The 144,179-nt window shown below is 37.1% G+C and overlaps 9 protein-coding genes and 1 long non-coding RNA gene across 18 annotated transcripts; 5 read left to right on the forward strand and 5 right to left on the reverse strand.

Annotated features, from left to right (window-relative positions):
• Positions 1-8,906: 8,906 nt before the first annotated feature.
• Positions 8,907-12,517, forward strand: LOC110775588 (uncharacterized). The gene is made up of 3 exons (XM_021980200.2): positions 8,907-11,045; positions 11,149-11,496; positions 11,614-12,517. Exons 1-3 carry the CDS (start codon positions 8,934-8,936, stop codon positions 11,701-11,703), a joined length of 2,550 nt encoding a protein of 849 aa, XP_021835892.2. The 5' UTR covers positions 8,907-8,933; the 3' UTR covers positions 11,704-12,517.
• Positions 12,518-14,759: 2,242 nt separating this feature from the next.
• Positions 14,760-33,572, reverse strand: LOC110775580 (NAD-dependent protein deacylase SRT2). Its single transcript, XM_021980195.2, has 12 exons — positions 33,336-33,572; positions 20,353-20,395; positions 20,009-20,246; positions 19,794-19,859; positions 19,201-19,246; positions 18,553-18,713; positions 18,324-18,453; positions 16,193-16,357; positions 15,962-16,089; positions 15,681-15,780; positions 15,192-15,300; positions 14,760-15,086 (listed from the first exon to the last, which is right to left on the reverse strand). Exons 1-11 carry the CDS (start codon positions 33,369-33,371, stop codon positions 15,244-15,246), a joined length of 1,170 nt encoding a protein of 389 aa, XP_021835887.2. The 5' UTR covers positions 33,372-33,572; the 3' UTR covers positions 14,760-15,086; positions 15,192-15,243.
• A 7,078-nt stretch (positions 33,573-40,650) lies between these two features.
• LOC110775583 (psbP domain-containing protein 2, chloroplastic) lies at positions 40,651-43,494 on the forward strand. The gene is made up of 4 exons (XM_021980197.2): positions 40,651-41,103; positions 41,196-41,351; positions 42,535-42,816; positions 43,099-43,494. The coding sequence occupies exons 1-3, from the start codon at positions 40,666-40,668 to the stop codon at positions 42,793-42,795; spliced, it is 855 nt and encodes a 284-aa protein (XP_021835889.1). The 5' UTR covers positions 40,651-40,665; the 3' UTR covers positions 42,796-42,816; positions 43,099-43,494.
• Positions 43,495-45,951: 2,457 nt separating this feature from the next.
• On the reverse strand, positions 45,952-53,949 carry LOC130459393 (uncharacterized). 8 transcript variants are annotated; one of them, XR_008918767.1, is made up of 16 exons: positions 53,485-53,949; positions 53,307-53,386; positions 52,189-52,341; positions 51,929-52,052; positions 51,366-51,486; positions 51,045-51,269; positions 50,723-50,779; positions 50,549-50,617; positions 49,996-50,316; positions 48,979-49,163; positions 48,366-48,750; positions 47,887-48,257; positions 47,433-47,467; positions 46,934-46,995; positions 46,630-46,821; positions 45,952-46,281 (listed from the first exon to the last, which is right to left on the reverse strand). XR_008918767.1 is itself a non-coding variant. In XM_056826738.1 (2 exons), exons 1-2 carry the CDS (start codon positions 48,639-48,641, stop codon positions 48,015-48,017), a joined length of 519 nt encoding a protein of 172 aa, XP_056682716.1. In that variant the 5' UTR covers positions 48,642-48,971; the 3' UTR covers positions 47,732-48,014. The 8 variants fall into 8 exon arrangements, 1 of the variants encoding a protein (XP_056682716.1); XR_008918766.1 differs by having other exon boundaries at positions 47,433-47,684; XR_008918764.1 differs by having other exon boundaries at positions 47,433-48,257; positions 53,485-53,590; positions 53,685-53,699.
• Positions 53,950-57,987: 4,038 nt separating this feature from the next.
• LOC110775577 (amino-acid permease BAT1 homolog) lies at positions 57,988-63,500 on the forward strand. Of its 2 annotated transcripts, none has more exons than XM_021980191.2 (8): positions 57,988-58,092; positions 58,691-58,958; positions 59,072-59,254; positions 60,769-60,888; positions 60,972-61,163; positions 61,349-61,651; positions 61,930-62,112; positions 62,728-63,500. In XM_021980191.2, the coding sequence occupies exons 2-8, from the start codon at positions 58,878-58,880 to the stop codon at positions 63,217-63,219; spliced, it is 1,554 nt and encodes a 517-aa protein (XP_021835883.1). In that variant the 5' UTR covers positions 57,988-58,092; positions 58,691-58,877; the 3' UTR covers positions 63,220-63,500. The 2 variants fall into 2 exon arrangements, with proteins under 2 accessions (XP_021835883.1, XP_021835884.1); XM_021980192.2 differs by having other exon boundaries at positions 57,989-58,061.
• Positions 63,501-63,786: 286 nt separating this feature from the next.
• LOC110775576 (lipase-like PAD4) lies at positions 63,787-72,072 on the reverse strand. The gene is made up of 4 exons (XM_021980190.2): positions 71,939-72,072; positions 71,425-71,767; positions 65,385-66,104; positions 63,787-64,826 (listed from the first exon to the last, which is right to left on the reverse strand). Exons 1-4 carry the CDS (start codon positions 71,956-71,958, stop codon positions 64,005-64,007), a joined length of 1,905 nt encoding a protein of 634 aa, XP_021835882.2. The 5' UTR covers positions 71,959-72,072; the 3' UTR covers positions 63,787-64,004.
• Positions 72,073-73,762: 1,690 nt separating this feature from the next.
• Positions 73,763-78,755, reverse strand: LOC110775581 (factor of DNA methylation 3-like). The gene is made up of 8 exons (XM_021980196.2): positions 78,639-78,755; positions 77,414-77,501; positions 76,681-76,850; positions 75,982-76,068; positions 75,620-75,871; positions 74,950-75,156; positions 74,087-74,310; positions 73,763-73,975 (listed from the first exon to the last, which is right to left on the reverse strand). Exons 2-8 carry the CDS (start codon positions 77,499-77,501, stop codon positions 73,951-73,953), a joined length of 1,053 nt encoding a protein of 350 aa, XP_021835888.2. The 5' UTR covers positions 78,639-78,755; the 3' UTR covers positions 73,763-73,950.
• A 17,320-nt stretch (positions 78,756-96,075) lies between these two features.
• On the forward strand, positions 96,076-98,144 carry LOC110775579 (glycylpeptide N-tetradecanoyltransferase 1). The gene is made up of 2 exons (XM_021980194.2): positions 96,076-96,235; positions 96,669-98,144. The coding sequence occupies exon 2, from the start codon at positions 96,682-96,684 to the stop codon at positions 97,978-97,980; it is 1,299 nt and encodes a 432-aa protein (XP_021835886.1). The 5' UTR covers positions 96,076-96,235; positions 96,669-96,681; the 3' UTR covers positions 97,981-98,144.
• Positions 98,145-105,651: 7,507 nt separating this feature from the next.
• LOC110775578 (uncharacterized) lies at positions 105,652-107,463 on the reverse strand. Its single transcript, XM_021980193.2, has 3 exons — positions 107,299-107,463; positions 106,840-107,166; positions 105,652-106,042 (listed from the first exon to the last, which is right to left on the reverse strand). Exons 1-3 carry the CDS (start codon positions 107,375-107,377, stop codon positions 105,834-105,836), a joined length of 615 nt encoding a protein of 204 aa, XP_021835885.2. The 5' UTR covers positions 107,378-107,463; the 3' UTR covers positions 105,652-105,833.
• Positions 107,464-124,593: 17,130 nt separating this feature from the next.
• LOC110792302 (uncharacterized) lies at positions 124,594-127,053 on the forward strand. Its single transcript, XR_008919617.1, has 4 exons — positions 124,594-124,691; positions 125,008-125,058; positions 125,853-126,395; positions 126,649-127,053. It is a non-coding gene; the product is annotated as an uncharacterized lncRNA (long non-coding RNA).
• The last annotated feature ends 17,126 nt before the right edge of the window (positions 127,054-144,179 follow it).

Consider the following 144,179-nt stretch of genomic DNA (forward strand, 5'->3'; position numbering starts at 1 on the left):
TCTTCATTACTCATCCGAATTGAGTGATTTTTGTGTCAATTCCGCATGTAAAAGGCATTCTAAAATTTTGACAAAAATAGTATTTTTCTGCCGAACCCAGAATTCTCAAATTCGAAGCCTAACTATGACTTTTCGAAGGTTTTAGTTTTTCGGATGCAAAATTTCGTAAATTTAAGATGTTAAATTAAATATTTGCGATTCCTGTTGATAAATCTTGAATTTTTGATTGACCTACTGCATATGTTTAACAAGTTTGAATGCCTAGTCTTGTTAATTATGCAATCTAATTTGTAATTATGATTAATTTGTTGAAAATTAGAATAATTTAGAATTAATTTGATTTTCATAATTAATTGTAATTTAATTAGAAACCTATGATTAAAAACCACCATAAAAATTGTAAATTTACGATAAATTTTAAATTTTTATGACCTAGACTTGAATCCATAACAATCGGAAATCAATTGGATAATAAATTTTCGATTTTTCGCCCTAAAATTATGAAATTAATAATATTTATTAATTTGTCATTAATTTTAAATATAAATTTTAAATTTTCTTGCGATTCGTTCAAATAACTTGCACGCACGAAGCAATGGACGCTTCGTGTTACCCTTAAGGGGTGTTGTATAATGCGGGCATGCGACGACGAGCAAGGGAGCTCGTCGCCCGTGCGGCACGAATGCAATGAGCAAGGGCGTAGTGCACGAGCGCAAGGCAGCAGCCCTGCCTTGTGTCGTGCGCCACGAGCAATGAACGAATGGGCATGGGCGAAGGGCGAGCCAAGGCAGTCGCGTGTGGGCAGCAAGCGAGCTGCGCCACAACGCGCGCTGCCTCGCACAAGTGCGCGCAGCCTCGCGCGCAGCAAGCGCAAGCTCGCGTGCCACGAGCGCTGCGCCCAGCACTGCTCGCGCGCGCAGCGCGCGATGTCGCTCGCCCAGCGAGCGATGTCGCGCACCAGCGAGCGATGGCTCGCGCGCGCGCAGCGAGCGATCTCGCGCGCCAGCGAGCGATCTCGCGCCCCAGCGAGCGATGGCTCGCGCGCGCAGCGAGCGAGCTTGCGCGCCCAGCGAGCGATCTCGCGCGCCAGCGAGCGATGTCGCGCGCGCGCGCTGCGAGCGATAGCTCGCGTGCGATGGGCGCTATGCGGAGGCTTGCGTTGGGACAGCAGCAGCTATGCTACGAGCGCATGGGCTGCGCGCACATGGCCAGCAATGGCTGTGTGCGTACGGCCCATGGGCGTGCAACGCGTAGGGTGTTTGCGTTTCGATTAGATCGTTTTGAATGTTTGATTTGAAAATTTCAGTTTACGTAATTTTAATTAATTTTAAAATTAATAATTTGAATTAATTTCTTGGATTTTAATTTTGAATATTATAATTATAATAAATGAAATTTATTCTAATTATTTTACTAAAATTAAAATCATGAATTAATTTAAATGCGACTGAAATTAAATTAAATTTTTGGATTCAATTATAAATTTATATGAGCTTTAAATTTTAATTAAATTTGTATGTTTCCGGTTAGACTAGAAATACAATTTTATGTTTAAAATTAGTAAAGCATATGAATTTATTGGTTTGAGTGGGAGCGCTTTTTACTCATAAACTCTTGATTAGGTCTACAAATCCTTAAGGTTAAAACAACTCGATTAGAATTAATAAGGACTGAATAATTGGTAGATTATTGGTGCCCTTGATTAATTGCTGCAAATGTTTACGTGATGCATAATGTGTTTTACTAACCAGCTATGTGGGCCATTCATGATAATGAATGGGTGAATGGTATATATTGTATATGTACTGTTTTGCAGGTTATGAAGTGACTAGTATGGCCCAAATAGGATAGAAAATATGGTCTGCGTACCATTAATTTGAATGTAATTGGTCTAAAGTACCAAAGTTATTTTTCAATTCAAATATGGTCTGCGAACCATCAAATAGTTGTAATTAGTTATAGCTTATCCTATTTGAAGAAAATGGTGCCTCCCACGGAGATTTTCAAGACGGACTTTGAAGTCAAAGCTTCAAGATGAAGTCGGGCCATACTAGATCACAAATATCTTATGCATGTTTTAAGTTATTTATTGCTTTAAATATGTCTTAAAATGCATGAGATCAAAAGCTTGATTATGTTGCATGATTAAGGATTTTAGTTCACTTAAAATCTAACCAACATAGTAAGAGCCTTAAGTTCCAAACTTAAAAAAAAAAAAAAAAAAAAAAAAAAAAATTGAGTTAAAAGGTGCCATGCCAAAATATACACTTGCTTGGATATCCTTTACATCAATCTAGTAATAGTTTTCGCTCAGCGAGGTGTTACTTATTGGTCCTAAAGGGGCAAGGTACACAAATAATTGTGAGTACATGTTAGTTTTGGTGAAACTCAACGATATAAGTAAGGAGTCCTTTTATGTCGTGGCAAATTCGATAGGTTTACCTAATAAGTTCTTAGACGTACCTATCAACCAAGAATAGTTTCTAGACTATTAGCAAAAGGCTTTTGCTTACCTAAGATGTTCTAGGATTAAGTCGACAAACTGTGCTTAGTTCTTCAATGATTTTAGGATCTTGGAATCATTTTATTCACACCTGCCGGAACACATAACTTGAATAAAATGCTTAATAAACATTGAATTATGCATGTATGCTAGAATTTAAGTTTATTAAGAGAAACTGTGAATGGTTATTTATTTGTTTATTCTTTTCAATTGTAGTTTTTAATATGGCAAACAACAATTCATTCAACATTCGATCAATTCTCGAAAAGGAGAAGTTGAACGGGAAAAACTTCCTTGACTGGCAAAGGAACTTGCAAATAGTTCTTATGCAGGAAGAAAAGGAGTATGTCCTAGATGAGGCGATGCCCGAAGCTCCAGGCGACGGGATCACTCAGGCAGCCCTCAATCGTTGGATTGATGCCAACAAGGATGTGAAATGTCTAATGCTCGCCACCATAAGTGCGGATCTGCAGAAAACGTTCATCAACTCAGATGCTTTCACAATCATCAGTGAGTTGAAGAACATGTTCCAAGATCTGGCTCGAGTCGAAAGATTCGAGACTCATAGGCAAATTCTTGAGACCAAGCTTAAGAAAGGCGAGCCCGTAAGTCCACATGTTCTCAAAATGATTGGACTCATTGAGAATATGAGTCGGCTGGATCAGCAATTTTCTCAGGAAATGGCTATAGACACCATCCTCCATTCTCTTCATAGCGGGTATGATCAGTTCAAACTGAACTACAGTATGAATAGTCTGGACAAAACGCTCACTGAGCTTCACGGTATGCTGAAGACCGCTGAAAAGACGCTCAAAAGTGATAAGCAGGATGTGCTTATGGTGCGTGGGGGCAAGTTCAAGAAATCTGGAAAGAAGAGGAATGCTAAGAAAGGTGGCAACAAGGCCAGCCCAACTAAGCAAACTGGCGCCAAATCTGCAAAGAGGAAGGTCAGTCAACCCACTTCTGAGTCCGAATGCTTCTACTGCAAGAAGAAGGGGCATTGGAAGAGAGATTGCTTGAAGCTAAAGGAAGATCAGAAGAACGGAACAGTCGTTCCATCTTCAGGTATTTTCGTTATAGACTGTATACTTGCTAATTCAACTTCTTGGGTATTAGATACAGGTTGTGGCTCACACTTATGTTCCAATCCACAGGGACTAAGAAGAAGTAGAAAGTTAAGCAAGGGAGAAGTCGACCTACGAGTGGGAAATGGAGCACGGATTGCTGCATTAGCTGTAGGAACTTACTATTTGTCGTTGCCCTCCGGGCTAGTTTTGGAACTGGAAGAATGTTTCCATGTTCCAAGTCTTACCAAAAACATCATTTCAGTTTCTTGCTTAGATGCTAAGGGATTTTCCTTTATAATAAAAGACAATAGTTGTTCGTTTTATTTTAAAGAGATGTTTTATGGATCTGCTAGATTAGTCAATGGACTTTATTTATTAGATCACGACAAACAAGTATATAACATAAATACCAAAAAGGCCAAAAAGGATGATTCAGATCTCACCTATCTGTGGCATTGTCGATTAGGCCATATAAACTTGAAACGCTTAGAAAGACTTCAAAGAGAAGGAATTCTAGAACCATTTGACTTAGAGGATTATGGTAAATGCGAATCATGTTTACTTGGCAAAATGACAAAGCAACCTTTCTCTAAAGTTGGAGAAAGAGCAAATGAACTATTGGGTTTAATCCATACAGATGTATGTGGACCAATGAGTACAAATGCTAGAGGTGGGTTCAGCTACTTTATCACTTTCACTGATGACTTCAGTAGGTATGGTTATGTCTACCTAATGAAGCATAAGTCTGAATCCTTTGACAAATTCAAGGAATTTCAGAGTGAAGTAGAGAATCAATTAGGCAAGAAGATTAAGGCACTGCGGTCTGATAGAGGCGGTGAATATCTGAGCTATGAATTTGATGACCATCTGAAAGAATGTGGAATTCTATCAGAATTGACTCCTCCTGGAACACCACAATGGAACGGTGTGTCAGAACGGAGGAACAGAACCTTGCTAGACATGGTCAGGTCAATGATGGGTCAGGCCGAACTTCCATTAGAATTTTGGGGACATGCACTAAATACAGCTGCACTCACTATAAATAGAGCTCCGTCTAAAGCTATCGAAAAGACTCCATACGAATTATGGTTTGGAAAGCCTCCAAATGTGTCTTTTCTTAAGATTTGGGGATGTGAAGTATACGTCAAACGATTAATTTCAGACAAACTTCATCCAAAATCTGACAAATGTATCCTTGTGGGCTATCCAAAGGAAACAAAGGGGTATTACTTCTACAATACATCTGAGAACAAAGTGTTTGTTGCTCGAGATGGTGTCTTTTTGGAGAAGGATCACATTTCCAAAATGACAAGTGGGAGAAAAGTAGACCTCGAAGAAATTCGAGTCGAACAACAAACTCTAGAGAATGCTCAAGATAACATTCAGGATGAAACTCAGAGATCTTTAGAAGAATCTGGTGAGAATCATGGTCAATCTAGAAATGTTACCCCGCGTAGATCGCAAAGATATAGATCTCAACCGGAAAGGTACTTAGGTATTTTGACGAACGAGAGCTATGACGTTCTATTACTTGAAAGTGATGAACCTGCGACTTACAAGCAAGCTGTGACGAGCCCTAGCTCCAAGCAATGGCAAGAAGCCATGCAATCTGAATTAGACTCCATGTCTGAAAACCAAGTATGGGATTTGGTCGATTTGCCAGATGGCTACCAAGCCATTGGAAGCAAATGGGTTTTCAAACTGAAAAAGGACAAGGATGGGAAACTTGAAGTTTTCAAAGCTAGATTGGTTGCAAAAGGTTACAGGCAAGTCCACGGTGTGGATTACGATGAAACCTTTTCACCAGTTGCAATGCTAAAGTCTATTCGAATAATGTTAGCAATCGCTGCATATTACGATTACGAAATATGGCAGATGGATGTCAAAACTGCTTTCTTAAACGGCGTTTTAACAGAAACTGTGTTTATGACACAGCCTGAAGGTTTTGAGGATCCAAAGAATGCTAAAAAGGTATGCAAGCTAAAGAAGTCAATCTACGGATTGAAGCAGGCATCCAGGAGCTGGAATATACGTTTTGATGAAGCAGTCAGTGACTTTGGTTTCATCAAGAACGCAGACGAATCTTGTGTATACAAGAAGGTCAGTGGGAGCAAAATTGCTTTCCTAGTATTGTATGTCGACGACATATTGCTTATCGGAAATGACATTCCTATGTTGAACTCTGTCAAGATTTGGCTTGGGAAATGTTTTTCGATGAAGGATCTAGGAGAAGCACAGTACATATTGGGCATCAAGATTTACAGAGATAGATCTAAAAAGATGATTGGACTTAGTCAAAGCACTTATATCAATAAGGTGCTTGATAGGTTCAAGATGGCGGACTCCAAGCGAGGCTACCTACCCATGTCTCATGGAATGACTCTAAGCAAGACTCAGTGCCCAAAAACACTTGATGAGCGTAGACGAATGAATGGGATTCCATATGCATCATTGATTGGTTCAATAATGTATGCTATGATATGTACACGCCCGGATGTTGCGTACGCACTCAGTGCTACGAGCAGATACCAGTCAGACCCAGGAGAGGCGCATTGGACTGCTGCCAAGAACATTCTGAAGTACCTGAAAAGGCACAAAGATGACTTCCTGGTCTATGGTGGAGATGATGAATTAATTGTTAAAGGCTATACGGACGCAAGTTTCCAAACCGACAAAGATGATTTCAGATCACAGTCTGGGTTTGTCTTCTGCCTCAACGGAGGAGCAGTAAGCTGGAAAAGTGCTAAGCAAAGCACCATTGCGGATTCTACAACTGAAGCGGAGTACATTGCTGCACATGAAGCAGCAAAGGAAGCTATATGGCTAAGGAAGTTCATAGGAGAACTTGGTGTAGTCCCCTCCATTAAAGGACCAATAGCCCTGTATTGTGATAATAACGGAGCTATTGCACAGGCAAAAGAGCCTAGACACCACCAGAAAGTCAAGCATGTACTTCGTAGATTTCACCTTCTACGAGAGTTCGTTGAAAGAAAAGAAGTCGAGATAAGCAAAATTGGAACTGATGACAACATATCAGATCCATTAACTAAACCTCTGCCGCAAGCGAAGCACAACTCGCACACTGCAGCTATGGGAATCAAGCATATTGGAGAATGGCTTTGATGTCTCTGTTTAATGTTTTAAAGTTTTAGAGTTTAAATCTTTGTAAAACATTATTGGTTAATCATTCACAATAAATGAAAGAAATTCATTTTTCCATTTAATTTGTGGTTTATTAAATGATGAGTCCCTTCAATTTGACGATATATTCAAGATAGACTGTCAGGACCAGTCCTGTGACTAAGAAATGTCTATCAAGTGAACTTGAATGTCAAAGGTTGAAAATGGTCCCTAATCGGAGTTTTCTATAAAATTGGACGCATAGAAAACGTTAGACGATTAGAATGCAAGATGACTAGTAGTTCTGTTTCTTGAACTATGTGGACATGGCAATGTCATAATCATTTGCATAGATACTTACTTTGGGAAGACTAGTATCGGACAAGACCTATGAAACTTTACTGTAAGAGATGAAAGTCTGTCATAAGTAAATTTCATTAAATTATTAGACACTAAATCCTCAATACCTGAGTGATTTGAGATTACTTGTTTGAGAACTGGTTGCTTTGACGTTGACCAACCGTCGCACCGTAAAAGGAGGCTATAAAGGCAACGCTCAGGTAATCACCTATCAAACGAAGTCTAATCTCAAGATCGCAAGATTGGGATTGTCCTCCCATAAATCGGGATGAGATGCTTAAAAGTTGTACAAGGCCACTCGGAGAGCTAGAAACTGTGAAATGCATGGCCGTGCTCGGATGAATCATAGGCTATGATTATCTGTTTATTTGATCAGTTGAACTCTGAAACCGAGGAACACCTCTGGACATAATAAGGATGACAACTCTTACCTTATGTTCAAGAGCAAGCATCGAGCGACAAAGGAATTAGGAAATGCACACTTGTCCCTAAGGACAAGTGGGAGACTGAAGGAAATAATGCCCTTGGTCCAAGTATGCATTCTATGTTAAGTCTAATAAATGCGGTTCAGTATTAATTAACAAGTTAATAATTCAGTGAGATCAAGTGAGCTGAATGCCTAGCTAGAGGCCGCTTCAGTTCAAGTGGAATTAATGATATTAATCCACAGCTTACTCTTGACTGAACCCGTAGGGTCACACAAATAGTACGTAAACGGATCAAGTATTTAATGGCATTAAATACTCCATCTATGAATATTCGGAACCGACGGATCTTGGTTTCAGTGGGAGCTAAGATCGTCACAGGCAAGAAATGAATACTCCGGAAACGATGATATTGCCGGAAACGGAAATATGGATCGTATCGGAAATATGAATATTATCCAAGTCGTAGATGTTGCCGGAAACGGAAACATGGTACGTATCGGAAAATATTATTGGAAATGGAAATATTACCAGAATCGGAAATATTGCCGGAAACGGAAATATTGTCAGAATCGGAAATATTGCCGGAATCGGAAAATAATTCCGGAAACGGAAATATTAAATATTTGTTCGAAACGGAAATTAATTCCGGAATCGGAAATATTAAATATTGTTCGTATCGGAAATAGATTCCGGAAATGGAAATTTAATCGGAAGCGTATCGTACGAATTAGCATCGGACGAGGCCTGCCGGACGAAGGCCCAGCACGAAGCCAGGCCGTCGCCCAGCAAGCACGCACGCCACAAGCCCAGCGCGCGCCAAGGCCACGGATGCGTGGGCCTTGCTGCGTGGGCTGCAGCTCGCACGCATGGGCAGTCCTTGTGGCTGCCGTGTGTGTGTGAGTTTGTGCTCATGCGTGATTCCTGAATCTGCAAGAGTCAGTGTATGATTAAATGTCTATTCCTAATTGGATAAATTAATTAAATAGAATTCATGTAGGATTCTAATTCCAATTAATTCGCATCCTACTAGGATTACGATTCCTTTTCCATAACTCTATAAATAAAGGCCTAGGGGTCATAATTTATATACAAGTTTCAAAGTATTCAAAAGTGAGTTTTTTGAGAGAAAATTAAAACACATCTTGCTCATAAAAGTGCCGAATTTTCTAGTACCTTAAGGGCGATTCTAGTTGGTCAATCTTAAGGCGGATCCGGACGTGCTGTGGACTATCTACGGAGGGACGACACTTGGAGTCCTAAAAGACTTGTTCTTGTTCGGTTCGGGCGCAGCTAGGGAGGGCACGCAACAAAGAGTATGCATCTAATTATGCTATATGATTATGTGTAAATAATATGATTCCTGGGTTAATGGTTGTTTCCGCATGATTTATGTAAATGTCATATGTATCATAACCTAACAATGGGTCACATAGTTTTGATATTAGAGTGGGAGACATGGAAAAATATCGTTTGTTGAAGTTGTTTCTTGATATCTTTGAGGAATCAGTTAAGCAAGATGTTTTTTTGCCTAGTACCTTTAGCTTGTATGTTGAGGGTCCTTGTGGTAAGGTTGAATTGAATGATGATAAGACTTTAAGGCTTCTGTGGGGATGGAATTGGGGTAAAGACACTGCTGAAATTTGGGTTGAGGGAACAGATAAACCAGGATTGGTGTTTAGGAATGCTGTTGCAACAATTGAGAATCATAGAAAGGAAAAAGAGAGACAACTTAAGGAGAGACAAGAGGAACTGTTGAGGGCTCAAAGAGAGGAGGAAGAGGCAATGAGGAAACAACAGGAAAGGGAGGACATTTTGAGGGAAATACAGGAACAAATGGAGTACACTGTGGCTATGGAGGTCCCTGTTGTTGATTGTGAGGACATGAAGGTTGAGTATGTGAGAGTCATTAGCAAAGATGATGCTGATGAGGTGTTTCCAGGTTGCTCTCAACCACAACAAACACAAGAATCCCCAAAGAAACAACCCACCCCACCCAAACACACAAATCATGTTGCTTCTAAGTCAAAAGGCAAGGATAAGCCTGCTTCTAAGAAACTAACCCCCAAAAGGAGGGCATCAGCTAAACAACCCACCCCACAGAAACAACCCACCCCACCTAAACAACCCACCAAACAACCTACACCACCACCCCCACCACAGAAAGAACCCACCCAACCAAAACAACAACAACACACACCACCACCAGAACATCCCACCTCTCCACCACAACAACAACAACACACACCACCACGAGAACATCCCACCTCTCCACCACAACATCACACCCCTCCACCACCACCACAAAATCCCACTCCACCACAGAACAACCAAACTGATGAGCCTAACAATCAAGCACCACCTGATCAAGCTCAGCCAGTGAAAAAGAAGGGGGGCAGAGCTAGACCTGAGGGGTTTAGGGTTAACAAAGTCACTGCTAAGAAGGCTGGAACTTGGGTTTCCAAGGGAAAGGGAAAAGGGAGAAAGGGTACAGGAAGGTCTAAGACACCAGGGGTTTTTGCTGATGTTGGTGAGATATGTTCAGAAGAGGAGAGTGAGGATTCTGATTATGAGGAATCAGATTCTGAACAAGAGGATGTTCTGAATGATTGGATTGATTCTGATGTTGATGATGAGGTGATTCCTGATGATATTCCTGATTTGGGGTTTGAGGATTGTCTAAATGGTTCCTCAAAGATGGATAAGGCCTATAAAAATGGCAAAATATGGACTGATCAACCATATGGGTCCATTAAGTTAGAACCCTGGTTGATCTTTCATGATAAGGCCACATTTCTTGAAGTGTTGAGAAGTTACTGCATACAGGAGGGGTTTGGGCTTAGTGTTGAGAGGGCTGACAATAGGAGGTACACAGCAGTGTGTGCAGTGGAGTCATGTGACTGGAGGATACATGCCAGTAGGTTGTTTGACAATGTTAGCTGGGCCATTAAGGTGATCAGTGGGTCCCACAGAACTTGTGGGAGGCTTGAGGAGAATCCAGTGGTGACCTCTGAGTGGTTGTGTAAGCATATGTTGGGGGAAATAGAGGCAAATCCAGAGATTCCAGTGGAGACATTGAGGAGGTATGCACAGGAGAAGTTTCAGTTGAGGATGAAAAAGAGGCTATTGTACAAGGTCAGGAGTATGGCAAAGGGAAAGCTGCATGGTGGTTGGGCTGAAGCATATGAGCTGTTGCCTAGATATGCTGAGATGATTAAGCAAACAAACCCAGGGAGTCATGCTCTTATAACATGGGGGGCCAGTAGTGGGGATGTGAACCCAAAATTCAGAGCTTGCTTCTTCTCATTTGCTGCACAAGTCAGGGGGTTTCTAAGGGGTTGTAGGCCCATAATTGGAATAGATGGGGCTCATTTAAGTGGTTTCTACAAGGGCATTCTACTGACAGCAGTTGGCATAGATGGGAACAATGAAATTTTTGTTCTTGCCTATGGGATAGTAGACACTGAGAGTTGTGACAGTTGGACCTACTTCATGAGATGTTTGAGGCAAATGTTTGAGCAGGAGGGTTGCAACAGAGATGATTGGACCTTCATCAGTGATAGGATGAAGGTATGTGTACTGATCTGATATTTACTCTTTTCTGATCTTTACTTTTTCTTATGTTTATGCTTCTATATTAATGAACCTGTTTTTGTTGTTTGCTGATGTGTAGGGTGTTGAGTTGGCAGTTAGAGAAACTTTTCCTAGAGCAACTAGGAGAGTTTGTTGCCAACACCTATACATGAATTGTAAGAACAATGGCTTCAGTGGATCTGCATTCCACAAGCTCTTTTGGATAGCTGCTAATGCATACAATGAGTATGTGTTTGCTAAGGCCATGGAAAAGATCAGTGAGTACAATGCAAATGCCACTGCATACTTGAACAGCTGCATTGAGCAGTGGTCTAGGCATAAGTTTGACTCTACTGTTTGTTGTGATCACAACACAACAAACTTTGTGGAGTCATTCATGCATGCACAAAGCCCTTCAGAGACATGCCTGTCTTCTCATTATTGGAAGGTATAACTCTTCTAATCATATTCATGCATAATATTACCCCTGAACTTGTTGTTTAATCATATTCATGCATAATATACCCCTGAACTTGTTGTTTGTTGTTTAATGTCTGGTGTACAGCAATCAGAAGTTGGTGTATGCAGAGGGTGGGGGCTAGATTTGACAAGGCAGTTGACATGGAGGAAGGTCAGCTCACTGCATATGCATTGAAAGAGTTAGAGGAGAGGACAGCTGAGTCCAGGTTATGTTATGCCACAACATGTGGAGGGGGTGAATTTGAGGTTAGGGATGGACATGTCAACTTCCCAATTAGGCTTGCAACAAGAAGTTGTGCCTGTGGGAAGTGGCAGATCTGTGAAATCCCCTGCAAGCATGCACTGAGGGTCATATATGACCAAAGGATGAACCCCCATGATTTCATATCCCCATGGTTCAAGGCTGCTGCATACAAGCTAACCTATGCAGAACATATTCATCCTATGGCAGATCCATCTCAGTGGCCTGACTTTGGCCTTCCTTCCATTCAGCCTCCAACCATCAAAAGACCATCTGACAGACCTGCTAAGAAGGGAAAGAGAGGGGCAAATGAACCAAAGAAAGGGAAGAGGAACACAAATGTGAAATGTGGAAAGTGTAGAGAGTTTGGTCACAACTCAAGAACATGCAAGAGTGGAGGAACAAGTGCCACTGGACCAAGCACTTCAAAGAGTGGTGCAGCAGGAGCAAGTACATCAAATGGGGGACCAAACACAAGGAAGAGGTCAAAGGCAGCTGCATAGTCACCTCAGTTGGCTATATTTTGTGAATTGTAGTGCACAAAGCTAAACTAACTTAGTCAAATCAGTTTAGTTAGAATCAGTTTTTGGAAACAGTTGTGCAGAGATCATTTTTTGGAAACAGTGAAATGCTTAGAACACCTCTTTTTGTGCAGTTCAGTGGTGTTTGTCCACTTAAAGTTCAGTTTATGTAAAGCTTATTTGCTTGAACAAGTATTTATGGAACAAAGTCTCTTTATTTCATGAAATTTGTTACAACTTTACTTCATTGCTATCCAAATCAGAAATGCAAACATTAATACACCAATTTTTATTGCAAAATTGATTTGCTGTTTCTGTTGTTTGATCTTCTTCTTCAATAGCTTCAACTCTTCATGCATTCCCCTGCTCTGTTCTTGCATTCCCCAGCTTTGTTCTTGCATTCCCCTGTTTTCATCATCTCTGTTTCCCTTGCTCTGAACTTCATCACTTGTGTGCTCAAGAAAACCTTTGCACCATTTGAAATTATCACAAGGATCACACTTGTAGTAAAGCTTTTGCGGATTTTTTGCCGTTTCCGAGCTCCTAATTGCAAATCTTCTCCCGCAATAGCAATTTTTATTAGGAACTCTAATGTATGCTAAATTTGGGATGGAAGAAGATTCGGTTTTTGAATGAGAGCTCATGGATAATTTGGAGAGGGGAAAGTATGCAAGTGAGGTGAACACTAGTAGCATTTATAGGCAGCAAGAACATAACGGCTATATTTTGCTTCCTAGGTTTAAAAACTAGCCGTTAAATTCAAATTCCTGCAATTTGGGTATCTAGTGCAACTTAATTTTAAAATAGGTGTATATTATGCATTAAGTTTATAAAAAGGGGTATACTGTGAATTATAAACACGACTTAACGGAGGACTAACGGAAGGTCAGTTAAGGGGTATTTGGTGCAAACTTGGAAAAAAATAGGGGTATATTATGTGAATCGAAACAGGCGAGGGTATTTGGTGCGTTTTTTAAAACCTCAGGGGCATTTCATGAAAAAACCGTAAATAATATAGTAACTATTGAAGAAAATAAACATATGGTAACAAATCATGATAAAATAAACATAGTACCTATTTTAAATATATAGTAACTATATAAACCATGTATTAACTATATAAAATATATAATGACTATTATTATAATATAGTAACTATTGTACACATATAGTAACCATTATAATCATATAGTCACTATCTAAGAAGCGGACAAAATCATACTCTAAATAACATAGTACATAATGTAATCGTATAGTGACTATTATTTATCAAAAAGTCACTATAAACTGTTCATAACATAATAACTATCTTAGACACATAGTTACTGTTTTAAACTTATAATAACTTTCTAAAAAATATAGTAACTATTTTAAACACATAGTTTCTCTTTTAAAGTTATAGTAACTTTTTAAAAAATATAGTTACTCTAAAAACTACTAACATAAACACAACGAACATTCCAGTGACTATTAAAAACACTAGTTATTTCGCAACATAAATTAAAGGTAACTATAAGTATATACTAACTATGTGAAACACTAACCCTAATTTCAACAAAAACAACAAACATTTCAAATCACTCACAAAATAATAACTATTGTACACATATTGTAACTATTGTACACATAGTAACCATTAAAATTACATAGTACCTCTTTAAACCATGTAGTTACTGTATTACTCATATAGTTACTATTTGAAATCGTGAAGTCACTGATCGAATTCGCGAATTGAAAACGATATTTCGGTAAAACACAAACATTAATTTCTCCAAAACAACAAATATTTTTAATTTTAAATAAAAATAGACTTAAAATTCTTTAAAAAACAACAAACCGAGATGTGATCTCTAAAAATTCTTGCGAAGATTTGTAGACGAGCACAAATTCTTCGATTCGGTTTCGGCAACGACGAACCTCCTTCTTGATCTACTACTTCCTCCAATTTTTCCTCATCTAACAGATCCAATTATAAAAATTATAAGATAATTACGAAGAAAATCGAACAAAACATAGAAATTTGGGCTAAATTTTGAAAAGCATAGAGAGAAAATGAAGAGAGAGAAAATGAAGAGAAATGAACATAATGTAGATCTGAAATTTTGAAAAATAAAAAAGTTTAAAACGTATATAAAGTGAGCTAGACACAAATCGCATTGAAACTCTATAGTAACTCTTTAAAACACATAGTTACTGTAATACGCATATAGTTACTATTTAAAATCACAAAATAACTGTCACGTGACAATTACATATGTTGCCCATATAAATTACTCCGTTGCCCTGGTCCACGCTAGTTAGCGTGGACCAGGTTTATATTAGTGTAAATAAAAAAATGTAAAAAGTTACCTAATTAATCAAGATCAGAGCACCTATTGGACCTACTATTAATCAGGACCGGCTCACCTAGTGAACCAAGAGGGCACGACTGCATGAGGCAACTAGCTTTCATTCCTAGAAAAAAAAAACAAAAAAAAACAACCACAAACATTTTTAATTCCCTTTTTCAATCCTTGATTTTACAATAGAAGAATGGACTTCCTAGTTCATATAATTACAATGAATTTCACAGGTTTAAATCCCTTTACCCTAGACTAAATATCTACCACAAAAATGTTCAAAATATAACCCGTACAAGCATTACAACATAAACCCGAGTTTAATTGTTGATCATAATACAAACATTATTTCATCTCATCAACAGTTGATCAGAATTTCCTCGTTGCAGTGGTAGTAGCTTGAGAAGTATTACACGGTAACAACGATATCGATCATATCTTAAAGTCTACAATACACCTGCAATTTCATGGGATTTTAACAACGGTTGAAACAGAACAAAAGAAAAAGAAATTTTCTAGTTTACAATCGAAATCTTCATTGTAAGAAAAAACTTTTGATTACCTGTTTTGCCATAAATGAAAACAAAAAATGGTCAACTTGAGCCGTTAAGGGTTCATGAGTAAACAGCCGGGATACTCAGAGATCCGGTATCCAGCAATCTAGGAAGTATCTGCAATAACAACTCATTCATCAATGTGTGACATTCTTTACTTAAAAAGAGCAAGGAGTAAGCGTTATTGGCAGTAGAGGTGCCAAACAAGTCGTTTAGATCAGGTTTGGTTCAAGTCACATTAGGGTGATGTGTCAATCAGATTAGGTTCCTGTTAAATTCAGGTTGAATCATAATCAAATCAATTGTCAATTTATTTATCATGAAAAAAACAACAACCCGAGACAGTTTTGGCGCATCATGTTATGATCGAGTTATATAGTTTGGTTTTGTGACTTTCTGTCAATAATTTCAGCCCAAGGCAGTTTTGGCAGGTCTAATTGGAAGCAATAACATCAAACCTCTTCCATGAATAAAAAAAAAAGATAAAAGCATCGTACCTCACCGCATCGCGCACTTATCTTCAAGGGCACAATATCATCAGCCCTACTAATACCAACATTTATAATTGCCGTAGATGCACCTGCCTCATGAGCCGCCCTGCAACATTCATACAGAAAATCCTTCGTAAGGAACAAACGAGCCAATCTTCACGTTCCACATATAGCATAAAGTTTTATTCACTTTGAACTTTTTAGTATTAACAACTGTTAGCATAAGACTGGTGTATATGGAGAAACCGGGTCATTATTATTAAATTATGTAATCATATTAGTACAACCTTACTAATCTGAAGGCAGAAAATGTCATCAGAGATGACCCGATAACCAGCAATGCATCACAATTTGTTGCTGTTTCCATTGCTATCTCAGCTCGATCCTTGGGAACATTGTCTCCAAAGAAAACAACCTTCAAAACAAACAAGGTATATAAACTCACAAATCGGCTGATATTACAGAAAAAGGGGATATCCTAGAAGGGGTTCGAGTAATAGCACGGAAATATATTTTACCTCAGGCTTCAATACTCCATCACATTTAGGGCAAGTTGGTATGTGAAAATCTTCTTCCCAGAATTTCTCATCAATGTCAATATCACCATCAGGCCTCATCCTCATTCCAAAACTTTTGTCGGATCCAGGGCTCTCAAAAGTTAAACTATCAAGTGCTGCCGCCCACTGCAATTCACATCAAAATCTTAGTTTCCTAGTTCCTATTAAACACAAATCCAGAGTATCGAATATCATCTTCTAGGGCCTTAACACTTATTATTGAATTTTGAGAAATAACTGCCATCAAATACGGACTACTTCCGGGTCCTGTATGTTTAAAGGAAGAAATGATTTCGTTCATTGAAGGGCGATGCCACAGAAAACATAAAGATATCCATGTAGTGGTACTTGACAATCTCATATAGAGGCCTTCCCGAATTCTACTTGATGATTAAATATTATTGCTACATAAACTCATAATTGAATTCAGCTATCACTATCTGTAATCAAAGAATTCAAAACAACACCATGGTATTACTACAGCCTACAGGGGAATAATAGACTTCAAATAATAGAAATACAATTCGTTATATACTACGTTCTTCAAGCAACCATGGGAACTATATTTCAAATATATGCTAATAAGTGATAATCCCATACCAACCTTCCCAAAAGAGAAAAAAAATCCGCGAAAGCCGTTGCGCTAACGCGCTATAAACGCAAGTACACAGGTCCATCTTATTAGCAGCACAAATTGAAAATTTGGAATAGAGTGTGTTCACTCAAGGCCAATAAGTCAGCATGATATGTGATGAGATATTACTTAGGGGTCGTTTGGTTCGCTGAACTGGAATGGAATGGTATGGAGTCTCATATCAGGGAGGTATGGATTGTATTTCCCATACCAATTTAAAATTGTTTGGTTTGATCCTGGAATGGATTCTATCTCCCATTCACGATGTTTGGTTCATTCTTGGAATGGATTTGAATCAACTTTTTTTTAATATATATTGAATATAATTTTTTATACATACTTAAAATATGACGAATAACTAGTAATATATCATCAAATTTGGAACTACGATTCCGCACAAATAATTATCCAAAAAAAATTCGAACCTAAACTTTAATGTTTACATCATCATCAACCAAAATATTACTATGACAAGCTTAATTTTTTTTTTATCCTAATTACACTAAACTACTCTTGAATAAACACATCAAATTCTAGTAAGAACCAACTTTACATTATATTGGGCTAACCATTGAAACAAATCTAAAATATTATAATTATTTTTAATTTAATATCATGTTCTATGGCCTCGCCTAAGCCTGTACCCAGAAGTTTGATATCTTCCCTTCCAAAGCAAAGCAAGTACCGCATCTTTGACAAGGTAACCAAAACATTATGAGTGTTTGACCATAATGAAATCAAAAGCTGCAATCCCCGTAACAGTGACAAAGCCATAGTTGAGCATAATTAAATCAAAAGCAGCAACACATATAAACGACAAAGCCATAATATTAGACCAAAACCATTCACGGGATGGCCAAAATAACAATTCAATCCAAGATATATTGCAGATGACGAAATTACTTCAACCGTGATTAACCCATCGGAGTATGTGACGGTTACCGGTGATGGTCGCCGGATCGAGGGTCACCCGATAGTAGGTCGCCGGTAATGGTGGGCGGCTACACCCTTCTCTCTTCCCTCTTTTGTGAGTTAGGGTTAGAAACTTTAGTGGAATGGATTTTGAATCTTTGGGGGGTAGGTGGGTATGGGATTCCAGGGGTATGGAAGGGAGATAGAACCCCCTAGGTATGAGACTCCATTCCAAAAAAGCCCAACCAAACAATAAAATAGATGGAATGAGTTCTAACTCCATTCCAACTCATTCCTAATGCCCCAACCAAACGACCCCTTAAATCTCTGTGAAAAATAGTGTTATGCTTCTATGAATTCAAACAATATTCTCAACTCTGTTATTCCCATCACTGCTAGACATAATATGAACCGATAATTAAATGCGGGTTTAATCATAACAAAACATATTCTATGAGAGAATTCCTAGACATCCCGGTAGCAAGATACAGTCACCAGGATACAGCTTTCATAACCATGCATCAATATACAGATTCAAGAGCTAACCTTGGGATTAAGTGCCCTCAGTTGGTCCTGGAATGAGTGCCGACAAAAAGAATGTCCACATTCAATACAACCCACAGTGTATACAGTGCCATGTAACTCAAGAGGATTGCTACCAGCTCGATGATGCAGCCTGACAAAACCACAAGCACCTAACATCAAGAACTAAAGTCCAAGTTACTTGCCAGCTAGTTGCCACACACTCAAAAGCACATATGGAAGATCAGAACACCTGTCAACATTTTGTGTTATCATATAACTTATCCTTCCAGCTTTTTCTAGGGATGCTAATGCAAAATAACCAGCGCCTGGTTGTGCTGAAGTGAATCGCCTCCAGCCAGCATAACTCCTTGCCCAGTAGCGCTTGCGAGCCTTGCCAGAACGAACAAACTCCTACTAATGGAAAGTGGCATATAATAGATCAGCGATGAAACAAAAACCAATTGTTTGGACAAAAACAAAATACATCGACACTTTGAGATGAAAATCAAAGAGAAGATAGGAACATATACTCAGTCCTTCACCAAAAATTGACTGCAACCAAAACTTTAAGGGAGAGAACACATGATGATTATGCTCAGTTACAATGTAAGCTAAAGTGTGCCCTGCCAAATTGATAGAAATCACTTAATTTGGTTGAATTTGTTAGAAAAAGACAAACATCCATGTCATTTGCCACAGATTCGGCATAAATAGACCAAGATACTTTTTCATAAAAAAAAGTTCTGAATGAGAAACAAATAGTGACCACTTGAGAACTAAGCGAAATGCACTGTGATAAAAGCTACAGTATATAGGAGTAAATATTTTAAGTTATGTGATAACTATTAAGTTCACGAATACTAAATATTACAGCACATGCCTTCAAAATTCAGATCACCTGGTGGGTAATGGGTTTGAAACCAGTACTGTATGCTCCATTTGGGCTGCAAAAATGTAAAAAAATAGTCAGCAAAGTATCTTATGAGAATTCATAAATGCAAAAACAGTCCATGTATTCAACTCCTTTGTAAAATATAAAACACAACAAACAAAATGCTGCACAATGTAAATGATGAGGGATTAATCATCTTCTCAAGATTCAACCACATGCCTATGACCAATCACATCTATATATTATAGATTAAACATCAAGTGTTCATCCCATAATCTCATTCCAAAAAGACAAACTTCTATCATAGAACAATTACAGTACTACAATATCAACAGCTACCAGGAAATTTTTCATAATTTTGATAAACCATCTGATTGCTTTGCATCAGTCACAATTGGCCACATTTTGTAATATAACAAGCATAGCCCATTCATTGCACAAAAATATATGTTAAAGAAGAACAACACCAATAAACCGGAACCCAGAGTGAATTCTCATAAACGCTGATGTGAGGTTTGTTTCTGGAATACACACATAGATAAAAACTCTAGAGTAGAAAGAGTGGGAGAGAAAACTTGTGCATGAAAAACTACTGATACCTTCTATAATCTGGGATTCCAGACTCGGTGCTCATTCCTGCTCCAGTCAATACCACCAGCTTATTGCTGCAATGAGCAAAGCAAGGTTAAGATGAGAAAAAACAATGTGACAGACTCACAAACCCACTCTAGGCGAGGTTACTGGCTCATGCATCTATTGTACAGAAAGGCAAAAGAAAACATAAAATTACAGATTGACAAAATTTGTTGCTGACCTCCGGTCAAAAAACTGATATAAGAGGTCAACGTCCTTACTGCTGGGAGCAGATGCATCAGGAATCATTTTCTTATCCCTCAAATAGTCTGGAATCTTATTTTCTTTGGTTACAGGCGAGGTTCCAGGGACTGACATCCGGATTGTTGTCTGTACAAATCTAGCCTGCCTTTTGTTGAACAACACGTTTCTTCCTCCGATTGATGAATGCCATCTTTGGCCACTTAATGGGATAGCATCTGTAAGCACCATGGTGACTTGATAAATTTACGCTCAACCAACACAAAGAAAAACAATAATGCAAGGCATAACTCAATGAAAATAATAAAGCACAAGAAGACTTGCCTGCCAGCGAAATCCCTAGAAATTTCCTTGCAATGTTGAAAGTCTGAAAGTTAAACAGCAATTCAATGTGAGATTTAGAATGGGAGTAAATAAAATTAAAAGCTACCCACTACTCAACTATAGGTGCTACTTGAGCATAATGTTTTGTAAACCTTAACAGTATGGTGAGTTGGGAATTAGAGATTGTATAGCCTTAAATCAAGCTGCTCAGTGGACGTATTTGTGACAAATAGCCATGAAGGCTGACATGTTATGGGTTGAGTGGTTATGCAGTGTCTACCTCAACAGGCAAAGCTAGTGGGATTATGTTCCACCAAGGGAGGCTAGTTGGAGGCGGAACTCTGGAAGAGTGAGTGTAAACATAAGGAACAAATGAAGGCTGGTTTCATTGAAAATGATAAGTGTTCTGCACGGAAAATTACACTATCTCTGCTGTTACAGATGGCTAGAAGGAGAAGGCAAAGAGTTCCATGGAGGCGTGAACACACCGGGTTTGGAGCAGATTCAATGCCCCAAAACATACTTTCATTGGATGGATTGCTGCTCAAGGGAAGCTCAGGACATGGATAAACGGGTGAAAGCTGGAATTACAGATAATTATGTGTTGTGTGTTAGGGAAGATGAATCATGTAATCACATGTTGTTTAATTTCCCTTTCAGTTTCAGGTTGTTGACCCTGATTTTGGTTGATGACAAATAGCAAACTTCCTGATTAAAGTTTCTGGTGTGTCTACAAGTAAAGTGTTTCTGTTCCAGAGAGGAACTTGAGATGGCTGCTGATGTTCCTGAGGTGGAATGCGCAAAGCTAGGAACTCCAAGCTAATACACAACAGAGGAACAACAAAGCAAAGAAGGATGAAGTTTTCATGTGATGAGTTCCTCTGTTCCTTTAGAGGAACTCACCGAGGAACTCACCTGTTCCAGAGAAGGAACCATTGCAGCTGCTGAGTTGTAGCTCCAGTAAAAGAGCAAAACACGAACCTAGGTAGTTAAATACTCTTAGATTTCTGTGTAAAATAATAACAGCTATTAAGATACATTGTGGAACTAGGATGCTTAATTAAATATTTATTAAGATTTTATCAAATTATTTAACAGCAAGTTTTAAGGAAAAATTACATAAATAAAGTGTCGTTTTATTTTCTTTTATAAAATCTGTTTTTATCCTTCTTGTTAAAACAGTTTTACTTTCCCTAAAACTTCTCCTAAATATCTGATTTAATTTCAATAAATAATTTCACAAATCTTTTAGTGGTTGACAAAGTCTAAACCACGATTTTCTCTAAAAACCGTTTTAAGGGAAGTGGTCTTCCCTTGATCCACAAGTCATGGATCGTGGAGACTAAGTATGTAGGAGTGTGGGCAGTTGAGATTTGAAGGGAACTAACCCTAAGGATCATCTCTATATAAAGAGTCGTTTTCCTTCTGGTAAAAATACACAAATATTCTACCTACTTTCTTATCTATCAAAACGCTTTCAAAAGAGTTTATAAAATTGATTTGTGTCCTAGCAATATTCAAGTTCCTAAGTTCCACAAATATCAGAAGAGCTTTATTATTAACTAGAGTTTTCAAAACAAATTGTAATCTGAGTGAGTAGAGATTGAGTAATCTTGTAAAGGCTTTTGAGTTAAAGTCGAGAAAGAGAGAAAAAGAATAGAGAGTAATCAGAGTAGATTACTGTGAGATACTTGAGTTTGAGTGGATCTCAAGTTGTTATATTATTGTAATCGAGGAATTATTTTAATATAAAAGGGTTTTGAGGTTTTCTCTTCTTGATTAGAGTCAAGAAGTTTCCTCAAATTGAGCAACATTCGTTTCTGTCTTTTTCAGTTCCTTATATTGCCTTAAAGTCAAAAGAAACTCACTCTAGTTCCGAATACAATTCACCCCCCTCTTGTGCGTGTTCCTATTAGACTATCAATTGGTATCAGAGCCAGTACTCAATAAAAACACAGGAAACCCTGTTTGAGTCTAGTTCCTGATAGTATGAATACACAAGAGAAACTGGAAGAAGGCTACTCCACGCAAAGGCCACCTATGTTCAATGGCAAATTCTACTCATACTGGAAGAACAGAACGGAGATATTCATCAAAGCAGAAAATTACCAAGTATGGCGTGTGATTGAAGTTGGAGACTTCGAGGTAACAAAAACCAATGCAGAAAACGAGGTAGTTCCTAAACCAATGTCTGAATTCTCTAAAGAAGATTTTGATAAATATGAGATGAATGCTATGGCAGTTAAAATCTTGCATTGTGGACTTGGACCCCATGAACACAATAGGGTCATGGGGTGCAAGAACGCTAAACAAATTTGGGAATTACTACAAGTAACCCACGAAGGAACTAACGAAGTTAAACGTTCCAAAATTGATCTGTTAATGTCTAAATATGAGAGATTTGAAATGCTTCCAAAAGAAACTATTCAAGAGATGTTTACTCGTTTTACTAACATAACAAATGAATTAGTTTCCCTTGGTAGAATCATTCCCACAGATGAACAAGTAAGAAAAATACTAAGGAGCATGCCTCAAGATGATCGTTGGAGAACAAAGGTCACAGCACTGTTTGAAACCAAGGATTTCACAAAATTCAACATTAAACAACTTGCTGGCTCCTTGATGACTCATGAACTGCACCTTGGAGCTGCTGTTCCTGAGAGCTCCAGAAACCGAGGGCTTGCTCTAAAAGCTGAGGAACTCGATGATTCTGAACCAGATGAAGAAGAGGCTGCTATGCTGGTCAGAAGAATGAGAAAACTCTACAGGAACTTCAAACCTGGCAACCAGAAAGGAAGGAACTTTGCAAGAAAAACTGTCAGTTCCAAAACTGAGCAAGGCTGCTTCAAATGTGGAGAAAAAGAAAAACTGTCAGTTCCAAAACTGAGCAAGGCTGCTTCAAATGTGGAGAAACTGATCACCAAATTCGTGAGTGTCCTCAGTGGGAAAACGACAAAAGAAAAGGAAAGGAACAGGTCAAGGAACGCTACAATAAATCCACCTTCAACAAGTCTAACTTTAAAAAGGCTATGATAGCTGCATGGGGCGAAGAAACTGATTCAGAAGATGATGAGGAACAACCAAATGAAGAAACTGCAAATTTTTGCCTTATGGCAAGAACAGAAGGAACTGAACCAGTTCCTTCAGAAGAAGTAAGTTCCTCCACTCTTCAGTGTCTCTCAAAGTCAAAACTAATTGAACTATTGCTAGAAACTCTAGATGATTATAAAAAGCTAAGTATTTTAAAAGCACAAAGTGATAGAGCCTTGGAACTCAGTAAAGATCACATAAATTATTTGAACAACATTAGATCTGATGTTCAAGGCAGGTTCTTTGAATTGCTAGATAGAAATACCTCCATTAATGAGTCTTTTGAGAAAATTAGAAATGAGAACATACTTCTACAAGTGCAACTCAGTCAATATAAGATGTTTAACCTAAGTTTAGATCCTACAAAATCCTTGGAGATTAACATGGGAGTGTTCAACATCGACTTAGAAAGATTGAACAAAGATCTGATAACCACAAAGGAACAGAAAGAGAAACTAGAAAGGGAACTGGCCATGGCTACGGCACAGAAACATCCACCTAAAGTTCCCCCCAAGTGGATTGAGAATGCTCAATCCAAGAGAACAGAAGGTTTAGGTTACAATCACAAAACCAGTCATAAGAAAAAGTATGTGGAACTCCCTAGTGTAAAAGTCTGTTTCTCATGTGGCAGTGGAAATCATGTAAGCACTGAATGCTCTAAAATGAAGGAACTAGATCAAAGAAACATAGATTATGTAAAGAAAAAGTGGGTTAAGAAGTCAGACATTGTAGTTGAAAAGGAACTCGAGGAAACCCGAGTTCCTGTAACTAACCTTTGATTTCTTTACAGGTTCTAGTGAAGAGGAACAGCTCGTGGTATCTCGACAGCGGGTGTTCCAAACACATGACAGGAGACAAATCAAAATTCCTCTCACTAGAAGCCTACAATGGAGGAACTGTGACCTTTGGAGACAACATGAAAGGGGAAATTGTCGGAATTGGAAAAGTCGGAAGGTCAAGTTCCCATGCCATTGAAAATGTATTTTTAGTCGAGGGTTTAATGCACAGTCTACTAAGTATCTCTCAATTTTGTGACAAAGGAAACTCTGTAAGTTTTACCTCTGAAAATTGTCAAATCATTAATAATAACACTGGGAAGGTTATCTTGGAAGGAACTCGTAAAGGGAACACATATTCAGTGGATCTCAATACAGTTCCCAGGAACAATTTAACCTGCCTCAGTGCGTTTGAAGAAGATACCCTACTATGGCACAGGAGGTTTGGACATGCTAGTTTCTCACTGCTTGACAAACTAAGATCAAAGGAACTAGTTCGAGGACTCCCCTCAATCAAGTTCCTAAATGATAAAGTTTGTGATGCATGTGCAAAAGGCAAGCATGTCCGAAGTTCCTTTAAGCCTAAGAAATTGGTAAGCACCACAAAACCATTGGAACTCATCCATATGGATTTGTGTGGCCCAATGAGAATTCAAAGCAGAAGTGGGAAAAAATATGTTTTGGTTATTGTTGATGATTACTCTCGTTTTACTTGGGTCATATTTCTAACAAGCAAAGATGAAACGTTTGATGAGTTTGTTGCATTTTCAAAGAAAATCCAGAAAACTACAGGTCATCAACTGATCCACATTAGATCTGATCATGGAACAGAATTTGAGAACTACAAATTCGATGAATACTGCAAGGAACAAGGTATGGACCACAATTTCTCAGCTCCCAGAACTCCACAACAAAACGGAGTTGTTGAGAGGAAAAATAGAACCTTAGAAGACATGGCAAGAACCATGTTAATAGCCAGTTCCTTGCCTAGGAACTTCTGGGCTGAAGCAGTTAACACAGCTTGTTATATTATAAATAGAGTTATGATTCGAGCAATCCTAAACAAAACTCCCTATGAGCTACTAAAAGGTACAAAACCCAACATCTCTTACTTTAGAGCTTTTGGTTGTAAATGCTTTGTTCACAACAATGGCAAAAGAAACTTGGGAAAGTTTGATGAAAGAAGTGATGAAGCAGTGTTCCTAGGTTATGCCTTAAATAGCAAAGCCTACAGAGTATATAATAAAAGGTCAATGTGTGTAGAAGAAAGTGTTCACATAATTTTTGATGAGTCTAACAAATTTGATGCAGCACAGGAACAAGAAAGTTTCGAAATTGGTTTGTCCCGTGTCTCAGATAATGATGAAGAGATTCACCCAATCAGGCAAACAGCTAAAGAAACAGTTCAACAGAATCAACAAGTTCCAATTCAAGAGGAACAACCAGAAGGTCCAGTTCCAGAAGAACCAGAAACAGCATCTGAACCCGAGGAACTCCATGGCACACAACAAGGAACTGAGATCACAGAAGGAACATAAGGAGCTACTACAACACCAGTTGCACAATTTCAACCAAAACCTTGGAAGCACCAGAGTTCCCATCCAATAGAACTCATTATGAGTGATATTAGAAAAGGAACTCAGACGAGATCCCAACTAAGGAACTTCTGTGCAACTCATGCATTCCTCTCCATGATTGAACCAAGGAACCACAATGAAGCCTTGGAAGATGCTGACTAGATAATTGCCATGCAAGAAGAGCTGAATGAATTCAAAAGGAACAAGGTATGGCACATGGAACCCAAGCCAAAACATCAAAAGGTGATAGGACTGAAATGGGTGTTCCGGAACAAAAAGGATGAACATGCAACAATCATAAGGAACAAGGCAAGGTTAGTTGTTAAATGTTATAATCAACAAGAAGGTATTGACTTCGAAGAAACCTTTGCTCCTGTTGCTAGACTAGAAGCCATTAGAATTTTAATTGCCTTTGCTGCATTTATGGGTTTTAAACTTTATCAAATGGATGTTAAGTGTGCCTTTTTAAATGGGTTCCTAGAAGAAGATGTATATGTGGAACAACCTCCTGGCTTTGAAAATCCTGAATTTCCAAACCACATATACAAGTTAGACAAAGCACTCTATGGACTAAAACAAGCTCCTAGGTCTTGGTATGAAAGACTTTCAAAGTTCCTTTTAGAAAATAATTTTAAAAGAGGTAGAATAGATAAAACTTTGTTTCTAAAATCAAAAGGAACTGACCTATTAGTTGTTCAAATTTATGTGGATGATATATTATTTGGGGCAACTAATGAAAATCTGTGTAAGGAATTTGCAAACCTAATGAGCAGTGAATTTGAAATGAGCATGATGGGGGAACTCAACTTTTTCCTTGGTCTACAAATCAAACAAACAGAAGAAGGAATCATGATCCACCAGCAAAAATATGTGAAGGAACTCCTAAAGAAATATGAGCTAGATTCTGCTAAAGTGAATCACACTCCCATGGGAACTGCTACTAGATTAGACACAGATCCTAATGGGAAAAGTGTAAATCAAACGAAGTATAGAGGTATGATTGGATCACTCTTATATTTAACTGCTAGTAGACCTGACATTTCTTTCAGTGTAGGACTATGTGCAAGATTCCAATCCAATCCAAAGGAGTCTCACTTAACTGCTGTAAAAAGAATACTTAGATATCTCAAAGGAACTGATGACCTGTGCCTATTCTATCCAAGAAGTGGATCATTCGAGCTAAAAGGATATGTTGATGCTGATTATGCAGGTGATCTAGTAAATAGAAAAAGCACATCAGGTATGGTACAGTTCCTAGGTCCATGCATGGTTTCTTGGGGTTCCAAGAAACAGAATATTGTTGCTCTATCCACAGCTGAAGCTGAGTATGTAGCTGCTGCAGCTTGTTGCTCACAAATTCTATGGATAAAACAACAGTTAAGAGATTTTGGTATTATCTATGATTGTGTTCCTATATATTGTGATAACACTAGTGCTATCTGTATTTCAAAAGATCCGGTTCATCATTCCCGGGTCAAACACATTCACATTAGGCACCACTTCCTTAAAGACAATGTTGAGAAAGGTTTAATTAAATTAAATTTTTGCCAAACTGATCATCAAATTGCTGACATTTTGACTAAGCCCTTAAACAGGGAGAAACATGAGAAAATGAGGATGGAACTCGGGATTATCAAAATAAGATAAATGCAAAAGTGAAGTTCCTCTGAAGACAAAGACAACAACAATGGTGTATGATACTGATTATTTCAAACACAATTTTCGTGTGCAAACATAGTTGAAGCTTACCATCGTAAAAGATCGACTCACTCAACACTTAAGCCAGGTAAGCATCTTCCTAATAAATCAGTAAATATTAGAAAATTAACCAAGCAATTTTTATAATTTTAAAAACAAAAATGAAAGGTTGTTACGATTTTAAATTTTTTAAAAACAAAATCCTATTTTTTCGTTCCAAAACAAATCAACAATATAAAAGAAACTCTTCACCTTCCATCCATTCCCCTTTCTCAAATCCTTCACCTCCCACACGGTTTCTCCCACTTAACCTCATAAATTCCCTACACCTATAAAACACCTACAACCATGAGTACCTCAAATCACACCATCAAACTTCTCCAACTCAAAAGAAAACGAAACCCTAACTCTCCGATTCCGATGGAAACTTCACCCGCTCAATCACCAACCAAATCACCATCTCCACTCCAAATCCAACCACCCCCTGTACTCGCTCTCACCTATGGCGAGTGGACCGACCAACCTATGGAAACCCAAAGTCTCACTCCAACACCTGGCCGTCGATCTTCCTCAAGAACCAAAAGACAAAAAAATGACAAAACTGAGGAACAGGAGGCTGAGACTCAGGGGGAAACAGAGAAGTTAGAGGAACTAGCAAAAAATCTAACTGGTGGATTTGCGATCAACTATGTGTGGTGCAAATCAGAAAACTTGGAAGAGCTCGTTGGAATTCTTGATCATCAACAGTGGGTAAGCCTATTTGACACACATGCAAGACTTCCAATCTATCCCTTAGCTGTTATTGAATTCTGTAAAAATTTTGAGTGCAAAGATGGGGTTGTTTCGAGTATAGTCAATGGAGCTCCAATCTCTTTTGATGCAAATTATCTGTCAAATTTGTTTGGTGTGCCCAATGAGGGTTTTGAGGAGTATGTGAAAAAGAAAACCACCATAACAATCAATGAAGTTGATAGCAATCAAATTGTGGCTAACATAGGGGGAAATCTCAAAGAATCGTCCATCACAAACCACAATCTTCTTTCACCTCTACATAAATTACTTTTCAACCTTGTGTGGAGAGGGGTAGTTCCTAGGACTCAAAAACGAGATGATGTCACTTTCTATGATGCATGCTTAATCTATTGTCTCGAATTTGATATCCCAATTAATTTTCCGGCCATCATGATCAAACACCTAGCCCATTGTATTTCTGGAAAATTCAAAATAGGGTATGGTTCCTTACTCACTGCCATATTCAATAATTTCGCAGTTGATTTAGGTTCCTATGCTTCTCATCCCCTAACCCCTGCTCAAATTATCCAAGAGAAATTCCTTAAAAATCTGAAGTTGGTTGTGGTGAATAAGGTGCTGTGTTTCCAGGGTAAAAAGGAGAATGAGTCTGAAGTTCCTATTTTGGAAGAAACTGTGTCCTTAAAAACTAGGAGTGTTCCTAAGAGAGGTCACAGGAAAAGCATGAGAATTGCCACTAGACCTCGCAAAGTTCCTGCTCCTCCTGTCTATATGGATATCACCTGTGAGGAGGAAGAAGAGGAAGAGGACACAGGAACTACACCATTTCCACAGGAGAAAAAGGAACTACAAAAGGTACTTAGGACAAAATCACCAGTTCCTAAGAAGCCTGCGTCTGTTTCTTTCCCCAAAGGAACTGGAACCATTCCTGTTCCTCATGCTGTTTCTGCTAAGGTTCCAGGTGGATTTGCTGGTTTTGCTGGTTCCTCTGGGTTTGGGAACACCACCTATCTCTGCTGCAAAATTTCAGGAGCTCCAGGATTCAGTGATGCGCTTAAATGCACTACAGGAGGGATCTAACCTTCGAGTTCAACAGATGCAGACACAATTGAATGCCTTGGTCAATGCAGTTCAAACACTCCAAACCAACCTCCAACAATATGCTGATCAAGCCAACACCACTCGCACTGAGATTCTGCAGAAAATCAACAACCTTGAATCCTTTGAGGAAGTTGTGGTGGAAGAAACAGCTGCCTCAGATTCTCCTAACCAAGCCTAAACAACCCTTCATATCTTTTATATTAAATGTTGTTATGGAACAATTTTTTTTTGGTTTTGTATAACTAAACAATGGGAATCCTCCCTTTTTGCTTAAATTTTTCAAACTTGCTTGGTTGAAAATCTACATATTGTTGTTTATATGGTTGTTGCTTCTCGGATTATTATGTTGTGTAAGAGGTACAATACTTTGAGGCTAGCTTGACTTGCCAAACGTTGATCGTAGGGCACTGTGTTTGAAATATATGTATCTGCATTGCTCTTTTTGTTAATGTCAACAGGGGAAAGATCACTGAGCAAACTTCTTAAGGAGATCAAACTTGGTTTGACACTCGGATTCTTCATGTTCTATCTACTGTAAGGGTAAAATTTTATTTTATTTTTCAATTCTATTATTTTGTTTATTTTTGTTACTATCCACACTTCATCAACTCTATGTGTTTTAATCTCTTATGGTAAAAAGTTTGCGGATGTTGACATCACCAAAAAGGGGGAATATTGTTGACCCTGATTTTGGTTGATGACAAATAGCAAACTTCCTGATTAAAGTTTCTGGTGTGTCTACAAGTAAAGTGTTTCTGTTCCAGAGAGGAACTTGAGATGGCTGCTGATGTTCCTGAGGTGGAATGCGCAAAGCTAGGAACTCCAAGCTAATACACAACAGAGGAACAACAAAGCAAAGAAGGATGAAGTTTTCATGTGATGAGTTCCTCTGTTCCTTTAGAGGAACTCACCGAGGAACTCACCTGTTCCAGAGAAGGAACCATTGCAGCTGCTGAGTTGTAGCTCCAGTAAAAGAGCAAAACACGAACCTAGGTAGTTAAATACTCTTAGATTTCTGTGTAAAATAATAACAGCTATTAAGATACATTGTGGAACTAGGATGCTTAATTAAATATTTATTAAGATTTTATCAAATTATTTAACAGCAAGTTTTAAGGAAAAATTACATAAATAAAGTGTCGTTTTATTTTCTTTTATAAAATCTGTTTTTATCCTTCTTGTTAAAACAGTTTTACTTTCCCTAAAACTTCTCCTAAATATCTGATTTAATTTCAATAAATAATTTCACAAATCTTTTAGTGGTTGACAAAGTCTAAACCACGATTTTCTCTAAAAACCGTTTTAAGGGAAGTGGTCTTCCCTTGATCCACAAGTCATGGATCGTGGAGACTAAGTATGTAGGAGTGTGGGCAGTTGAGATTTGAAGGGAACTAACCCTAAGGATCATCTCTATATAAAGAGTCGTTTTCCTTCTGGTAAAAATACACAAATATTCTACCTACTTTCTTATCTATCAAAACGCTTTCAAAAGAGTTTATAAAATTGATTTGTGTCCTAGCAATATTCAAGTTCCTAAGTTCCACAAATATCATAAGAGCTTTATTATTAACTAGAGTTTTCAAAACAAATTGTAATCTGAGTGAGTAGAGATTGAGTAATCTTGTAAAGGCTTTTGAGTTAAAGTCGAGAAAGAGAGAAAAAGAATAGAGAGTAATCAGAGTAGATTACTGTGAGATACTTGAGTTTGAGTGGAACTCAAGTTGTTATATTATTGTAATCGAGGAATTATTTTAATATAAAAGGGTTTTGAGGTTTTCTCTTCTTGATTAGAGTCAAGAAGTTTCCTCAAATTGAGCAACATTCGTTTCTGTCTTTTTCAGTTCCTTATATTGCCTTAAAGTCAAAAGAAACTCACTCTAGTTCCGAATACAATTCACCACCCCCCCCCCCTCTTGTGCGTGTTCCTATTAGACTATCACAGGTGTAAGAGTTTCTACAGCTGGTTGGGTATCAAAAATCGGCAGCTGGAAGATATTCATACTATGTGGGGGACATGGAGCAGGAAGAAGAAATCCAGATTAAGAAGCAGACTGTGTAAGCAGGTTTAACAGCTCTGGTTTACCATGTCTGGCAGGCCATAAACACAGCTTTCTGGGCTGATAAGCTCATTGTTCCTGAATCCCAAGGTTTTGGTTAGGAGAGTTAAATACGGGTGTAGGTTTCATAGTTTTTAGGTTAATTTCTGAGAAATGTTCCAATGATGATAGGAATTGGTATAATTGTCTTCAGTCAGATTGTGTTGGTGCTGAAAATTGACCAAGGTTGACCGGGTTTGACTCAGTGTTTAAAAAAGCGCAAAGCGCAATAAAGCGATATGAGTCCTAGAGCTTAAGCGTAAAGCGCAAGCGCAAAGCGCGAGCTTCATCGAAGTGAAGCGCACTTTTAAGAATTCAAGGTTTCTTTACCATTATGGATATATGTATCTTACTAAAATAACCACAAAAACACATAAACATCAGATTTTCTTCCCTATTGCTCCTTGTTTTAACAAAATAAAGCATATAACATAGTGTTTATCATGTAATATCTACTAGGAAACAAATATACTATGCTACTTTCAAAAGGATATGTCATCTTCTTTTTTTGTTCTTTTTTCTTTTCTTTTGGACTCTTGGCCCACTTTCTTTTATTAAGGATTAATAGGATGTGGTCCAATACACAATAACAACATATAAAAAAAAGCTTTTAACGTGAATTTTTTTAAAAAAAGAAGAATTTCAATGAAGCTCAAAAAAGCGCGCTTCATACGCTTTTTGCGCTTCATGCGCTTAAGTGCGCTTCGGTGCGCTTTTTCACAAACGCTTAGCTCAGACCTAATTAAGCCCTTTGCCCTAGAGCTTCGAGCTTTAAGCGCGCTTTTTTAAACACTGGTTTGACTGGGGTTGACTTGTTGGTATTTGTAATGAGGCTGTGTCCTTGATGTGGTTTTTTTCAGCCTTGTGTAGTTTGTTTAGCTAGGCTACTTGTCGTGGATGTTGTGTATGTATGAAACAGGAATGCCTCCTAATTCTGTGTAATGACGCTTTCGGTGTTAAAGAAATACGAAGTCTAGTATTTACCAAAAAAAAAAAAAGAGGTTGAATTATGAATCAGAAGCCCTATAACCTACCAAAGTTGCAGAATACATATAACACTGCTTCTTTTACTATAGCATAGATCAAATACCATACTCAGTTAAGACCTTATGATGAAGTTCTTTTGTGTAGATAACCATGGACTCGATTCTCTTCACTTACAATAGCATACCATAAATTGAAAAACTCTATAACCAAAATGCACTATATAACAAGTACAGGAAGAAATAAGGTAAGAGAAACCATTCTTAACCATCACCTATTAAACTTTGGGAAGATATGAATATGGGTTTGGAATTCTGGACTACCTAAGAAGGATGACAATCTGAGCTAATCCTATTACAAGTCTATGGGGTTCCATCCCGTCACCAATTGGAAAAAGTAGCTCCCTAGGCTTACATCCGCGCACAATATAAACATATGGACATATGGTGTACAACATCACCATCTTGAATCAGTAAAAAACAGTATAACACCCAGCTCATAAGATGAAATTCAACAGTAGTGTGTCACATATGCAATTCCAATATTTCTTTGTTAATGGTTTAAGCTCTAGGGTTACAGAAAATCATGGTAAATTAATGAAGCACAAAAGGATTTCTCTACTTTCTTCAATCAAAGTGGAATCCCACAAAAATTACAATCTCCTAAATTTCAAACATTGCAATACGGTTCGTTAATTTTAATCTATTTTCCAGTTTTTTTCCCATACTAATTTAAGTTTGAATAATGAAAAGGCAATCAAATCCCACCCTAAATCAATTAGAAACTAAAATATGGGAACCAGATCGAAATTCCAGATTTTCTTTCCTTGCTATTAACAATCAATCAATATCAGCAATTTTCAGCATAAATTTACGAAAACAGTAGGAAATTGAAGAAGAAATTTAACTTACAGAACTAAAATGGTGAAATCTCCAAGCAGCAGGCATCTTGTGAAATTGGATAATTTCATAAAGATTTTGGGAAATGCAACAATTTCTGGGTGCTTCTCTTTCTTGAATTCATACTTCCTCCGTTCCCACATTTGTCATTTTGTTGGCTGTTTCTCAGCCGCCAAAATTAAAAATAAGATCCAATTTATTTTTTCTTTTTTCTCAATTATTTTTCTTTTTGGATTAGCCGATTTGGGTATTGGTTTGGATAATTGCCTAATTGGGTTTATTTTGGGTTTCTAGTTTCTACCTAGACTCCAAGGGTTGGAGTAAAGAAAACTACGGGCTACTGCGCAATGATTTAGGTCCTGTTTTGTTCACTTTATGTCCATATCTTTAATTTAGTTCATACAAAATAAATTGAGAAAAGTCGATAAGATTAGATAAGTTAAGGTAAGATAGGTACAGGCAAAATAAGTAAAAATCAGGTAAATAGAACGTACCATTGGTGAATTCTATGTCAATTCAACCATTTTTCTCAGTGTTATCTCAACGTGGTGTTATTTTTGGGTGGTTTGCGTTTTGAGTACGGATTAGAATAGTAACTTTCAAGTCTACACTAATTAGCTTATTATATAAAAAATAATAGATCAACTTCAATCATACTTCATGCTATTTGATTTCAGATCAATCAAGTCATATTCTTTTTGGATATAGATCGAGTCATTCAGGTCAAGTCAATTTATCCAAGTTGACACTCTTTAATTTTCACCTCCCCGATTACCATTAGGACGCTATAATCTAATATATATATATATATATATAAAGGAGGCATATTTGCTGAAATATTAGAGCGCCGCCTAAGATTACTAATGGTTTCGGCCAATAAAAAATAAGATTTCTAATTTATTTTTGAATTAAAAAAATTGATTGCCACGTAGATAATTAATTAGGTGCCACGTAGATATTTTAATTAATTAATTTTTATTATATACAACTCCATCTAAAATCAAACACTCTAAAAATTAAAAAATAAATCTAAAATAAAATTCATCCAAAATCAAATACTAATCTAAAATAAAATAAATAAAATTTAATTTAAAATAAAACATTAATCTAATACTAGAGCGCCACGTAGGAAATATAATAGTTTCCGCCAATGAAAAATAATATTTCAAAATTAATTTTGAATTAAAAAAGTCGAGTGCCACATAAATAAATAATCAAGTGCCACGTAGAAATTTTTATTAATTAATTATTAATATTACGCATATACAATTTCATCCAAAAACAAACACTCTCATAATTAAAAAATAAATCTAAAATGAAATTCAATGTAAAATAAAAAAACTAATCTAATATAATATATAAATTGGTATATATATATATATATATGAGTTTTATTTAAACATAACAATTTAATATAATCCGTGCATCGCACGAGCTAAAATTTTTAAATGCTATATTCATGACTTTTTTCTGACATTCTAAAATATGATGCATGACTAATACAGTAATACTCTATGACTTTGATGGGACCCAATATGGTAAAGATTTCTAATTATATCTCCATCTCCTAGAGAAGTTATCAAAGATCAGGCTATACCTCTAAAATGTACGGAGTAGTTATGTTCTAAGATTTCTTATATGCGCCTAAAAATAAGGTGCACCCCTTACTTAGATAAACTCCCATGGTCATGCACAAAATATGTAAGAGCATAAAAATGTGAGAGTGTGAAGTTGTGAATCTAGAGTTGGATTGAAGAAACTCAAATCAATTTGAGAGAGTTTAGAGGAAATCAACTGATTTCAAATATTGTATTATGAGCTCACAAAATACTGAGAGCTGATCATCTGCTTATATACAACGCAAACAGAATTTTATACAACGTAATTCTGCCACATCAGCTAAAAGTGTAACTGAATTGTAACCACTTTCTAACAGACTTATAACTTAAAATAATATTAATAAAATAGAATAAGGAAGTATTTCCTATACTCCCCCTTCAAGCTGGACCTTGGAAATAAGTCCAAGCTTGGAAGAAAGTGATTGATGTTGAGATGAAGCCAATGGTTTAGTAAGAATGTCTGCAAGTTGCTGATTGCTGGAAACATGAGCAGTCTGAATGAAACCAGCCTCCACTTGCTCCCTTACATAATGCATATCTCTCTTCAAATGCTTTGTTTTATCATGGAAAACGGGATTTTTTGCCAAATGTTCAGCAGACATGTTGTCACAGAATAATTTAACAGGTAAAGGGACCACAACTTGAAGATCTTCAAGTAAACCTTGAATCCAAACCAGCTCACTTGCAGCAGCAGACATACTCCTGTATTCTGCTGAGGATTTACTGACACTTCTCTGCTTTTTGGTTTTCCAAGAGATGAGATTGGAACCAAGAAACACAGCATATGCACTTAGTGATCTACTACTGAACTGACATGAGCTCCAGTCAGCATCACTATAAGCAGAAAGAGCAAAATTGTTTCCTGCAGAGTACCAGATTCCCTTATCTAAAGTACCCTTGAGGTATTTTAACACATGTAGAGCTGCACGCAAGTGTGGTACCCTAGGTGAGTGCACAAATTGACTTAAGTGTTGTACATTGTAGGATAAGTCAGGCCTAGTGATGCCTAAATAAAGCAATCTTCCAATGAGTCTTCTGTAGACATCTGGTGCATCAAGTAATTCACCAATATCAGTTGATAACTTGAGACCACATGATAAAGGTGCAGACACAGGATCACAATTATCCATACCAGCATCAATCAAGATATCCTGCACATATTTCTTCTGAGAAAGAAATATCCCATTGGCATTTCTCTGTACTTCAATACCCAGAAAATAAGCCAAGGGACCAAGATCTTTGATGGTGAATGCCTGATCTAGAGCCAGTTTAACATCTTCAATTTGAGAGGCAGAAGTGCCTGTGAGTAAAATGTCATCTACATACACCAATAGCACCAAAAACTCACCATTAAGAGTTCTGGTAAACAAAGAGTAATCCTGTGTGGATTGTTGGAATTGTAGAGTTTTGAGGAACTTGCTCAGTTCCTTGTTCCATTGTCTAGAAGCTTGTTTCAAACCATAAAGTGATCTTTTCAATTTGCATACCTCTCCTGGTTTAGCTTTAGTGTATCCAGCAGGGGGTTTCATGTAAACTTCTTCATCAATAAAGCCATGTAGGAAGGCATTGTTGACATCAAGTTGGCACAGAATCCAACCCTTCATGGCAGCCAAGGCAATCACAATTCTCACAGTGGCTAATTTGGCAACTGGAGAAAAAGTTTGATTAAAATCCCTTCCCTCAACCTGTTGGTATCCAACAGCTACAAGCCTAGCTTTATTTATCAATAGAATAATCAGGATTGAGTTTGGTTCTATAAATCCATTTAGAATTGATTGCTGTCTTACCCTTGGGCAAAGTAGTAAGATCCCAAGTGTCATTGCCCTCAAGAGCAAGAATTTCTGTATCCATGGCCTTGATCCAATGATCACTGTGCTTAGCTTGATTGTAATGCTTGGGATCAGTAGGGGAAGCAAACACAGAGAAAGCAAGAGATTCCCAAGTGTCAAACTCATGCAATGAAAGGTTAAGCAACCAAGCTGTATTAGAATAGTCAGATTCGTGTGAATCATCCAAAATAAAACCAACAGAAAAAGAAAGAGATTCACTATCAGTAAGGTGAGGAGGAATGTCTCTGTGAGGAATATAACTTCCAACAAAATCCTTGAGAACAGCAGGTGGTTTAATAATTCTAGTAGATTTTCTCACAACAGGCATAGAAACAACAGGAGAATTCTGAGGTGGGGTAAGATCATTATGATCAAGAGAAAGATCATGGGTGGAAGAAGAGATATGAGTAATAGGAGAGTGGGTGAGATGTGGAGAAGAAGAATAAGATGGAAGAGAAGATGTGAGTATAGGAGAATGATTAGAAGTAAAGGAGTCATTAACAAGACTGTTGTCAGATTGATTAACAGTCATATCAGAGTCAATACCAAATTGAACAAGAGAAGGTGAGTCAGTAGAGTTTGTGAGTAAAGGAGAAGATAGATTGTAGGGGGAAATGGTTTCAAAGAAAGTCACATGTCTAGAAACAAACACAGAGTGAGAATCCAGAACATACAGCTTGAAAGCTTTGTATCCAGCAGGATATCCAATAAACACACACCTTCTTGTTCTAGAGTCAAATTTATCCCTGTGAATCTGATTATTGTGAGCAAAACACAGAGAACCAAAGACTCTTAGGTTATCATAGACAGGTGGATGATGAAATAAAACCTCAAATGGAGTTTTCCAGTTCAACACTTTAGTTGGAATTTTGTTAAGTAGATGAGTGGCAGTTAAGACACATTCACCCCAGAATTTCTTGGGCAGATTGGCATGAAATCTCAAAGATCTAGCAATTTCAAGTAAGCTTCTGTGTTTTCTTTCAACCCTGCCATTCTGTTGAGGAGTGTAAGGTGTACTTTTCTCATGAATAATATCTTTGTCAGCAAATAGAAGTCTACAAGATTCTTTCACAATTTCAGTACCATTGTCAGATCTTATTCTTTTGACTTTGGTGTGAAATTGTGTTTCAACCATTGCTAGGAATTCAGAAATAACTTTGGCAACTTGCAGTTTATTATGAAGTAGATAGGTCCAGGTGGTTCTACTGTGATCATCTAGAATAGTCAGGAAGTAGGATGCACCATCTAAACTCTTGACTTTATATGGTCCCCACAAATCCAAATGAATCAGATAAAAACAAGCCACAGCTTTACTAATACTGACATCAAAGGGCATTTTGTGATGTTTATCTTTGTAACAAGCAACACAATTGTATTCAGTAAAACCTTTACAGCTTTCAGCATCAATACATTTCATCTTAGACAAGGAAGGATGACCTAGTCTAGCATGAAACAAATGTATTTTATTTCCTACAGAACTCTTAACTTGAGAAGCACTGGTAGCAGTCTTATTTGGTAGAGTATCAACATTGTCATCAGGCACAATATCTATATTATTGCAACTGGAATTGTGTGAATCAATACCTTTGATGGAACCAGCAAGAGAAGGCAGCACATAGTAATACAAACCATTTGTTCTTTTTCCAGCCCCAAGCAATTCAGAATTAGTAGGGTCCTGGAAAACATATCCAGTGCCATTGAATAAGACTTGTAAACCAGTGTGTTCAATCAGCCTACCAACAGATAACAAATTATGTTTGAAACCCTTGACCAACAGAACATTGTGTAACACCAATTTGTTGGTCAAAGAAGTATCACCAATGGTATCTACTGTCAGTTGAGAACCATCTGGTAGACCAACTTTAATAGGGTTGGACAGAGTTCTGATATTGGTCAAGATGGTTTCATCATAGGTCATATGATCACAAGCTCCTGAGTCAACTATCCATAAGCAAGCATCATGCAGTTTAGTTACAGCACAGTTGAAAGAATGGGAGATTATACCTGCATAACTTGCAAAAGAGGAATGAGAACCACTGGTTTCAGTCACTTGAGATTGTTTGCCTTTCATCACTTTCATAACTTCTTGACAGATAGCATTCAGCATGTCATTGTTCACCCTATCATTGTCATTGTCAGTATTTCCCAAAGGTTCATCAGCATCATCAGCAGTATAGCCAACATTTGCTACAAGCCTATTTCCAGTGGAGCCAGTTCCCTTCGAAGCCTTGATGGAATTATACCAATCAGGATAACCAATAAGCTTGAAACACTGATCAGCAGTGTGACCTTTGCCTTTGCAATGATTACAAAACCTGTTTAGTTTCTCCTTCTTGATTTCTTTCTAGTCTTTCTTTCCTGATCCAGCAGCATACTTCTGAGATTGATTTTGTCCTCCTCTATAAGCTTGAGTAGCCATAGCACTACTGGTCATAGCATTGGATTCCACAGCTGCTACACTCAATTATTTATGTTTTTCTATTTGCTGAGTAATTGAGAATACTCTATTAATGCTAGGTAAGGGATCCATGGAAAGAACATTAGTTACAGTGCTATCAAATCCACCATTCAGTCCAAGAAGAAACTTCATCATTTTATCTTCTTCTTCAAACTCAGTAATCTTCTTCAGAAACTGACAGCTGCATTGCATCATAACACCACATGTGCAGCTAGGAAATGCTCTCAAATTTTGCATTTCATCCCACAGTTTCTTGAGTTTCCCATAGTAAGTAACAATTGTCATGTTTTGCTGAGTTAAACTTTCAATTTCTTTCTTCAATTGATAGATCATAGGACCATTGGACTGACCAAACCTCATTCAATTCTCTCCACAAATCAGCAGCAGTGTCAATATAACCAAAATCATCTACTAATTCATGATTCATGGAACTTAAAATCCAGCTAACCACCATGAAATCAGCACGTTTCCATTTCATGTAATCTTTATGATTTACAGCAGGTTTTGTTATCTCACCATTGACAAATCCTTCTTTGTTCTTAGCTACTAAAGCACGTTTAACATTTCTACTCCATCTCATAAAATTCGTACCAGTAAACACAGCAGCAACTAATGAAGAGGTAGGATTATCTGAATTAGCAATGAAAAACGGATCACAATTATCAGTGTTACCTCCATTGTTGTTGTTGTTATGTGAATTATTGCTTTCAGAATCTTGAATTGCCATTTCTGATGATCAAATCACTCGAACGAAATAAGAGTCTCGAACAATTGTCGAAGAAGATCTCAACTATCGCAAGAAATTTCGCAATCACACTCGTGAATTGCAAGAAAATTTCGCAATAAAATTCCTGTAAACAGATACTCCCAGCTTTGATTTGAAAACAGATCGAATTTATCTCAGAATGAGCAAACCTCAATCTCAAATCAGAGATTATCGCTCTGATACCATGAAGAAACTCAAATCAATTTGAGAGAGTTTAGAGGAAATCAACTGATTCCAAATATTGTATTATGAGCTCACAAAATACTGAGAGCTGATCATCTGCTTATATACAACGCAAACAGAATTTTATACAACGTAATTCTGCCACATCAGCTAAAAGTGTAACTGAATTGTAACCACTTTCTAACAGACTTATAACTTAAAATAATAATAATAAAATAGAATAAGGAAGTATTTCCTATATGGATACACCCATGTGCATAAGAATAAGACTTTAGAATTAGGATGTCAATGGGACGGATTTTATGTGAGACTCACCCCTACATTCATCCCAAATAGGCGGGAATGGGGAGGTTTGTCTGGTAACGAGGGCGGGAATAGGTACAAAAATTATACCCATTATTTGTGATAGGGCGGGGGTATATTTTGTGTTGACCCGCACCATCTCCGTCCGCCCCGCTTACTTGTCAACCCGACCCGAGTTAATGAAATGTATTCCAAGCAATTCCATCATAAACGAACACCTCTTCTCATACAACTGAAGATAAGAGTCATAAAACCATGGAAGAAAACAGAGGAAAACCAAAGACACAAAAGAGAACAAAGATTTTCAGCCATGGAGTTATTCACAATCCACCTCCCTCTAAACCAACAAATCCCACATTCAAAAACTCACAAAACCCTCCAATCCTCAAAAACCCATCTTCCAGAAACCCCAATTTCAATCACATTATCACCCAATTCTTCAATTACTACAAAAAGAACCCTCAATCTCTCAATTTTTGCCCTCATTGTATCATCTTCTCTCCCATTTACTACTCCCAATGCAATTGCTGATAACACCCCAGAAGAATCAGAATTTCAACTTGAAAGATTCACAGATTCCGAGCAGGGTTTCACTCTTCTTAAACCTTCCTCCTACATTAAGGTACTTTCATCTTATGTTACTTGGATTCTTTATTTTACTTCATGTACCCGAGTTCGATTTTAACATAGTTTTCAATTTTGTATTTCTCAAAGGTGGATAAAGCAGGAGCCACTGTGTTGTTTGAGGAGGAGAATAAAGGAGCAAACAATGTAGGAATAGTGGTGAACCCAGTTCGAATTACAAGCCTCACTGATTTTGGGACTCCTCAATTTGTGGCTGACAAGCTCATTAAAGCTGAAAAACGCAAGGTAGGTTTTTGCCTTTTCTTTTTACTCCCCTTAATATTCTGAGTGGATTTCTTATTGATTTTATAGATGTCTTTATTGATTTGGATTTGTTGATTGAGAAATTTAGTGTTTTAGTTGAGTAATAATCGAAATTTGCTGCAAATGTGAAGGGGGTATGGTTAAATGTTGGTTGAATAGTATCAAATCAATGGTGAATTGATGATAATTGCAAGTTAATTTGATTGAAAGTGTAGAAAACGGCAAGGACTAATGTGTTATTCCTAGATTGTCCAAGTACTTGTATTTGTGTTGGAATTGTTCCATTGGATGATTATGGATGTGGTGATTCGTTCGTTTGGATGTGTTGAATGTTGAAAGGAGTGGCATTTTCTTGATTGTATTTGTGTTGGAATTGTTACATTGGATGATTATGGGTGTGGCGATTCGTTCATTTGGATATTTGTTGAATGTTGAAAAGAGTGGCATTTGTTTGCAAATGGATATGGATTGTGGATTATTTTTGCTTGATTAATTTGAGTTGAATGTTTGATTCTGTCCAAATGTCTGGTTAGTCTTTGAAATTGAAGAACATAAATGGGGCTGCCGTTTCTTTTGAGATACAAAGAAAGGTGTTGGGGTTTTGATTGAAGAGGAAATGTAGTTTGATGAATGAAGGAATGTTTGCTACTAGGTTCAATTGTGACCTAATAGGAGCAAACCCAAAGCAGCTTAAGCTTTCTTTCTCAAATCAGTGGCTAAATGGCACATAATAAGCAAGTGTAGCACACTACTAGAGCTGTATATGATAAACTGAAGCAATCGGGAAAATATACTTTCCTGCTGTTGTGAATTCCTATCCAATTGCGCTCTTTCAAATCATAAGAGCACGGTTTTTATATCATCGGACATCTTGGACCTTGCTCTACCCTGAATGGGAACTAGCTATATGCCTACCCTTACTGAGTGGTAATTGTTAGTTAATGTTGATCCTAAAAATCCATGATATACGGAAATTGGAGGGCTAGTGCTTAATAACATGATGATAGATGATATCATTATCATCCATAAATCATGATCTATAGCAATTTTAAATGTTTGCAGATTGATTTTTCTCTTGTATTCTACGTGAGCTTTAACATTCTCCTACACATCAAAGAAAGCTTTTCTTTTATATTGTTCGAATTTAACTTTTTGGAGTTAATAGGAAAGCACAAATGATGCTCAAGTGATTGGAGTAGCAGAAAGACCTGGCCTTGATGGGTTACCAGTATATGAGTTTGAATATGTAGTTGATAGCTCAAGAGGAGGAATGAAAAGGATATTCTCTGCTGCATTCGTCTGTAGAAAGAAACTCTACTTGTTAAACATTTCTCATGCCGACAAGCCAGAGAGTCCTCTTGACAACAATACCAGAACTATGCTCGAACAAGTTCTTCATTCCTTCGATGCTGCTCCTTCCACATAAACCTTGCTTGCAGCTTTGCAGGTTGTTAATTGTTGTCTGAATTACATTCTTTTCCCTGTCTATAGCATATCATATGAGAAAACACAATTATGAAATGAAATCTGAGTTTACTTTAGCATTGTTCAGTCCTCTTTTGTGCTGCTGCTGGTTTACATTATTAGCATGTTTGTGTTCATTAAGGAGAAGCATGCATCGCGTTCAGTCTGTCAAACAACATCCTACATTTTGCATATTTTTGACAGTGATCTGATGCAGAGGTTGGAGTAATTGAAATTCTAGTTATTTTACATTTTGCATGTTAAGGATGAATTGGCTGCTGTCGAGGAGAAAGGTTGGGCAACAACAAACGCACCACTTTGAGACTATACTAACATGTTTGGCTGCGAAACTAAGGCTTTGTTTGGTAGAAAGGAATTGAAAGGAAAAGAAGAGAAAGGAATAGAAAAATATGTGTTTTGTTGGATTATTGTGTACTAAGTGATGCAATCAGCTTATTGTAGCTTATTATAGCAGCTGTAATTTGTAGCTAACGGTTGCTGACTCATCACCACATCAGCATAACAGATTCACTAGCAATCAGTTACACATTGTAACAACTTTTAGTACATTCTAGAATTATGCTAAGCTATAAATACTACTTGTAATAAGCTTGTGATTATCAATCAATACAATCTCTAAATTCTGTTTTTCTTCCCCAAATCTTATCATGGTATCAGAGCAGGTCTGATTACCTGCGTTCTTTCTGAAAATTCCGCGAAAAATTCTTCTCAAAATTGTTCCTGAAATTCGTTTAAAATCACAAAGTGTTTACTGATTCTGATCAGAAATTCTGAAATTCTTTTCTGATTGATTGTCAATTTGTTGTTTGTCTATCGTTTTTCTGGCTGATTACTTCCTGAAAATTGTTAATACTTCATCAAAACACTGAGAATGGCTGGTGAAACTGAATACAATGATGATCTGAGAAACAATGGAGTTCTTCCTCCAAATCAAAATCCTGCAAGCATATACTACATTCCTAATTTAGAAGTATAACAACTAATCTGGGACGGACGAAAAAGGAAAGTGTAACAATTAATCTGGGACGGAGGGAGTAACTAAAGAATAATTAATAACTAAATAACTAAATAATAAATAATAATAATCTGTAATTGATTACTAAATAATTATAATAAATGATAAATAATAATATTAATAATAATTCATAATTAATAACTAATAACTAAATAATTAATAACTAATAATCTGTAATTAATTAATAAAAACAATAATAAATTATATTAATTAATAACAAATAATTAGTTATAAATAATAATAATAATAATAATAATAATATAAATATAAATATAAATAATAAGTAATATAATATATAAATAATAATAATATATTATTATTATTATTATTATTATTATTATTATTATTATTATTATTATTATTATTATTATATCAAATGCTAACAAAGTCAAATATTTTACAAATAGTTAGTGGGAAGCCGAGATACAATCTGGGCCCCCACTCCTCTGGCTATAGCAAAGCCTATCCTGGTGAAAAATATGAGCAGCAGCACGAGCCCCAATGTCATGTGCCCTAGAAAACTTTTGAATCCGCTTCAGCAACACAACAACCTCCTTATCCAGCTCCCCCAAAGAAGAAATAATTGAATTAAATTGAATTGAATTGAATTATTATTATGGGATACCACCAAAACGTTACAAGTTTAACAAGCTACAAAGGTCAAGTAAACTACAAGAAGTTGGAGGGGAGCCGAGATACAATCTGGGCCCCCACTCCTCTAGCTATAGCGAACCCGATCCTGCTGAAAATGTGGGCAGCTGCCCGTGCCCCAATGTCTTGAGCCCTGGAGTACGTCTGGACCCGCTTCAGCAACGAAACAGCCCCTTTCCCTAATTCCCCAAAAGAAGAGAAGGAAAAAGGAAGGAAACCGTAACCCAAGGCCCTACAACGTGTCGCATACTTATCCTGCTTTCGCTGCGCTGCAACCGCCACAACCGACCTGGAACGAAGTCTGACAACCCAGATTGCGTCATAGGGGAAGACCCAGTCAAGTCAACACACACATCTACACCGCCATCCCAAGAATAAAGCAATATATCTGCCGGACGAAGAGCTCCATCACTCTCACTAGTCAGCCCAACATCAACCTCCTTGCGAGCAGAAATCCCCGACCGATAGCAAATATCCAAAAGGGTATCACGAACTACATTATGTCGATGTTTAATACCCACAATCCCAGCACAAGACACGGCATGATCCCCATAAATGTCCCCATCGAAAACCCGAGAGCAAGCAGAACAAGGCGTCGAAACAGAGAACAACCGAATACCCAACCGATAGCAAAGAACCGAACGATAAGTCTTACCGTTCATAGTCTGGCCTAAACCCGAGATGGGGACTGCCCGCAGCCAAGCTGAGGAGTGATCCCCTGCTGTGATTTCCATAGGGCAACATGACGGGAAGATAAGGAGTAGGCGGATTATTATTATTATTATTATTATTATTATTATTATTATTATTATTATTATTATTATTATTAAGTTAAATTGAATTGAATTAAACTGAATGCTCCTGAACTGAACTGAACTGCCAAATAAGTCCTGAAACTGAAATTAAGCCAAAAAGAACAGGTCTTAGTTAGCAAGTCTTGAGGGATTAATACCGAGACCCGAGATCGAATCATGTGTACATCATTTGTCATCTTGTATTTTGTGGCTCTTTCTCTGCGAGTGCGTCGAGGCGGATATCGGGCATGCAACAACAAACACATATCAACTAAAAGACAAACAGCTAAAAGACAAAAAAGGAAGTACCATTCATGTAAAAAAAGTACCATTCTAATACCATTCTGTAAAAAAAAGTACCATTTGTGTTTAGAAAAGTACCATTTAATTTTTTTTTTGTCCTTTTTCCTATTTTGTCTTATGTTCTGATATGTATTTGGACACACATATCAGATATGTGTTTTTACTTCCTCCTTTCTCTGCACCAAAAACATTGTAGTAAACAAAAGTGATGCTAACTTTTCGACCCAATTGGGGTAAAAGCCAAATCTTTTCGGATTTTTGGTGAGTACTAGTTGTTGGCCGACGCGCTAACGCGCGCCGTCCCCCAAGTTAGCAAAATAAAAAAATGTTAAATTATTAGTCATAATAATTACAATTTGAAAGTCACTTTACAAGAAAAAACACTTACTACATATGAAATCGAAAAGTGTATTAAATACGTTTTTCATTTACGAATTAGACGACATAGAATGAACTACTTGCGTAATGCCTTCAGAAAGTTGTAGTTGCTTGTTACCTTCCCAAACCATGTAAGGAAGCCATTCAGATGTTTTAAATACTCGCCTGGGTGTTTTTTGTGTCTCTAGATGACAATATAAAATTAATCTTCTCCCTTCGCTGGTGGACAGGGGCTTATATAGCAGGTGACAAAGCCTCGTTTCTTGCAATAATCAAGGTATCCAACCTGAGAGAAAGAATAAGACAGAATAGCAAGCATAAAACAACTCAACAAGCCTACTACCTCAAAAACAAGCAGCTGTCGCGACTATTTCCCCACTTCTCTATTTCGTGTGGACCTCACAAACACGAAGTCATGCTAAACAGTTTCATATGCCTTATGATCAACCACTATACCGATAAATAATGCCAGACTTTAAGGAAGCCAACTAAAAGAGCATTAATAAGCAATACACAAACTTGTAAACAGCACAATTCAGAAGCAAAATTTTGGAGGAACTCATTTGCTGTGGGTAATTTATATTTCAGACTATAATATGCTTTAAATAACCAACTAAAAGTAAAAGAAAAGTACCTTTAAGTGGTCAAGTTTAGCATTTACTGGTACTTTTGAAGATCTTGCAAATAATAGATACTTTTGATACTTTAATTCTTCATCATTGGGGTGTTGCGACGACTTCAAGGATCAGTACCAGTAATTGAAGTTTCTTCTTCCTCCTTTTCTTCAGTATTGTTGTTCTTTCTGTATGATTGAGCTTTGTAATTGCTGAAATGCAGATTCGATGTACACAAGGTTAACAATGATTTGATGAAAATTCAACCAGAAATTGAACAGAAATGACAGTCGTTTTCCCACTCTTTCGCATGAATTTAATTACCTGTTCTTCTCTCCGAATTCATCCAGGGAACTGGAGAAATTGATCGATTTTGAGGTAAACAGCTGTAATAATTGAAGAAATTTAAACATAATTAGTCGGATTTTAATTCAGAAATGCTATGAATTTGTTAGCCAAAAATTGATTTAACAAAAAAAGCTTCAAATTTTCTAATTGTTCAATCGTCCAAATAAGCCACACATTTTAATCATTTTGAAGATTATTACAGGTTTTAACTCTTCAAATTCCGAAAATCGTTAGCCAAAAATTGATTTAACAAAAACAGCTTCAAATTTTCCAATTGTTCAATCGTCCAAATAACCCACACATTTTAATCGTTTTGATGATTATTACAGGTTTTGTTACAGGTTTAAACTTTTTAAATTCCGAATATGAAATAAATCCTAATTACAGACGATCGATCAAGTACTCCCAACCAATCAACTTCAGACCACCATTACTAATTACAGGCTGAATTATTAAAAGAAAGAGAAAGAATTACCTTGATGAAACCAATTTCCTGATGATCCAAGGATACTGAAAAGGAGAGAAAAGTTAAGGGGGCGGAGGAGAGATGACAGGTAGGGTTCGCAAATGGAAGGGATGAAATCTCAGAGAAAGCAAAGAGAGGCAGCAGATCTTGTCAGTAGGGAAAAGAGAAATGGTTTGCTGCTCATAATAGGTTATAGTTTAAAAGCAGATTGAAGAAGATGGGTGTTTGTAATGCCGAGGAGCATGCAATTTGCGCCCCTAGCTGTGAGGACAGAACTCACATGTGATTTGGCTATCAATTACAAAAGCTTTTCCTTAAGCAAATGTTACATGAAGTACGCATAAGCCTCATTATTTGACCAAATTAGGTAAATTCAAAGCTCAAGTCAAAATACAGATTAAAATATATGGTACACCAGCTCAGAACCTTGAATAGCCAAAGAACATAATGAGAAAACACTTACTCAAAGCTTGGGCATCAGTCATCCTCTTCCTGTAGTCCCTGTTAAGCATTCTTTTAGGTAGCAACGCGCTACTGGGAACACAACATCAAGTCCATGCCACCTACCAGTTTCTGCAGCACACACCTGCTTTACGCGTTTTTTGTAGATTTACTGTTAGGATTCTTACAACGATGTTTGCTGTAACTTCTGAAATTGTTGTGATGATATTTTCCCATAGATGTTTTTTCCCACAGTAGAAACTTAACCGAATTTGTGTGTTGCCAGTGAATTGGCTCGGCAGACTTTACTTGCATCTTTCTAGGTGATCTTGGAAAGACTATCAGAAAGAAGTCAACTGCCTGTTGCTGATAGATATTTAATGCTGGTGGTACCTGTTAGTCAAAGTTAAAGAATCATGTAAGAACGCGTTCAACTTTGCGAAAGAAAACTTTATTGGTAAATGTTAGGAGTAGCAAGCTAAGAAATCGAAAATGGCTAACCTTTGGCCTAGGCTCTTTAGTTCTGTGGTTTTTAGGACTGGAGTAACAGGTGCCTGTAAACAACTGATCTCCAAGCTCACACAAATGCTTCCCGAGTTCTGTTGGATTGAGTTTCGGTGATTTCTCTTTCCTCACCAAAACTGTGTCCTGCCCACCCTTGCCTCTCTCTATTGTCAAATTGCCCCTTCCTCTCTCTATTGTCAAATTGCCCCTGCCTCTCTCTACTACCAAATTGCCCCGGCCTCTCAAAGCTATCCCCGGCACTTTGACAAGCATACACGTTGAAGTTCGATGGAAGGGAACTTAAGATCCCAGGACCTCTTGCGACCTACTGATGGGGATGGACATTTTGGCCAGAGAATCCCGAACGATCTCTATGAACATCCTGAGTTTGAAAACATGTTCAGATTACAAAACCCCATTTCTGCTATAAAGGCAACAAAACAAACACACGGACGAATAGGACACAGATGAAGCAAACAGAAAAAGAGTATTCGGAAACTTAAATCAACTCAGGGTCCCATAATTTTAGAATGTAGAGTGAACCAAATTTCTTTTTTATTCCACAGTTAAGAAGATTTTCACGCAAGTAACAACATGTAATTCTTGTTACCTTCTTCTATCAGCTTCTGACACCCAGATGGTTCGAGCTTTCCTTTCTTCTTGTTTGCCACCAGATTTTTTTCCAAAGAAATTGCTCAACCTCCCGCTCTATGTGAGTGACAATTAGCTAAACCAGAAATGTGCTTCCTTAATATAAGAACCCGTTTTCAAAAGCTGACGCGATCTCCCTCAAATCTGCGAGAAAATTACAGAAATTCAGAACAATGGACAACACCAAACAAAACCCTAAAAATTGGACTGCAAAATAATTTTTAATTAAACAAATCCTAGATACCAGAGCTTATGCTCGAGTGTTCCAGAGACAAGATGTATTCAAGAAATCAACTAAAATCCCTAGATTACCACAAATTGAGGCAATGCTTCAGCACTATACTCAAATTTCACAAATATAGTTAGAAATATACTCAAAAATTGAGGCAAATGCTTCAGCACTATACTCAAATTTCACAAATATACTCAAACTTTTTGTCCCTAGATTACCACAAAAAATATCAGCACTATACACGTTAGAAGAAGCATGAGCTTTTTGGCTTTAGCCCGTCTTTCGTAAAGGGGTGACACGTCCTTCATATTTTTTAATATCATTTCTTTACGAATAGAGAAAAAAAGAAGAAAAATCAGGTTGATCGCTTTGGCAACGTCAATGTGCTGACACTGAAACATAATGGGTCCTAACAATGGCAAGCTCCCACCAAATTTTGGATTCTAATTGGTTGGTATCACTACTAAGCATGGGATGTGGTATAGTGAAAGCTCAATAAAACTTGTTCAGCAAGTGAAGCTTAAAAGAGTACTCGGAGTATGATTTCCACTTGTCAGATAGGCAGAAGAAAAGTGCACAAGTTAAAAACACTCCGGTTGACAGAATACCAACTTATAATAGCATCAAATGATTGAGCTTTTAGTGAAACAAATGCCAGAAATTGAAAGTAGAGAATCCCAGACAGCTATTATGCATTTAATGTTATTCCACAAACTGTATAGGAGAAAATATAGAGCAACTGACCCAAATAACTGTCCCAGAATTTGGCAATGCTGAATCATTCCCATTAATGGCAGATTGCAGCGTCTGGTGAAGAGGAGCAACTACCCCATGTCCTGCAGTTTCGAGAGTATTGCAGCTCTCTAGAGCCAACCCTTTTGGTAAGCCCTTCTTCTCCATGTATTCTTTCAGATTACGCACAATCGTCTTTGTTGGAGTTTTTGCAACTCCATGGAACTTCGTAAAACTTGTCACATGAACTGTAACTGCTGACAGTGCGGACCTTGTGAACCCTCATCCAACAATCCAGATACTATATACCAAATCTTATACCACTAATATGAACTGCAATAAAATATGCAACAAGAAAGATCAATCTAATAATTACATCAAAGTGAACACAGGATCCTGTTCTTGCTAATACATGAAATCATTTAAAAATTTAAAAAGAGCGGGAGATGGAAAAATCATTTTAAAAAAAAGAGCGATAGACAGGGAAAAGAGGAAAGAAAACACATAAAAAACCCAACCCTAGATATCAAAATTATTAAAATGCAAACAAAAATAGAAATTACACCTCTTGATCAAGATGTCTCGACGCGAGAAGAAAGCCTAGGACGATCAATGAGAAGCTCGTATTATCATCCTGAATAGAGGGTAAAATAAAAAGCAATCAGGTCAGTTACATGGACTTCGGTGATAAATAAAAGCTTGAAAACAATACAGGACATGAATAGGAAAGAGAACAAACCAGCTCTTTAGTTCTATTTAGGTGCTACAGATACCAATTTGGCAGCTCGAAATGTCCCTGAAAACATGAAATTTATATGCTTAGGAGAGTTCCCTTGTGTATGACGTGCATACAAGACAAATAATAATGAGAATTGTGACAGTGACTTGAGTTTTGAGTTATGTTAGGAAATAGAAAGAGAGAGATTTGAGTTATATTAAACAAAGATCCTCAACACAAGGTACATACTGCTCAAAAGACACAGACAAGAACCTAGTATGACAAATCCTTTTATCTAAGTTTTTTTTTTTTGCAAATATCAAATAAGCTTCAAGTAAGTTACCTGTCGGGATAATATAGTAGTGGCATCCAAATGAGGAAAAGTTGTAGCAGGAGGAGGATCTGTCGAATCATCAACAGGCACATAGATAGCCTGGACAGAAGTAATAGAACCCTTATTGGTCGTTGTAATACACTCTTGTGGACCTCCAAGATCAGTATCCAAGGTAGGTTGGTAACCAACAGCCGAGGGAATACATCCAAGTAAAGCAGACACCTCTGAGTTAGCCTAGAATCAACAAAAAAAAAGGGTTTGCATAATCAAGAGGATCAATCCACGGAAGATTCACAATGAGTAGAGAAGTTCTTTGACAGGAAACCATACTTGGGTAAAACGGAAAATGTTGTCAATAAAGAGCAGCACATCTTGTCCCTCAGCATTACGGAAGTTTGGAATTGATCCCGAAATCATCTGTACATCAGGAAAAAGAGATTCTGACAAAAACCTGAGAATTGCTACTGTCAAAACCCAGAAGTTAAGCATGCTTAGTGACGACTAACAGAAGACCGTTTCACAAAGTCTTGTTGAGGAATAGGAGTACACGGGCATAATAGTATATAAGAAGGTCTCATACTAACTTAATGTAAGATGTGGATAGCATAATATGTACAAGGGATGACAATTTTTTTCCTTTTTCTGGTTTCAAATCATAGCAGTATATACGCAACAATCCCACCCGAGACTTAATCAAATATTCATTTTTTTTTTACTATTCTAGCTGATCATCCAGAAAAGATACGGAGACCGTAGGTTCTGAATGCAAAGTTACCTAAGGTTAACTTCTGCACATAAGCAGGAAAAGATAACTGAATCTCCTTACTGAAATCAACGAGGACCAGATTAAAATATACAACACCTTAGCAGAATAAGCTAAAAAATCAGGTTACCTTATGTTGTTGGCTGCAAAAACCTCTTGCAATATCTGAACGAAAAAAAGAAGTTGTGAACTCTACTATCGAAAGTTGATGGAGTTCATCGACATCACACCCTATAAAGCCGCAAACTGCTTTGCTGAAGGGCATCCAAGTAAAAGCAACATAAGGGCATGAAGATTACAATGACAACTAATAAAACAAAATGTACCAATTCAAATAGTTCACAAATAGACAAATAGTCATGGGAAATTCCAAGTATTAGAATTATTTACCTGCTGAATATGCAACGGTCTCTCTCCCATTGCAGAACATATGGTTGCCACCTTTGCTTCATGATCATCAATTTCCTTTAGTAGCTAAGCTCTTTTAACAATCATGCCACTGATCATTCTTTCCAGCATAGACTTACGAGATCTTCTCCAAGTCTGTGAATTTGCGGAATTTATTAGGAAAAATAGCCAATGTTGTAAACATGGTGAATGGAAAATATCAAATTGAAGTTCTCTGTATAAGCCAGAGAAACTCCTTTTCCACCTAGATTAAGTTCATATGGTGTGTCGTGGAATGGCAAACAAATCTTCACCCAAATTTAGTGCACACAGTGAAGAAACATAAAACCGTGGATACGGAGATAGGAATTTAAGCAAAGAAGTTGTATAGTTGACTGAAAACTTCTCTAGCATTGCCCACTAATGACATATTCAATACAACTATAGTGGTTCGTAGTATAGTGCCTACACCCAGACATTAAAGAGACTGTGGACTTGGCTCAAGTACCAAATTCTACTCAAGCGGCTAATTGCTTTTAAAAACCTCAAATAGATACACCCTAAACATGGTGCTAGGACAATATCTTAGATTCATGGACCTATCTCAACGCATGAGATCTTTCACTCACATTTTTTCTCATTCAAGAATTGTTTGTTTCTTGCCCATTTACAATTTACAGTATGTAATCATGAACCCTATTACTAATTAGAGCAAACATTTGAAATCGCGATCTTTTTTGGGGGTAATTTTGGGCAATTAGACATTATTGATCTATGCACTATCGCTTCAAAGTAAATTACCTAATTCTTTTAAGCCAATTACAGTACATCAGAATACCCTTTTATCTTCACAAAAGGTTTACACATTGCAACTCACTTGACCTTAACAAGCCTTGAGCACAAAGACAAAATGTGGTCCATTACTTTTAACCTAGGTAGCATATGTCAATAAAAAAAGGAAAAACTCGACGATTTCTCAAGTTTATATGCAATCATGATTAAACATTAAGAAGCACCATTCAAAAATTACTCCTTTTCCCCTACATTTTGAGCAAGAGAGGAAATTAAACTATCATCCAACGTACTTTAAAATACTGAACAAGAGTAATTGATGATCTTACTTGTACAAATATGCAGCAATCGCTGCAATCAACCTTTAATTCGACGAATCACAGCATTCGACGCCACAACCGAATATAACCTGACAAAATTAGGGAAATTTGGGCACCAAACAATTAAATGTTGAAGTAAAATCAAGTTCAGTGGTATCACAAAACAAAATTGAGAATAATAACTCACCCTTTTTTTGAGCCAATCGCTGCAATCAACCTTTAATTCGACGAATCTCAGCATTCAACGCCACAACCGATGCCCTATTCGTCTCACTTGCTGCCGTTTCAGCTTTCTGCATAAGAAACTTTTAAAACAATTGAAAATGATAACAATTTCAGATCTGAAGAGCTTACAATTCAAAGGCAGAGAATCTTTGCGATATTTACCTCCCTTCATTCGTGAATTGTGTGGTCGACAAAATTTCAGTAGGAGATGGGGATGAGGTTATACCAAGAAGAGAAGCAGGAGGAAAGAGAAAGGGGAAGCTCGAGCAAGCAAAAGGAAGAGGACGAAAGACCTAGGTCAAAGGCTGAACGTAAAGAGAGGGTCTAAGGCTGAAGCAACGTGGAGGAGCAAGATGTTAAGAGGGCAAAAACGATAAATCGGTAGAAATTGAAGGGCATTTTAGGTGTTCCACTATTGGATGAATAGTGAAACACAATTCCTTGCTTTTAAAGGTTGTAGGATTTGCACTAGGATGTAATATGAACGCGCTAGGATCCTCTAGAGTTAGCAATCAACTCTATAAAATAGAGTTTCCTTAATCTGGGCCCTTCATCTTTATTATTGGAAATCAAGGGCTACAAATTTAATTAAAAATAAAAATAAATTCTACAATTTGTTTTCCCAAAAACGAAATCCCACGCTATGCCACATCTCTATCTCCTCACTCCTTCAGCCCTTCCCAATCCCTTCATCAGAAACCTCCTTAACCACCGCTCCACCACCACCGCCAATCCACCATGCAAACACACAATTGTCACTATAAAATATTCGATCTTTTTGTGCACAACCAACTCTTTACATATTGAATTGAAACTCGTATCTGTTCACAATGTCACAACATGGGCCGTTTACGCAAACATCACACACCACCGAAATCCATTGTTGCATCAAATACTTATTTTATAAATCTTGTTATAAATAATACATTACCAAAAATCCCCCTGTTTTTTCGGTCACCATGCCGGACCGTCTTCACTGACGGAATTGTCATCATGGTCAACGGGAAAGGATGGGTGATTCTGCCAAATAATGGGAGGGTTGTGGTGGTGCTGTGGTGATTTGCACAGTATAGAGAGTGTGGCAGGGGGCTAGAAAATGGTGTTGCAAACCTTCAGTGGTGGTCGGGGTAAATGGATGGAAGAAAGTGGGGTAAGTGGTTACAGGAAGAGGGTAAAGAAGAGATTAATTAACAAAAGCAAGGTTAATATGGGAAATAATTGAAACTCTATAATGTAGAGTTGATTAGTAACTCCAGAGTCCAGAGGATCTGAACACAATATGAACGCAACATAAAGTCCTTAATTTTTTCGATGTGGATGTCTGTTAGGGAAACGTTGTTGCATGGACGTCATCAAAATAGAGCTTGAAGTCAGAAATTCCAACTTTGGAAGAGGACTATCATATCCAAATTCAACTAAGGAGCTTAAATTATTGGTATGCATCATGTTGACCGTTACATGTAAAGCTTCCTAAAATAGATTTGCTCCCATATTCTTTTGTGGTCGAGAAGTCTCTACATGATGCGTCTCCTTTAACCACTTTGTAATTAAATTAATCTCATTTGATTGTAGCGTAAGTCGAACGATGAGTTACTATAATATTATGTTGTTGCATCATATTACTACTCTAGTACGCATTTTCCGACCAATTCTTGTTATTATAACTTAAATTTAATACTTCTTTATATTGTGGTATAGCTTATTAATACACACTAAGTTTCGAAAAACATCTTTATGATAATTTTGCACACAAAAATCAACCTTATACATTGTCTCAAATCTAGTTTGTATTTTTATGAATTTCCTTTATTAGATACTCTGTACGGACATTGTCATTTTGTCACAACTATTCATTGGGTAGATAAAACATCACTACTATTAAAAATTAATTTATAAAACTGATATGGATTCCACTACCACTGTTCTCTATTAGTTTTTTTTTTCCGAGTGTAGAGAGAGTCATTAAATAGCAAGGCAACAAATGATGTAGACGAGATTCGATCTCAGATCTTGGGTACTACCCCTCAAAACTTTATCAATTAAGCTAGTTGACATCCACACTATGGGTAGACAAAGTTTTATCCACTTTGTACTACTTAATGAGGATAAACACATGTTTGACTTTAATTGAGTACTACAGACGTAGTATATGTATACAAAATGTTTCAATTCAATACCACAAATGGAGTAGAGTACAGAGTATAACTCCATTACCACAATACAAGCGGCCACATGTTTTTTTTGGGTGCTAATAACCACAATACAAACGGCCACATGTTTTTTTTGGTGCTAATAAGCCAAAAGGGCGTTACGAGTTATGGATGGGAAAGGGGTAAGAATATGTAACTTGCGTATACAGATTTAACAGTCTTACCACTAGTTGAAGATCTCATTAGTTAGCTAGATGTTAAAAGTATTGATTGAAGTACGTATGAGTGTTTATAGAGAGAATTTATTATGCTTTATTCTTTTGCACTATTAACATTGGAATTAACTCACTTAAGAGTATCTCTTCACACACTAAAGTGCTTTTTAACTATATAAAGGACTGGTAGATCGATATAATAAAGGACCGTAACGAACAAGCTTTTGATTTTAATGGTCTACAAATTAAAGAGGTTAACTTTTAACAATATTTGCGATTGATGGAACTAATTATTGTCTAATTGACACTCTGGTCTTCCAAACACAAACCATTAAAACTTAAAAGTTTATGGAATAAATTCCAGAGTGAACATAGCCAATGACTTGTTTATTTTGAAGTGCGTTAATTTGCAATTCTTTACTTACAACTGGTTGTATCTAAAGATGGTCGGGCCGGGTCGAGCCCACGGGTCGTAGGCCTAACCAGACCAAGTCCACGCCATGCCACGTTGTTTCGTGTCGTGCCGGGTCGGGCCGAAAAGTTTAAAAAGGTGTCCAGGCCCGGCCCAAGCCCATGGGATTCGTGCCGTTACGGGTCGGCACGTCGTGCCTAAGGCTAATTTTACTAAATTTAGTGGGCTTTGGCGTGACGGGTCGAGTCTTGTCATGCTTTTTCCAAAAAATTAAGGCCCACGACCCACGACTTCGTGCCCGTGCCGGGCCGTGCTTTTTTCGTGCTCGTGCCGAGCCGGACTTTTTTCGTGTCGGGTCGGGCTTTGGGCCGGCCTGGCCCACAACCATCTTTAGTTGTACCTGCGTGACACAATTAAAAAGTTTTGTATCTATGTGTTTGTACTTCATGAGGGCGTGGGAAAAGCTAATTATGCTTTCTGAATCATCATAAGCTGAGTTGAAACAGCTACCCATCTCTTGTACGTAGGTTAGACTTCGCATTGTACGGTAAAGATTCTCGCATTAGTTTATTAGATTATACAGTGTGTATATCTTACTAACGTTTATATTTTACTCCCTCCGTTCCAAAATGTTTGTTACGTTTGGACTTTTGCACGTTTATTAACGTATAATAAAGATTCTTTTGGTTTTTTATTAAAAAAATAAACCAAGTAAAACCCCAATCCACTAATAATTACAACAACCAATAAGATTGTTTTATTTATCAAAATGAACCAATAATGGAAAAGCACAAAGATTGCTAACTTAACATACTTGGGAAATTGTAAAGAAATTTAATGAGTTGAAAAAATTGGACCAATTAAAATCAAAAGTTGGCACAAAAAATAATATTATAATAAGTTTATAAAAGGAAAGATTCCCCAATGTAACAAACATTTTGAAACAACCTAAAAGGAATACGTAACAAACATTTTGGAACGGAGGGAGTATCTTGTTAATATCAAGTGGGAAAGTCCACGTAGTGACGTAATGTAAATCCTTTAATCACTTCCTAGTTCCTAGTAATTAACTATCATACTTTTAATGTGGCGTAAGACTAACGATGACTGATAATAGCATAGCCGCATTGCATGACTAATTCTTGATCATCTGTTTACAACTAATTAACATAAACTACTTGGAACAAAATAAGCAAGTATCTTTGTGGTAGATTAATCATATGTTAGGACAATTGTTTATTGTTTACTACTTCCGTTTCAAAATATCTTTATACTTTTTGTTTAGTGTGTTTCGTAAAAATACATAGTAATATTAAATTCTTGGTATACTGCATACTCCATAAGTTCTTAATTACTCCGTATAATTTATTTAATTAATTTTTACTGAAAAAGGTTAGAAAGGAAAAATTGGAACTTAAGTTTTAACCATGTATGTAAACTTGTGGGTATTCAATTGCAAATGGTGATTGATCCAAAAGTTGTTAGGATTTCTTTTCAGATTTTAAGCAATAATATCATTTTATATTCTATAAAATAATTAGTCAAAGCACTCCCTTTCCTCTTCCAACTTGCAATTTTGTGCATATACTCTAATTGTCCAAATCCAACAATTTTTTGCGTAACCAATTGGACTGTTAAAATCGAGCCCTTATAAATAGCCAAGTAACAACTTTTCAAATTTGGAAAGTGCCAACAAGAGAAATAACATAAATCATTTCCCACGCTACCCTTATAGCTATGTTCCATGATGAGTGACAATATCGTGAGTTTATGACGTGTTGTGTTGTTTTAGGGTTAGTTGAATTCGTCAAATGATTTTGTGTGTAGTTATTTAAGTATAGTAACATACAAGTATCGGAGTATTTGTTTGTCCATGAGCAGATTGAGCGTTCTTGGAATTGAAAGTTATATGACTCGTATTTGAGGATAACAACGGCATGATCGTAGCATTATTTTGCTATTTTCATTGGCGGGTGTGATGTATTTATTGATATTGATTTACGTTAAACTTAGTAGAGTTTCACTTAATTTACCAGTTGGTTAGAGTTAAACTATCTATATTTTCAGTAATTAAGAGACTATACATTCATAATATAACTCTTTAAGAACTGCATGTAATCATTATATTACTCCGTACATTTCTTAAGTTAATATTTCCAGCTTTAATTTTTAAGTTAGAAATACCATTTAGGAACGTACGACAAAATCATGATTTATAATGTAGGAGTGCAACTTCTTGTATCTTAATAGTTGGAATTGCATATTTTGGCAAGATTGGAACAATGTTAAAATCAATCGTGGTAAAATTAGGTTAAAGAGAATAATATTTTCGAGTATTGTCTTAATAAATTTAAATAATGATTTGTCTTATTATTTTATGACTTTTTTAAGTCAAGGTGGGACCCTTCTCAAGAACATTAAATGACGCTAAGCAGGACTCAAATCATTTGCGGCAGTCAACCCTTCCCCTGAAAAAACTCTCTCTCCTCAACCGAACTACCAAAGAAACCCAGCTTCAAATTCATCTCCCAAAGCTGGGTTTCTAAATCTTTCTGCAAAATTCGCAAGTTCAGATTCAATGGAGAAACACCCAGAAATTGATTCAGGCGAAAAACGGCTCAATGAGCTTGGTTACAAGCAAGAACTCAGAAGAGAAATGGTTCATTTTTTAACCCAAGATTGAATCTTTAATTTCTTATGCATAGAACATTTTTGTTGAAATGCATTAATGAGAATTTTGCACTAATTTTTGTGTTTTTTTCGAAATTGCAGACTTTGTTCAAGACATTGGCAATATCATTTTCTACAATGTCACTCTTTACAGGGATAACTCCTTTATACGGGTCAAGTTTGCAGTATGCTGGGCCCGCTAGTCTTGTTTGGGGTTGGGTTGTTGTTTCTTTCTTTACTGGGTTTGTTGGAGTTGCTATGTCTGAGATTTGCTCCTCTTTTCCGGTTAGTCAAACTTCTTTTGTTGAACTCGCCTCTGTTTTTCTATCTGTTCTTGTAATTATTTCTTGTTCTTGAATTTGATTGCCTTTTCCAATTTTGAATTATGTTGTTTGCGAATAATGGATGTGAAACCGGAGTCCGACCCTTTATTTTACCTTAATTACTCATGTCGGATCCTCCATGATACTTTGAGACGGGTATGGGTAATGGGTGCTAGTAAGCTAAATTTCATTTTGGACTAAAAACATGGATAATTTTCATGAAATAGCTAAATCCAACACTTGGACAAGTATCCATGTCCAGCACTAGTACCCGAGTTTGAGTAGCATAGTATGTAACAATCTGTATACTTTTCATAAGCTGGGTTAGGAGTAAGAGCAAGACTATGTTGTTCTTGATACAATTTCAAAGATTTTTCTTAAACTTGGATTTGAAATACCTCAGATATTTTTCTAAAAATATTTCAGAAACGCGAATCAGTTGGAAAAATCATGCTAATAGCAGAACATCTTGGTGGGGTTAGCTAGTCCTGACTGAGGCAATGAGTAGAATACTAGAATCTTAAGTCGAATTGGGGAATCGAATTTGTCAGTCTGTACTAGGATCGTAGGACTTCTAGGAGTCAAACTTAGAGTTGAGCTTTTTGGTTCTAGATGAACAAAAGAATGAAATTACTGATAGCATGAGCTCCCTTCATTTCCCATTAACTCCTCATAGTTAGCTCTCCATACAATACTTTTTCCTACTTGTAGTTTATTATTAGCCTTCGACTTCGTTAATCATGCCTTTTGTGGAATTTGTGGCAAAATATGAAATTTCTGAAAATGGAAAAAAGGTGAGGTAATACGATGAACTAATAAGCAGCATTCTTCTACAATCATATTTAAGATTCTGCTGCTTCTTGATGTTGTGTTTCTGATCGAGGAATGTGGAAAAACTATGGCTTTGAATCTGTGATTGCTTGTGAGAGGAATGAAACAAAAGGAGTTGCTTATTGACATTCCTTAATTACATTTTTTATACATGGTATTTCCAATCATTTCACAACTTCAATTTCTCCTATAATGCAAATGCCTCCTCTTTAGTTTTGCACACCCAATACTAGCTTATGTCATTAAGTAAAAGACTCTATTCCAAGCTCCCGGTTAGAAGTGACTCTATTCGCTGTATCCCTCAGTGAATACCTGACTAGCTCCAAACAAGGAGATGCCTCACAAATACTTGTATTTTCCGTAAAAGTTTGAGTAGACTAGTTTTACATATGATGGTTAGAGTTAGAGACACAGAGTTCCCACGGAAAAATTTTCTTGGTAAGAGAAATATGCTTGCTATGGTTGTTATTAACATCAAAGTAAAATATATCATGGTCTTTTCTTGCCACTTTATCAGCATTCTCGAGTCTCTAATAGTTCAATCTTCCTCGAGCAAATCTGTATAAGCTAACAAACTGTATTAAGTTTCACGCGTTTTCCTTGAGTTTCGCAGGGCTAACATTCTCCTGATTTTCAATCAAACAGACTACAGGCTCCCTCTACTTTTGGGCAGCACATTTAGCAGGGGCAAAATGGGGCCCTTTTGCATCTTGGTGCTGTGCGTGGTTTGAGACTATAGGTTTAGTTGCTGGCATAGGTACTCAGGTAAGTAAATTACAACTAAACCCTTAAGAACTTCACTCATCAAAAGGATTGGTTCAAATTGTTTACATGCTTTGTTTTTGCAGGCTTATGCAGGAACAGAAGTTCTACAAAGCATCATTTTGCTGTGCACTGGGACAAACAAAGGTGGAGGATACTTCGCTCCAAAATGGTTGTTTTTATGCATTTATATAGGACTGACCCTCATATGGGCTGTGCTCAACACATTTGCCTTGGAAGTCATCGCTATCCTTGACATTATATCGATGTGGTGGCAGGTAAATCCCATAATTTCTCATTATCCACAAATCAGCACAATGATTCTAAAATCATAAACTTTTTAGGGTGGTTTGTGAATGGATTATCAAAATTCCTTAATAATCTAAAAATGTTTCAGATGAAAAGAAAAACTTCTGTAATTTTATGTTGAATATGAAGCCTTAACAATGTATTTTTCTTGTAGATGATTGGTGGCGCAGTTATTGTTATTATGCTTCCTCTGGTGGCTATGACTACAAAGCCAGCCTCATTTGTATTCTCTCATTTTGAGATGGCAAGCTCAACTGGGGTAACAAATCATGCATATGCAGTCATGTTATCTTTTCTTGTCAGTCAGTATTCACTGTACGGATATGATGCAGCTGCACATCTTACTGAAGAAACCAAAGGAGCTGATAAAAATGGACCCATTGCTATTCTTTCTAGTTTAGGGATCATTGCAGTTATTGGATGGGCATATATCCTGGCCCTCACCTTCAGCATTCAGGTATTTAGTAACTTGTTTTAGTTCACAATTACTAAGTTTAAGAAGTAAACTATTTCTGCATACTGAAATCCATTTAAATGTTTCTGAAAACCTTAAAATTCAATTAGACTTTACTACTTCAGTAGGATTGTAATATCTTAGTACTACTCTGTATTATATTTTGAGTTAGAAAGCAAGTTATATCTTAAAAATAGTCTGTGGCTGAAATTTTTATGATGTTATTAAAAATGTGGTGTCATTTCTGAAGTGTAATCTTGTATGTAACCTTAAACATTCAGGATTTGAGCTATCTATATGATCCGAGCAATGAGACTGCAGGAGCATTTGTGCCGGCTCAGATACTTTATGATGCATTTTATGGAAGATATCAGAATGGTACTGGAGCCATTATTTTGCTTATCGTCATTTGGGGATCTTTTTTCTTTGCCGGACTTTCTATCACTACAAGTGCAGCCAGAGTTGTAAGTAAAACAATCCCTACTTCAGACACATTCATAAAATCCTGAATTTTATAAGAAGACTTTTCTTTTTTCTGTTAGTATTCTTAGGCTCCGTTTGTTTTGGCATAAAACGTTTTCAGTGAAAAATGACACCACATTTCTGAAGTGTAATCTTATAAAACTCAATTTCAAAATAGATTTCCCTTGTTTGGTTCCTCACGAGAAAATTAATAGAAAATGGAAAATGGTAGAAAATGGATGAAGAATTGATGGGAAGAAGGAAGATGGTGATAAGGAGGAAAGATGGAAAAGTTGTTTCCTTTCCTTTCAAATGGAAAAGGTTTTTCCACCTTTGAGGGAGTTATGGAAAATCGTATTTCATCCCTTGTGAAACCAAACAACGTAAAATGATTGAAAATGGGAAAAATCGTTTTCCATGAAAACATTTTACACCCTACCAAACAGAGCCTTAGTCAAGTTATCTTTCAATACTACGAGATAGGCTGTGTCCCCCCCCCCCCCCCCCCCCCCCCCCCCCCTCTTCTTTTTTCATGCCCTCTTCACATTTTCCATCCATTTTCTTCAGAGTTTCACGAAGTACATTGTCTAAATGTTAATATTTTCTTGATGAATCAGGTATATGCATTATCTAGAGATGGAGGAGTCCCATTTTCTACCATTTGGAGAAAAGTGCACCCTAAACATAAAGTTCCATCTAATGCAGTGTGGCTATGTGCATCTCTCTGCATTCTTCTTGGGCTCCCCATACTCAAACTCGACGTTGTGTTCACAGCCATAACATCAATTTGCACAGTCGGGTGGGTTGGTGGCTATGCAGTTCCAATATTTGCAAGAATGGTTATGGCTGAGGAAAACTTCAAACCCGGCCCATTTTATCTTGGGAGAGCAAGTAGGCCCGTTTGCTTAATTGCATTTACATGGATTTGTTATACCTGCGCAGTCTTTCTTTTACCTACTTACTACCCTATCAAATGGGACACTTTCAATTATGCACCAGCTGCTTTGGGTATAGTTTTGGGTCTGATCATGCTTTGGTGGGTTGTAGATGCTAGGAGATGGTTTAAGGGACCTGTTAGAAACATTGATGGCCAACATGGCAAAGTTTGAATGTTTTTCTCTTCTTAGAAACAACGTGATTTTAATGATATACGTCTTAACATTTCTGATCAGGCAACAGCAAGATTCATGCTTGATAGTTTCTGTATATTTTTGTTAGAGTATAAAAAGAGTATAGAGTTACAGAGTATGAGTGTATGACATGTTGGGTATGAGTTGATATTGATTTCTTCATGTAACAAAATTAATATCATGCAATGCATTTGTTATTGTGAAACTACTGTAACATTTATGTGTCCCTTCCAATTTTTTATCGTATAAACATTCGGCAAGACTTAGAGCAAGATTAGCGCTAGTTCTGAGAATGTGAATACTTCTGAGTTCTGATAATATGTTCTGCAAGTATGTAACAATTTGGTCTAAAACTTCAGATTACAGTTGAATGGAGATTGATTTAAAAGAATTATGTGTCTGTTTCCTTCCAATTTTTTATCATATAAACATTTGGCCAGACTTAGAGCAAGATTAGCCCTAATTCTGAGAATCTGAATACTTCTGAGTTCTGATTATATGTTCTGCAGTATGTAACAATTTGGACTAAAACTTAAGAGTACAAAGTAAAAATAGGGATTGCTTTTGCTTTCTATATAGTTGTGTATACATCAGACTAATAGTGAAACTGATCATGGTTCAGGCCGGCCCCGGGCCAGACTAGAAAAAGTCTGTCAGGCCGTGCAGCCTAGGACCAAAATGGTCAGAAAAATGGCCACTCAGACTAGGCCACAGACCAGAAAATGGTCTGAAATGAGCTGAAATCTGAACCAGACCATATTTGTTCAGCTCTGCCTAGGAACCATTTCAACATCTACAAAATTTTGCAACTGAGGAAGTTGCATCATCTGTAATCTCAATTCACTAACCTCCTCTACCAACATGTTGTAACTCGAATTCTTTACCAGAACATCTGACGAAACCTCCATGCTATCTATCAACTTTCTTGCATATCGCTCAAATTCATCAATACCCTGCCATAACTGAACCACATTGCTCGAATTCCTCTCTCTTCTAACCTTCTCAACCAACTCCTTAGCTTCTTCCACGTGTCCCCAAAAACACGAATCTTGTGTTAAACTCGCGTACTTGCTCCTCTTACTCTCTTCTTCAACAACAACAACATTATCCCTCTCCCTTTCCTTCCACCATTTATCAAAAACCTCGTGCCTTCTCTCTCGCCCATTTCTTATATAATCTCCTTTCTTTAAATGCTCACCACTTCTGTAATACTCTGCAATATCTAAAGGCTCAACTAAAAGCTGATAAAAGTGAGCAGCATTCACCCACTTTCGCCGTTTGTGGAAATCATGAGGAAGTTCATTGTTATCAATCTTACTGATTACATTATCCCAAAAACTTGCTAGTTTGATTCTGAATAAATTGACTTGATTGTCTCTTTTCGATGCTTGTCTTCGTTTGAAAGAGTCGTAGTATCCCATTTGATTGTCTGATTCATCACAGGATGTTTTATACCACTCTATCTGTGCTCTGTGTGGGGTTATTTTGGCTAGAGCTATAGCTAGTCTTGCACTGCAGAGATTAGGAGTTAAACCTACTTGTTTTGCCATTTTTAAGCTTTCTTTAGCTTGTCTAGAAATTGATTCCTGCAAAACATGACCAAGAAATGTAAGCCAAAAGAAATTCATGGTGACTTTTCTTTGGATAAATTGTTTTTTACCACCTACAAAAATCCAAAATTTGTTTTTCACCACCTAAAAACTAAAACTTGTATTTTACCACCTAGAAAAGTGTAAAACTTGTTTTTTTTACCATTTGAAAACGGAAAAGAAAAAAAGATAGAAACCGTTTTGTGAAGGCCCATTAATTCAATTTCCCTCTAATTTTGTACACTCCCTTTGCGATTTTCTTTAACCCCTTCACTCTCATCTCTTTATTGCCATTGAATTTGGTCAATTTAATGAATTAGTGAGAGGAAAAATTATGTGAATTCATAGAAGAGAAGGAAGCAGAGGAAGAAAAATGGAGTTAAATACATGAAATCATAAGATAAAATATCATAAATATTACCGTTATTGTGCCCCCACCTAACGATTTTCATCTATTTTCCATTTTCAGGTGGTAAAAAACAATTTTTCGATTTTTCTAGATAAAAAATAAATTTTCAACTTTTTTTTTTGGCATTTTAGAAAATAATCAAGTACCTGACTTGCTAATCCTGATGATTCCACTGCTAATTTCAACCCTGCATCATAACTCGACATAGGAACATCTCCTTGCAGAAACCCTTTCCTCATCAGAAACTGAAAAGACATTCTCTCAACACAGCTACCATACTTCAAATGATCCTCAAAACACGACCCTGAGTTCCCTGTAACAAGCATCAAATACAGCAACTTAACAACAGCAACCGTGTTATCAACACAAACACCACCTTCTTCTGAGCAGAACAAATAATTCCCAAACGGCCAGTACAACAACCCTGCAACAGTCTCCACATTTTCTGCTGATTCTTTTGCAACTGCCTCTGTATAAGTCAGTACAAACTGAAATAACTGATCCTTCATTTCATCAGTTACAGTCATCGGTGTATGTTGAGAATATAGTGATGACTGAATATACTGAAGTAAGCAATGGAGTTGGGTGTTAATGGGGAATAAAGGTGCAAAGAGAAGTCGAGGGATTATATCGTGTTTAAGTACAATATGGCAGAAGTTTCCTGTCCATCTTTGTCGAAGGAGTGATTTCGAGAGGGATTTGTTGGCTAGGAGAGGTGATCCAAATGTGATGCAGAGGATTTGTGGTGGTGAAGGGATGGTTTGGATGTAGGAGAGTAGCCATAATGTTGTTAGTGAGGCTATTGCTCCTCCTATGGAATGTCCTGTGATTATTATTGACTTGCTTTCCTCTAGTAATGTTTTCATCTGCATGAAAACAAAACTATGTTATGAATTGTTTTTCCAACACACTCATTAGAAAATCGAAATTGAATGACTGACTCATGTGTTCGGGGGTCTATCTATCCGTCACTAAATAATAGGTCACATTTCTCTTTTGAGCAGTCCTAAATCTTGATATCAAAAGAGTGAGTGAATAAGGATGTTAATGGGGCCAGGCAGATGCAGATCTAGATCCTTTTGACTCCATCCCATGCCCACCTTAAATTTTCATACACATCCCCGCCCCAACCCAACGGGTACAACACTAAATTATCCCCGCCCCACCACCCACTTGGGTACCCATACGGCATACCAGCCTAATACCCACTTTACCCGCCCAAGATCCACATGGTATTACCAAGTTATAATTTTAATACTATAAAAATAACCACGAAAAGGAGTACAATAAAATGTATCTAATGTTTTCTTGCCGATTTACTTATATTATTTTTACAAGGGTGTTAAGTAAAATATTTTATATGGAGTATATTCATAACTAAAACGAGGTGGGTGGGACGTGGTGGGTATGGACGATACCCCTTAAAATTCATATTGGCCCCACCACTTATGGCGGGTTCAATTTTTGTCACATCTTTGCCCCATCACGCACCAACATTAGTCATTTAATCCATCTCCACCTAATAGGGAGCTTTGGACGGATGCGAGGCGGATCTCCTACTTATCCTGCACTGCTGACATTCCCAGTAATGAAGGATGGTTGTGGCATTTTAACTCGATCTTTAAAACGACTATGATAAAATGTGTGAACGAAGTGTGATAAAGTATATCATAAGTACCAATTACTCATGATTAAGTTGAACTAAGAGATCATTAAGTGGGGAAAATCACGGTTGACTTATGCATCATTATTGCATAAATGCATATGTATTATTCAACCTTAAGTGCTTAACTGCATAATTACATAGGATAATATGCTCTAATTGATAACATTTTCAACCTTAATGAATGAAGTGTCAACATCCCATCCCTACCGAGGCGGCGAGACACCGAATGTTGTTAATTGATATATTCTTGAGGCGGTGGTATTCAAGACCTGAATGAAGAGGATCAAAACCACTTTACACCACTAGCCATTGTGGTTTTCTATAGCCAAAAAACAAACAACTCCACATAATTCCACCAACTACTGTTTCACGAAAATCCAAATTGTACATTACTTATAACCTTGTTCCTACTAATTCGAGAATATAAGTGAAGTTAAGCTAACAAGAAATATGCAAAAACTGATAGATGATGGACTTATGTGTAAAGACCATTTTTTTACCAAATAGTAGTTGTATTTTTTTTTAATCAAATGGTTATATGTGATTAAATAGTTATGTTCAATTAACTATGATCAATATAGTTGTTTAACTCCCTTTTTTTCTCTCTAGGGTTTACAAATTTCAAAGGGTTTTTAGGTCGGAAATAGCCAAATTTCTTCGGAAATTTGGCTATTTCCGCCCCTTTTGGTTAATTATTCATGTGTTTGTCTTCAGATTCAATAAAATTACATTGTTTGAGTGTAGTAAGTCCCCCTATGGTGGGATTAGTGAGTGTAGTAAGTTCCCCTATGGTGGGATTAGTTGAGTATTTGGGTTTAAGTATTTGTATAGTTTTGGTGGAGTATCATCGTGAATTCGGTTCGTTGATAAAGAATTATACGAGATTGAACCAGTTATCAAAATTTCAAATTGACATAGATGAATCGAATGGAAACCGTCCTCGCGACTACAACAAATCGTTAGACCGACTCTCCGAAAAGGCTGTATGTTCCAGCGATATATGCGAGAGATGTCCCACAGTGCAAGATCTTCCCAACGATGGTAGTTTTGATGAAGGAATACCTCTTTTTGATTCAATTTGTTATGTATTTGTTAAATTCGATTTCTGTTGTAGATATCGTATGACTTTTTATTAATGAATTGTTTTTACATTCAAAAAAAAAAAAAAAACTATGATCAATCAAATAGTTACACTTTATCATTAAATAATTATATTTTTAATTATAACATCAGTGATCTTATGCATGTGGTAGTCTCAAAAGAAATAACACAATAGTTTATCCTATTACCAAAATCAAACATCTTGACTCATATCAAAATTCAAGCTTTGCAACTTTGACTAAAGACTCAACTTATGTCTTGTACCATACTTTGTATTTTGAAGTCCACCAAAGAGTTTATTGACCAAAGACCACTAATCCACTATCTTATTTGATATGACATTATAAACAAGACCCTTTGAATTTTGCACACAAACTTAGATTTTTCCATTCTAGTTATGTCATTTTCAATTTCGAAATTAGCTAAATGTTTACGTAATTTTACAAAGTAATGTCATTTTCCTAGATTAATTAGAATCAAACACAATCGTAATGTATCTTAAAGACAAACTAGTAATCCATAATAGGAGCATAATTAACAGGATATTCTAACATTTTTGGAAACATTACGTTTGTTGGAAAGTGATTTTTCGATGTATGTCATTGTCTTCCCAACTTTTTTCTTTCTTTCCAAGTGTGATGTCTTGGAAAAGTTAATGATGCTTGTTTGAAACCAACTATCATGTACTATGTAGTTCCATCATAATTTAACAAAGAATGTGAATAGATTCATTCTTAATGTTAGGGGGAACAATAATCTTGAGTATATGGTTTATTGTTTCAAAAAATGTACTGATAGTTACTCTACTTGGTTAATCAAGTGGTTATGGAATCGAGCATCGATCCCCCGCCCCGACAAACAAAATCGAGCTTAGTTACCTACCCTGTATGTTACTTTGACACTCTATTTGATAAAGGGTATTTGGTATTGGATCCTCCGATCCTCCAACACGACATGACACCCAAATATATAGTGGTCGTGTATGAAATTGATTACATCTAGAGTGCCAGAGGAGGAGTGTCGCATCATCCAATTCTTTGTTAGACACGACACCCAAATAAAAGGCTGAGCAACGTAACGCTACTAGGTTCCCTACTCAAATGCATAGGAAAGTACTTGATGTTTGATACTACAATCGTTGCTCATTTTGGTTTCTTTTTTCGAATTATTTGTGACTATTGTTTTCATTAGAAGAATTATGTTAACTGTGTTTTGAATCATCTCATAAAAAGTCCTAGTCCGTAATCATAAGACAAGATAGTGTGAAAGTATTCACAAACCAAGAATCAAAACGTCACCTATCAAGTAACAGTAGTATGCTTTAGTTTTAGGGTTTTTTGAGATTTTGGGTTGTTTTTTCAAAAAAATCTAAAAAAAATAATAAATCATTTAACCACTAAACCCAACGGGTCATACCGGACCCGACCCGTTTTGGACCCGAAAATTCCGGGTTGCTCGGGTTCGGATAAAAACGGGTTTCGGGTTGGAAAATCTTGTTCAAGACCCGCTTTTTTCGGGTCGGGTTCGGGTCGGTTTTCGGGTCGGGTCGATTTTTGACAGGTCTAATCAAAAGTATCCAACCAATCAAGATATTAGAGAAAATTATACTACATTCGACGTATGAAGTATATGTTTACTTGAGTAATCCTATTGTTGAACTATTAGTATGATAAAAATTTGAGGACGCACGCGAAAGTTTTGATGGACCTCAATTGTATAACAAATTTGCATTTTCATCATTGATTATATCGATAAGAATTTTACAACAATATTTGCGAGAGCTCATGTCTCTTACTTATCTCTTTGGTATAACTCTTGTTTCTACCCCTCACCCATGTTTTTTGTGGGAGCTCTCTTGATTTGCTCACCCTAAACTTATGCACATACAAACTATTTATAGTTGTTGTATTATGGTTTCTATATTTTTCTACTCCCCTCATCATCTAGATTTTTCTTAGGATAATTCTAGACATTTTAGTTACTAGATTTTTATAGTCTAGCTCCTAGATATTTCCTAAGATTATTCTAGATTATAATTTACAATTATATTTCTAGATTTTTCTACACAATACATTTCACTATTATATTTTTTACAAGTGTATTATCTAGATTTTTCTAGATTAATATTTTAACATAGTACTTGTTAAAACCCTATTTGAATTCATCACAAAAAACATTCTTGATTACCACGTACTCCCTCCGTCCCGGAATACTTGACCTGTTTTCCTTATCGGGTCGTCCCTTAATACTTGACCTGTTTCTAGAAATGGAAATATTCTAACAATATTATATTATTTCTTACCCCACCCCTATTAACCCACCTACCCCCTACTCCATACAAAAAATAATTAAAAATTCAACCCCTACTCTCCCCCAACCCCACCCCTTTACACATTTCCCACTAACTACATTAAAATAATACTCCACTATCAACTACTACCTATTAAATTAAATAAGTCAATTCAAATCCCTTAAACTCTGTGCCAGTCAAACCGGGTCGAGTATTCCGGGACGGAGGGAGTATGTGTTTATGTCTAAATCAAATTTTAAGACATGCATTACTACCTGTACATGTATGCCGTGGCGGAGCCCCTATTTTAAAGTTGGGGTGTTGTCTATTACTAAAACTTTAGGCTCCGTTTGGTAGGGCGTAAAACGTTTTCATTGTAAAATGATTTTCCATGGAAAACATTTTTCAAGGAAAAACACAATTTCAAACTAGTTTTCCTTTGTTTGGTAACTTAAAGGAAAATGGGAGAAGATGGTGAAGATTGAGGGGAAGAAAGGAGAGGGAGGTAAGGAGGAAAGAAGGAAAAGTGGTTTTGGAAAATCGTTTTCCATGAAAACGTTTTACGCCCTACCAAACGGAGCCTTAGTATAATACGAAGGAAAACTGACCAGAACAACAAATTTCTATAACACAAATTCTTATTTATATATTGTACACCGGAGTAAAAGTTGACTCAAAATACTTAAAAGTTACATTTATATATGTAAAAGTTATCTATTTTTTAATGATAAATTTTTTCATTTGAATAAAAATTATTTCTTCAAAATCACTAATAATGTATAAATTAATCATTTAACCTTTAAAATATTTATCTATTAACTTTTTAATTTTATGATATAAAAGTTACAGAAAAATAGGTTAAAGTTACAAAAAAAAAAAAAAAACTGCATAAAAGTTATCTTGGTGTACAATAAATTTATTATACACCTTGTGCGCGCAAGACCTTTTGTTTCTATAATTTTTCTTTTTATTTGGATATCAGTGAGCCACCCATGATCCAATGTGGCTTCCCAACTGCATGCACGTCGTCAAATGAACTAACTTCAAATCTTTTACAAAATTATTTGCTACTACCTCAATGCGAACAATCCATAATCTAAGAGAATAGAAGCAATATAAGAAAACAAACCTGAGCTTGGAAACTAGGACAACCATACATGCCCAAGAACAACTGCAAAAGTCCAACATGAACCATAACAGGCTCCTCACTATCATCCACGTGGCGACCGAGCCCGGAAAAAAGTCCATTCCCCTCACCTTCTTGTAAGGCAACCATGTCCTTCACGTATGAACCCGACCCGAACACAAGATCATGCATACCCGAGAAGGCGACAACCCCGGTCGGCCCGTTTTGTTGGATAACAAAGGCTGACTCTGAAGCAGACGAGTTTGCAAGGTTGCATAATCTCCATGAGTCAAGTAATAGATTTGTTGATGCCAAGAAGTTTGCTGCCATTTCACTCGTCTCAAATCTATTGTAAAAACAACAAAATAATGTAAGAGAAAATAAAGAAAATAATTAAAAGTCAAGTAGAAATTTGGAAAAGAAAGAAGAAAAACAGAGGAAAACAGGGGAAAACAGAGGAAAACAGAGGAAAACAGGGGGAGTTCTAAAATGTTAGTGTGTTTTATGATGAACTTACAATGAACCTTCGGCTTCCATTTTCTCTTTTATTTTTCTCTTTCGAAGAAATGAGGTTATAAAAGATGAAGTGGGGGGAATATTGACAAAATTTTCAACTTTTTGTTGTTGTTTTGGTACTATGGTTAAAATGAGTGGAAAATTATGTTGAGGGTGATATTTTGATGGGGGTCAAAGGTTGTCAATGTCAAATATTTTTTGAGTGTTATTATGATAATGTTATTTATTTTTTATATCTTTTTATAATATGATACATTATACATGAATAAATCTATCAATATGGTAATGATGAAGTGTGAAAATTTTTAGATGATAATGATACTTTAGGATGTTTTTATATTTTTATTTTGTTGCGTGTTTTATCAAACCGTCTGACACTTATTTAATTGTCAAAATTATTAATGGTAGTTTTATGTACTTTCACTCCAAATGTAATAACACACTCAATTCAAATCAAAATATTAAAGCCTTGTTCGCTAACGTTTTTTGTTTCTTGTTTTCTTTTTTTTAAGAAAACTCGAAAACCACACAAATTTTGTTGTCAGTTTTCAAGTTAACATGACTATCAGAAATATGAATAATTTCAAATTCACAAACCAAAAACTGAAAATCGATAATAACATCAAACGAGTTTAGAAAATGATTCAAGTGTACGGATATGGTTATTAGTGTTATTACTAGTCGGGGTAGGGTGGCTATAGGGCCTTGAAAAAGAAAGAAAGAGTCCAAAATTAAGGTCCAAAGCGTGTGAAATTTGGAGTGGTGAAGTGAGAAAGGGGCAATGATTTAGGTATCAATGAGACAATGAGTTTACACTTGAGCAATGGTGTTGTGGACTTGCAGTGGAAGTTCTAGAGTGTTGACAACTCCAACTAAAGTGGGCCCTCTTCCAAAAGAAATACTTTGAATTTGAATTCAATCCTCCAAGTATTGTCAATTACTAGTTAGCTATGGTGAATGAGAAATGACTGAATGGTCTAACACTCTTAACGTAAACGCGGTTCAAACGTCTTGTAAGGAATAATCGCAATGTAGTTGAGTTCGTCCCTTCGTCTCAAATTAGGTCTAGGATTTGATCCGTATGGGACCCAGGTCGAGTACGACACTTCACCTTTAATGATGTTACATACTCCACTTTCCAGGCCGGGTTTACGTAAAGATGGCCGTGGGCCGGGCCATGCTTCGGGTCGAGCCCTCGGGCCGGGCCACACCAGGCCCACATTGTTTCGTGCCGTGCTGAATAGTTTAAAAGGCCCAGGCCCGGCCCAAGCCCATGGGCTTTCGTGTCGTGCCGTGTCGGGTCGTCGTGACTAAGGCTACTTTTACTATCGTGCTTTGTCGTGCTTTTCCCGAAAAATCATGGCCCACACGACTTTGTGCCCGGGCCGGGTCGTGCTTCTTCGGGTCGGGCTTCGGAATCCGGCCGGGTCTTTTCATGTTCAAGAAAGAGCAAATAACAAGACAAAGACTCACCTCTGCAACTTTGAGAGGCTGCTACAAAAGGAAGCAGTAGCATCATTGTCACACGCCAGCAGTACGAGAGCAGCCGAGGTAGGGAGGCCCTGCATGGGCTCACTTTGCCCGTATTTGGCCCATGGGATACCGGGCCGGACTGCTAAGGAGGCAGCTGGAATCTTGTTTCGCAGCAGTTGCTATTGAATCAGTAGCCTGAGTGCTTCACCCACCCCCCAACCACTTGGGACTGTTGGGAGCGCGGTGGAGAGAGTACCATGAGTAGTGAGATTGGGTGGGCTTACCGGACCCTCTCAACAAGAATAATCACGGAGATGGTAAAAAACAATTAATCCGGGAAAAAAACTGCTGATTTTCCACACATGAGCAAACATATGTTAAAGTATATACATAATTTCGAGTGTGATCAATGAACAAAAACATGACTATTGATAGATTGATCAATACACTTACAAAATTTGTCATGATCAGTAACTTTCTTGGCCTCTTGGGTCGTCTCATACCTTGTGATCGGTGTTCTTCTCCAAAATATTTTGAGATTCATGAAGACGTGCACTCCAATAGGCTACGGCACAGCACAAGACCTATAAGAGCTAACATAACCTACATGTCCTTGCAGTAGTTTCTACATATGTACAGCAAAATTGAAGCAAAGGCAAACCTTCAACTCACAGACCTTCTTCTTCGTTTGAGGTTCCTCCATTTCTGCAATAAAACTTCGGCCCCTTCTGTCAATGAAGCCTTCCTATTTAACTCGTAGTTCCACAGTTCTTTAACGGGGAGCCTTTTTTTGGGATTATACTCGTTAAGTTCCTTCATTGCACTTGCCACAGCTGTATACACGTCCTCGCCCCACTCATTTTTTAGATTTTTCAGCCTTTCGTCCTCCATATCTATATCCTTCATTTCAGCAAGAAGATCGAGGGAATAAATTACATTAGTCCCATAGACAAGGGTAGAACTTATCAATATACGTCACAAAAACTGAGTACGAAACCATACCAGCAAGGTAGCACACTAGCACCTATTAAGTTAACTTCCCACCAGTACTACAACAAAAATTTATTACCTCAGTTTCTAAATAGTTGCACCATATTGACTTTTGACACAATTCACTTATCTTACTTTGATCATAATTTTCTACTAATAAATAAAAACCAATATTATTATGTAAATTGTTATTTGCTTTCTCTTAATGTATATTTTAAACATGTCAACTTTTTGGAATTTTTAAAAATACATAACTACAAGTATTGATAGTCAAAGTTACGTGTTGGCAAACGTAAAAGTCAAAGTAGTGCAACTATTATGGAACAGAGGAAGTATATATAAAAAAAAAGAGCAAATTGTATTGTGAAGCTCGAATGACTAAACATTTCCAATAGGTATGCTAAAACGTTTGAGAGCGGATATAAGCTATGTTAGCCCATCAAATGTTCCATTTTTGTCCATATCTTTGCCAAGTTCAATTTAATACTACAAAGATCATCTTAAGGTAAAATAATGCTGAAAGAATGGGGGATGAAGTCAATTAGGTACCTTATATACTCCGCCAGCAAGAATGGTCTTAAAAGGATGCCAATCAGGATCTTTAAGATTTGCTTCCCACAATGAGCATAATTCTACCGCTTTCACTTCTGCTATTTCTATGGGATACTTTCGCTTGCAAGCTTCTACGAAAGACATAGAATCTAGCTGCCCCAGAATCTTGGTGCCAATTGTAGGACTTGAAAAGTCTTTCAACCCCTGAAACTCAAGCATTCATTTCCTTAAGTTTTCAGTGTTTAGCATAAGATTAGTATTCCAAACATAATCACACAGCAAAATTTAAGATGCATCATTAGCAGAAAGCACTGAAGAGTAGACTCCCTCCAACTTGAAGTACGAAGCCATGAAGAAGATCAACATAGCTACTATAACTAAAGATGGATGTGGGCCAGGTCGGGCTTCAGGGCATGCCCACGGGCCCTTGTGCCGGGCCGGGGAGGCGTGCCTAAGCGTGATTTTCCTAAATTTAGCGTGTTTTGCCGTGCCTTGTCGTGTTTTTTCCAAAAAAATGCAGCCTAATCATGGCCCACGACTTCGTGCTCGTGTCGAGTTAGGCCTCAGGCCGGGACGGCCCACAACCATCTTTAAATTATCTATAACTAGTTGAAAAGTCAATGCGGGAACAAATAAGCTAACCATAGTATAGAATTCAATAACCTACATCCATCAATGCTTCACGAGCTTCATGCAGCTCACCCTTGACCCTTTGCTCATTCACGATTAGAGCTGTTGCAAGGGTTTCTAATCCCTCCACCTCTTCTTCCTTCTCGTGAAATTCTTCTCTTTTCCCTTGCAATTTCTCACAACCAGCTTCGATGCTTTTCAATGTCTCGAGTATTAGATCGAGTCCTTGTTTGGCCTCCAACTGGTTTTGGAGGTCCAGTATTCTCTTGTGAAGATCATCCAGCTCTATCTGTCTTGGAATGTTAACAATACCACCATATCAGATATTAAAAAGTTACTGAAATCTTCTAAGTAACTACTATTATAATCACCAATCATTCAAAACTATTGCTCTATGACCTTCTGTGTTTCTGCCAGCTTCATCAAGGTCTCATCGTCCTCCTGTTGCACTATTTGGGGAACTTCTGAGCTCCCGTCTGTGGATTTCTGGAGAATGATAGACTAAACCATTGTCAACTACCACAGTTTCAAACAAAACTATAATAGAAACCATCTCATAATGCATAATGTAAGAATCTAAACAATGAATGCGCAAGAAAAGTAAGACAGAAAATACAAGTAGTCTAAAAGCATCCATTTTTCTTAAATTCGTATACCACATTTCCACCTATGACCTAATGTAAAACTTTAGCTTGTCATGAATGGTTAGAGCATTCTATTGGTGAAAGTACTTCCAACTCTTAAGTAGTTTAACATGTATGTTCACATGTTTTATCCGGAGTTGATATTCTAATGAGACGGAGGGAGTAAGCATCAACGAAAGGAGTAGGGGTACTTTACGGGGTAGAATTATAAGTAAGTTGTTACTAGCTTGAAGAAGAAGATAAACAGAACAAATGAGAGAAAAGTTATGTTGAACATTGATGAGAGTTTAGAGTAGCTTATAGATTGCAAATTGATAAAGAATCAAGCCTCTTGAAAACTTGAATATCATTTATGTTTGCTTTAATTTCCAGTTTACTACTAATCAATCAAACTTCTTCACTTAAATTCTTCCATTAATGATGTCTAAGCTAAAGTTAATTCTTAGCATAATACCTTTCCGTTTACAGCTGAAACCTTTTCTCTTACACTTGCACATTCAGCTATAAGCTTCTTTGAATCTTGTCGGAATCTCTCAAGATCTTGTTCCCCAGAATCGAGCAGCGACTGATACCTTCCACAGTTCTGAATTATCTTTTCAGCATTTAATAGTATGCTTCTGTTCTCTGACATAAATCAACACCCACGGAATATGATCAGTCTTTCAAGATACCAAATATTACAGGAGAAGCAAATTGGAAAAAGATGAACCAATTCAACACTCACACTGCAGGGCAATATTACAGTTTAGTAGCTTCTGTTGTATGTATAATTTCTATCAAAGAAAGCTTCCAACAAACATTAACTTTACATTTTATACCGATAATCCAAATATTTCTTTCTTAGGAGTAAATTTTAGCAGTCCTTTGCTGAATCAGTGAGATAATTTATATTTGAAAGAACCACCTAACACTCTAACAGAATGCATTTTCAAAACCAGTTCCCTAATTCCCGGATTATCTGATTACTTTCAGCATAACCTAGAATGACAGGCAGTACATCCTGATAAACTAGTCAACAAATGTATCAGTTTAGCATGTACTAAACACAAACATCGGTTCATTTTCCACACAACAAGAAGACTAACTTTCCCTTCACCTCATAGATAAGAAAACAAATCATTAACGGAAAGTTGTTTTCATTCCAACATAAAACAAAAGCACTTGAAGTTTTTCTTTCAAAACAGTACCTGCTTGTACTTTGAGAATTTGGGCTGAAGCAACATTCTGGTTTTCATTTCTCCAACTTCTTCGGTCACCAACTTTCTCATGAGTCATCTGATTTACAATGCGAAGATTAACTTCAGAATCAGAAACTGAGAAAAGGAATCATGAACCCCAATGTAGCAACCAGGACACCATAAGTTCACATCAAGTTGCAACTCTTTCAAGTAATATATGGCATTACATACCAAATTTGTTTACTCCTTTACGACAACAAGTCAACAAAACAACAACAAACCAATTAATCAAATGGATCATATAAGAACAAATTTGATGAATAACCACTTTCAATCTCCAACTTTACTACTAAAAACAGATAGTATTGTGACTGTCATCAAATACACAGAATCTTACCCTGAACCCTTTCTTTTAACAATCCCATATGAACATACAATACAACTAAATGTTACATTCGTTTGGAGTCGCAAATCTTATCTAAGAAAGAAAAGAAATCAAAAAAATCCACCCCTAATTTTTTTAGTTTTTAGCTAGCTTAAAAGGTCTACCATTTCTTCACTCGACTTATAAAAACAATTAACACGGAGCAATAAAATCGAAAAATATACATTGTTGTACCAACATGAGCAACACAAATTCATAATGTAACTAATTTGCAATGTCATTGCACCTACTATAATTAAATTCAAAATTTCAAACCCATTATCCTTTTCCACTTTCCCCAAAGGAATTTGAGTTCACCAAGAAAGGATCAATGACCCCTTATAATGTAATTACTCTAATTAGTGTATATCCTTATTCCTTAACCCTCCATTTGTTCTGATTTACTCTTATACTAATAACTAACAACTTCATTCTTCAACCTTTAACTTCCTTCCTTCATCTGACTAATCCGAACTTATTTTTTTAGTTGTAAATTCAAAAAATGATCCTATATCAGCAACAAAGGGTAATTCAAAGTTCATGTAATTACTATTTTAGCATTTGCTAACCTAAATATAACCCTTTTAACAAAACCTAATTTTCAGAATCAACTGGAGAAAAATTAACATGCTTCTTAGGATTCGAAATCAATTAGAGAAATTGTTTACGTTTCGATAACATTCCTCCTTCTAATCACATTCTACCACAAAAATTTAACTAAAAATGGTTTTTTGAATTGAAAAATGGAGGGATTTTTAAGTTGTGAAAATTTGAATAATGTACAGGGAAGAAATTAGAGAATGTACTTACAATTGAGGACTGGAATTCTATGGTCGGAACAACGGTTTCTTGAATTCTATAGACTGGAGTTCGAGTTTTGACAGGGAGGTTTCCGCTTAAAAGTAAGGTGCAAAAGAGCCGAGCCGAGTCGAGTTTTATCCTGTTCATGTTCATTTAACTTATGCGAGCTCGAGCCCAAGCCCAAGCCCGAGCCGAGTTCTAAATCCAGGAAATGTAAACTCGCTCCATCACCAAGGTGGGTACATGTTATCCTTATACCGGTTCACCAACACCAAATTTATATTTATTAGTCAATATTAGTCAATCATTCACGTTTATCTTCGTCGTCAGCCTTATCTAAAATCCAAACTCGCCCATCATCAAGTGTGATGCACAGTCTACATATCAAAATGTTAATTTTACACGAAATTTTATACGAAGTATATATATGTTATAGAGTAAATGATAATGTAATATTTTATATTAACATATAAAAAATATTTTTGTTGTTGCAAACATAATAAGGAAACTTAATCATCTTGAATTTATGATATTATAAATAGTTGATTACGATATATTAGTCAAAAGTAATCAACATACCCTTAATACTTCAATAATACTCTATGTGAGGGAATAAATGATTACTCCCTCCGTCCCAGATTAGTTGTTACACTTTCCTTTTTCGTCTGTCCCAGATTAGTTGTTACACTTCTAAATTAGGAATGACCTCACAATTATTATATTGTCTCTCTCTTCCCACTAATTTTTTTTGTCCTCACACCCTCTCTCAATCAATGAAAAAAAACACTCCACTTACTCCTATCACATCTACTTTTTCAATAAAATAACAATTGATAACCAAACAACCACTTATCACCTAAAACTTTGTGCAAAGGTAAGTGTAACAACTAATTTGGGACGGAGGGAGTATTTTTTATTCGTTAAAAATATTACGATAATGAGAACGTGAAAAAAAATTGAATAAAAATATAAAGTATGCTAGAGCCCGTCAGAAAAAAGTATAGGGCCAAGGGCCTCATTTTGTTATTTAACATGGAGCCTAAAATATGTTTGAGACAATCTTATTAAATATGTTAAATCAAGAGTTAACGTTTATATACATATCCGTTTTTATTGTATGAAACAAAAATTTAAACAATTGATAGTAATTATAGTAATTGATTTGATAGTACAAGTTCAAATATTATAATATTTTCTATATGGAGTATTGGTTATCAAAAATTGCATCCAGTGGATTATAATGTTAACATATTACCCACCAAATGATCAAAAAAAAGAAACAAATAATATAAAAATTAAACGAAAAAATTATTGAAATTGTTTCTCAAATTTCATATTAGATGATTGAATTAGTATGTAAGTTCAAGATTTATAAATCATACATTAGTTTTAGGGGGAGAAATATTTTATACGAAGTAAACAACATGACCGATCAAATAATAATTTTAGAATATATGTGCGTGTACGGGATATAATGTAGTTTCATATTATAATCGATTATTACCCTAAGTAATTAGAAGGTTTTACGCAAAAAAATTATGAAATATGTTAATTATTTTATTGTATGACGCTTGTCAGATTTGTAGCTAGTGTCTTGACAAATGTATAATATATGAGAGCGTTCAAAATCTTATCTTTAACTTTTACCACTTTTTTTTTAAAAAAACTATTTTAGGTAAGATGTATAAATTACAGTCCGTATTGTAACACCCTAATAATTCCTTGCTTTTTATAAAACATTTTCCAACTTAAAATAAAGGAATTACCAAGATATTACCGCCACCGTGATAACGGCTAAGGCTGTTTACCAGAATCACGCAGCGGAATGAACTAACTTTCAAAACATATTAAATAGTTAATGGTCAATCAACAACTTGGAACCACTAAGGCCCGAAAACCCAAGTATTAAATAATTTAAAAACCATTAACTATAGTCTAAATAAATTAAGTAGTAATCATGACTAGAAATTAAATAGAGTTTATAAAATACGGAAGAGAAATAAACTCTCAAGCAAGAATCCCATGATAACTTCTCCCGCAAGTTATCTCTACAAACCTGTTTTATTAAAATCTACTCCCCAACAAAGCAAATGCAATGATGGATCATCATAGGGTCATTAAGGCGAAGGTCATGACCAAAAGACATGAAGCACGAAGTCAGCAAAAGCTGAGTACGAACAAGCTAGAATAACATTCTATCCTAACATGCTTCACTCAACGAATTAATAATCCACATGCAAAAGCCAATTAATAAACAAGTAAACATGGAGACAAGACTCGACACTTGACACGACTCTTGACTCACAGTTTAAGAAAGAAATAGCTTCGAACGGGTAAATAAAGTATCCTCAAAAGGAAAGAAAAGGGTGATGGGAGCCAACCATACATCAAATAATAATAAGTCGGACTCCTACCGACAGTCGGGCCATACCGACGGAATTCCAATCATAACAGCATAAAAAGAAAGAATGAAACAACGTCTTATATCATTCAAGGAGTACAAGTTTTCCGGCAAGACTCCCCCCATTGTTCATACTCGAGGTATATACGTTCCAAGAGTTTTGAAGCTCATTCGGGTTACACTTTACGTTAATTAGTATGTTATGTTCAAGGCGAATCAAGACTCTACACAAGACATAACATGCAAACAATTAAACAATTACACTAATACATAATTCAACAATGACACTTCATTTTAATCCTTTAGGAATTGTGATCAAACATAGGACTCAAGTGAAATTACTCCCATTGTTCCTTCTCAAAAACACTGTTTGAGATAACCCGACATTGCCTATTAACAAGCGGGGTGTGCCCTTAGCACGAATAGTCCTTAGTTCAATTCACACAGACTCTCTAAACATATCCTACACTTGCGGTAGAATAAACAATGCACTCCGGCAATATTCAATAGGCTCAAAGTATGGTAGACATCCCGTACTATAGCATAATCATAATAACTTGCATGCGCAACACTCATACATGCATGCATACCAACTTGAACAACATGCTTGACATAATTCAACGATTATAAAAGTCCATAATATGATAGTTCAACAGAATCTATAAAGCATTAATCAATTCATAACATGCTCGTTCACATAGATTCAATAACAATTCTCACATGCTTGTCTACACATTAAACATGAATTCCCAACACATAAGTTCACATGATTCGCATTCAATACACTTCATAAAGTCCTCAAGGGATGGGTGGTCACCCCTAGTCTTGTACGTACCTGGAATACCTAAGTACTGGGGCCACTGTGCGAATCACGACTCACTAGAAATAAACTCCTATAAACACAAAAGAAAAACTTAATTATTAATCATGTTTACTAAATTTCAAGCAACTATTTAAGAAACTAAAACCCTTGGTTTAATTAGAAATTAATCGTTATTCGTCAATTTAATAGTCTCAAATAGTCAACTCAAGTCCTAGCATAAAACATTGACTTTTTAGCTTTAAAAATCATTAAAATCAACCCTTTAAAGCTTAACAACAAATCTGAAAATTTAAGTCGATTCCGATAATTTAAATTGTCCTTAAATTATGTGAATCAATCGCTTGAACAATCGGAATTAAAATCCTACTAGTGGATCATTAATAAAATCATGTTTTGACCTTAAAAATTGACACTTTAATTAACCTTTAAATCTGAAAATTATAATTCTTTTGAATCAAAACCAATCTCATCAATTCGAATACTAAATATTAAAACACGGTGTTCATAACCGTTCCAATCAATTTAAATACTCCAAATAATTAAATAATCACAATTAAATAATTAAAACAATTTAAAACTGAAAAATTGAAAAGTTTGAAAGTATACAATTTGATTATCAACAATCAACAACACACACACGCAATATTTGATGTGTTGTGTGTGTGGGCAGCGACGGTGAGGCAACAACAAGAGCACGGCACGCAGCACAAGCCGCGCACAACACAGCAGCCACAGCGCGCGGGCAGCGCTGTGTTGTGGGCAAGTGGGCGAGCGAGGGCCTGGGTGAGAGGCAGCGACACAACAGCAACAACGAGCACGAGTGCTGGCGCTGGCTACGAGGACGAGGGCGAGCGAGGGTGCGCGTGAGGCGCGGGCTGGGCACACGAGCACAAGACACTCGAGCAAGCACACGAGCAAGCAAGGCTCGTGCCTTGTGGCTGAAGAAAAGGGCGGACGAAAGAGGAGAGATAGAGGAGAGAGAAAATTCAGAAATTAAGGTTGGGGATCTCATGAAGGGGAGGGGTATTTATAGGTTCATCCCTTCATGGGCTAGGTTTTAGGGTTTAAGGTTGGGCTTGCTTACGTGGTTGTTTAATATTAATTCCTTGCAAGCCTTGTTGTGTTTGATCATGGAATTTAACTGGGCTTTGATTAAATTAAATTCGTTTTCAAAATACGAACCAACAAATCCCTATTAAATAAGTTCGTTGAATTTATTTAATAAAAATACGATTTTCGTAAATAATTAATAATTAAATTAATTAAAATAAAAACACATTTAAATCTCATTAAATGAAATTAAATTCATAAAAATTCCTATAAATATATAATAACATATATTTATATTTATAAATTATGAATAATACGAGGTATTACATGTATGCACTAAGATTCTATATATATTACACTTGTTAAAACTTAATACCTCCGGAAAGTGTGTCAAATATAAGGTTTAAACAATATATCTTAATGTTAAATGGTGTGTATAAATATCTCAAATCTATTATTAACTGGTGATGAATCAATTGTATTGGCTAACTGGCCATTTATTTATACACTACGTATGAAACCTAGAATAACAGGCAAATACCGGTTAACTATTTAGGCCAAACGTATAAATGGTAAACTTCAGGTTAGTACATAAGCTAAGTAGATTATATGATAGTTTTTGTTATAAGTGACTAATTTCTATGTCATATATTGGTTGTTATAAACCGTATAAATTTAAAATACTAAACCTAACATATGTGTTGTATTTGAATTAGATTATGTGTAGAATTTGATTATGTATACATATATAGGAAATTCTCTATATAAGTTAGTACAAATATCTTTTAATTATTTACTCCCTCTGTCCCTTAATACTCGCACCGGTTTGACCGGTGCGGAGTTTAAGACATTTGAATTGACTTATTAATTTAATGGGTGTTAGTTGATAGTGGGGTATTTTTTAATATAGTTAGTGGGAAATGCGTAAGAGGTGGAGAGTGGTGAGTGGAGATGTGAATTTTTAAATGATTTTTTGTAGGGAATATGGGTGTAGGTGGGGTTAGTAAGTAAGTGTAAGAAATAATATAATATGGTATAAATTTCCATTTATAGAAGCGGTGCAAGTATTAAGGGACGGCCCGAAAAGGAAAGCGGTGCAAGTATTAAGGGACGGAGGGAGTATCTATTTTTCCATATTAGTTATTGTTACCTAAAATACAATAAGTTAAATGTGACAAAAATAATTATATATTAATTAATTAATATTAAAAGAGAGGTCAATCAATGAGTGACATTTGTCATCACCACGTTGATTTCCTCTCTTTTAGTATATTATATATATAGATGAGAGACTCTTCATTAGAGTTTGTAAGTGAAAATTCTGAAATAAGAGATAGTGGCATGTCAACATTTTTTGCATGGAAATATAATAAAATAATAGGATAAAAGATAATAAGGCCTCACCTGGATTGACGTTATTGATTAGGGGGGAGAATTTGACTAGCGTAATTACTACCAGGTGACTAGTTTAAGGGATAATCTTTTGAAAGAACCTGATTTGATATATCAGTACTGATTACAGGGGTAATTCTTTTTTCTTTCTTTTCATGCTTGTTAATTATTGAATATTTTATCACAAAAAAAAAAATTTGAAGCAAAAGGTGTTGGTGATTTCTAGATGAAAGATTAATTATGCTGGATGATGCAAACTTCATCCAATCAATAGGAGAAGAAGAGGATTTCTGGGTAAAAAAAGTGGCATAAATAGTTATTGATTGCAAAAATTAACAGAAAATACGAACTACCCTTGTAATTGAGAGCTCCAATGGAGGAAGAGGTAGAATTCAAGAGCTCCAATGGAGGAAGAGAGAGAATACTAGAGGACGGAGAGGAAAACTGGAAGAGAGAGGAGAGAGAGTTGGCTTTGGGGCTGTATTGTTAATCAGGGAATTGTTACACTAGGGGGGCCTAGGGTAATGTATTACCCCATTTGGAGGGGAAAAGTTATGGGCCTTATAATCTAACCCCAATCCAGGCCTATGATTATAATCCATAATTTTTGCTCCCTTAAATTTTACTGTCCATTCCACCCATTACAGGCGACCCCTAAGAGGTAGTGTTAAGAGTTAGCCCATTTCTACGATTTTTTTGGAGGAGACTCTTATTTGGTGTTGATGCTTAGGTGACATAAGAAAGAGATTAACAGCTCCCTAAATAAGAGCATCGATATTAAGGGACTCTTAGCCTACTCTTAAGGAGAGAGAAACTTTTAGAGCCAACTCTTAACAAAATTGGGGTAACTCTTAGCCCACTGTTATTTAGAGGTTGATTTGTGACATCCTCTAAATAAGATGTAGCTCTTAGAAATTAAGAGGGGGTGAGGTGGAATATTGATTGGTATTATGTTTGCATTTTGGCATTTTTGTTACAAAAATAAAATAAAAAATATGATAAAGTTATATAAGAGTTATATTTCTTGTATTTTTTGATAGCTAACTCTTATTAGAAGTGATTATGAGGTGGATGAGGTGAGATACGGAGGGAATAAGAGTTACCACTACAATTAATGCTCTTAATGTTTATATATGATTTTTTGTTTCTACGGAGTGACGAGTTAAGCATTAATAAAATTTATCAAATCAAAATAAATAAAAAACACATAAATTACGTATACATATAATTGAACTGATATTTTTGCAAGTTAAAATTGAAATTTTCACGTTGGACACACAATAAGTGAGAAGACGTCATAGGCCCTGTTCTTTTTAGCTTAATTTCAGTTTAAGGACTTATTTGGCAGTTCAGTTTAGTTCAGTTTAGTTCAGGAGCATTCAGTTCAGTTCAGTTCAGTTCAGGAGCATTAAGTTCAGTTCAGTTTGATTCAGTTTAATTCAATTCAATCTAACTTAATAATAATAATAATGATAATAATAATAATAATATTATCGGATTTTTCATGAAATACCCCCGAATTTTGGCGTAATTCACCAAATGCCCCTCGACTTTCAGAAATTCACCAAATGCCCCTCACAAATGACTTAATACCCAAAATACCCTTACTAATGATGCGCCGTTAGTCATCCGTTAACCTAATTTTCAAATTCACCAAATACCCCTATTTTAATACTTATTTCACCAAATACCCTTATTCAGAAACTTAATTCACCAAATACCAATAACTTAAAATTACTCATTTTGATGCTCAACGGCTAGTTTTTGTGTTTGAAAATTAGCTGTTGCTTATTGTTTGCTTATAAATACTCTTTTTCTGACGGTTTATTGTAGTTTTCCTATTATTTTGTTAATTTCATATCATTTTTGTCATGAGTTTTCTTTCAAAATCATCATCCACACCCAATGAGTCCACATATGTAAGAGTCCCAAATAAATTTTGTTATCATGGGAGAAAATTTGACATCCGAATATCTGATACAACACTCAATCTGAAGCTCCGGTACAACACTAAAACGGAAAACACTCCTAAAAACACCTCAAAACGTCGCAACTCTTCAAGAAAATAGCTACTTCTTTTGTACCTTATTCTTTATGTGACCAATTAATTATATTTACCACGCAATCGGAAGGTATTCCTTTTTCAATATGGGAAATATCTTTAACATATGCAAACAGATTAAAAATAAAGCTCTTATTAATTTTATTCTAACGCATATGTTCCAGCTACCTCGGCTTCTATTGCTTCCATGCCACATATTTAACGTTAACTCCCTTTTGTCTCCTGTCTCTACTGCCTCCAAACATCTTTCTTCAATCTCCTAACTTTCTCTCAACCTTACAGTCGAGGCATAAAGGTTTTCCCACTTTTCTTTTGAGCTAGGTCCTATTGACATGGTCAGATTTATGGACAAATGTCTATTTTTGGATTTGAGGGAACAAGAAAAAAAAATGAAACTAAGGTATGTTCCAAAGCTCATGAACCAGTGAAAAAACATGAATCTTGGCACAAAGATTTGCCTCCAAACTCAAGATTTTCACATCATGAATCCAAGTTGAAATCGAGGTTGTGATAAAAATGTATGTGTTATTGAACTTGATTTCTTAGTTACTTTACCATTCGGACAATAAGAAAATTAAGGTGTTAGCTTTAGATTGAATTACTTCAGCTTCACTTACATAAGATCCCTTTGAAAATGGGGTTTTTTGGCCTTTTGCTCTGCTAAAGTGCATTGTCTTTACTGGATGAGGCCTGAACTTATTGGATCATAATTGAAACTTACTGAGTGTTGTATCGGAGCCTCAGATGGAAATTTCCTCCCATAATATTAGAAATTGTTTGGGACTCTTACATATGTGGATTCATGGGTGTGGATGATGATTTTGAAAGAAAACTCATGACAAAAATGATATGAAATTAACAAAACAATAGAAAAACTACAATAAATAGTCAGAAAAGGGGTTTTTATAAGCAAACAATAAGCAACGGCTAATTTTCAAACATAAAAACTAGCCCTGAGCATCAAAATGGGTAATTTTAAGTTATGTGTATTTGGTGAATTAAGTTTCAGAATAGGGGTATTATATGAAATAAGTAATAAAATAGGGGTATTTGGTGAATTTAAAAATTAGGCTAACGGAGGACTAACGGCGCGTCATTAGTAAGGGTATTTTGGGTATTAAGTCATTTGTGAGGGGCATTTGGTGAATTTCTGAAAGTCGAGGGGCATTTGGTGAATTACGCCATAATTCGGGGGTATTTCATGAAAAATCCGTAATATTATTATTACTTATATTATTATTTATATTATTGTATTACTTATTATTTATATTTATATTATTATTAATATTTATCATTTATTGTAATTATTTAGTAATCAATTACAGATTATTATTATTTATTATATGGTTATTTAGTTATTAATTAATAATTATCCTTTAGTTATTAGTTAACTGTAACGCCCCGACCTCTAATTCAAGTATTAAAGCATACCTAGCAGCGGAATTAACCTAATTCGGTCGGGACATTACACGTCGTAATTCCCTTTTGGAAATTACAAGGCAACTTTCATAACATAAGCTATTAAAACTCCAAATCAATATAACAATCCTTTATATTCCCAAAATAAAAGTACATAACTTACTAAAAGTCTTTAATTAAACTATTAAAACGTTAAGCATAAACTAGGTGGTTAATACTATAGTGAAATTCCTCGCCACTACTCGTTTCCATTGTTCCCCGCAGTACCTAAAACAGAAAACAAAACGGTGAGCCGAAGACTCAGTAACGACTACCCTAGCAACGTAAATTCATTTCAATTCATTTTATTTAATAACACAGGGAGAATAGAATAAGTAAAACATTAAATAAAACATCATATTTAATTCATTCATAAACTTTTAATTAACAAGCTAGTTGTCGGCAAGTACGGACCGTGAAAGAATTCTCCACTGGGCCTGGGCCCATAATAGCCTGGGCTCATCATCGTAACTTGGGCCTGGGCCCTGAGCCTGGGCTCATAAACCATGGGAGCTGATATGTTCATATTTTATAGTGTTTTTACCCCCGTCCCTTAGTACTTTTTGATCTCAAATGAGCTATTCGGAGCGATTTTTAGTACTAATGTGCTCCTTGTAGTGTGTTTGTAGTTTCAGGTTCATCATTGTAGGAATTAGCATACTTTTGTGCTTTTCCTACTCATTTGAATCAATACAAGAGATTATGTACTTTCGAGAGCACAAACATTAAGTTGGAAGAGTTTTGAAGCAAAGCGAATAACGAAAGAAGTAGAAAAATGACTATAGTCCACTATTTTAATCATAACTCAAGTTCTACAACTCCAACTGAAGTAATTCCAATTGGGTTGGATTTTAGACTTCAATAACTTTCCAACAAGTGGTCACTCGCCTAATTCCAACGAATAACGAAGGAGATATGGCGTTTTGAAGATAGAGGATTGTGCAGTTTTGACACGCGCCCGATTGGGCGGCCTTCGCCCGATCCGGATCGGGCGGTCATTCCGGGCGCTGTTCTGGGCATTTCGCAACCGCTCGATCGGGCGGAATTTCGCCCGATCGGGCCAACTATCGAGCAGAATGCCCGATCGGGCGGGCGTTCGCCCGATCGGGCGACGCCAACCCCTGCTGCTTTTTCACGAGTTTTTATTTCCGGTTTTGGGCTATATTTTGGACAAACTATAAATACTAGCCCCTTTTATTTTTAGTGGCACCTTATTTTCTAGCATCAAACACTTAGTTTATTTTTCTAAGCTTAGTTTTCTCTCTAATTTATCCCAAACACTTAGTTTTATTTCCAATCAAAAGTTCAAACTTTATTATTCCATTGTTCTTCAATTAGGTATTGTTCTTTATTTCATTCATTTCTTTTGCTTTAATTATGTTTTCAATTATGCTAATTGCTTTGTTTATTGTCAACATGGTTGAGTAGTTTAATTTCTAGGGTTTGGGGATCCATGAATTAATATGAAGGGATATTGAATAATTGTGATTGTTGGCATTGTGATTAATTCCTATTGATTGGTTTATTCCACTATTCAATTAGATTTGCGCAGGTTTAATTGTGTAGTTATGCAATATCAAGTTAAAATTCGAGAGATGCAATTTGATGTTTAGGCTTGTGTCAATAGGTAGAATTGGGATTAATAAGTAGCGAGAGCCCGTTAATTCTAAGTCTATGACTAGTATCGATTCGAGAGAGCATGCTAGTCTAATTAATTACTTTGTTGATTATCATGATTGTTCATTGTCCTGGATTGTTAATCGCTGGTGAACCTATGCCCTAGATTTCCTTAATATATTGATTCATACTTATTTAATTATCGTTCGTAGTCTTAGTTTACAAACAATCAACCAAATCTTGTTCCCAATAGTTTAGTTTAATTAATTAATAGTAGAAAGAACGCCTGTCTCCCTGTGGATTCGATCCTGACTTCCCTTGCTACCTAGCTAGTGGACCTTAGGTTATTTTTTATTAGGTGATACGATTTTAGCCTGTCAAATTTTGGCGACGTTGCCGGGGAAACGGTTTTATTTTCTGCTATTAATTTTGTGGTCTAGATTGTTTTCTTGAGTCTCGGAGAACTTCCAGTTCTTTGAGACCATGTATATATTTTATTTTATTTATTTTATTTAGTTTATTTTTTATTTTTTTCTGTTTTTTTATTTTTTTGTTTTGTTTTCGTTTTTTTGTTTTTTTTGAAAATAAATGGATTATTATTCTTTCCCTCAATTCGTAAATGAGCCTTTTTGGGTGTATTTTGATAGGCTTAATGATTTTATTGGTTACCACACTCTTAATTTTTGGGATTCTTGTGGTTTTGAGGTTTAAATGAGTATACAAGGAATGTGATAGAAAGTAGATTTAATGGTGATTTTCGAGCCTTGTCTTTGGATGATATGTGGGATTACTATATGTGGTTTGCAAGGGATTTGTATGAGCGTGAAATGGCCATTCATGTTACATGTGCTAATCCAAATTATGAGCATAGTCTACATGGTTCTACCCCCTCTCCCTTGAATGCTTGTTATAATGAGGTGCATTCTAATGTTTATGATAATCATATCTATTCTAATGACTTATCTAACCCTTGCATGGATATCAATGTTTTTCCTCATGATTCCACTGTTGCTTCTCCCGTGTATTATTGTGAACCCTTGCCCAATCCTGTTCAACTCGAATCAGAAAGCAGAGATAGCTTCTTAGAGGAATTAAGAAGATTAAACTCTGAGATTGAGATTCAGTGTACTAGATCTCAAGAGGCTACTAATGAGATTATTAAAGCTAGTAAGGCTACTCTTGAGAGATTTAGAAAAGTTCAAGAAATTATTGAAAATAATGATTCGAGTTGTGTTGGGGATGGGGGTCAACTGAGTGAACCCATAGGCAACCAAGAGTGGGAGGAACTTATAACAGAGGTTGAGGATGAGTTGGAGGATGATGATGTGACTGTTGGATCAATGGATGAAGGATTTGTTGAAACTCAAAAGCCATATGTTATAGAGCAAGTCCATGAGGAAGTTGAAGTTGATAAAACCCTTGTTGTTGTGTCAACCCCTACCCCTCATATTCCAAGTCCAAGAAGGGTTATTCTTAGCCCCGTTTACACCGTCTCACTCCCCTTCTCTTTCCCCATAAAACCTTTGCTTGAGGATCTTCCTCCTCCCCACGAAAATCAAAAGTCCAATCACCCAATAGAGTTTGTTCCTCTTTGTGAATCTTTTGCAGGTACTTATAGTACTTACAAAGAAGAGGTGGATGCTTTGCAGAGAGCTCTATATGGTGAAGAGCCTGCCCACCATGAATTCCAAAACACAGAGAGAGCTATTTCATTGATCATTGAGGTTGAAGAATCAATAGTCCGCAAAAACAACTTCCGTAAGGAGAGTATGCCTACTTTCTCTTTTCCTTACTTTTCTTATTCTTCTTTTATTATTGTTTTTTCTTTTTGTTCTTCTTCCTTTAGGCATCCCACTCCTTACTGGCACAGAGTTCATTCGGACTTTATGCAAATGTTGTTGTTGATTATCGTGCATGTCTTGTTGCACGAAAGTTGTGCGAGTGCGCATGACAAGCTTCCGCGCTCGTTCGTTGGTTATCTACTAACCAATCTCTTTGCGGGAGGCATATAAGAGTTGGAGCTGGAGGGACTTAATGAAGATTGAGACCCTCGATCTCCACTCCTTGAAGCACTGAGGACATTGCTGAGTTTGGCTTGGGGGAGGTATGTGTTATTGCTTTCTAGAGTAGTTTATCGCTTTTGAAAAAAAAAAAAAAACGTTCCGATGAATACAAAATCATGCTTCCCTGTGCCCCTTTGAATGAAAATTGTTTTGATTCTTGGTTTTTGATGACGAGCAATGTTGATATGTTAGCCATGATTTGATATTTGATTACTTTGATGCCTTGATATGAGTCAACTTTGACCAACTATTTGTGGACTTGGTGCTTGGCTAATTGATTTGTTTAGGAATGTGTGATAACTTCCTGGTGTGTCATTGATTTTGAGTATTGATTTGCAACTGTTAGTAATGTTTTATGACTCATATACATGCACATTGAGGAGGACGAAGGCATTTTTTTTATTTAGGTAGCCTTAGGATGAAATTAGATACATTTGTTCCCTCTTTTCTGCCCATGTTGTTGCTTGTGCCCCTTTATTCGGTGACTAGCCATATGACAAGCCCATGAAAGCCCCATTGGTTACTAGTCCCAAGCCTAGCTTGGGGGAGCTAATAGTAAGTGAGGTGAGGGAGTTGTAGTGTGCTACATTTTGAGCACAAAGTGAGTGTTGAAAAGGAAATAAGGGAGTTCTTCTTATCTTGTTTGTTGTTTGAATAAGAGAAAAAAATGAGAAGAATAGAAAATATGAAGGTTTCCAAAGGAAATTGAAAAAAATAAAAAGAAAAAATTCATTACTCTCAGAAAAATTCAAAGCATTGTTTCACTCAAATATTGTAATTTCTTATCTTTATGAGTGATTGATTTTAATTGTGAAAGAAAGGCAAGAAAGTATAGTGAGGTTTGTTTGTTGTTTCATCATGTGTTGAGTGGGAGAGTTGTGGTCATCATTTGTGGTTGATCATGGTTTTGCTTGGATTTATGCTCCCCAAAACCAAGGCTTTAAGCTCACATTTTACCCAAATTTACCGCACCCCTACCTAAGCCTATCATTACAAGCTTTGAAGACCTTCCGACCTTTGTGCACAGAGTCATATTAATGTGAAAGTAGTTGTTATTCAATGCAAGTTATGACATGACATATTCCGAGTCGACTATTAGGTTGAGTGCATGTTCTTTTAAACACACAAGTGTTGTGAGTTTGGGAGGGCATTGTTCACATACATATTGGGAGGAGAGCGAACGGGTACATCTTTTACCCGCCACATAAATGAGTGAAGAGTGTGTGAGCACTAGTCTTGAATTCCATTGTGCACTTGTGGTTCGCTCTGCGTGACGATTGTTAGGGAGGATTTATGGTCAAATGGATTTGATTGGTTGGCATTGATGCATGCTTGTTGAATTTTACTTTGAATCGTATCCATTGTTTTAAGATGTGTTTGGGGTGAAGTTGATTTATGTATTCATCGATGATTTCTTTGCTTAGGGACAAGCAAAGATCTAGCTTGGGGGAGTTTGATATGTTCATATTTTATAGTGTTTTTACCCCCGTCCCTTAGTACTTTTTGATCTCAAATGAGCTCTTCGGAGCGATTTTTAGTACTAATGTGCTCCTTGTAGTGTGTTTGTAGTTTCAGGTTCATCATTGTAGGAATTAACATATTTTTGTGCATTTCCTACTCATTTGAATCAATACAAGAGATTATGTACTTTCGAGAGCACAAACATTAAGTTGGAAGAGTTTTGAAGCAAAGCGAATAACGAAAGAAGTAGAAAAATGACTATAGTCCACTATTTTAATCATAACTCAAGTTCTACAACTCCAAATGAAGTAATTTCAATTGGGTTGGATTTTAGACTTCAATAGCTTTCCAACAAGTGGTCACTCGCCTAATTCGACGAATAACGAAGGCGATATGGCGTTTTGAAGATAGAGGATTGTGCAGTTTCGACACGCGCCCGATCGGGCGGGCTTCGCCCGATCCGGATCGGGCGGTCATTCCGGGCGCTGTTCTGGGCATTTCGCAACCGCCCGACCGGGCGGAATTTCGCCCGATCGGGCCGACTATCGAGCAGAATGCCCGATCGGGCGGGCGTTCGCCCGATCGGGCGACGCCAACCCCTGCTGCTTTTTCGCGAGTTTTTATTTCCGGTTTTGGGCTATATTTTGGGCAAACTATAAATACTAGCCCCTTTTATTTTTAGTGGCACCTTATTTTCTAGCATCAAACACTTAGTTTATTTTCCTAAGCTTAGTTTTCTCTCTAATTTATCCCAAACACTTAGTTTTATTTCCAATCAAAAGTTCAAACTTTATTATTCCATTGTTCTTCAATTAGGTATTGTTCTTTATTTCATTCATTTCTTTTGCTTTAATTATGTTTTCAATTATGCTAATTGCTTTGTTTATTGTCAACATGCTTGAGTAGTTTAATTTCTAGGGTTTGGGGATCCATGAATTAATATGATGAGATATTGAATAATTGTGATTGTTGGCATTGTGATTAATTCCTATTGATTGGTTGATTCCACTATTCAATTAGATTTGCGCAGGTTTAATTGTGTAGTTATGCAATATCAAGTTAAAATCCGAGAGATGCAATTTGATGTTTAGGCTTGTGTCAATAGGTAGAATTGGGATTAATAAGTAGCGAGAGCCCGTTAATTCTAAGTCTATGACTAGTATCGATTCGAGAGAGCATGCTAGTCTAATTAATTACTTTGTTGATTATCATGATTGTTCATTGTCCTGGATTGTTAATCGCTGGTGAACCTATGCCCTAGATTTCCTTAATATATTGATTCATACTTATTTAATTATCGTTCGTAGTCTTAGTTTACAAACAATCAACCAAATCTTGTTCCCAATAGTTTAGTTTAATTAATTAATAGTAGAAAGAACGCCTGTCTCCCTGTGGATTCGATCCTGACTTCCCTTGCTACCTAGCTAGTGGACCTTAGGTTATTTTTTATTAGGTGATACGATTTTAGCCTGTCAGGAGCCTGGGCTCGTAATCCATGGGTGGACAGGTGTCCGTGGTACATGCATGACCGATAGATAGGAAGATGGTAGTTTATATACCGCCAGACAAACCAGGTCTTTCACTTTCATTATCATGTTTTATGTATTTTTACCAAGCCTTGGCTTGTATTTCAGTTGAAATAGCATAACTCTTTTTAGATCATAAAACATCATTTAGATCCTGGGATCCATAAAACATCATTTCATTCATGGCATCATATAAACAATTTATTAGTAAATATATATATCATAAAAATTCATTAAAACATGAGAACTAATAAATTGTAACAATCTGAAATAACATGTTGGTTTCTTAGCCAAAAGCCCAAACTAGAATGGCCCAATTAAATTGTGGGTTTTAAAGGAGAATAAAACCAACCAAAAACCAAAAATTGGTTTTGGTTTTCTGGGAGCAGGACGCGGAACAGGGGAGGGAGAACACGAAAAGGAGGGAGGTGGCTGGGTGGCTCGGTGGTTTGGCGCGGCGCCGGAGGTGAGGCGGCGATGGTGGTGGTTGACTGGTGGTGGCAGAACGGCGAGGGAGGCAGAGAAAGGGCACGAGAGGGCGAACAAGCAGGGGAGTTTTGGGGGGTTTTTCGATCGGTTTGTTGGGAAGGGAGAGGGCGGTTCGCCGGAGATTTAGAGGCGGAGGGTGGTCGACGAGAGGATGAAGGTGGTTGGAGGTGGTGGTGCGTGGTGTTGTGTTGGTGCGGCGAGGCGGGGGAAAAGGGAGAAACAGGGGAGTGTGTCGAGAGGAGGGAGAGGGAAGGAGGTGGTGCGTGCGGTGGTTCTGGGGAGTGACGGTGGTTGGGGTGGTTGTATGGTGTTGGACGGAGGTGGCAGTAGTGGTGGCCGGTGGTTGCAGTGGTGTTTGCGGTGGTGGTTCGAAGTTACAGAAACAAGGGGAAGTGAGATTTGTTTGATGTTCAATTCTGATTTTTGGCTTGAGAAATTTGGGTTTCTGGTTGCTGAGTTTGTAAAGGAAGAAAAGTAAGAGTTCAATTTGAACTCTCCAATGAATATGTACCAGAATTGAGGGAAAAGAAGAAGGAAGGAAGAACTCAGCTTCTTCTTCCTCTGGTTCACGTGGAGAGCAAGAAAAAAAAGAACAAGTGAAATTGAAATTTTGTTCTTAAGGGCATTTTGGTCATTTCACAAGATTAGGCCAAATTCTGGAATTTGTTGCTAATTTGGGAAGTTACTAAAAATAGAAATGTTTAGTTAAAATAATTCTTAATAAAAATATCGTTAACGAAAAATAAATAAATTTTTGTTTATAAATTTATCGTTTAAAATAAATCGTAAAAACGTTTAAATTAACGAAATTCGATTATTCGTAATTATTTAAAACGAAATCAAGTTAATAAATATTTTTGATTTTAATAAATCAAGTTTAAAATTTCGGGGTATTACATTAACATTTATTATTATTATTTTTTATTTATTTCGGTAATATATTCTGTTAAGTTAAGTTAAGTTAAGTTCAGTTCGATTTAAGAGCATTCAGTTCAGTTCAGAAGCATTCAATTTAGTTCAATTCAATTTAGTTCAGTGCAATTCAGTTCAGCTCAGTTCAGCTCTAAAGAACAGGTAAACAGGGCCATAGTTAGGAGTGGTAAAGTGATTGTGCATCCGATTCCGACCCAACCCCTTAGTTCAAAAATTCTCGTAGGGCAACGAGACCATTTCATTCCCTACCTCACTCACTCGCTCGCTCACCCTCTCTTTCTCCGCCGTCTGCTGGGCTCTCGGCAATCCGGCGTTCTTACCGTTGACGGAGGTATGTAACTTATCTCTCTTCAATCTCCTTTATTTATTTCAAAAATTCATGATAATCTAAGCGCATTCTAGGGTTTAATTTTCATCGGTTCATGTTGATTTCGATCTGAATGTTTTTAGGGTTATATAGATTGGGGGTTATCCTGCAATTGACCGATTAGTTGTAATTGTTGTTAAATCTAGTGTCTTTATTGACGATGAATGCGGTGTTTATGTTAATCGGAATTGAACCGAGAACATTTCTGGGTTGTTAATGATTTTCTCAAATGTGTTTATTTGGTTTCCTTATTTTGTTGTTATTGATTGGATTGGGTTCTGATTTTGAATGTCTAAGATATGATCAGCTGCAATTGTTATGTTAGCAGTGTGAATTAGGGGGGGGGGGGGGGGTTTATTTTCCTGTTTCACGGATTTGGGGTTTCATTTTTTTTTAGGAATTTGGGCATTATGGGGGAAAGCAATTCACCAACAAGTGAGATAAGAGACTCAGAACCTGATGAAAACCTCGAAAACAAGACTGGGGATAGTAGCATTGAGGCGATAACTCGGAGGGTTCAAGAGTCCCTTGCTATTGAAAACCGGCACAAGTTTTGGGAAACTCAGCCTGTTGGGCAATTCAAGGACATTGGTGATTCGAGTTTGCCCGAAGGTCCCATCGAGCAGCCTACACCATTGTCTGAAGTCAAGCAAGAGCCCTATAACTTACCCGCGGCTTATGAGTGGATTACTTGTGACTTGGAAACCGAGGAAATGTGCAGCGAGGTCTACAACCTTTTGACTAACAACTACGTTGAGGATGATGAAAACATGTTTAGGTTCAACTATTCCAAAGAGTTCCTTCAGTGGGCGCTTCGGCCACCTGGCCATTTCAAGAGTTGGCATATTGGTGTGCGGGCTAAGACCTCAAAAAAGCTGGTTGCTTTCATTACAGGTGTTCCAGCTAGGATAAGGGTTCATGATGATGTTGTTACCATGGCTGAGGTTAACTTCCTGTGTGTGCATAAGAGGCTGAGGTCAAAACGGCTTGCACCTGTTATGATCAAGGAGGTGACTAGACGGGTTCATCTGGAAAATATATGGCAAGCTGCTTATACCGCTGGTGTAGTTATTCCAACACCCATAGCGACTTGTCAATATTGGCACAGGTCTCTTAACCCAAAGAAGTTGATTGATGTTGGGTTTTCAAGGCTTGGCCCAAGAATGACAATGAGCCGCACCATAAGGCTCTATAAGTTACCAGATTCAACAGTTACACCTGGTTTTAGGAAGATGGAGCTCCGTGATGTTCCTGCAGTTACCCGGCTGTTGAGGGGTTATTTGAGCCAGTTTGTTGTGGCTACTGACTTTGATGAAAATGATGTTGAGCATTGGTTGCTTCCTAAAGAAAATGTAGTTGATGGTTTTGTTGTTGAAAGTCCTTTGACTCATGAGATCACTGATTTTTGCAGCTTTTACACTCTCCCTTCTACTATTCTTGGCCACCCAAATTACACAACTCTGAAGGCTGCCTATTCTTACTACAACGTGGCTACAAAAACTCCGTTGCTTCAGTTGATGAACGATGCTCTTATTATTGCAAAGTTGAAGGACTATGATGTTTTTAATGCCCTGGATGTTATGGAGAATGAATCATTCCTCAAGGAGCTGAAATTTGGGCCTGGAGATGGAAAGCTTCATTACTATCTTTACAACTACCGCTTAAAGCAACCAATAAAGCCTTCAGAACTTGGACTTGTACTCTTGTAGGTTGAGTTTCCTGACAATATTTTGAGTTGACTTTCAAGATATCCTTGGTAAGACCTCATTTGTCTGAGTTGTTGGGATTAGAGATTTTTGATATGCGTTATTGTCTCTTCATGTTTGATACTCTATTTAAATTGATTGTCCAAATTTTGTTCCTTTTCTCTTGATTGAAATTGTGGACAACTTGCTAAATGCTGCAGTTAGAGCCTTAGTTAGAGGTATCATTGTATCAAATGTGTCTTCTTTTGCTTACAAGTATTTCAACTACTACTTGTTTGCCACTAATAAAAGGTCCTTAATCTGTCCAATTGTCATCAACAACAGTGTAGAACAAGCCGTCATTTTAATTTTCTCAATGATGGTTCTCTTTCTTTTTTGGGTGCCTGCATTTTTCGTGTATACGTGCTGCACAGTAGATATCATGGCTGCATCCTGTAGTTGCTACTCCTGATGATTGATTTTTTTAGCTGCATATCTGATATCTATTAATGATTTTTCACTGCTTGACACTATTGAACAGAGGTTTATGTTCTATTATTTGTTAATACAAATATCCTAGGTTGTTTAAATGAGAACTTTTATGTTACAAAAATACTGGAAATATTTTGTAGAAAGTTATACTTTTACAGAATTAGGAAAGTAGGTAACCTAGCTTTCCCCCCTGGGCAAGTTCCACTTTTTGTTGGACGAATGAATTCTAGACATTTTTCATTTCTTCTTTTTATTAGTGTAACTACTGCATCATCAATTACTTGAGGTTTTGTATCAGTTAATGACTTGATGTCAATTATATGTCACTGCCTCGCCCCACATTAAACAAACAAGAAAAATGATACAGATTACCTCCTTTAGCCTTTTGGATATATTTTGCCTCAAAATCTTGACTGTTAATGGTCTATACTGAAGCATGGATTAGTAGACATTCATGCCCTCACCGATTTTAATGATTATGTGAAGAACTTATTTGCAACTTCAATCCCTTATAAAGGTGTTGGCTTGAATAACCCCTTTCTACTTGTTCTGTGGTGGCTCTATTCTACTCAGAGTATTTATTCCCAATATTTATGCCCATTAACCGTTCTGTCATCTTCGCTGCATATTGAGCACAGCTTACCTTCTTGTCACTCCATTTTCACCACAGCTATCACTGTTTTTCTCGCGAGCTTTATGTTCTAAATGTTATCTTCTTTCCTCTCTGCTCTCTCCTACTTAAGTTCCTCATAATGTTACCTGCTGCTTTGTGACTTTAGCTCGTTCGCAAATTGTTTCATCCTTTCGAGCTTCAGTTGCTGCCTCATCTCAGCATAGAGCTCATCCTTGAATGAAAGACAATGAACCGTATGTTGGGTTGTATTATGAAATGCATTGTTACTATTGAATGCAAGTGTTGTTGTATGCCTTTTGAATTTTGATGTATGGAGTAATTCCTGTTAATCTTATCATAGTTACAATACTATGTTTGCTGCGCCTTACTGAAGGAAGAAGACTCTGAGAATCTGTAGATGTAAGATTGATTGCTCATTATATCGACTATAGTTTATGCATGACCTTGTCAGAATCTTATACTTTGCAAATTTAATGTGTAGAGAGTTCTGAATATGATGATTCGTTTTTCCTATTCAAATTTCGTATGATGTACCGAACATGCGTTGGTTATTGGCCTGAAATCCCGCAGTTTCCATAGTAGTGAATACTGAATAGTGATCCATGATTGACTGCTGGCCTCGGCTGTTTACTTTGTTGTCAGCAGGTATATATCCCTTATTATATGCTCACTTGAATTGATTTTGTTTGGATTGTGAGTTTTTGTATTACTGTTGTATGATCAACTGAGAGGATACCTTACGAGTTATGTGCTAGCTAGAAATGTGCCGTGTTGATGGATACCTTACGAGTTTTGTGTCTATCGTTGCTGTTGTATGTTTTCTTCCTCGAATTTCTTGTTCATAATACAAAACTTGTGCTGTTAGACTGGTAGAATAAGCAGACTGACAGTACGTTACGGGGAAGCTAAGTTTTTTTTTCGTTTCATATAAAAGCCAAGAAAGGCAGAGTTACAAGATACAGTTTGAGGGATTTTCTCCCAAGTTACATCAGTCATCAGAGACAAACTAGGGTTGGTTGTCTAAAATAATGTTTACATTGCTAAAATGAATCAGTTTTTGGCAAAAGGTCAGCAACTCTATTAGTGCTTCTTAGTGCAAATTCCAAATTCCAGGTTTACCTTCTTTATTGTTGCAACGCTAGTTAAGTTGTTGCAACTCTTTAGTCTCTATCTCTTGTAAATAATTTACTTTTTGGGATTCGTTGGAAAAGAAGGGTTAATTTGGTTGTACGTACTACATACGATATACAACGGTTGTGTTGTGGAGTACTACGTATTTGAAACTCGTATTATTATGCGCGCTATAGATATACGTAGTACAATGCATGAACGTTATTGAATTATTGATTAAGAATAGCATATGCATCAAGTTCGTGCCCCAACAACTGCGAAATGCTTGGGAGTGGTTCAAGCATTGACCTGCGGAGCTGGGCTAGTTAACCTGTATTAGGTGCTGGTTCAGTTAGGGTCCCTTCTTCTTACCTATTAAAAAAAAAAAAGAATAGCATAGGCAAAGGCAGCTCTAAGTCGCACGTCAGATTAAGAATAGCATCACAATTCTAGACTTCCAGCTTGGGTTTCTACTCAGTCAATGCCTATCAAGTATGAACTGGTTTACGGTTCACGTCAAAACAATATAAATCAAATGGAGCAAATTGCTGTTTATTTTATGTCCTAGTAGTTCTTTGATTCTAATAATACAAAATTGATCGAATTGCTGCTTTTTGAGTAAAATTATGTTTAAATTCTATTAAAAATTGAGCAAATTGCTATAGTAAATTGTTTTCATCTCATAAAAATAGTAAAACACACTATATTTCCTACACATTATATTGCATGTTACTCCGTCCATTACTAAATAATTACATTATTTGGACTTTAACACTAGCCAAACGCTAATAACTTTAACTTGATTTTTTATATACCAAGTATAAAAAAATGTTATAATTGTTGGATTGTCAACAATGTACTCTAACTTTTATGATATCAACTTTTTATACTTTTAGTAATAGAAAATTAGAGATATTAGTGGTCAAAGTTGTACATTAACAAACATATTAGTCAAGCTGATGCATTTATTTAGAAATGGACGGAGTACAAGCGTATACGAAAAATGCTACATGTACACCTACTGTACAAGATTCTCGCACCACCATTAATTTGTTGACACATCATTAAACCACTAAAAAATGAGAATGAAAGACAATAAATATCTCATTTCTACCAATAGAAAAGCATGGTGTACAAGATGTCTTGTACACCTAGTGTACATGTAGTAGGATCCTGCGTATACTATTTCCATTCTTTAAAGTTCCTTACATTTAGTATTTGCACGGATTCCAATATAATATTTAACCACAAATGTATCCAATTTCGTATGTGTGGAAATTATAAAAAGTTGATGTTACGAAAATACATACGGAGATCGATCAATCTAACGAGATCTTGAATGATAACGTTTTGATGTATATAATAATGAGAATTTGAGGTCAAAGTTTACATTTTGAAAACATGTTCTAAGGCGTAAGAACTTTAAAAAACGGAGGTAATATTAAGTTTGAAATAGTTTTTTTTTATACGTTGTCAACGTACTCAAGCTAGCAAAGACGTTGCCAATTTGCCATGAAGCCCATTGATTAGCATGATTATTAAACTCATTGTTTTACGACGAAAATTCTTCTTTCGTATGTATTTTCCCATATTATCGGACACGTTAGCTTACAAATTATACTACTAATGATACATAGTTGTGTCTCTGTAATTGTTGTTTGGGCTCTTAATTGGATATTAATTGGGCCAGCAGTCTAAAGCCCAATGACTCCATACAACAACATTAAGCCCTTACCCCTTACAAAGCTATTCAGCCACCAACAAGGCTCACGGCCTAACAGAGTAATAAATGACCTATGGGGGCATTCACTACAGAAACACTATAAATAAGCCGCCAAGGCTCACACCTCAAGGTATGTCCAATTTATTGCTTTAAGAATACTCTCTAGATAACTCACTCTAGATCCGAGCATCGTTCTTACTTAGGCATAAGAGGGGCTTTCCTCGAAAACACCCCCGAGGCTAGTGACTTTGTCAATTGTGCAGGTAAATTCGAACACAACTCATTCAAGCAAGCTAGATCTTCCACACCAACGAAAAGGGCCTTCATACGAAGCCCATTATTTCAACACCTGAACAATTTGGCGCCGTCTCTGGGGAAGAACACTTCAAAGCCTCGAAAAATCAGCCATTTTTGCTCCAAAAAAGGATAACAACACTAACAACATTGTTCATAACGACGTCATCGTCCACACGGACTCAGAGTCCGAAACAGAGGCGCAACCACGGTCAGAAGCGAGGTCACAACCGAGCAGGGCTACCACCGCAGTGACTACCAGACCTCCAATCCCTACTCGGGAAGAACTCACCGCAGCCATAACCATCATGCAAAACTTCCTCTTCAACGAGAAGGAGCAAGGCTTGGCAAATGACCGCCGCGAAGAGAGGAGAACTAGGCGACGGCTGAACATGCACCCTAGTGAAGAAGTTGCTAGATCTGACCGAGCACTCCCTCCCATGTCAGAAACTCATCTAACATCAAGGTGGGTGGAAAGTACGTGGGACACTCAGAAAAGGGTTCAGCAGTAGCCAGAATGGTTTGCAACGCCATCGCCCACTCCACAAGCTTTAAGAAGCAAAACGACCAGTCAGCATACTCGGATCTGAAGCTCGGTGCTCAACATGTTGAGACCATCAGTTCACGAGAGGTTGGGTGAGTCAAGCAGATCCAGTCTAATTAACCAAACTACCTTGTAATTTAATAAGTTCCACTTTTACAATAATTTTAATTTAATTATAACTCACCTCCCAATTGGACAATTTTTTCCCAGAAAAATTAGCTTGTAAAAGCTAATTTGTTTTGCCAAGCTAATTTATCAAACTAACTCAAATGGTTAAGGTAGTAGTTTGAGACTTGCAAATTGCAAACAAATCTCTAGCTACAACCATGACAATTACTTTTACATCACTCAATTTATGGATAAAGAGCGTAGAACAAATTATTTTCAAAATAATTTTATTCACAAGGCACGATATAACTACTAATAAATCATCCAAAATAATCCAACTATGAAGTATATAAAATAAAAATAAAAAATTACTTCGTATAGATACAACTAGTTGCGCACACATGAGGTTATGTCGGGAAAGGTAAAAGAATCTCATATTCTTATAAAAAAAGAAAAAAATTTATTCCACTCTACAAGGCCAGAAAAGTAAGAGTAGAACTTTGTTACTCCGTTAACCACGTGCATCCTTGACTCTTGGTCAAGTGTAAAACAATTTCTTTTTAATCTTTCTCCTTCTTACACCTCATTTTCCACTAACTTGCCTTACCTTCTACTTTGACCTCTTCTTTTTTTCTACAATATTGACCCAAGGTCACAAGTCTCCCTCATCGACTTTTCACATAATCTCACCTCATATTATCTCTCCTACAGAGTTACTAATTTTAGTAACTATAATTTCTTTCTTGAATTAAGTTAAGCAAATATTTTAAATTTTTTGTTACTAATTAATACTCCGTATTACAAAAACATTAATGATAATTAACCTATTTATGTACTACGTATAAGTGCACAATTAATCAAATAAAAAAGTTTGGGCAAAATAATTAAACTTATTGTTGTTGGTTTATCTACAGCCAACCACAAAAATTATAGAAAAGCATGGAAATCATCTTGCAATTTGGTTGCCCGAGGGGTCAGATATCGGACCCCTGTCAAGCATGAGATTAAATTGACATGAAGCAAAGTTAACATTGTACAATTTCTGGGAGGGCAAGTAGCTGTTGACAGCCAGCCTCGGTCATGGTTGCTGATGCTCTTAACCATTTTTTTTTGAAATAAAATTAATTCTTTAATAAAAAGTCATACGACATCCACAAAAGAAATCTGAATCTATCAAATACATAACAAATCGAATCAAATAAAACTTGGTTTCTGCAAAACTACGATCATCGCGCATCGAACATCTTGTATACCCTCTAACACATCGTTGTTTGATACAACCTTCAACGAGGGGGTCTTTTGATCTGTTGTAATTTTGATATTTAATTAAATCTGATTCAATTGATTGTAGATGTAGAACTGACATCTGCTGCGACACCGCACAAATCTTCATCGCTGAATCAATTTCTCTTGCGAAATTAAATAATATTCGCCCTCGTACACCAGAAATTTAGGATCCTCTAACCTAAGAAAATTATCCCTAAAAGGAGAAGAAAAACCCTATCTTTCGAGGGAGAACAATTCCTCGCACAAGGAGGAAGTATTATTAAAACCCTAAAACTCAAACAAAATTAGAAAAAGAACAAACAAAATAAAAAGATCGGGGCTTTCCACCGATAAAATCGATGGAAGCCCCTTCAAAATTCACTAATGGAGGCTAGGATTTGAGAGAGGAAAAATTATACATTTAATTCCCCATTAATTCATCCATCTCTATCTATCATGTATTAAGAGAATCTTCAACGGTAAACTTTAACTTGTCATGCCACATAATATTTCAAATTATTCCCTTTTCTTGCTAGATAATACCTCAATAATTAGCTACTAGCTTGATATTTAATATAGTCTTATTTGTCAATCAATATTTTAAATTTAATTTAATTTAATATTCTTTCATTGGGCAATTTTTTTTCAAGCAAATTAATTTGTCTAAGCCAATTGCTTGGCAAATCTAATTTATCATTTAAACTCCAATATTCAATTAAGCAAGTAGCTTAAAATTGCAAGCAAATCCCCAGCTACGTACAATCATTGGAGTTGCTCTTACATCAACACCAATTACTCCATTATTTTTATAGAGTCAATACATGAACATATAATTAACAAAATACAAATTTCAATAGTCCGTTCAATTTAATTTTCCATTTCTCAATTGTTAAATTTGCACATTTGTGGTATACTAGGGGCCCAATTTTGAAAAAAATAGAACAATGCCTCCAAAATGTTTAAGACGGCGTTGCTTATATCATAGCTAAAAATTATCTTGACATATTAATCCAGGGAATAACATGTGACGTGATAACATGTCTAAGCTCCAAGTAATTTGGAATACAGTTACTTTATATTATAAATTTGACTGATTTTAAGAGCAAGATTAACGCTAGTCTGAGCTAAAACTTCCACATAAGTTTTTTTTATTATTTTTTTTATTTATTTTCAATTTAGGATTCTTGTCGAGACCATTTCAGACTTGCTTACTTTTTTAACTTCACCCCCTGTACTCGTTCAAGACTTCTCGAACTTGTGAAAATAATAAAATAACAATTAAGATAGAATTTACTGTTTAAATGTTAAGTGAAGTCTTGATATTCCAAGACTCTTGCTCAGACTTTTGTCATACTCTACCATTTAAGTATAAGGCCTTAGGTTAATACTCAATAAAACTTATTATTCAAACTATTGCTCATACTAGCGTTTATCTTGCTCTAACGTAGCGTAGTCAATTATCCTCTTTTCATATACTTAAAAGCAAATATTGGAACGATATTACCTCTCATGCACTATTAGAGTTTATAAATTTTATATCCCGATAACAATCAATCCAAATTTACACGACCACAAAAAAAAAAAAAAAAAAAAAAAACAAAAAAAAAAAAAGCCCTTTTAAAACACACTTAATTAATACACTCCATAACTTGTGATAACTTTATATATTACTGCAATACCAATCATATATTCCCGTTGCAAATGATCTAGAGAGGAGGCATGGCTGGAGCTGGAGCTGGAGCAGCCAACTCCATGGATGGTAATGGAGACCCGATTGAAATTGTAATACCAAATAACTTTGAATCATCATTGCCGGATACGGGTCCTGGTGCTACTATTCCCGAACTCTTGATATCGGACAATCCTCTTCTCGGATTCTCACTTTGTGTCTCACATAATTTTGGAAGAAATACTCCTGTAAATATCATTTTAAACCACGTGAATATAATGATACGACTTATCCTGATACTACTGTTGATCAACTCTCTTATACATAATGGTTTGACTAACTGGTTGAAATTAGTTGTTTGTGTAAAGTGTTTGATAAATTAGATGTTGGTTATTTTAGTTAGTACAAGTTAAACCTAATATAACTAGACTCCTATACTTAGGTAACAAACTGTAAAGATTACACTTGATAAAAGGAAGACTGAAACTGATTACGCTAAATAGGAGGAGGACTGAAAAAAACTGATGGAGCATTGGAGCTAAGTCCTCGTTGACTAGAATAACAACGAAACAAATATTCAAAATAATTAGAAATATATATATTTTTAATTATTCCTTAATAGGTTGTTAACTGTGTAACATAAAGATGACCTTGAAGACAGTGACATAAAATGTGTAGGTAAGTAAAGCCGTAAGGGTTATAATTTTATTTAATAATAGGTTAATTAAAGTTGTCATTTATACAACCACTTTTCCAATCCTCTAATTGAAAATTTTCTTATATTGAACTTTTTCAAAATTAACTTTTTCACTCCAGAACTCCCATTAGCTATTTGTAATGATCAAGCCTCTAATTTCACCTCATTAAAAAAAAAAAAGTTTTAAACCTCTTATTACCAAACACTCATGTAGTCAATAATTTGCGGTATAATGTAGCTATTGTAATTGTGGTACAACTTCTTTTTTAATGAATGAATTAAAATGTTGGTTTTGTGAAGAGATGACATTAAGTTGCTCTTTTAAGTTGAGAGAGCATTTTGTTACCTTCACCGGCAGCAAGGTTGAAGTAGAGATCGACGACATTAGGGCACCTTTGGTAACACTCCGGTGAGCAAAGCTTTTGGGTAAAGCGAGACTCAAGAAGAGAGTCGGAAGAAATTCCAAAGGTTTCGCGGTATAGACCACAAGCTTCAATACAATGGTTTGTTTCAACCAAGTCCTTTAGCTTATCGGCTTCTATGGAAGAGGCGGTACACTTATACGCCTCCAAACCGCTTCTTCGCACATACTTCTCTAGCACACAACGTTTGCCTATAGATGAGACGGCAAATGCACACGCCTCTTTGTTAAGTTGCTCACATGTTACCTCCCCTACACAAATAAAATAATTAAAAAGTTAGCGACAGAGTTTTTGGAAAAAATATAAAGTACAATTTAAACTAAACAAATAAATAGTGTAACATCTAACGCGTTATTAAATGTTATTATAATAGGGGGAATTACCTAGGGTGCCTTGGATCAAAAGGGAAGATAATAGGATAGAAAGGGTTACAAGGGCACTCATGTTGAAATGAGAAGCCATATTTGTTATAAAAATGAGCAATAATAATAAAAATCAATGTTGTTTTAGATTATTATTTTATTGCTTGGAGGAATGTTGTGGATGAATAAGCTTTGTGGGTTGAGTATTTATAGAATAATAATGAGAAGTAGGAGTAATTAGTTACATGCAAAATTGTGTGGCAAATGTGAAAGAGTTTGAAATGGACCCCTACAATGCTACATATATAATGAGACAATGAAGATGTGCATTAGGCTAATTTACAAACACAAAGTTGGAAAATCTCGTCAAATATTTTGTCCCTGAAATCCGCTAGGGCCGGGTTTATATTCGATGTTCAGTTTGAATTCAGGCCTAATCAAATCTAATCTAAAATAAAAATTTCATTTTAAAATATTGATTTTCAATAATTTCCACCAAATCTCAGATCCAATATGAAATCTAAACTGAAAATTGTCAAATTTATTTTGGCCTAATAGTAAGTGATTCATATTTTAACTAATTATGAAATAAAAGTAAATTCCAAGTTGGCCAAATATTGGACAACAAATTTGAAATATGTGTTTGAAAACAATGTAATGGAATTAAAATTGCGTTTTATTTACCTTATTTTCACTTATTTTTTCTAGAAGTAACTTATATTATTTGAATTTATCAAAATTTATTTTCGTTGTAAATTATAGATAGTCTTTATTTTTCTCGAAATTATCTGAATTTAACTGAACGTATTTTTTCGATATAAGTGGGAATAAGAACAAAACAGAAGTACAAAACTTTTATATTAACAAATTCCAAATAACAAGTATTAATTATGAACCAAAAGAGCTTTGGTTAATTCGTTTTTTTCATCAAAACTATTATGTTTGGTATAACACTTATTTAACTGTAAAACTATATTTAATGATATATTGGAGACCAAATACATGGTCTAAATCGTGTTTACGAGAATTTGTAAATTCGATTTTGATAGAAAAATAGTGGACACGAGACACCCATACGAGTATGAGGAAGTATTTTCGAATATCAGATATGTGTTTGCAAATACATATTATAGCAAAAGACAAAATAGGAAAAAGGACAAAAAAGAAATTAAATGGTACTTTTTAAAACAAAAATGGTACTTTTTTTACAGAATGATACTTTTTTTATCACAGAATGGTACTTTTTTTTACAGAATGGTATTTTCTATTTTGTCTTTTAGCTATTTGTCTTTTAGTTGATATGTGTGTTTCCACACATATCTAATATGCGAAAAAACAACCTCATATGAGTATATGACCCTATCAATGTGGGAGGTTGTTTTTTCGCATATCTGATATGTGTGGCAACACACATATCAACTAAAAGACAAATAGCTAAAAGACAAAAAAGGAAGTACCATTCATGTTAAAAAAAGTACCATTCTGTAAAAGAAAGTATCATTCTGTGTAAAGAAAAAAGCTGCGTTTGAGAGGTTTCGAAGAGGCGATCACCTCCTTCGTCACCATGGGAAGACCTCGGAAAACTCAGCCCAAATCTTCTGGAAAGAAGTCGAAGAAACAGGATGAAGGTGTAATTCCTAAACCACACACTCGAGCAACTGTTAAGAACCACCAAGCTCCATCAATGGTGGAGGATGATGAAATTTCTGGAAAATCGATTGTAGACCCAGATGATCTGATTTTCGAGGAACACGAAATTCTTACTCCAAAATCATCACTGGTTGCTCTACAACAACGTTCACAGGTCCGAAATGATTTCAATGAATGGATTAATGGCCTTCAATCGGGTAATGATGCTCGTACCCTTTTTCATTCAAATGTGAGAATTGGCGCGAACACCCATATTTTGCCTGCGAAATCAATTGATCATAATACTGCAACTAATGTGCTGTCTGATGTTGAGATTACCACTGATAATGAGAATCTAATAACCCCTGCAATTATTGAACTAGATGATATTGAGGATGAAATTACTTTCTGGAAATCAGCAATTGTTTGTTATGTGTTGGGAGCTAACCCTCCCCAACATGTCATGGAGGGGTATGCGCATAGAATTAGGGGGAAACTGGGAGTAGACAAAGTAGGAATGGTGGGAAAGGGACTGTTTCTCATTAGATTTACCACTATGGAGAATTTCCAGAAGGTGATCAATGGAGGTACTCAGTTCTTTGACTCCAAACCAGTGATCATCAAGCCATGGTCTGAAGAGATTAACTATGCTAAAGACCCAATCAAACAGGTTCCTGTGTGGATTAAGCTGCCTGGACTTGAGGTGAAATATTGGGGAGAGAAGAGCTTGTTTAAAATTGCAGGACAAGTTGGACAAGCCATTAGAGTTGATCAAGCAACTAAGAATAAGGATAAGCTAATGTTTGCAAAGATTCTAGTTGAGGTCACAATTGGTCAACACTACCCTAAATGCATTCAGTTTGTGAATGAGAAAGGGGCACTAACGGAGCAAAGTGTGGAATATGACTGGCTTCCCATTGAGTGCACCCACTGCAGGGGGATTGGGCATGCTAGCCATGCTTGTTCCAAGAACAACCCAAAGTAGAACAAGGTTGCCAAGGTGGTGAGCAAGCCTGTAAAAAAAGTGTGGCAACCCAAAGCTGTTCAAAGAACACAGGTGACAGAAGAGAAAGCCAATGAACAAGTTGTCACTACTCTTGATGCTGAAGGGTTCATGCAGGCAACTTCTTTCGGCAGGCAACAATGTCAGCAACTGAAACCAGTGAACACAAGGAATAGATTTCAGACACTGGGGTTCACTGATGATAATGATGGTGAGCATGACTCTGATACTGAGGTGTTTGGGGATGGTCTGTTAGATCAGGGGTTGACTGCCCCTGGGTCTAATGGATAATATCCTTTGCTGGAATGTGAGGGGACTGAATAGAAGAGCCAAACAATCTGAAGTGGGGAGGTTTATTCATTCTCACATGGCTAAACTTTTCAGTCTCCTTGAAACAAAGGTCAAGGCACCAAAAATGGGTGACTTGTACCTCAATATCTGTCCAGGGTAGAATTTTACTACCAACCTTAGCTGTTCCTCTGTAGGAAGAATAATTCTGGTATGGGATCCTTCTACTTTTGATGTGGATATAGTGTCCATGAGTAGCCAACACATTCATAGTGTTATCAAACCTAAAAGCACTGGTGTTAGTTTTCAGTGCACATTCATATATGGGATGAATGGGAAAAATGAGAGATTGCCCCTTCGGAACTCTCTCTCTCACATTGCTGATAACTGTAATCAACCATGGGTCATTATGGGTGACTTTAATGCACTAATGGAGATTGAGGATAGAATTGGTGGCCCTGTTAGGCTTGGTGATATTCAGGCTATGAGGAACTGTATGTTCCACTGCAACCTTTCCACCATTAAGACAGTGGGTAGACAATATACCTGGAACAATAAGCAAGAAGGGGAGGCAAGAGTTTTTTCAAGAATTGATAGAGTTTTGGCCAATGCTAGCTGGTTGGATCTGTTCCCTACTGCAGAAGCAAACCACCTCCCTGAAGGTGAGTTTGACCATAGCCCTATGTTGCTTTGCTTTCACAAAAATGATAACTTAAAAAGGCCTTTCAGATTCTTTAATATGTGGGCTAATGCTGAGAACTTTATTGATGTTGTTCAAACCAACTGGGAGAAACATGTGTTTGGTTGTACCATGTACAGAATTCTACAGAGACTCAAGTGGTTAAAGGTGGACCTGAAGCAAATGAACAAGGAGGGTTTTAGTAATGTTGAAGCTGAAAACACCAAACTCTACTCTAATTTACTACAAATCCAAGCTAGATTACATGCCACCCCAAATGATGGAAGCTTGGCTGATGCTGAAAAGTTAGCTGCAGCTGATTATAAACAGGCTCACAATGCTTATATGTCTTTTCTTCATCAGACAACCAAGATTAATTGGCTAGCACAGGGGGATGAGAACACTAGAGTTTTCCACCAGAGTATCAAGCAGAGAAGAAGACACAATACAATTCACTCAATTCAGAACATGCAAGGTGACAGGGTCACAACAATTGAAGGGGTGAAAGATGCCTTCACTCAGTTCTACTCTGATTTGTTCTGTACTCAAATGGAACACATAACTCATGTTAATCCTGTGATTATTAATAGAGGGCCAACACTTAATGAGTCCCAGAAATCCTTGTTGGATTGTGTTTTCTCAATGGATGATGTGAAGAAGGCTCTATTTTCAATTCCTAACCACAAGGCTCCTGGAATGGATGGCTACAATAGCTATTTCTTTAAATCTGCTTGGCATGTTGTCAAAGATGATCTCTATAAGGAAATTACTGACTTCTTTACCACAGGGAAAATCCTCAAAGAAGTTAATGTTACATCAATTACTCTAGTCCCTAAAATCCCAGTTCCAGCTGATGTGGGAGATTTCAGGCCAATAGCCTGTTGTTCTGTCATCTACAAGTGCATATCCAAACTCATCTACAGCAAGCTCAGTTTGGTGCTTCCTGAGCTAATCTCTCCCAATTAGGGAGCTTTTGTCTCTGGTAGATCAATTATGCATAATGTTCTGATCTGTCAAGATATAGTTAAGATGTATAACCAATCTCACACCCCTCCTTGCTGTTTGATGAAAGTTGATATTAGGAAAGCCTATGACACAGTAGAGTGGGCATTCATTGAGGAAATTTTGACTGAGCTTGGGTTTCCTACTTTCTTCATCAACCTAATCATGACTTGTCTTTCAACAACAAGTTACTCTCTTCTCATTAATGGTAGCCCTTCTGATCTTATCCAGCCTAAAAGAGGACTCAGACAAGGGGATCCTCTCTCCCCCCTCCTCTTTACCCTATGCATGGAGTATTTCTCCAGAGCCATGTCTACAGTTAGTGAACACCCCCAATTCCATTTCCATACCAGGTGTAGAACTCTTCAGTTGAATCATTTGTGTTTTGCTGATGATCTCTTGATGTTTTGTAAAGGTGACATTACTTCAGTTAGTCTGCTCTTGGAAAGTTTTAACCTATTCTCAAACACTACTAGCTTGCAAGCAAATCCCTGCAAATCCTCAGTGTACTGTTGTGGTATCTCTAATACTGACAAAGAAGGAATCAATGTTGTTTCTGGTTTCAGCTTTGGAGAGCTACCTTTTAGGTACTTGGGTGTACCAATCAGTACCTGGAAACTTCAGGCTGGTGAATGTGACCAACTGGTGAACAAAATGGTTGCTAGAATTAAAATTTGGAGCTCAAGACATCTTTCTTTTGCTGGAAGAATGCAGCTTGTTAACTCAGTTCTAATGAGTGTCAGTGTGTACTGGTGCCAGATTTTCATCCTCCCTAAGAGTGTTATTAGAAAAATTAACTCTGTATGCAGAGCCTATCTTTGGCATGGTACATATGATGATAGCAGACCTGGTCCAGTGGCATGGATTAACCTGTGTGTTTCAAAAACACAGGGTGGGCTTGGGTTTAGAAACCTTGCTATTTGGAACCAAGCAGCTGTTGGAAAACTGGCATGGTCCATTGCTCAGAAAGAAGATAATTTATGGGTAAAATGGGTGCATGCAGTCTATGTTAAACAGAAGAACTGGTTGGTGTACATGCCCTCTATTGCTGCTAGTGGGGCAGTAAAGTATATCTGCAAAGTCAAACTTGATTGTACCATTAGGCTGCATTCTGACTCTTGGCTGACAACCACAAAATACTCGATTGGTGACATGTACAAGCAATTGAGTGAGCAACAGGCTAAGACCAATTGGTCTCATTTTGTATGGAATAGATTCACCATTCCAAAATATAGGGTCATTCTTAGGCTGGCTCTGCAGGACAGGTTAAAAACTAAGGCCAGGTTGTTCCCTTATGGGGTTACTGATGATGATCTGTGTGCTCTTTGTGGCTTACATACAGAGAATAGCTCTCATCTGTTTTTCTCCTGTCACTACAGCACTGAATGTTGTAGGAAAGTTCTGCACTGGTTGGGGTACAACACTCACAGAACAAGCTTGTTCATGATCCTCAAATGGGCTCATAGGCACTGCGTGGGTGGTTTTAGAAGGAGAGTTTGTTATGCTGCTGTTGCAGGGGTGGCTTATCAGATTTGGAAGGCAAGAAATTCAGCTATTTGGGATGCTAAGGTTCCATCTCTGGATAGTAGTGTTAACTGTATTCAGTTTGATGTTAGACACAGAATTAAGAGTATCCTAGGTAAGAAAAGGAGTACTAGAGATAGGGATTGGTTATACTCCTTGTAATGGTTCTGGTTTTCTGCTCTTTTGAGCTCTGGTTTGCCTGCTAAAGTGGAGGGAGTCCTTCCTAGAAGGTTTGTCTCCCTTTAGTTTGGCTTAGTTTGTAATAGTTGTTTGATTAATATATAAAATCCTCTCTTACTTGTCAAAAAAAAAAAAAAAAATACCATTCTGTAAAAAAAAAGTACCATTTAATTTCTTTTTTTGTCATTTTTTCTATTTTGTCTTTTGTTCTGATATGTATTTGCCCATACATATCTGATATGCGCAAATACTTCATCATCAATGCGGAGGTTGTTTTTTCGCATATCAGATATGTGTGGAAACACACATATCAACTAAAAGACAAATAGCTAAAAGACAAAAAATGAAGTACCATTCATGTTAAAAAGAGTACCGGCCATTCTGTAAAAAAAAAGTACCATTCTGTAAAAAAAAGTACCATTTTTGTTTTAAAAAATACCATTTAATTTCTTTTTTGTCCTTTTTCTTATTCGGTAACTTTTGTGTAAGACCGTCTTACCGGAAAGACCACTTTAATTACTTAACTAATTGGTTCAATTTCTTAACTAATTAGTTTTAGTTCTTAACTTATTAGTTTCATTATTTAACTAACTGGTGTTAGTGCTTAACTAATTAGTTGCAGTGCTTAACTAAAAGTTTTTTATTTGACACTAAGGTGGTCTTTTGTGTAAGACTGCCTTGCATAAAAATTTATATTTCTTATTTTGTCTTTTGTTCTGATATGTATTTGCCCATACATATCTAATATGTGCTTGTACTCTCCTCATCAATGCGCGTGTACTTTGTTTCGAAAAAATTTGCTCCAACATTAGAGTAAGTTTTTATTTATTTTGTCTTTTTGTAAATAAAAAATAAAAAAAAGTGCCCACACGCACCTATTCTCATATAGTTCTAATCACATGCATTTCAAATACAGAAAGGTAAATTATTGTTTTGTAATGTAGTGTATTATTAGCAATAGTGACTGCCACCGCACCCAACAGTATTTGGTATTGTAAATGAACTCGATGTCCTAATCAACTCCGATTTCACCCTATTATGTTTACACTTGATGGACCTCTAATTAATCGATCTTGAAACTTTCTTCTAATTAATTGTTATTATGATTATTATTGTGGAATATCTTCTAAATATATAACTTTATAATAATATCTATTCCATCACTACTAAATATGTAATGATCAAGGTAGAAGAAAATACTTATACGAAGTATTTCTATTTCCCAATAATTCATGGTTGTGTGTACGTGGGTGATCGATTGCTTAATTTATATTTTGGATGTATGTAGTTGATTGGGTGTAAATTTGTTTTCTTTTGATGAATTGATGGGCTTGTAATTTGTAAATCTTGTTATTATATGGTTTTGATTTGTACTCCTATGTCGATACATATTATTAGACCACATGATTTTGGAAAGGAAAAGAAATTCTGACTTCTGAGTATACTGTTCAAATGTTCAATTTTCATAGAAAAATTGTAAGCAAGAAAAACTAGGTTAAGTCGTAATATATAGTGGACCAATCTATAGCATCTTTACAATTAATAAGAAAAAAATTAATATTAACAGAAGGAAAGTAACACTTGTTGTAAGGCAGGGCAATACAAGCGACCTTATCAGACGAGTATGAACAAAAAGAGATGGAGGGAGACGTACAAGGAGTAGTTTGCAACTGAATTGGTTCACCTCCTAAACGCGATGGTGGGAGGAGATATGCCAATTAAATCTAAAATTCTAGTTTTAGTTAAGGTGAAAACAAAAAAAACCTACATTCATTAGATTAGTGATTAAATCATTGATACTTTTTTTTAGGTTTCAGGTTCTAAGACTTGTAATTTAGCATGTTTTAACAACAATTCTTTATAATAAGGTCTAGCTAGTCGGCCAGCCGCATTCCAATTCTTACTGGACGAGTACTTTTAGGGGAGTGTTGAGTTTAATTTGGTGTGAAATATTTTTTAATCAATTTTGATTCTTTTTTATAAACGAAAGAAGGTGAAAAAATATTTTTCATTTAAAAGAAAGGGATATCAATTTTCCTCCTTAATTACCAGTTACCTCTACCTCTCTCTTCCCATCAATTATCACTAGTCACTCTTCACTCATTTTTATTTTTCTTTATCGCTTTCTTGTAAGGAACTAAACAAAGAAAAACTAGTTTGTAACTAAACAAAAAAATTCGACGGATTTTTTTTTTTCACCGGAAATAGTTTTCCGCCACACCAAGCACATGAGTTCTACTTATTATTTATTTATTATTTACTCCGTATTTCATATTAGTTCAGTTCAACTCTATAACATACGGGATAGGGCCTTACTAGACTATCTTGTACTCCCTCCGTATTTTTTTAAGAGATACACTTGCCTTTTCCGGCCGTATTTATTTAAGAGATACACTTGCCATTTTTAGTAACTTATCAACCCCACCATCTAATTAAATAATACATCTAATATACCATATCACCCACCATCCTATTAAACAAATATTTTCATAAACCCACCCCACCCTCCACCCACCAAAATGACATGGTCCCCACATATTTAATTATTAAAATATCTATCCAACCCCACTTGCTTTATTATTTTATTTCATTCAATTATTCTTCTTAATACCCGTGCCCGGCCAAGTGTATCTCTTAAAAAAATACGGAGGGAGTAATATGCTCCATAAAATATCTAAGTACAAATGAGGTTGGCTACATCGCAGTTCACCAGCGGCTTTTTTGCCCATATCCAGGGGCAAAATCGTCTTTTCACTTAATTAGTTGAAAAGTCAAACAAAGTACTAAGTATCGGAAATAAATGACAGTATTCAATACAACAATGACAGTATTCAATACAACAATGACAACATTTATACAAACAATGACAGAGTATATGTAACAAGTTTATCCAGTCATTTAAGTGGTCCCTTTACTATTTTTGTTTCATTTCGTTTTCTTCTTTTTGGATGATTATGACAGAGAGTATATGTAACACGTTTATCCAGTCATTTAAGTGGTCCCTTTACTATTTTTGTTTCATTTCGTTTTCTTCTTTTTTGATGATTATGACAAATTTTAATACAACAATGACAGTATATACACAATAATGACAGTATTTATCTAACCTTTGACAGTATATAGCAAGTTCGCAATAATTTTACCATTTATTTAAGGGGTGGGCTATCATTGCAATTTATTTTCTTTTCACTTTTTTTTTTGTGTGGGTATGGGGCAGATACATCGCTGGTGAACTGCGATGTATCCTCCCTCAAGTACAAATACAAAAAAATCAAGCGTCTAGGGAAGTGACAAATACTTGCATTCGAAAGAGTAGCAACTCGAAAGATCGAGAATTGTGACACTTCATTTCTCCATGCCCTACTAACATGTTGCATCTAACATCTTCACAAAAAGGGTCAACTCATTGTCAGTGACTCAGCAATAGAAGAGTTCGAACCAAGTACGTGGTTGTGAAACTCCCGATTCGTATCCTACGATCCTACGACTTTTACAATCCAAATATATTACTTCATCCGTTTCGGAAATATTGCACCATTTGTTTTTTACGCTATTCACACTACGACTTTGGCTATTTTTCGTGATTCGTACGTAAGGAAATTTTAGTCATGTTCGTATTGATATATATTTTCTAAATATTATTTTTTTTTCTAATTTTTATTTGCACACGATTTGAGATATTAAGAGTCAAAGTAATGGTTAAAGCAGTAAAAGTCAACTATGTTGCGATATTTCCGGAACAGAGAAAGTATATTTACTCAAATCTTAGATAAAAAATATTAATGTTTGCAGGATTTTGTGATCATGTCTCAGAGTGGTAGAATTTTAATACGATCTAACGATCCGATACTTTAAGAGTTTAAGATAACAAGTGATTTTTATATTTTATTCTTTTTATTAATAAATAATTCATAATGTTCACATATATATTAGGAGTATTATAATTTTTTTTTTCTTCATCTAAATTCAACGAATTAATTTGTCATAAAAAATCAAGAAGTATCCAATCATGTTATTGTTACTAAAAATCAAAGAAATTCATATAATTCTATCAACTGAGATTTGATGTAGGTCATAAGTACAATCTTTATTTCAACAGTCTTGCACACATCTCATCAATTACACTTAAACTATACCTTGATTAAACTACACAAGTAACACCCTTACTTGAGCAAAAATGACCTTTAAATATAAAGATAATGTTGAAATACATGACTTTATATTGCATTATAGTAATATAAACACTAGTTTCATTGTTTAGTAGGATCTTACGATCCGAATATTCGATACCGTTCTGATCATAACCCATCATCGATCTAAGGTGGAATCCTGATTATGACGTACAATATATCTTGATCGGGACTCAATGTCTCTTTGGTGTGAGGAATTTCCTTCCCCCCACTCTTTTACACTAACCTGGATCGATGATCTCACGGTAATCCTAACCTTTGATTCTAGAGTAATCCCACTTGTAAGTGACCTGGTTTAAAACTTAGACAAATGGTTTTTTACCACTTAAAAAACAAAAAATTATTTTTTACCACCTAAAAATAAAAATTAAAACTTGCTTTTTACCTGAAAACGAAAAATAGATGAAACTTTTAAGTGTGGCTACCTAATTCAATTTTTCTCCAATTTTGTAGAAAGTATATGAACACTCAAAGCTTGCCTTAGATTATTATTGACCACTCATATTTATAATATAAAGATGTTAACAATACAAAGTTTCTAACATAAAGTAACGTAAGAAATCAATGTCATATATTAATACTACCACTAACTTGCATTCTTCAATTCCAAGTACTAATACTTCTTAACGTATGAAATCAATTCCAAGCACTAATTAGAAAATCAATTCCAAGTATTCCAAGTAATATCTCAACAAATTTTTTACACTCGCTTTGTGATTTTCTTTAACTCTTTCACCCTTCTCTCTTTACTTCCATTATATTTTGTCAATTTTATTAATTAATGGTGATGAAAAATTATGTGAATTCGTGGAAGATAAGAAAGCGGGGAGAGAGAAGAGAACTAAATACTTGAAATCCGTGGAAGAAGATAATATATCAAAAATATTATGGTTATTGTGCCCCACATAACATTTTCGTCTATTTTTCCATTTTTCAGGTGGTAAAAGACAAGCTTAAAATTTTTTTAGTGGGTGAAATACAAGTTTTAGTTTTTTAGGTGGTAAATACAAATTTTCGACTTTTTAAAGTGGTAAAAAATAAATTATCTTTAAAACTTTACATGATTAAATTTTGTAAGCTTTTCTATATGTCCCCCATTCCGTTCTATGTTCCCCTCCCCTGCTGGCTAATTAGATGTTTAGTTAAAGATGAGAAATATTTGAGAAACAGGATACATACTTCGTATATGAACCAAACTTGTACGTTTACGTCGAACTAGAGGTGTGGGATTGTGTGAAGTCGGGTTTGGTTACACTTTGTTTGGGCTCCCAAATGATATTCAATTGGGCCACTAAGTCCAAAGCCCAATGGCTCTAAACAACAACATCAAACCTTACCACTATGGCTATTCAGCCATCCATTAAGGCCCAAGGCCCAATAGCAATAAATGACCTATGGGCATTTATTATGCAAACACTATAAATAGGCCACGAAGGCTCACACCTCAAGGTACGTCCAATTTATCGCCTTAAGACTACTCTTTTAGAGAACTTCTCTCTAGAATGCGAGCATCGTTCTTACTTAGGCATCGGAGGGGCTTTCCTCAGAAACACCCCCGAGGCTAGTGACTTTGCTCTTGTGCAGGTGAATTCGGACTCGACTCATTCAAGCAAGCAAGATCTTCAACACATACGAAAGGGCCTTCATTCGAAGCCCATTGTTTCCATCTTTACAACACCGGAACAATTTGGCGCCGTCTGTGGGGAAGAACACTTCAAAGCCTTTGAAAGACATTAACCACCTCTTTCTGCAAAATGGTTAATGATGTTATCAACAACAATGATGACGATATGATAGTGCGGTCAGATTCGGAATCTGACGAAGAGGAGCACCCTCAATCGGTGGCGAGGTCACAGCCAAGCAGAGCTACGACCGCCACAAACGCAGGACCTCCGATTCCAACTAGGGAAGAGCTCACTGCGGCCATGACCATCATGCAAAACTTCCTCTTCAATGAGAAGCAGCAAGGATTGGCAAAAGACCGCAGAGAAGAGAGGAGGACCAGGCGAAGGCTGAACGAGCAGCCCAGTGTAGAAGTGTCCAGACCCGAACGAGAGCTCCTTCCCTTGAAAGGAACACACCTGACGTCGAGATGGATGGAAAGCACGTGGGACACCCAAAAAAGGGCACAACAACAACCAGATTGGTTTGCAAAACCATCGCCCACTCCAACAGCTCTCCAAAGCGAATCGACTACTCATAATACTCGGATCCGAAGCTCGGTGCTCAGCAGGTTGAGGCCCTCGGTCCACTCAAGGTTAAGACCCTCGATCCATACGAGACACGGGGTAGGCGAATCAAGCAGATCTGGCGAACGACCCGAGATCAGTAGCCGAGAAAGAAGAAGAGACAGGAGGCATGATCGAACCCCTAGCCCCCATCGTACGCCCGAACGTTCTAATCACAGAACCTCGGCGAACGAAGGCATCAGGGCTAGACTCGGGAAAAGAATCATGACTCCCACGTCATCCCCTTTCTCGGACGAGCTGATCATAGAAGAGATACCGAAGGTAAGACTGCCAGCACACCTGACATATAGCGGAATCACAGATCCGAGGGATCATGTCATCTCCTACGAGCAGCAAATGTTCTTGAGTCCCTACTCCGAAGCATGTTGGTGTAAATATTTTCCAACCATGCTAACCGGAGTGGCGGGAGAGTGGTTTAGATCGCTGCCGAAGGGATCGATCAAAAGCTGGAAGAAGCTGAAAAAGAGATTCTGCACACAGTTCGTGAGCAACAATCGCCCCGAGCGAACCACGACAGAACTGACCTCAATCCAACAAGAAAGAGACGAAAGTCTAAGAGAGTTCATGGCCAGATTCATGAAGGAATCAACAAACATACCAAACTTGCAGCCAGATGTGGCCATCTTAGCCTTGAAGCACGCGCTCCAGGAAGGGAAATTCCGTGATAAGCTCTCGATGAAAAACCCCTCCAAAATAGCCGACGTGCTCCAAATGGCTGATGCGTTCATCAGAATCGAAGAGTTCAACAAAGCCGCTGCAAGGTTGAAAGGATCGTCGGATCCGAGAGACACAAAAAATGCCCAGAGCAAGCCCGAGGGCGGCTCAAGGAAAGGGAAGGAGAAAGTAGGAGTTAGAGAGATGAGCCCGAAGAAAGACGGGAGAAGGGGTGAATTTCAACCCATATACACTAACTACACTCCACTAACTCTGCCCCGAAAAGAAATCTTTAGTCTCAACAGAAATGACGAAAAGTGGAAACTACCTGGGAAGCTCAAGTCCAACCCAGCTCGGAGAAACAAGAACAAATGGTGCGAGTTTCATGATGACTTCGGTCACCACACCGAAGAATGCAACTCACTGAAAGACAACATTGAGGACCTCGTTCGCCGAGGCTACCTGAAACAATACTTGTTAGACCGAAGGGAGGAAAAAGAAAAGGCCGCAAGTGGCAAACAACACGAGCAACCCCAGAAAAGGGTCTACGAAGCAACAGGGCACAAGAAGAATGACATCCTAGTGGTGTTCGGGGGACAGAAGTCTGGCCAGGCCAGCAAGAAACACCTAAGAGCTCTCACCCATCGAGTCAACTTCAGCGCAGTGGGAGACAACCAACCACACCCCCCGAACATGACCTTCACTGCCGATGATTGCTTCGGAGTCCAGTACAAACACGACGATCTTCTAGTCATTTCCATGGACCTCAATAACCACAACGTACACCGAGTGTTGGTCGACGGAGGAAGTGCCGTCAACATCATCTTCAGAAACTGCTTCGAGCAACTGATCCTCGAAGAGTCAGAGGAAGCATTGACGAAAGTCAGTTACCCCCTGATCGGATTCAACGGATCCGCAGCTATCCCTCGAGGAAAGATCACCTTGCCAGTCACAGTGGGCGAAGGCCAAGCAGCAAAAACCCTTCGGGACGAATTTCTGGTGATGGACTGCGACTCCGTATACAACGTAATCATGGGAAGAACCATGATTCACAAGATGCAGGCAGTCCCCTCCACATACCATCAGCTGATGATATACGTCTCGGACGCAGGATTCGCCGAACGAATTAGAGGTGATCAAGAGATTGCAAGAAGAACCTGCCACACCGCCGTCCGAAAGCCCAAATTAGGAGACGGTTCGGAGGCGGAGAAAGATGCTCCAGGAGAGGAGAGCGAGGCAAAAAGGAGAAAAGCAGGCACGAGCAGCTTATCTCCCGCAGAGGTCGATGCCCGCCCCGAAACCCTGTCTCCCGAACCAGATCAGGAAATGGAGGATATCTTCCTCGAAGAAGGTTCAGACAGGAGCGTCCGAATAGGCAAGGGCCTAAGCTCGGGGCTCCGAATCGATTTGATCCAACTGCTCAGGGATCACAAAGACATTTTTGCATGGTCAGCAGCAGATATGCCAGGGATAAATCCGAAGCTGATTTGTCACAAGCTGGACGTCAACGCTGAAGCTCGGCCAATCAAACAAAAGAAGAGGAATTACTCCTCGGAGAAAAATAGAGCCATCGCCGAAGAGGTGAAAAAGTTGCAGGAGGCCGGATTCATCGAGCCATGCATGTACCCAAAATGGTTGGCCAACGTGGTGATGGTCAAGAAATCGAACGGCCCTTGGCGAATGTGCGTGAATTTCACAGATCTGAACCGAGCCTGCCCTAAGGACTGCTATCCCTTGCCGAGGATAGATCAATTGGTTGACTCCACCAGCGGCCATGCACTGTTCAGCTTCATGGATGCCTTTTCAGGCTACCATCAAGTGTTCATGCACCCCGACGACAGAGCAAAGACAACATTCATCACGAGCGCAGGAGTGTTCAACTACAAAATGATGCCCTTCGGCTTGAAAAATGCCGGCGCTACATACCAGAGGCTAGTTGATCACGTCTTCGCCGACCAGAAAGGGAGGAACGTCGAGGTCTATGTGGATGACTCCATCGTAAAAAGCATTAAGGAGGAAGACCATGTCAAAGACTTGGCAGAGACCTTCGAAAATCTGAGGAAATACAGCATGAAGCTGAACCCAAAAAAATGTGTCTTCGGGGTGAAGTCAGGGAAGTTCCTCGGATTCATGGTGAGCGAAAGAGGAATCGATGCGAACCCGGACAAAGTCCAAGCAGCGTTGGATTTACCCGAGCCGAGGACCAAGAGAGACGTGCTGAGGCTAACCGGCAGGTTAGCCGCACTAACAAGATTCATATCAAAAGCCTCGGACAAGGGAGCCCCTTTCTTCAAAGCACTAAAACCAAAGGGCCTCCCCGGGGGAGAAGCAGAACTAGTCAAGAAAAAAGGGGTCCCGAGGAAAGTGGATCCCGAACTGATATGGGAGCAGGAGCAAAAAGAGGCTTTTCAGCAACTCAGAGCCCACCTAGCTCAACTGCCGACACTGGCCAGACCAAAGGAGGGGGAAACCCTGTACCTATATGTAGCGGTCAGCCCGGGAACCGTCAGCGCAGTGCTTCTTCGGGAAGAAGAGAAGAAGCAACAGCCAATCTACTTCACCAGCCGAACACTCACAGGGGCCGAAACTCGGTACCCGCTCATCGAGAAAGTTGCATATGCAGTGGTGGTAGCTGCACGAAAACTGAGGCCATACTTCGACTCCCACCAGATCACAGTACTAACTGACCAACCGCTCGAGAAAGTACTCGACAAAATAGAGAGGTCAGGAAGATTGGCTGCCTGGGCCTTCGAACTATCAGAGTTCGGCATCAAATATCAGCCGAGGACCGCCATCAAAGCACAGGCGTTGGCAGACTTCTTGGCCGAGTGCTCATACCAGGAAATGCTGGATGATACGAAAAGCACTTGGGAGGTCTTCACTGACGGATCCTCCACAGTAAACGGCTCAGGAGCAGGAGTTGTACTAATCCCCCCAACGGGGAAAAGCATAGAGTATGCATTGAAGTTCGGATTCAAAGCAACTAACAACGAGGCCGAATATGAGGCCGCAATCGCAGGGATAGAGCTTTGCTTATCCCTGGAGGCCGAGCATGTTTGCCTCAAAACTGATTCCCAGCTTGTAGCCAACCAGATCCGAGGGGAGTATGAGGCCAAGTGGCCCAGCATGATAGCTTATTTAGCAAAAATTAAATCCTTAACGTCAAAGTTAAGATCCTTTGAAGTCATTCTCATCCCCCGAGGACAAAACACGCAAGCAGACGCACTGTCAAAACTCGCAAGCTCAACACTCATCGACTTAAACAGGTCGGTCCACGTGGAAGTTCACCAAGAGAGAAGCATTGACTTGCTACCCACCACAGTATGCAGTTTACGTACCGAACCCAGCTGGATGGACGCAGTAATTGCATACAAAGAAAGGGGAGAACTTCCCGAAGATAAGCTACAGGCGAGAAAGCTGAAAAGATTCAACAAGTCACTAGTGGAAAAACAATCATTTGCATCACCACATTTGCCTCGCACATTTAAACATGTGACGCAATTGACAGTTCTAAGCTTTAAAATTAGTCATTTGCGTCGCAGAATTATTAATCTGCGACGCAAATGACTCTAAAATGTTCTCAGAGTCATTTGCGTCGCAGATTAGTAATAATGCAACGCAAAATATTACCTCCTTTGCGTCGCAGAATTACTAATCTGCGACGCAGATGACTCTTTAAGTCACCTGCGTCGCAGATTAGTAATTCTGCGACGCAGAGGAGGTAAAAAAAATTCGGAAGTTTTTAATTATTCCTCACCCACGCGTACTGCACCCTAATTTGTCGAAGAATAAAACAAACAGGCGCAACTACCTTCACGACTTCACCCTCATCCTCCATCGATCTCCGATCTTCTTCACCCTCATCCTCCATCGATCTTCTTCACCCTCATCCTCCATCGATCTTCTTCACCCTACAGAGAGAGTTTCGCTGGAACCGTAGGCCACAGCCGCCGCCGCCGCCGCCGCCTCCATTGGAGAATGCCCACTGAATAGGAATCGATCCCTGTCTCCATCAGGTACACTTACTTACCCTCAATTTCCATCTTCTTCACCCTAATTCTTCAATTGATTCCCTTATTTACTCAATCAGGTACACTTTCATTGAATTTTGTGGTTACATTTTTGTTTAATTTGAAAGATTTAGGGTTTCTTTTTTTGGGTTTGGGATTTGGTGAGAAATTACGTGAATTAGGTCACTAATTTCCAATAATTTAGAACAATGAGGGGGTGAGTGTGCGTAATATTTTGCTAGGGATTATGAATTTGTTTTTGTTAATTTTGCGCAGATTTTTTTTGTTCTGACATTGTGTTCATTTGAATGTTCTGTTGCAGTGGTTTGGCTGAATTGAGTCTCGTTTGGGAGTAAGAAGATTTACTCCGATGGTAAGTTTCATTCCTCATGTTTCCAAAATGTATGAGACTATAGTAAGAATTTGAATTATTGTTGTTTGTTCTTGATTAAGCTATACATTTTGGCTTGCAAATGTTAATCAGCTTGAAGTTGTATGAATTCAGATAGAAGTTTGTATCTTTCTTCTTTACTTACTGACTTTGAATAACTCTCTTTGTTTCCTTTTTTTCTTCTTCTTAATTTTAGTTTTCATCCGAAATTTGCATTGTTTGTTTTAGAATGATTGATTGTTGTGATATATTTTGATTTCTTTGCTAGATTTTTTTACTCTTTCCCCCCTTAATTTCCTGGTATATTTCTTGTTGATTTCATAGATGTTTTTATTGATTTGGATTGGTTAGTTAGTGTTATAGTTGAGAATAATGGTTGGTTATTGATCTGGTTAGCGCTTTTAGAGTTTTGTTGGAAAGTTGAGAATTTTTGGTTTAATTTCTGAAGTAGACTAGAAATGTGTCATGAGGAAGGGGAATAAGGTGCAGTGATATACAATGTCCTCTTAATAGTATCAGTTAATGGCGACCAATTTGACCATAGACTGGTCGTTCCAGACTCCAGAACGAACTTGCTTAAAGTTATAGTAAAAAGCCTAGAACATCAGTTAGGACAGATTTGTGGCTTAGTGTCGCACGAACGCTGTAAATTCATAATTTAGTGTGCTTCAATTTTAATTTCTCGGCTTTTTTTTTCTCGGTTCAAATTTTTATTTTTATTTCATATTGTAATTTGTTTGATTTTGGTCTGACAATGGAGTTTTTTTATGTAACAGGCGAATATGCCGGAGAAATTGAACCAGTGTAAGCTTGATGCTCGCCGTGAACAATGCCTTTCGCAAGGTCCTGCATTCATTTTCTTTTCTTTTTTTGATTTTTACAGTTCTGTATTTTTCTTGCATAAATTAAATTGGAATCTTGCATCCACTAATTATCTAGAGCTTGCTCTCTTTTTTTCATTCACAATGAATTTCCTGGGCCCTTTGATTGTATTGGCATATCTTTCCTTTTATATATTGTGACTGTCAGGAAGACGTAGGATAACCTTGGTTATTATGGGTGCTTCATATGTAACCATATCTAACTTGGATGTTGGATAACCTTTATTTTTGGTTGTTTCTGGTTGGTAGTCTTTGTGATGATCAGTTGGGAAGTGTATATATGCCTGCTTGCTATGGTTGTTTTATTATTAATGAAACTTGCAAGTGTCCTGAGGTTTGTGATGATCAGTTGGGAAGTTGTTTATTCTAATGAAACAGAGAGCAGGTTGCGTAGGTTGTACTATGGCTATCATGAAGAATGTTTTAAGGTGTCTTTCGGTGAGTTTCTATTGCTTCAACTGTTGTAGGAGCTTACAACTCCAATGTAATACGGGCGAAGTTTATTAAAAGTTTGTAAACTAGAATTATGAGTTTGTACAGCAGATAAGTATTGTGGTTTGCGTGGGTTTATTTTCTTCAGTTTTTCCATCGCCTTGATGAATTTTGCAGGCACAAACAATTTTTTGAGCTTGCTGAAACTCTTGGACATTTGTTTTCATGAACTCTTATGTTCATCTGGTTCTTTTTGTAGGATCTTTTACCTGTTTGCTGTTGCTTTTCTGCTGATCTACCAGTCACTTTTCCATCTATTTCACCACCTTAGCTGCAATTTTCTTCGATGGAGGTTGTAGGAGTTGAAATTCTCTCTCTGACAGAACTATTAGCCATTTCTTGGACTGGATTTGGCTGTTGATGAAATGACTCTGCATCATATTGTAGGATTGCATTAAGTGCTTCTTGTACTAACTTTATGGCTGCAGTCTGTTGCAGTCCAAGTTTCTCTGTCTTTGCAACTTGGTCATCAACTTCCTAGAGATTGTTGCTGTTTTTACTCAGCTCCATATTCAAGTTACTCATCTCATGGCTATTGTTTCCATCTCCACTTTCTTTTTCATCTGCTTGAATGATATCTTGGGCCTCATTCGTTTATGGTTCACTTAAACTTTTATGTTAAAAGTGTAGTTAGGTTATCAACATGTTGGGTGATCTATGGTGAATTTGCCTTTTATTGGGTTGTAACTAAAATATTAAAAAACGAATTTTTTTTTTAAAAAAAAAAGTCATTTGCAACGCACATTTAGCTAATGTGCGTGGCAAATGACTTTTTTTTTTCCGCCTAAAAGTCATTTGCGTCGCACATTTAGCTAATGTGCGTTGCAAATGACTTTTCAGGCATGGTGCTGAAAAGTCATTTGCAACGCACATTAGCTAAATGTGCGACGCAAATGAACCTTATTTGCGTCGCACATTTAGCTAATGTGCGTTGCAAATGACTTTTCAGCACCATGCCTGAAAAGTTATTTGCGTCGCACATTTGCTAAATGTGCGACGCAAATAAGGTTCATTTGCGTCGCACAAATGTGCGACGCAAATGACTTTTAGTCATTTGCGTCGAGAGCTTTTGCCACGCACGATGTGCGACGCAAATGTGCTTAAAAGTGCGATGCAAATGACCCTTTTTCCACTAGTGCAGTGGTTCATCATCAGCGCCGAAGGAGAGCTCATGAGGAAATCATTCTCCGCTCCACTGCTAAAATGTGTGGGTCCAACAGACGCTGACTATATCCTAAGAGAAATCCACCTCGGGATATGCGGAAACCACATCGGAGGCAGGACATTGGCACACAAAGCCCTTCGGGCCGGATACTGGTGGCCCACTATGGTTTCCGAGGCAAAGCAGATGGCAAGGAAATGCGAGAAATGCCAAAAGTTCGCACCAGCTATCCATCAACCAGCTCAAACCTTACAATCAACACTGTATCCCTTACCATTCGCACAGTGGGGGTTAGACATCATTGGTCCCTTCCCCTCAGCTACGAACCAGAAGAAGTGGTTGATTGTAGGAGTCGACTATTTTAGCAAATGGATCGAAGCTGAAGGTGTCTCCTCCATCACCGAACCTCAGGTCCGCAAGTTCATATGGCAGAACATCATCACAAGGTTCGGCATACCAAGACTGATGGTCTTCGACCACGGGAAACAGTTCGACAACACCCCGCTACAAAAGTGGTGCAAACAGTTCGGCATACACCTAGCTTACTCGGCAGTTTGCCACCCACAAAGCAACGGGCAAGCCGAAGCTGCTAACAAACTCATCCTCAACGCACTCAAGAAAAGAGTCGAGGATAACAAAAACAAGTGGTTAGAAGAGCTACCCGGAACGCTATGGTCCCTTCGGACCACCGAGAAAGAAGCTACTGGGCAAACACCGTTCCACCTTGTATACGGATCCGAAGCTGTCATCCCTGTGGAAATCGGAACAGAAAGCTTGAGGATCCAGGCATACAACAGGTATGATGGAATCCAAGGAGAAAGCAACAACCAACTTCTGTCCGAAGCTCTCGACCTACTAGACGAAGCTCGGAACGATGCGAGGACACTCAACGCAGCTTATTTGCAGAGGGTCAACAAGCATTACAATCGAAGAGTCAACGCCAGACCCCTAAAAGTCGGTGATCTAGTACTCAGAAATGCCGCCTCGGTTCAGAAAGGACGGATCCATGGCAAACTCTCAGCCACCTGGGAAGGACCATACATCATCCATTCCGAAAAAAGGCCAGACACGTTTATGCTGAAACAGTTGGATGGAACAATCTTGAAGAACCATTGGAATACCGATGTTCTCAAGAAATATTTTGTATGATCTCTGTCTGTAAACCAAGTAAGTTGTTTAATGAGAAGAGGAAAGCCGTTTGGCACCATGTGTTTCATTAAACCTATCTCTATATTTCAAATTCATTGTCCCTTTATATATATACATGCAGCCTCGGATCTGATCAATTCGAGACTAAAAGCAGGTTGACTTTGCCCATTCCTTGATAAAATGTAAGAAATGACCAAATCATACACTTCGGGGAATCGTCCAGAATCCTCGGATTCGCGATACCCAGATAAACCTTGTTCGCAACAAACAGTCGCTCGAATCAAGTTATAAAACTTCGGCTCAGATCCACGGATCGCCAAAGTCATAACTAAGAGGGAGACTAGCGATCTCTTGCCCAGGTTTCCGAACCACAAGAGATCGGAAGAACAATCCAGACCTCTGAGCAGATCGACGGATTTGAAGAGTCTGGAAATTAAAGAGTCTCTTAGCAGATCTACGGATTTGAAGAACTCGCAAAATTAAAGAGTCTCTTAGCAGATCTACGGATTTGAAGAACTCGCAAAATTAAAGAGTCTCTTAGCAGATCTACGGATTTGAAGAACTCGCAAAATTAAAGAGTCTCTTAGCAGATCTACGGATTTGAAGAACTCACAAAATTAAAGAGTCTCTTAGCAGATCTACGGATTTGAAGAACTCGCAAAATCAAGGGGTTTCTTAGCAGATCTACGGATTTGAAGAACTCGCAAAATTAAAGAGTCTCTTAACAGATCTACGGATTTGAAGAACTCGCAAAATCAAAGGGTTTCTTAGCAAGTCTACAAAAAGAAGAGCTCGAAAATCTACGGATTCAAAGACTTAAAACTTCGGAAGTGCAAAAAATTGAAAAGAGGCAGCCAAGTAACAAACATTCATTTTTCATTCAATATTTGGGGAAGTACAAATGCATCAAACAGCTCGGTACATACCCGAGGACCCTCAAAAGTTGAAAACAAAATGAAACAGTTAAAATCGGCAACCATCAACAGACAATACCGGCCTACCGAAGTACTAAGAAAGCAAAAAGAAACAAGTACAACGCAGCGCCGAGGCAAAAGGGGGAAAGGCAAGCACACATTCGGAAGTCCTCAACTGGAACCAACCGACTCTGAAGAAGACGACTGCCCGAATCCCTAACTCTTGGGAGTCTCAGGAGCATCCCCTAGGGGAGCATCCTTCGAAGAACCCCCAGCAGTAGTGTCACCTTCGGAATTCGCCTTCTGGGCCCGAGCCTCTGCAAGAGCAGCTTGGCGTTCAGCTTCAGCTTCGTCTCGATCAGCTTGGCACTCCACCAAGTGATCCTGGGCCCGCATCCAGAGAGGAACTTTCTCATTCCAAGGGAAATGAGGCATATGCTTCGCAAACATGCGCCGAGCACCCAGGATGCCATTCCAATACTGCTCTCTACACTGATCAGCAGTGTAGAGGTCAACTCGCTCTTGCTCCAACTTCCGAATGGCCGCATCCTTCTCTCGGATCTTCAGCTGGAGAACAGGCACCTTGTCGGCTTGGTTCTGAATAATCTCCCGATGCTTGACAAACTGCTGAAGCCTCGCCTCCGCATCCTGGCTCTGCTTAACGGCCGCCTCAAATTTAGACGTCATCTCCTTGAGAAGTCTGTCTTTTTCTTCAAGTTCGCTCGCAAACTTGGCGGCCATATCTTTCCTCTCCTTGTCGAAAGAAGCTATTTTTTCAGCATCCTCTTCGACTCGGAAGGTGAGCTTTCCAACTTCGGCCCCGATCTGCTCAGCAGAAGCTCTAGCCTCACGACTGTACTGAAGGTACAGCTGCTTGACCTCCACAAGCTCGGAGAAGAGCTGCTCAGCCTTCTGGTCCAAGATAGGAATATCACGAGCATAAGCCTCCTGATATCTCCTCAGTTGTCTCTCCTCAACCGAGCTGCACTCGGAAGCGAACGAGGACCAGAAAACAGCCTGGGAGCGAAGGAAAGATGAGCAGAAGTAGGAAAAACATAAAACAAAAACACAACTCAAAGAGAAAATCCAACACTTACCTCATTCAGGTAGTACTGGGCCATCATAGCCGGGTTCCTCTCTTCAGCTCCAGGAACCCTCCACTGCGGGTTGGCCCGAAGAAGATTCTCCCGAGCAGCTTCGGGACCCACCAAAGATCCCACGTGAGCCATGGGATTCTCTCCCAAAACCGGAGCCCTAGCATATCGAGCCATCGCCTCCCTTACTTCCTCGGGGATCCGCTTCAGCGGAACATCCGAGCAAGGGTCAGCATGGATCAATCTATCCAGGGCCGAAGTCGAAGTAGAACCCAAAGTCGAGTGGCGCCTCTTCCTCGTCAAACCTTGTTCGGGCTGCTCCTCCTCAGCAGAGGGAACATCCTTCTCAGCCTCGAGAACCTCAACATTGGGGCCTGTGAGATCCACCATCTCCTTATCTGGACTTCTCTCTCTTTCGAGAGAAACGTCAGCAGATTCCTTCTTCTCCTCAGCCACGATAGGGGCATCCGAGCCAGGAACAAAGTCGGCTTCAATCGCCTCCATCACCTTGGTGATATCCTGGATCTCGATCCCTAAAGCAGTAGACGGCTTCAGCGGAGAGGGGATGGTATCTTCCTTGGCCAACGGTTGATCCACGGGCGGCGGTTCCGCAACCACCACACTCTTTAAATTCTGCCCTGGCAAGCGCATGAAGTGAAGGAGATTCTTGGGAGGAGGCATGTCTTCTGAAACCGTTTCCTACAAAACAAGCGTTCAAAGATCAGCTTCGAAAAAGGGAAAGACGGACTACAAGAAAACCTCCAAGTCAGAGCAAATACCTTCTCCGAGGACTGAGAAGCCTTCGCCTTCTTCGGATGCGCGGAAGACCTCAGAAGAGTGCTACCCTTCCTTTTCCTTTGATCCTAAAAAGGGAGACCAAGGGTCAATAAATTTAGAGGAAGACAAAGGAGGAAATAAAGAAAAAAGGTGAAGTACCCGGTTCCTAGATAAAGAGATATCTATCCGAGCCGGAGATGAAACCAAAGGAACGGCACGCGGCACAGCGTCAGTCCCAGGACCCTAGAAAGATGGTCCAGGACCAAGACGTTAGCCGACGGCCAACCAAAGAGAAAGAAAAGACAAACAAAAACCGAGCCTATAGAAACACTCACCGGATCTGAAGTTGTCCTCAAATCAGGAAGCACGACCTTCACTGGAACAGCTTCGAGAGAGGAGGCAGAATCCCACGGATCAGCTCGAACTTCGGATATCCGGGCAACACCCGAAGGAGACAACACGTAATCCTTCAAACGAGGATTACGAGGATTCTCTTTCCCGAACTTGTAATCAGGAGCCGAGTCGTGAATAGTCTTCAGATCCAAAGAGATGCCCAAAATCGCAGGATCAAGACAGCTAAAGCCGTACTCTGCAAAAACAAAGCACAAAAACGAGTCAGTAAAACGAGGGAAGAAGGAGGAGGACAAACTCACTGAAACACGGTCCCAGCCGAAAGACACCTACCCCTGTCAAAAATCCTGCTGAGACCGGCGACAGCAAGAATGTCCTCCCGCAAGATGTAGTTGAGGTTCGGGAGCCAGCTAGACGGCAGTTTATAGTTATCCTCCCGAGCCAAAAACCACTGGAGGAGATCCACGTAGTGGTGATGGTTCCGATCCGGAGCAGCCACGCCTCCCATATCAGGATCAGGAGTCACAAACCACTTCGGAGGGCGATAAAAATTGGGATGCTTCGGATCCGTCGGCACGCGAACAAGCAACCACTCCGTCTTCCAATTATGGTCAGAACTGAGGTAAGGGTATGCCGTAATATAGTTCGGCTCCCCTCTCCTTCGGGACTTTTTGTTGATGATGGTCCACCAACCATACCCATCACCCTTGGAAGCATGATTGAAAGACAGATCGTGGAGATCCCGAAAAACGGCGACAGAGCAGGGGAAGTTAACAAAGTCGCACACCCATCTAAATCCGATGATGTGCCTCATAGATTTGGGTGTAAGTTGGGCCAAACTGATGTTGTACGATATTAGGAGCTCGGAAATGAATGGATCCAAGGGAAAACGGAGACCGTTCTCCAAGTGATGAGTGTACACAGAGATGAACCCCCTCGGCGGATGAGTCACCCGAGGACGCTCCTGATCGGGAAGCTCACACCAGTACCCCAAGGCGTGCTGGATTCCGTATAGCTCCTCAGCCCTCCGATGGTAGTTCCCCAGCTTTGCCTCCACCAACCAGTCACCACTGACCGATTTCTCCAACGGACCATCGATCTTGGTGGTCTCATGCAAGATCGGGGCATACTTGCCCTTCGGATCAGCTTCAGTCCAATGAACTGGAAACTCAGGGTAAGAACGACGTACACCCGAAGAACCAGCTTTCTTACCAGAAGTAGCACGTTCAGACACACCAGACCCGCCAACAACACCATCTTTGGAAGCATCCCAACCAGTCGAACGTTTCTCCACCGGCCTCTCCGAGTGTCCACCCCTTGAATTCTTCTGTACCCTTCCCGAGGGCACATCCTCCCTCTCACTAGAGGAACCAACGATGAACTTACTTTTTCCTTTATTCTTTGCCATGATCGCGAATTCTCGGTCTAGGGTTTAGATTGAGGAGTAGAGGAAAGAGCGAAAAAGCAAGGAAAATTCAGAAGCAAGTTACCTTTTTCCGAAGCGGAATTCGCCGACAAAGCGAACGACACAAGTTCCCGAAGTCCAGAACTGACCGAATTCCGTAGATCTGAAGAAACTCGAAAACTGCGATCGCCAGAAAAAGAGAGGAAATGTGTTTGAAAGAGAGAGAACGTAAAGTTTGAAGAGAGCTAAGCGCCCAGTATTTATAGAAAAATAAGGAGGCGCATCAACTTCTTTTCAAACCCACGATCTCCACGACATAATACAAGTCCCAACACTTGTCATCAATGCAAATCATCCCTTTTCAAAAAAAGAGAGGGAACTTTTGGACTTCTGACAACTGGAAAACCCACCCATTTAATTCTAAATGGACCGGGTCTGGGGGGCATGTTGTTTGGGCTCCCAATTGATATTCCATTGGGCCACTAAGTCCAAAGCCCAATGGCTCTAAACAACAGCATCAAACCTTACCACTATGGCTATTCAGCCATCCATTAAGGCCCAAGGCCCAATAGCAATAAATGACCTATGGGCATTTATTATGCAAACACTAAAAATAGGCCACGAAGGCTCACACCTCAAGGTACGTCCAATTTATCGCCTTAAGACTACTCTTTTAGAGAACTTCTCTCTAGAATCCGAGCATCGTTCTTACTTAGGCATCGGAGGGGCTTTCCTCGGAAACACCCCCGAGGCTAGTGACTTTGCTCTTGTGCAGGTGAATTCGGACTCGACTCATTCAAGCAAGCAAGATCTTCAACACATACGAAAGGGCCTTCATTCGAAGCCCATTGTTTCTATCTTTACAACACCGGAACACCCTTTAAAATTTTATTTCGGATAACCGTCACTTTCGTGTCGTTAGAATATCGACTCTAAACCATATTCAAAATATCCAGTATCAGCTTATTCAGGTATTGGGTTTTACATCGGTTCGGTCGGATAATAAAATTCAATTTTAAATGAATTACTCCGTAATTTACAACTTTGTTAAAACTTTAAACATATCGATTTAATTACGTGCAACCTATAAAATGGTATGCTACTCTCAATAATTTACTACGAATAATCACAAATTCACCAATAAGAGAGTCTTAAACAAGTTAACAACTTCTACCTAATGATTTCAACAAGGTTATTGAAATTAACTACTGGAAACTGTGGTAACTAGTGGTAACTTTCCCAAAAAAAAAATATGAGCTACTAGTATCTACGGAGTAGTAAGTAATAATTGGCTACTAGAGAGTGGGAAAGCTAATGAATTGAGAGGGAAAATAATAAGGGAAATGTGATCATCTTGAGTCCGGTGACCCGACTTAGCCTGAGAAGCAACGAGTTTTGGGCAATTTAAAATTTGAAATTTAAGTTATAAGTTAGACTAGACCCAAAAATGGATAAAAAGGCCCGCTATATATTTGGCCCAAAATACTGAGTTTTGGTAGAAAAACCGACCCGACATAATAGGCAGATTTTTTTTTAATCATTGTCCGACCCAACCAGACCCGACTTTTGATCAGGTCTAGGAAATGGTAAAACCAATTTTCAAAACAACGAATTGAAATAAACGAGAAGGAAAAAGATGGGTAAAGTTGTACAATTTATTTTTTTTAAATTCCAAAATTGAATCTTGATCTTTTATCTCTGAGTGATTTTTGAATTTCAAGTTTACAAACAACAACGAATTTTAAATTCTAGCTTCTTAACCAAACTTGAGTATTATCCCTCAAGTCCTTACATTCCTTCTATTCCAGTGAATAGCTAATAGGTTTGGGTAACAAGTAAGAACAAGTAATGAACATTGCATTTCCTATGCGTTTCCTCACCCTTGTGTGGTATTTGGTTCTGCAGGTTCAACAATGACTAAACCTGAAGCTGGGAAGTTAAGGAAGAGGCGGAAGAGGGTACGTAAGGGGTACATAAAGATGTTGGAGAGGGTTCCTAAGGTTGATAGAGTTAGCTCTTTGCCAAATGATATATTGCATGAAATAATCATTCGATTGCCTTTTCTGTATGCAGCTAGAGTGTCTGTTGTGTCGAAAAGATGGAAAGAGTTTGGACTTCAATACCCCGTCTAATTTTCACTCCCGAGAGTTTAGAGAGTAAATGAAAGAGGAAAATAGTTAAAATCCATGAATTCAGCGATGTTGTGAACAAGACACTACTTCAACACCAAGGTCCTATTGAGACCTTTCTCTTGCACACACCTGCCCTAAGAGCCCCTCCTGATGTATGTGGTTGGTTGGATTTTCTGTCTAAACACGGGCTAAAAAAGTTAGTGCTTGACAATAGATGTGAAACTCAACTTAGCGTGAGTTCTAAAGTTTTCTGTTGTGATGACTTGGTGACAGTATTGCTTTTTGATAGAAATTTGAGGACGCACGCGGAAGTTTTGATGGACCTGATAATAAAACAAAATTGCATTTTATCATTGATTATATTAATAAGAATTGTACAACAATATTTACTTTGGTAGAACACTTGTTTCTACCCTTCATATATTGTGGGAGCTCTCTTGATTTGCTCACCTAAACTTATGCACATACAACCTATTTATAGTTGGTGTATCCTACTTTCTAGATTTTTCTACACTTATCTAATATTACATAATTCCACATCACATGTCCTAGATGCTTCTAGATACACCATCACTTGATTTTTCATTACTCGTGTAGATTTTTCTACAGTAACCTCTAACACTTTTTCATTGCATAATAAAACCTCTTAAACATTTCTCTGGGTTTGGGAAGCTTACAAGGGCAGAGTTTTACAACATAGCTGTGGATAAAGAACTGCAGTTATTAAAGTGGGAAGTCTTAAAATTTCTTCGATTAAGAAACATCTGGGGACTCGAGTTGCTCCTGCACATCTCGATAGATGCTCCCAAACTTGAGACGTTGGACATAAATGGAGTTTATAATTCACTTGCTGTGAATTGCAACAATCTTTTATCAGCTTCCTTGGTACTAAAGAAACAGGAAACTAGTGGTTTGGAGGAGGCACATTCGTATGAACTTATCAATGCCAGTAAACTAGAGAGGATGTGTTTAGGGTGTTTTTTCTGTAAGGTAAAATGGACACTAAAGTGTTCTCTGATAGTTTATTAATTACAAATTCATCTCTATTTTCTTATCCTGTGTTTCATACCTGATATTGCAGGTATATTTGGAAAACAAGGTTTTTTTGGTACTGCCCGACTGCTCTGAACCTGAAAAGTCTGGACCTGCCATCCATTCCGTTAACGGATGGTGTTGAGTTCGCTTCGGTTCTTCGCTGTATTAAGAGGTTCCCCAACGTCGAACGGTTGCATGTTTCTATAAGTGCAAGCGAAACACTATCACCAAGTCTTTTGCTGTTCAAGAAATGTAAACTGCTGCTACGATGGATCACATTCACTGTCTACAATGCTAATGACACTGAGCTGAAGCTCATCGAGTTTTTGTTGGAGTCTTCCCCTGTGCTCGAGACCCTTTCAGTATCATTGAGCATTCATCTGACACATGCCTATACTAGGGTTTCTGTCCATAATCTAATGCAGTTACATAGGGCGTCAACGAATTAAGGTGAAAATCACACGCGAGAAGAAAATGTCTCCCATAGTCGATGTTGAAGCCCTTGGTCTGTGATTTTGCAACTTTGGTTTGTGATTTTGACACTTTGGATTTGTGATTTGTAATTAGATTTGTTTGTGAAAAAATTATGGATCTTTAGCCGTGAACATAAAAGATTAGAGAAGATTTATGATGTGTATGATTTGTAAAAGGTATGGTGCCTTTAAACTTTGGTTTGTGATTTGTAATTAGCGATTTTTTTGTATAAAAAATTATGGATCTTTAGATGTGAACATAAAAGATTAGAGAAGATTTTTGATGTGCATGATTTATAACAGCAGGCAGGCCCGTCCCTAGGCATAGGCGAGGAGTGCGCCCACCTAGGGCCCGAGGCCGAAAGGGGGCCCAATCTCCAACTGAACCACATATTATAAAATACCCATATTTGTAATTGATACAGTACTGTGGCGTAGTGGTTGTTGTTTCAAAGTTAGCACGCTTGCAGAGTTTAATTTAGCTTTTACTTTCTTTGTGTTTATTTAAAATGGACTTTTTTTCCTTTTTATTTTTTTAGCTTTTAATTTCTTTGTGTTTTTTTTAAATCGAAATTTCTTTGTGTCTCTTATTAAGAAGATAAATGTGTCTCGTTTTTTATTTCTTTGTATTTTTTTCTTTTCACGGAAATTTGTTTGGGTTTCTTATCTAGAAGATAAGTTTGTCTCATTTTTTATCTGATATCTTCTATTGATCTATATTCTTTTTCTTGTGAGTCGTTTTCAATATTATAAAAATAACAAAAATATCAAAATATATACTAGTAGTAAATTAATATTTGTTTTGAATATAATATTGTGATTACATTAGTTGTTTATTCAACCTTAATAGGACCATGTTAATAAAAGAGACTCAAATAGTTAAATACGAAGTATAATATTTAGCATACCTTTTTTTTTTGTACTGATTAATTTGTTTGGGCCGGGCCGGGCCAGGCTTTGTACCGAGCCCATGGGTCGTGGTCCTAACCGGGCCCCATCTAGGCCCACAGTGTATCGTGCTTGGCTTGGTCAGGCCAAAAAGTTCAAAACAAGGCCCATGCCCGGCGCGAGCCCACGGACTTTCGTGCCGGGCCGGCCCGTCGTGTCTAAGGCTAATTTTACGAAATTTTGCGTGCTTTGTCGAGTCGTGTCGTGCCTCGTCGTGCTTTTTCCAAAAAATTAAGCCCAAGGCCCGGCCCACGACTTTGTGCTCGTGCCGGACCAAGCTTTTTTCGTGTCGGGTTTCGGGCCGGACCACAGCCATCTTTAGAGTGGGCTACTTTATTAAAACTTCTCTTATTAAAGCTAAAATTACATTTATCAAAACTACCAGTCAGTGCACGAATGTCGTTTGCTATGACTTGTACTTGGGATCGTTCCTTCGCTTTTCCTACCAGCAGGTTAGCAAGAATTAAACAGTCAGTTTCTACCTTTAATGACCTCAGTCAGTTCATGTCTGAGCTAAAACTTAACAAAATAATTAGTTTCCTATTATTAGAGATAAAACTTAACAAACTAGATTTTGTGAATCATGTAAGTACAAATCGATCTAACTCGGGTTATATAATTTAATTTCTGACTTATTGGATTCATGAGTGGTTTTTTTATTTCACAATCTAGGGTTGTTATGTTAATATTTTCATAATCTAGGTTAATTATTAGCAACAAATAAACTTTATTGTAATTAAGCTGCCCGATTTTTGTTAATCATAGTACTAGTTTGTTAATGCACGAGATTTCTATAAATTAAAAAGCTAATAAAATAGTACATTATTAGATTATATATTATTACTCTATAATGTAAATAGTAATATATAAATAGGGAGCGGTTATGAAATTAATAAATCAAGGATGTATATATAGAATACGCCATGTCCTTAATTATTTGTAATTTGCATGCTCAAACAACTAACCGCTAACAACTATTTACCAAACACTTTTATAAAACTGCTAATCCAATCAGTTAGTCAAAACTGCTAATCCAATCCGCTACATGCCTACAACTAACCACTGATCGCCAAACATGGCCAATAACTTTCATTTATGATCAAATCACAAATCACATCCAAGAACAAATCTTTTACTTACTCTGTTCCCTAAATATTGCACTATGTTGCTTTTTTACGCTCCCAAACATATGACTTTAACATTTAATATCTTGAATTATAAAAATTAATACGGAGTATTTAAAAAGAATATATTGATACAGATCTAGGTAAATTTAACATTACTGCATTTTTCATCTTTCAAGTACTATAATTGTATAAATCATAAAAACAAGAGGGCATAGATCGTAAAAATTCAAATGGTTTAATATTCGGTGAATCTTAAGTGACTCCAACTTTAAGAAGTTCACCACTGTCCAAAGATACAGTAACAAACTAGTATAATACCCGTGCGATACACGATTTATGATCTAAATATAAATTTATATGAAAATCTGGCAGTCAATTATCATTAAAATAGTGCATGGACAAAATTATTATTCATCCCTATTCATCATCTCATGTCAAACATTAAGTTATCTCATCCACCCTTCTTTTCGTTAGTCATATCTACTTAATACTTGTCTCATTTATCTCATTATTCGATCATTTAACGCCTACCCACCCCTCCCAATCTCCATCTCGAGAGATCAGGTATAAAATAAAATTCATCCAAGCTCCATCACCCACCTATGTAACCTCATCCCTAGTGTCAATTTTTATTTTATTTTTGGTAAAAGAGTTTTGAATTGTAAAACTATGTTCTGACGTCTTCGATAATTCAATTGTCTGGTTATATTAATTGAGTAAATATATAAACATTATCATATGTACGTTAGTGTAAAAAAAATGTTGATATATTCATAATCATTTTGATGAAAGATAAGCGATTCGATGCGGGCGGGAGGGTCCAATTTAAAATTCGTTCTCGCCCCCGTTACCCGCTTGCGGATACATTTTTAACCACATCTCCCACCAAACTTTCATTGGTTCTCTCCCACTTGGAGAGGATGCCCGGAGGACTCCCAAAAAACCACCTCCGCTGACAATATGACATCTCTATATTCGGTAAATAAGCCACTTTACCTTTACCTAACTTTTGAATATATTGGCATAACTTTATTATTAAAATTAATTGTATTAGCTAAAATATTTAAAAATGACATCCATAATAGTTAGGATTGGGTTAGTGATCCAAGTCCAGGAAATGTAAGCTCACCCCATCACCAAGGTGGGTACATGTTATCCTTATACCCGCTCACCAACACCAAATCTATATTTATTAGTAATATTAGTCAATCATCCACGTTATCTTCGTCTTCAGCCTTATCTAAAATATACCTCACGGAGTAAATGATTTGTAATATTTTACATTAACATATAAAGATTATTTTTGTTGTTCCAAACATAATAAGCAAACAGATCGAATCATCTAAATCTTACTCCCTCCGTCCCATAATATAGCGCCTGTTTTCCTTAAATTGTGTCCCTAAATGATGTGCATATTTCTATTTTAAACCATTAATTTTTACCCATAATACCCTCATGCACTATTTGTAATTCCAATATTGTCCTAAATAAGTCAGAATTTTTACTTTGAAAATTATACTTTTTGACTTTTATTCAACTCATGTGCTTGATTTTTGTCTTTTTTAGGCCTATTTATTATGTACACACCTTTAATCTCTAATTTCTCTCTTCATAAAAGCCAAGTAACATGTACTTTATCTTAAAAGTACAAATAATTATTGTTTTTATTATCAATGTTATCCTTTACCTTAATAACCGTGATTTTGGTCAAACGGACACTATATTATGGGACGGAGGGAGTATGATTATAGAAATAGTTGATTACGATAAATTAGTCAAAAGTTTAAATTAACATGCCCTTACGACGTGACTTCAATAATACTATGTGTGAGGGAATAACTGGTTATTTCTGAATTCGTGTAAAAATATCACGATAATGAGAACGTGAATCTTTTTTAAAATAATTGATAGTATTTATTATATGGCAAAAAAAATTAAATAATTGATAGTATTTATATATGACACAAATTTTTAAACAATTGAATGGATAGTACAAGTTCAACTATTATAAGATTTTCTATACGAAGTATTGGTTATCTGAAATTCCATTCAGTAGATTATAATGTAAAAATATATTACCCACCAAATGATCAAAAAAAAAACAAATAATACAAAAATTAAGCGAAGTATTAGATGATTCAATCAATATGTACGTTCAAGATTTATCAATTATACATTAGATTTAGGGGGAGAAATATTTTATACGGGGTAAAAAATATGGCTGGTCAAATATAATCAGTACTTGTTTGCTCAAAATATTATCTTTAACGTTAATTAAGCAATTGAACCAATAAGTTAAGAAATATAAGCAGTCGTTTGGTTAAGGGGGTCTTACACAAAGTTGCGGTTTTTTTTATTTTACAAATTTTTTGATTAGTGTTTGATTTTGGATTGACTTTTATTTTAGATTTATTTTTAATTATTAGAGTGTTTGATTTTGGATAGAGTTGTATATATTAGTAATTAATTAATTAAAATATCTACCTGGCGCACACACTTTTTGTTTGGACAATACTAAAAGTCCTGTATTTTTCACGTAAATATGAAGATTTGTGTTTTTGGGGTTTTTTTTTAAAAAAAATAGATTAATATTTGATTTTGAATTGACTTCATTGTAGTTTTTTTTTTTTTTTATTAAAGTGTTTGATTTTGGATGGATTTGTATAACTTGTATATATTAGTAATTAATTAATTAAAATATCCATGTGACACACACATTTTTTAATTCAAAAATAAATTAGAAATCTTACTTTTCATTGGTCGAAACCATTAGATTTCCTACGTGGCACTCTAATAGCTCAGCAAATATGCACGGTCATTTTTCAATGTGTTCTTTGAAAAATAAAATAAGAGATAATGTATGCCAAAATGAGTTAAGCTCCATTATAATGAATGCGGCAGTTAAGGGTCTTATATTTTTAGTAGCGCTACACGATATATTGTATAAAGAGAATATTTATATATGATTCATGTAGTACAAACTTATAAGCTTTAAGTATGGATAAATAAATAAATAAAAGTACGGATAATAAAATACTACCATCTTCTAACGTCTTAGTTTGCTTGACTGTACCTAAATAAGTTTGTGTACCCTTTATTTTATTAATTATCTCCATAATATCTACGGAGTAAATATTTTGATTATAAAATTTGTAATACAATATTTAAAATATATGTAGTAGGAGTTACTAAAATATCTATGTGACACACACATTTTTTAATTCAAAAATAAATTAGAAATCTTACTTTTCATTGGTCGAAACCATTAGATTTCCTACGTGGCACTCTAATAGCTCAGCAAATATGCACGGTCATTTTTCAATGTGTTCTTTGAAAAATAAAATAAGAGATAATGTATGCCAAAATGAGTTAAGCTCCCTTATAATGAATGCGGCAGTTAAGGGTCTTATATTTTTAGTAGCGCTACACGATATATTGTATAAAGAGAATATTTATATTTATATAAAGATAAAATTAACATAATATTTTAAAATATAACATGTTCTATGTTATCCTATCACATTAGGTACTACTACGTATATATTATAATTTATTTATTTTTGCTCTTCAACAAACACTTCATGGAGTGAAACTTTACGGTAGATTTTCACGATATATTTTAGTAAAATTATAGTACAACGTAAAATAGATTTATAATTGTTATATGGAAACCTATAGAGTTGTAATTACTTAATGATTTTTAGTAACTCCTACTACATATATTTTAAATATTGTATTACAAATTTTATAATCAAAATATTTACTCCGTAGATATTATGGAGATAATTAATAAAATAAAGGGTACACAAACTTATTTAGGTACAGTCAAGCAAACTAAGACGTTAGAAGATGGTAGTATTTTATTATCCGTACTTTTATTTATTTATTTATCCATACTTAAAGCTTATAAGTTTGTACTACATGAATCATATATAAATATTCTCTTTATACAATATATCGTGTAGCGCTACTAAAAATATAAGACCCTTAACTGCCGCATTCATTATAAGGGAGCTTAACTCATTTTGGCATACATTATCTCTTATTTTATTTTTCAAAGAACACATTGAAAAATGACCGTGCATATTTGCTGAGCTATTAGAGTGCCACGTAGGAAATCTAATGGTTTCGACCAATGAAAAGTAAGATTTCTAATTTATTTTTGAATTAAAAAATGTGTGTGTCACATAGATATTTTAATTAATTAATTACTAATGTATACAAGTTATACAAATCCATCCAAAATCAAACACTTTAATAAAATAAAATAAAAACTACAATAAAGTGAATTCAAAATCAAATATTAATCTATTTTTTTAAAAAAAAACCCCAAAAAACCCAAAAACCCCAAAAACACTAAAAGAGAGGAAATCAATGTGGTGATGCAAATGTCACTCATTGATTGGCCTCTCTTTTAATATCAACAATTAATTAATATATAATTTTTTGTTGTCATATTTAACTTATTGTATTTTATGGTAACACTAACTAATATAGAAAATGCATAAAAAATGATCCACCAATATCTCATATTCTCATTGACACAACAATTTAAACTAATTTTCCTTTTAATTCTCAAACCTCTCCGTGTACCACGTACTGTACAAAATCCAATATAGAAAAGAATACTCATTATATATTACCAAACCCATAAGTCATAGATAAAAATAATCTTGCATCCTAATTCAACCAAGATTATGTTAAAACAATGCGCGATGATCTTCGAGCATTTCTTCTTATTTTTCTCAAAAAAATATGCAAAAACAATATAAATAAGAGAGGATTAATAAATAAAAAAGGGCATTACAAGAATTTGTATCTGACAACCCAATAACGACAGATTAAAAATTCTGTCACAAAAGTTTTTTGCGATGGGGCTAACAATCAAATAAAGACGGGAACAACCATCGCATATCCCTTTTACAATAGGCTAACGACGATATTTTTCATCAATTCATCCCCTTTTTATAATGGGTTTACGACTGGAAATTCCACCACTGTTGATCTCTAGGGACGAGATTTCTCGTCATTAAATGGTACAATTTCTTGTAGTGGGATGACAAAGCAAGTAAAATGATAGACTAACACCAATATCAAGGTCTTTAAAAAAATGGAAGTCTATGTGTTCCTCTACTTATCTAGGTCTTTAAAAAAATATCTAAT

The sequence above is a fragment of the Spinacia oleracea genome, chromosome 4 (genome assembly GCF_020520425.1).
Source record: "Spinacia oleracea cultivar Varoflay chromosome 4, BTI_SOV_V1, whole genome shotgun sequence".
Taxonomy (NCBI): Eukaryota; Viridiplantae; Streptophyta; class Magnoliopsida; order Caryophyllales; family Amaranthaceae; genus Spinacia; species Spinacia oleracea.

What these genes read in the sequence shown, in the direction of transcription:
- LOC110775580 (XM_021980195.2), bottom strand. Translation starts at nt 33,371, where the DNA reads ATGCCTGCTGCTTGGAGATTTCACCATTTTAGTTCT. An exon ending in ATAACACAAAATGTTGACAG is followed by an intron (nt 18,454 to 18,552) that starts GTGTTCTGATCT and finishes TGGTTTTGTCAG; the next exon opens with GCTGCATCATCGAGCTGGTA. An exon ending in TGAGGGCACTTAATCCCAAG is followed by an intron (nt 16,358 to 18,323) that starts GTTAGCTCTTGA and finishes TGTGAATTGCAG; the next exon opens with TGGGCGGCAGCACTTGATAG.
- LOC130459393 (XM_056826738.1), bottom strand. Translation starts at nt 48,641, where the DNA reads ATGCTTGTCAAAGTGCCGGGGATAGCTTTGAGAGGCCGGGGCAATTTG. An exon ending in CTAAAGAGCCTAGGCCAAAG is followed by an intron (nt 48,258 to 48,365) that starts GTTAGCCATTTT and finishes TTTGACTAACAG; the next exon opens with GTACCACCAGCATTAAATAT.
- LOC110775579 (XM_021980194.2), top strand. Translation starts at nt 96,682, where the DNA reads ATGGGGGAAAGCAATTCACCAACAAGTGAGATAAGAGACTCAGAACCT.
- LOC110775581 (XM_021980196.2), bottom strand. Translation starts at nt 77,501, where the DNA reads ATGACTCATGAGAAAGTTGGTGACCGAAGAAGTTGGAGAAATGAAAAC. An exon ending in TTTCAGCTGTAAACGGAAAG is followed by an intron (nt 76,069 to 76,680) that starts GTATTATGCTAA and finishes ATCATTCTCCAG; the next exon opens with AAATCCACAGACGGGAGCTC. An exon ending in TTGCTGGCGGAGTATATAAG is followed by an intron (nt 74,311 to 74,949) that starts GTACCTAATTGA and finishes GCTGAAATGAAG; the next exon opens with GATATAGATATGGAGGACGA.
- LOC110775588 (XM_021980200.2), top strand. Translation starts at nt 8,934, where the DNA reads ATGGAAAAATATCGTTTGTTGAAGTTGTTTCTTGATATCTTTGAGGAA. An exon ending in TCATCAGTGATAGGATGAAG is followed by an intron (nt 11,046 to 11,148) that starts GTATGTGTACTG and finishes GCTGATGTGTAG; the next exon opens with GGTGTTGAGTTGGCAGTTAG. An exon ending in TGTCTTCTCATTATTGGAAG is followed by an intron (nt 11,497 to 11,613) that starts GTATAACTCTTC and finishes TCTGGTGTACAG; the next exon opens with CAATCAGAAGTTGGTGTATG.
- LOC110775578 (XM_021980193.2), bottom strand. Translation starts at nt 107,377, where the DNA reads ATGGCTTCTCATTTCAACATGAGTGCCCTTGTAACCCTTTCTATCCTA. An exon ending in TTTGATCCAAGGCACCCTAG is followed by an intron (nt 107,167 to 107,298) that starts GTAATTCCCCCT and finishes TTATTTGTGTAG; the next exon opens with GGGAGGTAACATGTGAGCAA. An exon ending in CAACCTTGCTGCCGGTGAAG is followed by an intron (nt 106,043 to 106,839) that starts GTAACAAAATGC and finishes TGATATTTACAG; the next exon opens with GAGTATTTCTTCCAAAATTA.
- LOC110775583 (XM_021980197.2), top strand. Translation starts at nt 40,666, where the DNA reads ATGTATTCCAAGCAATTCCATCATAAACGAACACCTCTTCTCATACAA. An exon ending in AACCTTCCTCCTACATTAAG is followed by an intron (nt 41,104 to 41,195) that starts GTACTTTCATCT and finishes TATTTCTCAAAG; the next exon opens with GTGGATAAAGCAGGAGCCAC. An exon ending in TTAAAGCTGAAAAACGCAAG is followed by an intron (nt 41,352 to 42,534) that starts GTAGGTTTTTGC and finishes TGGAGTTAATAG; the next exon opens with GAAAGCACAAATGATGCTCA.
- LOC110775577 (XM_021980191.2), top strand. Translation starts at nt 58,878, where the DNA reads ATGGAGAAACACCCAGAAATTGATTCAGGCGAAAAACGGCTCAATGAG. An exon ending in TTGCTGGCATAGGTACTCAG is followed by an intron (nt 60,889 to 60,971) that starts GTAAGTAAATTA and finishes TTGTTTTTGCAG; the next exon opens with GCTTATGCAGGAACAGAAGT. An exon ending in CTACAAGTGCAGCCAGAGTT is followed by an intron (nt 62,113 to 62,727) that starts GTAAGTAAAACA and finishes TTGATGAATCAG; the next exon opens with GTATATGCATTATCTAGAGA.
- LOC110775576 (XM_021980190.2), bottom strand. Translation starts at nt 71,958, where the DNA reads ATGGAAGCCGAAGGTTCATT. An exon ending in GTCCTAGTTTCCAAGCTCAG is followed by an intron (nt 66,105 to 71,424) that starts GTTTGTTTTCTT and finishes GTTTTCATGCAG; the next exon opens with ATGAAAACATTACTAGAGGA. An exon ending in CATCAGGATTAGCAAGTCAG is followed by an intron (nt 64,827 to 65,384) that starts GTACTTGATTAT and finishes CATGTTTTGCAG; the next exon opens with GAATCAATTTCTAGACAAGC.